This window comes from Chanos chanos, chromosome 10 (genome assembly GCF_902362185.1).
Source record: "Chanos chanos chromosome 10, fChaCha1.1, whole genome shotgun sequence".
Lineage (NCBI taxonomy): Eukaryota > Metazoa > Chordata > Actinopteri > Gonorynchiformes > Chanidae > Chanos > Chanos chanos.
In genome coordinates, this window is record NC_044504.1 from 31605501 (window position 1) to 31749679 (window position 144179).

Sequence of the window (144179 nt, forward strand, 5' to 3'; positions counted from 1 at the left end):
AACATTGTGTGCTGTTAACTACACAAAGTTAACGTTTGGTTTATTTCTTGATATAACAAAGCTCATTTGTTAAATGTATTTCAGCAAAGCTTTACCTTATATGGTCATCCTAACCTGCATTCCAAACTCACTACTGTGACTTATGGTCCACATAGCCATAGTCAGCCATCACATCTTTGATATTTCCTTCTATGGTGTCAATACACGTCAGTTAAAAACCAAAACAAAAAGGTTTATTCTTTAGGCAAACGCAATTAAGACATAAAAACAGAAACAGAGTCCCCCACATCACTGACATATTACAGGGAGAAATTCACCAAGACTGGACACTCTCAACTTTAAGACCTGTCAGGACATCTTTCAAACCAACCAAAAATGTCCCAGAATCTATTAACTCTCAACGCACAAATAAATAATCAAGTTACCATTTCCCATTCTCTCCTTTATTTAAACAGAGTAGTTAAGTATAAAATAATGCACATCAGATTTGGGCCTGCATTTATTTAAAAAAAATGTCCCATCAATTATCAGGCAAGGTTTTAGTTCCCAGCTGATTCTTCATATGACCATGTTCAAAGAAGCTGTACCTTAGCCACCTGGGAGACAGATTATGTCAGGGGTGTAAAATTTAAAATCCAAACTAAAAATGTGGATTAGGGTTAATCCACAGTAAAGTTCATATGAGACAGTGCAGTCCTATAGAAAGAAACACCTCTTGCCGAGGCTAAGGAAAGATTCCGGTGTTGTCACGGTAAACACTCTACTTGGTTGGTAAGGCGGGACTGAAGTTGAACCACAATGCTCTTCATCATACCGCTCAGACATTCATGCATCAGTGTCAGCTGGCCGGGTGAACAGCTCCCAAGTTCCTCAGGAGTGAATCGAGCTCCCAGTGCCTCAACATCTGACAGCAGTTCAGTGTTTCTGTGCATCTCTGTCCTCTGCTCTACAGCAGCTGGTGCATCTGAAGATAACTCTGTAAAACAAAATACATTTAAAAAAAAAAACAAAACAAAAAAATTGATAATATTAAAAGAAACTAAATATATTTTTCTTTAATCAATCAATGTTGATCTACCAACCCTAGCTACAGTTAAAATTAATTGTCTCGTCCTAACCTTGAGGCTCTTCTGAGATCTGCTCCTCTTCTTGATTCTGAGGTTCTTCTATTTCCTCAGGCTCAGCAGTCATTTTCTCCGTTTCATCGAAACTCTTAAGGTCATCCGAACGGCCTTTTTGCTTGAGGACCAAAGGAAAAGTGTTATTTATACTTACAAAAAAGACTGAGAGAGCTCAACACAAACAACTAAATGAATCAGAATTCAGTACAAACGTACCTGCTGTTCATGATAAATTTGAAGCGCTTTCTTCACATTAGCAAGTTTAGGTGAGCGAATAGGAAGCGATTTTATTTCGCTGGGCGTAAGGGCACTTAAGTCTCCCACTGTTTTTATATTTTTAGCTCGAACAAGCTGTCCAAAACCACGAGGCCTGAGCACAAAAATTGAAATACAAAAATTACATAAGAACTGAATTCAATAAGAACATCAAGTTGTTCAAGTGATGCTTGCAGCTGCTTTTAGAAACTGATGCTCGAGTTACTTGGCTGAATTTCATTCTTTCATACCAACACGTTGTTGGTGGCCACATGCTTCCTTCTAGTGATTGTATCAGATGGTCTAAACAAAGAACAGTTCTATTCAACAAGATCAATCCATGAATTTAAATCACTGATCCATTCAAGAAATGACTCGAAAATGTTCACGCAAGCGCAAACACGTACAAGCACAGTAAAAACTGTGAAATGGAAAACAATAACAAAAAAAAAAAAAAAACAACAACCAAAAAACAGAACTGACACATAATTGAAGCAGTTTCATTTTTACTTATGAAGGAACGCTGTGTCCCTCTCAGATTTTGAAAACTGGCACACTTTGTCTTGTTCCGCTTTGCCGTTTGTTAACGCTGCATTGACAGGGCACCGCAAGTAAAAACAGAACTCGCAGAACGAGATCAGACTACAGTGTAATGAATTCCTGAAACAAAGTGGTAGTATTCCCAAACATACGAAAGTGAGAAACTAACCAATACAATTCTACGTAGCGGTAACGTTCACTTATACCAAATCAGAACAATAGCCACTTTCAACCCACCAGATGTTTGAGGATATCTGTGGCAGGACAGCTTCAACTGGAGTGGAGCAGCATACCAGGGCTGGATACACACAGTCCTTAGGGATAGGCCGGGGCTCTTGGCTCATCTCTGAAATCTGTGGAAAGATTAAGCAGAAATATCTCTGAGTGAATAAAGTTCTCTTTTTAAACTCTGTATCACACTGGTACAATTTTCTAAATATTGGTGGAAAAATAAAACTTTTTTGTGTGTTTTGTGTATGTGTGTCATTTGCATGTGTCATTTGTTCCAGGCTTTCGAATATGCAACTAGTTATGTAACTGACACAAATATGCAAATCTGTCATCTTGCAGGTGTTGAGTAGTTCCTGAGAAATCCATGGTGGCTAACAATGCACATAAATTGTTAATAATCCACTGGCTAACAGGGTTAAGGAACACGTACCAAACATTTCTTTGAACTTTTGTATCCTGGGCTACGAAGGTTACGCGGACTGAAATTCAACAGGCCTTTGGTAGGCGTTGACACATACTGCAATAGAAAAGCATAGATATTTATCTTGAATGTGTCCTCTAAGGAAACTAGGATTTAAGTCTTTACATGAGAGATAAAATCATTATTACTCTACCATTACTCATATAATTAATGATACCTTAGGCTGGGCATTGATATTTTTGGATCTAGGAGAGCTGCTCCGAATTATGGGACTTCGACGATCAATATCATCTGCAATCTCCTGATGATAGATTGGGTTTGCAAAGGACACTCGTCTTGACTGCACAAGAAGAAAAAAAAAAAAAAAAAAGTGTATACAAAATGTTCATCATACAATTACAATTCATATAAACAACATGCCTTACATCTAACATACATATAACAATGAGCTGCTCTGACAAAATGTCATTAGTAAAGATTGCATTAAAATAATATTTTCTGTCAGATAATGCCCAACCCCACTGAAGGGCTAATACTGGCTACTAAAAGCAAATATCTTTGGTAGCTCTGGATGTCAAGACCAGACTGGTTGTGAATTGTATCATATTTGGCCAAGATTATTTTTTAGCCAGAAAAAAAAACAAAAAACAAACAAACAAAAAAAAACCAATAAGGAGATTGATCACAGCCAGTGTAAACATGCTGGTGGAATAAAACAGATGGAAGGCCTTTGACAGTGCCTTCAGTCAAATTAAGAGCAGGAATACAATCTTACTTGAGTCTTATGACTTTTGTAAACTCTTAATCCATTGTTTAACTGGAGAGAAGCTACAGTCTCTCCAATCTTTTGTTTTTCTTGACGCTACCTTGAGCAAAGGGGAAGGGGACTCCTCTTCAAATGAACGCTTCTGGCCTTTCTTTAGAATGCTGGTAGATGGCGAGGCCGACGGAGACCATACACCACGAGTTCTGCCGCTACTAGGACTCTGGACAACTTCTGGCTCTCCGCACACTCCATCTAAAGACTTCTTCTTAGGTGGAGAATCTAAACATGCGTCTTCTGAAGTAGCCTGTATAGGCACTGAGACCTCATCAGAAGGACCGGTAGCTGTGGCTGCGGCACCTACAGGAAGCTCATTGTCTATCTGAGTATCCTCACCTTCATCCCCATTTATGTTTACGGGCGCACTGTCTGTTTGAATACCCTCGAGAGATGGAGCATCTTCATTTGTACTGGGTACAACATCTTTCACCTCTGAAACCGCTGGTTCCTCGGTGTCCTTTGCTGACAAGTCCTCAACTTCCCTTGCCTGGTCAACAAGAGGAGATTGCAACTGCTCTTCACAAGTGAGGATATGCTGTTCTGATTTATGCTGGCCTGATGCCGTAACCTCTGCTGGGTCATTATCTTCGACGAATGAATGTTGAGGTGCCTCCTGTCTTGGAGAAATGTCCTGTTCCATTTCTTGGTGCTCTTCAAACGAATTCTCACTCTCTTGTTGGTTCTCTTTCTGTTCCATGTGTTCCACAATGTTTTGATTTAACACATCAGCTGATTCTACTTTGTCATGAGTTGGTTCCACTGGTGTTTCCTTCTCCAAATGCTGAGATGTCTTTACGATGCATTTCTCGTGTTCCTTTTCAGTAGACAAAGTCTCCAATGACTCGTTCTCGGGCAAGGGCGAAGAAGACAATGGAGTGCACAGTGCATTAGTAACTGGGGCAGGACTATCATCTGCAACTGAAAGCTCTTTTTCTTGTGACGAAGGATCAGATGTACAGTTGTCCAGTTCAGTCTCAGATGGCAGTTTCTTCTGTTCAAGTGAAATCCTGTCATCTTCTACATCCTGAGTGGTCTCTGAACCACTATAGTCCTTTTCCTGTGAGGAAACACTATTATGCTGACAGCCACACGGCTTAGAGCGCCTACGTCCACGACCCTTGTAAGCGTGTGGACATTTCTGCAACGTCTGATTCTTCAGTTTCACTTCATCAGATTCTGTGTGGACATCCTGAGGAACTGGCTTTGTGCTTTCAGCTTCACTCTTTTCTAAGACTGAAGCATTAGAAACTGCACTATCTGTTTTCTCATCCTTCTCTGATTCAGTTTCTCCCATAGACTGTGCTACATCCGATTCCTCAATTGCAGAGATTACTTTTTTGTCCCCAGCTTCCGGAGAGGAGACCTTAGCTTCAGCTTCATTAATAGCACAATCCCCCACAGAGACTTCTGGCTCTACCTTTTGAGAGGACTCTGTTACCTCCATAAGAACTTCAGAGGAAGCATCTTTGTTCGCCTTCCCACTTTCAGACACTTGTACATCTGACAGTGGAGCAGCTATAACTGCTAAAAGGGTTTTGGGTTTTCTGCCTCTCTTTGAAGGCTTCTGTCCATCTTTTCCAGAGTCAGAGGCATCCAACTGTGAGTTCCCAACGGTGGTCAGGAGGCCCTGAGAGGATCTCCGCGTTTGAGGGTACCTTCTCTGCTGTTGGGAGGAGTCTGTTTTATCCACATCGTCTGTCTGTGAGCAGTCAGAGTCAACGGAAATTGAACTTGAATTCTGACTTGACTTTATCCCTTCCTCAATCTTTCTCTTTTTACCAAGTCTATCTCTAGAGGAAGGTGTTGATTCTAATGGCTGAGATTCCGTTTGACTCAAAGGATCTTTTTTGTCTCCTTCACTGAGCTTATCTCTATCAGGGGTTTCTGTTGCCTCAGACCTCCTGGTCCTCCTTGGTCTGCCCTGTGACTGGCTGTTAGTTTCGGTATCTAGGTCAGATGTGGGTAAATGTCCATCCTTCTGTGTGCTTGCGGGAGATTTTGAAATCTGTGAATTACTTTGGGGAGCCACAGTCGTCTGGTTTTTATCTTTAGTAGAATCCTCCTGACTGTCACTCACTATTTTGCTCCTCCTTCCAGGTCGACCATGTGACTGGCTATCTGTTTGAGAGGATGCTGACTCTGTTTGAGAATTAGACTGGCTATGTTTGCTCTCTCTTGAAGGGTACCTCTTCTGCGGCTGATCATTTTCATTTTTATCAGCCCCCACAGACAGTTTATTTCTCCGAGTAGACCGTCCTTGTAGCATGGTATCTGTTTGGGCAGGAGTTGTTTTCTGTGATTCGGCTAAGCTTACATCAGGAGACTTCAGGCCTACTCCTAGCGATTTAAACTTGGCCTCCTGTTGTTCAGGGTCTTCTCCTGGATACAGGGGTCTACTTCTGCGGCGCCCAGACCTCCTCAATTCACCCTGGCTTGAGGCCTCAGAATTGACGAGTGCCTCTGAATTCTCCTCCACAGGAGATGCCCCTGATTCAGTCACCTGAACCTCATCATCTTCTGTAGGGGAGATCACAGAATTCGAAGCTCCACCCAGGACCTGGGTCTGGGTATCTGGAATGATGTCATCCTCATCTTCAAGGCCTTCCCCTGAAGGTTTATTTGCCTTCAGTTCAGTCACACACTCAGCCTCTTCCCTTTGGCTCTTATCAGATGACTCCTGAGTAATGTCATTTTTGGCAGTATCTTGGGGAAGTCCACTCACAACCTCAGTCTGTGAGCCAGTGGGGTCATGTGGGGAGGGTGATGAGGAATTTGGAGGCTCTTGGCTACCTGAACTCTTTGTGAGTGGGCCAGTAAATTTGGTAACACTGGCAGGACTGGCTGGCTTCCCCTCGGTGTACTTCTCCAGTGTGATAAAGGACTGTCGTCGGCTGTTGGGCTTCTGAGGTGTCCCAGAGATAACGTCAGATGAGCCAGAGACATTCGGACTATTTTCATCTCTGGGCTGTAGGTCAGAATCGTCCTGTTCAGTGATATTCTCTACTGAGACATCAGCTGGCAAAGGCAATTGCTCAGTGCGTTCATTTTCTCTCTCTGTTGCCTCTATTATCATTCTGTCCACAGGGATACTGCAATCCTGAACTTGTATGACATCAACGGACTTCTTTGTGTCCGGGATTGTCTTCGTATCCTAGGGGGAGGCGGGAGTGTTAAAATTATTTTTGAAAACTCAACTTTCAAGAATTCAAACTGTCACGTTACTACATGGCAGGGAAAAAAAAAACATACTGGAGTAGTTTTCTATCTTACTGTAAGATAAAATGCTAAAACGACTGAAGAGAACAGAAAAAGGAAAAAATGTTCTTACCCTTGTATCAATACCATTTTCACTGCCCTTAGCTTGGTCAGCTGCTGGCAATTCCCTAAACAGAAACAAGACACATTATGTAAATACTGGATTACAAAGGTTCAAACAGATGTGTGTGTAATGGAACAAATGGCAGTGGACCAATACATACATAGATTCCTCCTGGCTCTGGGTGTACTGAGTGAAGACTGTGGTATCCAGAGAGGCATCGAGGTTGTTGTACATAGCAGGAATATCAACTCTAGAGGAAAAACAGAAAAGAGAGACACACAAAGTAATCAGTACAGCATAAAAGTGGGAGGAAATGATGCATTAGTTTGGTTTTACTATAATCTTACCTTTTGGTCCTCTTGACCTCTTTCTGATGCTCAGTTAAGACTCTCTCCTTTGTTTCGGGTGGAATGAACACAAAATCTGTACATGATTCTTCCTCAAGTACCTCCTTTCGAGGGGGCTTGGGAGATCCAAAATCCAATTTTACCTGAGGTAAATAACAAATGTTACCAAAACTGATCAGACACTGTAGAGATCTAGAGCTGGGGGGGGGCATTGTAACTGCAGTACTTACAGACACAGGCTTCGAGGGTGTTCCAGAGTTCTTGTCCTTAAGCTCAACAGCCCTGGCTAGCAGGGAATCTCTCTTCCCTACTGAGGCCACCGTGACCCCACTGACGTTTGTCTCAAGCTGTGAGCTATCATTCTAACAGAGCAAAAGAACAGACACCAACAACATATCTCAAAAACAATGAAGGCCAATGCAAACAAGAGCCATATACCTGCTAAGACTTCATTTGAATACAGTAAATCAAATGTGAAGCAAAGCCTCATACTGACAGATCACAAAAAGTTTTTGAAATAATGTTAGAGAACACATACTGAGTATGGTCCACTGTGGTCATCCGGTGCTTGAATGGCCTGAAAGCCTGGTAAAATGATCGGGGTCTTTTGTTTGACCTGACTTAAAATAGGTCTGCAGATAAGAATAAGATTTTATGGATTTAGTCCTGGGCAAACATTAAGAGCTTCAGATCATCTGCAAACAAGAAACAGTCTTAAACATACTTGAGCTTTTCCGGGTAAGTAAGGACAAGCGTGTTTCCAAAGGTGGCATTCCAGAACTGAGTGACAAGCGTTCGGACTTGTTTGCTTCCATGGGGGAAAAGCACACACAGCAAGGGTGACAGCAGAGCCAGAAGCTCATCATCGTATTGTAGCGCAGCGCGCGTCTGAAGGCAGCTGAACAACTCCCCAAGGAATTTCTCCAACTATACAGTGTCAAGGGCAGGAAAAAAAAATACAAAAAACAATTTGATACCTAAGCAAAACCAGAACCCACATCTGCAACAATCCATACTAAATTCTTTAAAAATGTGAACAGGGACCAGTAAAATGAAAGATATTAATATCATTAGAAGACAATGTTTCAATTCAGAACTGAGATTTAAATACAAAAAAGCGTCTTACCTTGGGCCCCAGTGCAGACAGTGACTTTGACTGTTCATTTTCCAGGCTAAATAATTGAACATGAAAAATGCAAAAATAAGCATTGTCACTCAATTCACTGCTGTTTAATGCTAGAATTAAAAAGCAAACAACTCATGGTGTGGTTGATATTACATCTAAAACATTAAACGCCCATGACCATCACGTTCTTCTAATTCTTGTAACTTAAGTAAAAGCACAGTTTTACCCATAATGTGTGTACATTCTGATGTACACTCAATTCTTTGTGTTGTTAATCGACAAATAACTTACATGACACCAAATGTAGTGTTCTTATTCCAAGACAAATGAAAGTTTCATAGTTCATGTAGCAGTGCAAAACTCAAAAAGCATCCTCAAAAAAAAAAAAAAAAAACAAAAAAAAAAAACTGTTTAAACTGGTAAAACTGCAGTGGATGTGTGGACTAGTAGTAATGCCTGTGGGTATCGTCTGGCCTGAACACTAACCTCTGCAGTTCTGCTGTCTAAAGCACACATAATTAAATGAGCCTCACCTCCCAACTTGTCCATAGAGAAGTGCGAGGGGTTGAATGAGGGAGGACAGGGCCTCTTGAATGACAGTGGGCAGTGCAAGGTTAATGAAAAGAGTCGACAAGATAGAGATAAATCCTCCAATAACAGCACCAGCCACTGCTGCAGGCGTCTGCTGAAGCTCCAAGCCAAGAAAGGCTTCAAGTGATTGCACGAGGAGTGCGTTAAAAGTTGTGAGGTTCCCCAGGGCTTTATTCCTTTTGCGGGTCCACCCCAGTGGCGTACGTGGCGCTGAGGAGTAAAGGATGCATCAGTGTGAATTAAATCACTAAGTTTGTGTAGAAACTGCTTTTCAACCTGTCCTATGACAATCTCACTGTATATGTAAAAGGAAATTACAAAAATACTTTAAAGCCTTACATTTCATCTTCTGCTGAAACTGAGAGGTGTAAGGAGAGAAGTCCACACTCTCAATGATAATCTGAAGGACACTTATAACAGCCTCAAGGGTCGACAAATTCTGTAGTGGAAAAAAAAGAGGCACAGAAGAGACAGAAGTTAAATCAACAAGGACATAACAAAGGCGAATAGACCATGAGCAATGATCTTTGACGGCTCCTCCGTTCAATAATTCTCTCAACTCACCTTCAGGGCTTTGCTGTCCAGAATGGCAGACATCTTACCACACAGCTCCTCACAACAGATATTCTCTTCGGCCGTGGCCACCAGAGCAGAGCAGCGAGCAAACGTCTTATAGAGCTTAGACCACGTACTGAGCATGGACTTCTGGGTCATCTTTGAAGGAAACAAAGTTGACACTGCTGAATGCAAGCTACTCATTAGGCCGTATAAAAAAAAAAAAAAAAAAAAAAGTGCAGTTGATAGAAGTCACGAAAGATCATGCAACTAATGAGGGTGACTTTGCTCTACTCTTTTCTGTTGGACTGAAAAGTATCTAAACATTTACCTGGGGGAGACCTGTGCCATGAAGAAGGTGTGTGATGGGAAACATCAAGGCACTGTGGATGGCGCTGAAGTTGTGCTCCAAGGCATCTCCTTGGTTAACCTCATTTGTCTGCGGCAAAGTCATCATGGTATCATTTGTCCGTCCAGTAATTTTTTTTTTTTTTGTCTGATCTTTAACGGATATTGTCCATATCTATTTAAAACCTACAGTACCTGAGTAATTATGTCAGTAAGAGGGTTCACCACCACACTCCACATCCTCCATAAATGTTCTTTGTTCTCCACAGACCCCACACTGTGCCCAATGGCTCCCAAAACTGCTTCCCCAAAGGCCAAGGGAGAAGTGGGCCCAGACAGACCAGAGCTTACCAAAGTCTCCAAGCACAGGAAGAACCTACCAGTGGGTAATGGACAACAAACACTTGTAATGGACGATAAACCATACGACTGAGCATGTGGTTCTTACAGCAGAATGGCACAAAGAACAGCGTTACCACAGAAAACCACAACGCTTGGCTCACAGAACCTACCTCTCATCCACCACAAATGACGAGAGCATGCTGCTATTGTAAAAGAGCAGAATTAAGAAGAGTGCTGGTGTTCCCTACAGTAAGAGAGAAAGAAACAAATAAGTAAACACCATCCAAAGAACATGACTTTCCATTAATAGAAATAATAAGCACGGTTGTTAAGTGAGGTGATTATTAATCCATCAGGGTGATTTTTTTTTTTTTTTGTGATCACTGTGCTTGTTTATCCGTTGATACAAAACTCATGCAAGCAAATATCATTTCTAGCTTTAAGAAGGTATACTAACATTCAGTACGTCCATGTTGGCCACTTGATAAGCTGCAGATCCAAGCACTTTCTGAGGGATTCCCTTTACGGTGATTTCCAGTAGAGCCTGCAGCAAAAGCAGTTTATGAATGGAAAACAGTCTTGGTGTGCAATGTCACAGCTTACCACAAAGAATTTGAGATAATTCTGTCAAACTTAAACATAAATACCCGATAACATGGTCACGTTGATCAGAAAAATATCCCAAAATAATTTTGCTACGTTAGTGATCATGAATTTAAGTTGACCCCCTAGCCTATCAATGCCTTTCCAGATGGGGAACTTACAAGCATCCCAGCTGTACTGTCTATATGGATGCATGAACAACACAGTTATTCCTAAGGCCAAACTGATGAAACTATTATCTTACCAGGGCTTGTGGAGCAGGCATTGCCTCTGAACATACGATAGACTGTAGAGCTTGCAGCAGAAGGGTGAGCACCTCAGAACCCTGCCTCTCCTTCTTATTGCCTGTTAGTGGAGGACAATTAGACAGACAGTCAGGGATCAGTCTATCACTGCAGCACAATACTGTTATATTTGGTTTGTGGGACTCACCAGCCTCTATTGATGTGCTGACGAAACCAACCAAGCTCTTCCAAATGAGGAAAAGTAGGGCATCTACATAATGAGCAGAACAGAAAGGGTTTGAGCCATAAAAAAGGTCAGCCAAATTTTGTCAGCTCTCTACAGTCAATTTCCTACACATCACTCACACCTCCACAGTCAACTGGAGTTAAGACCTTCAACTGACTTTTACTGGGGTTACCAGAACCGAGTAAAGCAACTGCCTAAAGCAGTGTGTTATGAGGAGTGTACTCAAAAACTGTAGGGAAAAAAAAAAAAAAACAAGACCATAGCTGGTGGTAAATTCAAGCCATATGGAGGCAGCCAAGTTCACAGAGAATACCTTATTCTGACTCTCTAAACAACTTGGAAGAGCTCTGCAACTGTTTTCTGGCATCCACTGGATGCTGTGCAAAAGCTCTATTGTGAACCAAGTACCTCACACAAAGCGATTTCAAAGTGATGTGTTGCACAAAATCTCACAGGGATTGGAGACAACAATGAGTATATTCAACTTCACAAAACAAAGGGAAGTTCAAATACTAGATCCAAACGATAGTTTACAATAGCATTAGTAATAGACCACAGAATAACAGAGACTTAACAGATTACTCTGACATTAAAACTGAAAGCTAATGAGGCTCTCCGAGTTTAGCGGATACCTGGGGCGTCTTTCCCAATGGCGATGAAGCCATCCCTGACAGCAGAGATGAGGACTGAGGAGTACTTGCCGAAGGCAGACGGAGTGCTCAGGAGGGGGTGCACTAGAGGTTCTGAGGGTACATGGGAGACAAGTTCAAAAGCATGCCCAAAGTACATACTTCTTCTGTAACTGAACTCCCTGGTCACTAAACACAGATCGTTCTTAAAAAAAAAATAGCTTCTTCCTCAGTAGATTAAAAGGAAACTGATTAAAGTAAAATCATACTGAAGGTCCAGTTTAAAAAAGAAACATATACACTTGTATTTTTTCAAAAGGTTACGTGACACAAATACATACAAAATACAACAAGAACAACACAAAGAGCTATGTGAAAACATAAAATGACAGTACGATTGTTGCAGCTCTCACCTAGGCTTAGTTGTAACTTGTTCTTGGCAACAGCTGAGGTAACCTCTGGCCCCAGAAAGTAGTGAAGCAGCATCTCCAGGCCAAGGATCTGGATAGAAGGGTAGGCCTGTGAACCAGCATGTACGCTGCTGTTTAGATTTATGCGCGGCGTGCAGGCTGAAGTGTTGCCAGGAGAGACACCTTTAAAAATAAACAAAAACAGCTGAGTTGTGCATCTGTTTTCTCTTTCCGAAGACTGATTTTGCTCTTAACAGGGGGTGTACCATTTGGCCAAAAATCCTATCACAACTTGTTTAACACATTTTGATTACTGCAAAATGATGAACAGTAAAAGCACATACAGCCATGAAATCATAATGAAAAAGTACATTTTTAAATATTTATGCCAACTCAATAACACTGTAAATAGCTTGATTACTAAATAACAAAAAAGCTCAAACTGTTTATGACCAAAAAAGGAATTGTGGGAAAATGCTGCAAAACAGTGAACACAGCGGAGGCAAAGACCTCCACAACACAAAATGATTTTCCTTCACCAAGTCCATTATTTTCCCATACTGGTACACCTTGGAGGCCACTTTCCAAAGATTAAAAATGGAGGGTTTGTATATATTTCTGCATTCGTAACAAAGTATTAAGATGGTGGGGCCTAGCAGAATTTTCTCTGTGGTATTAACATCAGCAGAGACACATGTTTACTCACAAGCACTTGCTCACAGACTAACATGCACATACAACACGTACGCATCCCCATATGCTCATATCCATATATCTACACATCCTCCCATCCACAGAACCAAACAGTAACTCACACAAATGGACATAAACTGGCGGGTTAAGCAGAGTACACTTGCTCCAGTTTCGAGTGTGCGTCTGAGGTGCTCGTTATCTGTGGCAGACAAGGTCAAAGGCCTTGTGGAGCATGGGTGTATCTTTGGTCAGTAACATCAAGACTCAGTCGCACTAACATCTTCTGTGCAAGGAGCGGCTTTTTTCCTCTCCTCCATTTGTACCATCAGTGAGCCCCAATAAAGCAGACTGCTACCAGAAACCATCTGTGTGCCTTTTTATTATTTTAACCAACAAACGCAAATGCCCAACAAGATACAAATCAACCAAAACCAAAACAACAAAGAAAACACTGCCACTACAATCTTTGTGAGAAGAATTTTACGCCTCGATACGGGGAAATGAGGTTTCATTTCTTGACAGTCTTTAAGCTTGTTGCAGCATTTCCTTTCCTGTGAATGCCAGACATGGCCAGTATGTTTTCAGTAGGGTACCTTTACTGAAAATCAAAAGTTCCAAGCTAAGATTTCCCAAAGTAAACTGAAACTGATTGGTAGGATGGAAATCCATGTAAACATTCTTGTTTGTTTGTTTTTGTAAATTTTGCCTGCATTACAAAATGCAGAGGATTTTGGAGTTTCTTGGAAAAGAAAAACGAAACACTTTCAAACGAAAAGGCTTCAAAAAACACCAACGGAAAGCAGTGCACAGTACCCGATTTAGGTGTAGCTGCTCCAGTTACACTGTTCTGGGCTGTGGCTCTGGCAGGGGTAGACGGGGACGGCACCGCAGAGTCAGAGGAAATTGTGCTGTGAAGCAGGGGTACACCAACCTTCACTCAGTCCAAAAAAAACCAAAAACAAAACAACAAAAATCAAAAGAGTGAGTGCAAACATTACAAATATTTCCTTCTTTCTTTTTAGTAGTTTCTAAACAAAAACTCCAAATCTCCAATTGTTTTCATGAAGTGAAAAAGATAAGCATGAACGCTGATAAACCGTGTGGGGGGGGGAAAGCCCTTCAGAATCGAGAGAACTTCAAACCTTGTTTTGAACATACAGAGTGGGGCTAACCTGCTCAAAGTTGGCTGCCAGGTTGGGACCGAGCTTGACGACCAGGTACCACCACACCTCCAGCTTGGTAAGCATCAGAGCCTCCGTCCTCACATGAATGGAGCTGAGAGGCTGCATGAGCAGTTTCAGACGCTTCGTGCTACAGAGGATGTCTGATGGAGAGGAAAACATCAGATTAAAAAAAAAAAAAAAAAAAAAAAAAAAAACCAAAAATCAATCAGCCATAATATTTCAGTTTCTACAAAGAGGGATCCAACCCTGAGAAAAAGACAGACTGTAGATTCAACTCTTACACAACCTTTAGTATGTACCACATAAATCAGCAGTGTCATAGCAGGAGTGGTTCAAAGAGAAAACACTGTGTATTTGAGATGTAGTCTTTAAGCACTTGCACTGGGCTGTATTTCCAGCACTAGCTGCATTCATTTCAGGTCAACACTATGGGTTGTTCAGTCTCAGATCACACACAATGACATCCACAAGCTCAGACAGTTCTCAATTCATTTGTGTCACCTATGAATTTGCGTGTAATAACATATAATGACAAAGTGTCATTGTTAAGCCACATCATACTGTAAAAGGCAAACACAGCGCAGTAAGGGTGGGTCTAAAACTTACAGATAGCTCAGTCACCAAAAAATGGAACATCAACGTATTCACACTGCTTACCTGGATTGAGGGCGAAATTGTCGATGAGGCTCTTCCAGGCAATGAAGGCAATCTTCTTTACACTAGGAGAGGAGCTCCTGAAGCCCAACTCCTCTAGATAGAGCAGTGAGTTTATGAAGGAACCTCCTCTGTGGAGGAGCTGCACAGAAACAAAGTTGGCACATATTTACAACTCATTCGTTGAGACGCCACCTTATTACCTCTTTATCTTTAATATCACAATGCAAACCACTTCAGAGAGCAGACAGAAACAGAGCGTACAACACATGTAACCATTTTCAGGCTTACCTTCCCTAGGAGTTTGACAAACAAGGGCCAGAGCTTTAGAACATTGGTCTCATTCTTGGAGGAGAACAGCTTCTGAAGTTCAGGAATGATTTTCTACAACAAAATCAGACGTGTCAAAGACAGACAGTCCAAAAGGAAACGTTCAAAGCAGTGTCTGGCCATATGTGTCTTCATTAATATCAACGATGGTCAAATGAGAATGTGCTAACAATACTGTAATCGTGATGACCTATTTTCATTTGCTTTAGCCAGACATGTTCGTTCACCAAGACTTGTTACAAGCCAGACTAAGTACTCACAGTTGACATAATGGGCTCGATGATGGCAGCAATTTCCTGCTGCTTCTCCAAAAGGAGAGGCATGCCTATCTCCAGAGCAGCTGCTGCACGTAGGCGAACCTTTGAGGCTGAGTGGACCACGAGAGGAATGACTAGCTTAGCCCAGGAAACCGCTCCCTCACCCATCTGAGCAGGTGCCTGTTCCAGCAACCTGCAAAATTTACATCCAAAACCGATCAAACTATGTAACAATGTGCCAAAAATGATTTCTGCTGAATTATTCCCATTAAACAGCTATTGAAAACACTGAAAACTAGCAAATTGTGAGATTTCTCGGTTATGTCTTTTCTATAACAGAAATTGCCTTGTCATTATGGCAAACTAGTTTGTTAATCCACAAGAAGGCTATTTTTAAATGGAGAAATCAAACTAGCCTGATAACAGCATTCAAAGCCTCATGCTCCATAACTATAGACTGGACGTCTCTGGTCCGGACAGCTTCAAGAGTCTTGAGGATCTCGGGTGTCTACAGGGTGAAAATACAAGTTTATCCCACGGGCAACACAATTTCTAAAATTCTCAAAAAAAATCAACTTGCTTTTCAGCTCTATACAGACATTACTACAAGGTAAAATACAATTAGAATGAACAGCTTTGAAGGTGACATAAAAACTCAGATTACTTACTTTTTTGGCCACCACTTCTGAAGGGAAGTTCTGTTTTGAGATGACCCATAGTGCTCGTGTACATATATTCTTGTCTGAGGATTTCACCACCAAAGAAGCGAGGGCTGACAAAATTTCCTCTGAAAATTTTTCTGAAAAGAAAAGATACAGTGAGAACCCTGAATCTCTGCCTTTGAATGATCAAACTGAAATGACACTTCCACCTATGAGCCCAAATGTATACCTGGGATCCCTGCGACAATGTGCGTGTTGAACATGCAAAACCCAAGGGCCTGTAGAGCAGCCAGGCTCAGCTCCACATTCTCACTGGAGATGTGGGTCTACCAGTGAAACATAATAGATTTACACCTGGATTAGTAATAATCCACATTAGGTAAGAAAAAAAAGGCACACTAACTTAAAAACAGTTTAAATACTAATTCCACAGATATTAAGAGATGAAAAAGTTAGGAGATGGACATACTGTCAGTTATCATGAGCGAAGCAATCAATGCGTAAAAAGTGCACTGATAATAAGCATTATGCCATTCCTCTTACCTGGAGAGTTTCACCCAGACGTGAAAAGTGCTTTACTATTACAGGAAGAAACTGTCGCCCATCTTCTCCGCTGAGTCGACTTAAAAACAAACAAACAAAAAAAAAAAACAAAAAGCAAAAACAAACAAAGATTAGAGAAAAAGTAGACTGAATGTGAACACAGCACTTACTTGCTTGCACCAAGATGTAAAGAGAGAGCTGCATTCAGTTATTTAGCTATACAGATGACAAAATACAGACCATGGCAGAAAGGGAATTTGAAATATCGTGTAGACACAACTTCATGTATCAGACGTTCCATTTTCTGTCGTGTTACTCACCCTTCCCACTCCTTCTCTATCATTAACTTGTCCTTTCAATGTAATAATTTTAATTACTGATCATATAAAAATGCCACGGTGCATTGCCCTGACTTAACACGTGCACTGCTGACGACCACATACTTGGCTATGGTGAGGTAGGCATCTGTCTGTTCTGACTGTCCAGCTTTCTCATCCTCCAGGCATTCCAGGAGAGGAAGGAGGCTTGAGGTGGAGAGAGGCACTGTCGCCATCATCCTCACGACCTGCTGTGCATTCGGCAAACACACGGAGAGGTCACTGCATGGAGGTCTGTCTGTTCAAAAAAAAAAGAAAAGAAAAAAAAAAGTCAACATCGCAGATAAGAGCAAATGTGAACTCTGCCATCTCCGTTTTACTGTAGGTGAGGAACTGTACATGTTTGTTGCTTATTACATTTAAGCACACTACACCTGACAGAGTCAAGAGCATCACTGTTTAGACTGCATTCATATGATGCAGATCCTGACTTGAATTCAACCTGGTATATTTAAGATCACTGCACAAGATAAAAGCACTGTGAGAATGACTAAATTAGTGACAGATGAGCCTGAGAAAAACAACAAGTGTACGTATCAAGACTGCTGGTCAGGATTTGTGGTCATTACTCTGTTGTTTAGATTGCTAACCATTTGATGAACAGAGACTGCATAATGTGAACGCGTAATGAACCATGAGAGTGCATCAAACGACGCTGTTAGCTACAATGCAGAAATTGAGCGTTCTCAATCATGGTCCTACGTAAGCCACTACATGAAATGCCGAAGGAAATGCGAGGGCAGACTACTTCAGAATAAGGCTTTGGGACTGATAAACATACGGATTCTGCCACAGAAACTATGGCAGTCGTCTTATTACCTCAAGTCTTGTACCCAGACAGGACCTTTTGCCAGCCTTCACAAATCTGGCTCTAGTTAGCAAGTTCGATAGCTAACTAGCTGTACTGAGAACTGACTTACCAGGTTGTGCTTGCATTCACAGTTCATTAGTTTCCCCATAAATAAATCGGGTATGTATTTCCAATCCAATGGATGTTTTGCTGCGCCAACATCCCTAAACGCGTGTAAACAATGCAGCTACTTTGGCGAAATACCTCTTTTCACTTTGCTGCATGCTTACACAGCAAACATTAAGTTAAAAATAACACGTCATCGAGCTACATCGCCAATTTTTCAAACGTTGCAACATAAGCTCCAAAATATGCAGAAGGAACTGTAAATAACAGGGTTTTCAAACAGTTAGCTACCAAGCCAGCTATCATCTGGGTGCTCCTAAGCATGATGGTTAGCTAGCCTCCTCCCATGAGTGCCTAAGTTAACATGCGCAGCAAAAATTTAATGCTTCCTCACCTCAGTGTTGTTGTCGAAATACAGTGATACGTAAAGAGACCATGAATTTCGAACTTCACAGGACTCTTCAAATTGATCGTGGCATACAGTTTATTTATAGGACGCATCAACTTTTTTTAGATTCCCTCTGCGTATCTCTGCCCCGCGAAAACGCTGGCGCCAAACAACGTACGCCGTTGACGTCACTTTTAATGCTACGTAACCACCACCCACTTATGCATAATAAAATTTGTAGTTCATCAAGAATAGGATACGGAAAGTGATTAAAACGTTTTAAGATAAATATAGTATAAAATTCGAACTTGCCCTTGTTTATTAAATTTATTAATTTAACATTTTTACCTTTAAACAAACTTAAATCGTCAGGGTTACACGAAACAATGTCTCTAAATACATAGCTAAAAATGACAAAATACATTGAAATGAAATGGGGTCAGAGTCCAAACAGAGGAATACGGGACATTAAACTGGTAAACAATAACATTTTAAATGTCTTGTTTCACTTTTTAAAGCAAATTAGCTTTCAGTCATTGAATTTCAACTGACAGCAAAGAGCACAAACACAGGGTAAATGACTAAGAACATTTTTTATGAAATGCAGACTGTATTCATACAAGTACTAAACAGAGACTGTATAAATACAAAATATTAATGGATGATCTATCAAGACACTGGTCAAGTGTAGGAGTCAGTATAATTTTCTGAGATGGTGGAGGAATCCACAGCGATGTACTCCAGCTGAAAACCACCAGCTGTCACTGAAGCATCCGAGATGAACTTCAGAGTCATGACGTTACCTTGGTGATAAAAACATGACCAGTGATGAGATGGTGCATGAAACATTTCAGGATATGTAATAGCTTGGAATCAATGATTTAATGATTTATCTTTGTGTAAGAAGTGTATCTTATTCACTTGTTATCATAAAGAGATATTATCATAAAACGTTGTCGTAAGGTGGTGAGTGTGCACTACAGCAAAACAAACAGAAATCTGCACTTTAACTGTCAGAAAATGTCAGACATTTTCAAGGTAAACATGCATGAATAAGCATATGCAAAATTAAGATGAGTAATTTGTAAAATTATACCTGTACTGATAAAGTCCTCTGGTAACTCATCTCCACAGAACCTAGGCATGAAAAAACAAAACATGATCATGTATGAAACCAGGTCGGTCATCATAAAAAGTCAGTTTAAACATGAGAGCACATGGTTCCCGAATATCACGCTTGGGATTCGAAGGTGCATGACACAAACATAGGCATGATACCAACATTATGTACCATACCACACTTATGATTTTCTAATCAGCTCTGAAAATTCATAACCACATTAATGTTTTGGCAAGATCACCATCATAAAAAAAAAAAAAACTGTGCCAGATGAATGACGGGAACGTGCAGTTGTTCATGCACATATTCAAATAGCTGACAATGAGTCACCTTCCAGCAAAGCCAGCAACATCATCGTAACTATCATAAATCTCAAGGTAGTCACTGAGGCAGGCTGTGTCATCCTCAATATCAAAGTCCAGGAAGTGCAGTCTGATCCTCTGACCATAGCGCACACGAATATGCCAGTAGCAGATCTGTTCGTCCTGATATCCCTCTGGATATCCAGGGGAGTGGAAAACCTTCTGCTGATCTGTGTGCACTCCACCACACTCTTTCGCTGTCAACAGGAACGGAGAGACGGCATGTTTGAGACAGAGGAAAACATTCACAGAAATATGAGTTGAAAAATGTATATATTTGCTTTGTATTTGAAAATGAAGTGAAATTCTCCACATACTTATGAAACACATGGGTAAAACAGCGAGCATCTTTTTTGAATTGTACTTTTAATTGTTTGAAGAGCTCTGTGGCTATGAACATGATCAATATATATGAGGATTATTACACAGACCATGAAACAGCCGTATCAAGGGTTATTGCTTATTGATCCTACTCAATGTACCATTTACTTATAAAATACTGTACATGTGCATGTAAATTTAAAATATGTATACTTTGATTAATAATTGACCATTAATTTGCTAATAATTATATAATAATTAAACATCCCCCCCCACCCCAGTAAAATAATGAATTCATTGTGTGTAGACTAGAATGTGAAGCTGTCTCATAGGAGCAAGAGACAAAATGCAGGAATTCAGAGTAATTTGGAGCAATTTTCCCCTGTAAGATTAAACCATGTACTCTGTAAATCGAAGGCAGCTGAGGGAGACCTTTCGTGGGATTCATGCCCATGACTGTGATGAAAGCCTCTCTGAATATGAATAATGTGGTGACATGCTCTCCATGTGGTCATGCAACATTCAAATACAACGGCGCTAAATGACCAAAACAAAACAAAAAAAAAATTTAAGCGTGATCAGATCTTGAGAGGGGTGCTCTCACACATGAAGGATGAGTTTCTTGTTCTTAATAACTTTTTTTAAATGATTACACCATGCTTACTAAAATCAGAGATTGTTTTTTTAAGAAATACAGAGTATGCGATTTCCATTTAGAATAAGGAACTGGTCTTGTTGGTGGATGGTTTCATGGACAGGGATTAAGCCCAGTTCAGCAGTGAACTGTTATCAATGGAGAACAGGTATTCAGAGTGCATCTTGGTCAAATATTACCATTAATCAGTGCCTAAAAATGAATCTGTTATGTATTAATACTGCACTAACAGGACAATGGGTAAAAATGGGCATTTACAACCAGATTCCATGGGAAAATGTTGGCTGAAATCGTTTCCTTGTGAGGAAGTTCTTTATAACAAACCGTTAACACCATAAATTTGAAGTAGGCATACTGTAGCCAACTTCAAGCTGCTTTGGCTTTGCAGTAGCACAGTGGCCAAATCTCAGATTTGGAGCCAATACTTAATGTTCTCCAAGCCTTGTAAAAAAAAAAAAAAAAATTACAAGAATTTTGTCAGGGTGTACACAAGAACAAAATATTGTTCTTGGGGGCTCTCCAGACTGGTGTTGAGTGTGACTTCTATGTACACATGTGTGTCTGTCAGTGATATATAGCTGTTGGTGAAGTTTCACTCTGATGCAAAGCACAAATGTCTCAGTCTCATAATTCTCTATGTTCAGCTGACATCCTGTCCAGTATTGCCTAACTGCCATTTGTCACACTCTTACTCACCATGAGGGTTGTAGCAGTAGACATCCCATCTCTCACTTTTGTTGACTCTATAACCATAATCAATTATTCCAGTTTTCCCAAAACCACAATTAGAACCAGCTTTGACAATAGGATATCCAACACGTCCTTTGTCAAACCATCCAGCTGCACACACATGAAAACCTATGTCAAAGAGAGCAGATACACGAAACATCAATGGAACAAATGCTTTACAATGCTGCTTAGGAAGAGAAACAAACAATTCTCATAATTTTTTTTTCTTTTGTGCATATTTTTCATTGACTTAAAGCCTTAAAAGACATACTCAACAAGATGACGAAAAATTCCTTGAGTAGAACTGATCATTTGATATCATTAATTCTTATTATAACTCAATTGAAAGTGGTTAGTACCCAACACATATCTTCTGGTAGCCCCATCACAGGCAATGATCTTCTTTATACAGACAATAATCACATCTCATTATTGTTTCTGATTATTGTTTCTGATTTGATCCAATCGATGAAACCAATCTTCATGTACAGATAACTATCTTATTTGAAATAGGCAATCAGCTCTGCAAACAATATGTCTCAAAGGTAGAACAAGGTTGATCAAAGCTTCGTAATTGTGGGAAACCTTCACAAGGGATAAAGCAAAAAGGCCTCCTGTTTGGTCAAAGTCTCTGGCACACTTGAGAACCAGAGCTGGACAGTGTAAGACCAGACCTCCTGGGAAGTCTGCCATAAGGCAGTACGTATCCCAGACACTGTAGTGGTTAGGGATTGTATCCAAGTCCTGGTTCCAACCTATTTCTTCAGCCATGGGAAATCCCTTATCCAACCAGACAAATGTTACCATTCAAACAGCATTCAAGATGACCATACAGCACAAACGAAAAATTATCTTAAGAGATCTGTCATCCTGGATGTGTGTGATCTGATACACTGAATACATAATTAGTGAATGATTCCAAGAGAACACATATAGGTGATTGAGAGGGAAAACAGATGTAAACTATTTCTTTTACAGGTTTTGAGGAAAAACTGCAACCTATACCCTCTGACTTCATGTCAAGAGATTCAGACGTAGTTTAAGTTTAAAACTCCATTTCACTTCTGTTTATAACAGACAGTACTGATAGGATCCAAGTGTTGACACCCCACATTTCTCAACAGCTAAACCTTGGGCCACAACCTCCACTTTAGTTCTCACTAGTACTGGAATAGAGCAAGATATGGAGGGGTGATACAGACCTATTTGGCGGGCGGCCTCTAGCTGATCATAAGTGGCTAAAGTTCCCCCCTCGTATTTACACACTGCCTTGGCTTCTTTGTAGGTCAGCTGATATCTCCCTTTGCGAGATTCCCGGTGGTAAACTCCAGCTGCTTGTTCTGAGGAGAGAGGAAACTTCTCAATTAGCGCAATTCCAGCTGTCAAAGTATCCTAGTACACATCACCGAAACCAGTAGGGTCTGCTCAGTATCCCAGTGCGTCATATGACGAGTCGTCTAAGAGGAAACCTGAGATGTATAAGGAACTAATGCAACAGGAATCACGGTGAAGGTCTCTATAGCCTGCTCTATATGTACAAAAACACTGAAAAAATATACTCAGTGGCATGAATGTGTTGGGAACTGAAAGGAGTGAGGATTTGCATCTTTCCACTGGCAGTTGTTGTGCTCCTGGATTTTCATAGCCACATGCTGCTTTGAACTTGTTTTGACATCATGCATGCATGACCCTGTGGAACTTGAACACTACACCAAATTAGTCATAAGCCGGTCTTTTCACTTTGCTAGCTCTGTTGACTATCATGGGGCCAAACAACCCCCTGTGTCCCACTGTTCAAGGAAATCACGATTGCAAGAAAGCCAGTGACGCACAATGGTAAATACGTCTTTTTATATCTTCCAGATGTGCGCTAGTGGGCAAGCCTAAGCCATTAAGTTCATCAGACATAGAGCTCTTTCTATTAAAAGAGTTTACTGCCAAAACACTTTACATCTTTACAATACATATAAAATACATACTCTTACGTGAATGCCTACACCCACAGTGTAAGCGAGACAAACAAGAACACCATTAAATTCAGCCTGACAGCCTGAGAACAGAGAGCATTTTGTTCACCAAACATTATTGTTCTCACAGATATGGCCTCTTGGGAAGGGTAACATTGATGACATGTTTTAAATGTTGAGGGTCATTAATGGCTCGCTCTTGTGTATTAACATTACAGTACCCTTTCACAGAGTGAAGTCATTTCCTCATGTTTACAAGAGCCCCTCAGAGCCAACTGTCAGTATCTCAGCACTGGAAAGGCTGTCAGTATATCTGTCCCTCTGTGGGTCTATTCCAACACACACACGCACACACACACACACACACACAGAGTGAATAATGGAGACACTCTTGTGTTTCTTACTTATTTCTTGTCAGTGTAAACTGAACTCCAAGCGTCATATTATATATGTTCTCATATGCAATGGAAAAATAAATACACAAACAATAAAACACATTCGTTGTTTACTTAATTTTATTACCTTTACATTTTATTATCTTTAAATAGTATTCGATTTCGAGCTCAACCAACACCTTCAGTCATTTCAAATTCTGAAAGGTATTTTCTGACAATATTTTTCGAAAGATGTTACCGAACTATGTTATCCAAACAAATAGACGAAAACTTTGGGAAGAAATTGTGGTTTAAGAAAATACTACATACATCATCTAGATACAGTTTAACCGAATACACCAAAAATAAGAAGAAGAATTTACCCAGCCAAATTGAGTTATGAAGTACTCCATTCTTGAAACCCCAAGCTTGAGCCTCCTTCGAGACGAAAACTAAAACCAGGATGACAATGAAAATGCGCATTGCTAATGTCTCCCTGGCGCGCACAGTGACGGCAGCTGCTACCGCTTTCGATGGGCTGACCATAACATCTGCACACCAAGTTTAAATAGCTTTGTCCAATAGCTTGGGGCACCCCCAGGGGACCCCGGGGGGTCTGACGTTCGTCAATCCAGAAAATACATGCCGTATTTTCTGTTAAGTTTCAGTGCCAATGACTTAACGGGAAACTTTTTTCGCAACTGTACCAAATACCAAATGTGTAACAGAGGAGACCAAAAGCACTTTTCTATATTACAAACAGGACCTGGCTGACTGTTATACGGTCATGTCGACTACCCAGAGCTAAACTCACACTACATTCGATCGCTTAAAGCCGAAGAATTCTGATTTAAAACTTGATACGCATAAATTGTGACTTGGTTAAAAAAAAAAAAAAAATGAAGACAGCCTGCCAACTGTCATCGTGCTGACTGAATACTGGACAATATCATTCTAGAGAAAAAGGGAGAAAAATCTGCATCTTAGGAGACCACAATACCAGGTTATGCAACTTATTCCATATTTAACAAGTTATTCTGTAGCTGAAAGTACTGAAGCCGACTTTGCACCTGAAAATAGAGTACAGTTAACTAGACATGCTCCTTAAGCGTTGGTTTTAAAAGAAGTACTGTCCCAACCCAGTCTTGCTTAGGGGAAACCTGATATTTTCTTTTAAGTGATGTGAAGCAAATGTTAGAACTAAGGCATTTCTTAATTTGGGGCATCTACTTGACTTCAGAAGCTGTACTTGCCTAAATACCCAAAAGCCTCACTAATTAGTGTATGTGTTTTCTAATTACTAGGCATTTGAGTTGAGCAGTCTGCGTTGTGTATTTCCAAAACTGACCATAGAGACTTAAAGGTTTGACTGAAATTAAGTATGCTCCGGCCATCCGCATCTTTCTATACTTTCAGATGCATGTTCTGAAATGACTATTAGGTTTCTTGTCCAAAAATATTTTGAGATGACGCCATAATTGGTGTATGAGATGTTTTTGGTGGGCAGTAAAGGATAATTGGTTGCAGCTTTCTCTGTCTTAGCCTCTCCTCTGCTCTCAGCCTGAGGTGCTGAATCATTCACCGTTTATTCTCTGGAACCTTATTGTATATTTCATTAGGTTTAATTTCCGTTTGAACATTGATTATTTCCATGAGAATGTGAATGGGTGTGTGGATGACATAGAGCCACAACTTCAGTAGACTCCATCTTAATGCAGTTTTTATGGGATGATTCACATCCTAGCTGTAATGTGTGTGTGTGTGTGTGTGTGTGTGTGTGTGTGTGTGTGTGAGTGTGTGTAATTAACATTGTCAGGTTCTGTTAGACAGCCTTGTGGCCCCATGCTCCAACCATTAATTTCCATGGTCAGTGGAGTGCAGATCTTTTGTAAAGTATCCAAGATGATTCTCAGTTAATGGGAAATGCTGAATCAGTGTTGAATCAATGTTATTTTACCCCACACTGCTATTCTCTATTCTAGATAAGCCATCTGGTTGATGTAACATGGAGTGTGTATTGGATGTGGTCTAAATTATGACTGAGTTCCAAAAATTAAATCAGATTTCGCCTGGATATCACTGAGATATCAGAATATCTTCATTCGAATTCACTAAGAAAAAAATAAACAAAAAAAGATTAAATGAAATCAGTCATCAGTAAACAACTATGTGGGCTTTTTATTTATTTTTTTTGTCAAACTTTGTTTTATTGTTTTCGTGTAAATAAGAAGAAAAAAGAAAACAATAGCTGGCAAAGATTTAACACAGAACAATCCCCTCTCCCCTCCAGACAGCAACAACTGACATAGATACTACCCCAACAGAAAAAGTACACACACCTAAAGCAAAACAAAACTTCCAAATAAATAAATGTATAGATAAATACATTGATTTAAAAAAAGGGGGGAGGGGGGCGCTGATATCTCTGGACGTTTGTATGAGGTTGCTTTAAGATCATGGAGGTAGTCGAGAGTGAGTTAGACTTGAGGAGTTAGGAGTGAACTCGTCGGCGCTGAGAGAGGAGAAGAGAGAGATAAATGGAACCTAAATGAGATGAAATTTCTCTGCCTTGCCTTGTCACGTATATCTAATCTTTTCAGGATGCAGGTAACTCATTAAATCTCTCGTCCAGTGTATATAAGAAGGTGGCTGAGTAGACTTCCAGTTCATGAGAATCAACCGTTTGGCAATTAGGGTGGCAAAGACCAAATAATCTTTCTGAGAGTTAGAGAGAGGAATGTTTTTGGGTGAGAGGCCAAGGAGAGCGATGAATGGGGAAGGGTCAATGACTGTTTTTAATGCTTTAGAAATAGAGTCAATAACTGGCTTCCAGAGGGTAAACAATGTGGGGCAGAGGCAGAACATGTACATGTTGCTGGTGCCTAGCTGCATCTATCGCATACGGGGTTAATGTCAGGTTTAATTTTGGACAGCCTGACCTGGGTCCAGTATATTCGGTGAACGAGCTTAAGCTGGATAAGCCTGCGGCGGGCGCAGATGGAGGAGGAATGGATTCTGTCCAAAACTTCGTCCCCCTCATCATCCTGAAACTCATGGTCTAGATCAGTCTCCCACTGCTGTCTTACTAATAGATCTTGAGATGGTGCGGAGTTCATGATAAGGTCATATAGATGGGAAACAACCCACGCTGGTCTTTAAAGAGCCTTGAATCTTACCGTCTGTTAATCAGCGCATGTAAACGAAACTGTAGTTACAGCCTCCGGGACGCCAGTCATGCTCTTGAGTACCGTGGCCTCTGTTGTCCAGATCTGGGGACAGCAAGCTATTGTGTAGTTAACCCTTTAGACATTGGACTACAAAGAAGAGATGAGGGCTTCTTTGTTCACTGCTGTTTTTGCAGTGGTGTTCAGAGCCTGCTACTTCATGATTTAATGTTCCTCTAACTAATGAGTGTGCCAGACTGAAGGTGGTGTTTTCTGTGGGTCAGTAGACCATGACAGCATGGCAATACACACATTACACTACACACACACACACACACACAAAAACACACTGAGAAAAAACCCACACACAAATAGGGTGGAACAGCAATGGTTAGTGTGACTCATGGACAGTAAAGTGCATTTCACTTTTCTCTCTTGTGATCTATGAAAGTGATGGCTGAGAATGAAATGAGACATTCACCCACTCACTGATGGTTCAGCCAAGGCAAATATCCACACCCATCATCTGTCTGAATTAACCTATATTATGCACAGTAAATGTGATGTAATTATTATAAACATTAGGCATGATATACACCCTACTGCAATAAATATTTATAAACTGTAAAAATCTGAATGAATTCGGTCTTCTAATTGCACTTACGATTTTAGACAGCTTGTTCAGTACTCCACCAGCAGATGGCATTAGAGAACTAAAATTGTATTAATGTAAAATTTATTTACATATCTTACTCTAAAATTCTCCCAGAGGTTGGATCATCACATTCTTTTGATTTATGTGTAATAAAGGATTGCTGTTTAACTAAAATAAGCTATGCTGTCATGATTTTATTACTTATAATTACTTATAATATAGATAGCTTTGACGCCAACTTTATTGGGAGTGATAAAGCATTAGATTTAATTATGACCAGAAGATGGCGCCATTTATTCATGCTAAACTGAACTGAAGCGGAATAGTATGTTCTCTGATTCTGTACATCTTCTGGAGTACAAACCCTAATTCTCATGAGAAAGTTTCTTCTAAAAAAGACTGAACAGAATTAAGTCAGTTGCACTGTGACATGCATGAAAAACACTCAGGCTTACAAAAACACATCCAAAGTTCTTAATTTGCGAGCAGACGAATAACAAAATAGAGCATTAATTTGTTTATTTTGGATTGTTGGCTTGAGAGACTTCCAAATATCACAGGACAAACCTGGCACATGTTTTAGTGCGGCGAATAAAAAAAGTGAGATGCACAGAACAGCAGGCGTGGAGTCAAGCTCGGACTCTGGGATTGAACATAGCACAGCAGATGGCAATGTCGTTGCTTAGGGATGCCAAAATAAATGTCACCTCTCCTGCAAAAGTCACCATTTCCCATATTGTCCCTGGTACCAACCATGGAAACTAGGCCACAGCCTTAAAACAAAGTGTTTGCGTCAAAAAGTGACACTAAAAGGGTTTGTGTGTGTTTTATTGGGATAATTTAGAGTTAGACTCAAAACCTAATAATACACAGAAACTGAAAACAATGATTAGTGTTGAATGTGTTTGCAGGTTGTCATGATACATGCCAGGCAGATGTGCAATACAAAATAAATAACTGGTTGTAGAATTTAACAGAGTCAAAGTTTAGCTGATGCCTTAAAATGAATGTTTTAATGTATGAGTCTCTAAGGCACCAAGAGACTTTTAACAAATTTTGACTGACAAAGAAATGTCTCTTGGATCTGTATAAATGCAAGTACATCAGTCAAAGAAATGGAAAAAATACCTAGCATGTGTCAAAAATGATGATGTCAAACAAGGGGGAAACACACACACACACATCAAGAAAGAGAAAAAGTGGTCACCTGTTGCAGTTCACTGTCAGAGACTGACACACCGAATGGAAAAGTGGTTTCAAATCATTGAACAACAGTGAGATTATGACAAAATTTATCATAGAGATGATCAAAGAGCTAAATCTACACTACCATGGAGATTCCCTCAACAACAACCTAAAGAACTCTGTGTCAAGACCTTGGAGAAAATAATTTGGCACAGTAGCACAAAACCTGGATTTCTGAACGGTGGGAAAAAAAAGTTACATGGTCTTATGTGTTTTCCTGTATATGAACAGGTTTGTGTTAAAACTGAGGGAGGCTTTAAACCACATAACCGTAAACATGGCAGTGAATTTCACGAGAGTTACTGAGCTCTTTTATTACCCTGCATGGTGGAATTATGGCCAAAGTAAGCAAAAACCATTTCAGGTGACTTGGTGCACCCTACGGTTTCCATCGAGATGCTGCCCTATTCTAACAATGATCACGTACAGATGGCTAAACGCATTCATCAGTGGTTTCATTAACACCAAGATTAAGTCAAACATCTTCCATGGCCTCCAAAACCACTACATCTAAACAGGAACAAACCCTTATGGGAAGTCGTAGATTCTGCCTCCATCCCCTGGTGATCTGGAGACATTCATTTCTGAAAAAAAATACTCACTGGAAAAAAAGAATTTCAAGAGAGACTGAAGCTGTTTCGAAGAGAAAGGGCTTACTAGCTGAGACATTTTTACATTCAGTTTGGTATTTTTCCACAATGATCTATTTGTACATACACATATCAGTTAAAACCTAGCCAAGGACAGCTTGCTGAATCACAGAACCATAACGGTTGAAATCATTGTTAATATTTGTATCTAAAGCATAACATACATGTCATTCAGATGGTATTGTCTCACGCAAAAGGTATGGAAATGGTATTAGGTCCTCTATACTGGTAAAGTCACTAACCGTTGATGTCCCCACAGGAAACTACATCAGTGTGTCTTTTGACCTCAGTACAGATGTAAAGTTGCAGGGTCTAAGTAATGATGAGGAGGGTTGTGGAAATTCCTGCTATGGCAGAGTAAGACAGACAGTGTCGCTGGTAAACCTCTCAGACATGCTTTGTGCTGCCTATTTGGGGACTAGACTAGTGGCTATCAGTTTCCCCTTTAAAGACAAGAGGCACATCCAGACTGCTCTGGCGAAACAAGACCTCTGAATAATCACTCAAATCTTTTAATGAACAGGCTATGGTGCGTTTACGTGAAAGAAAGTTTTTAGGGGGAAGAAAATGCTCGATCTCCAGGAAAAACAGAAGTTGGAAGAGAGAAATGAAAGAGAAAAGAAGGAAGAGAAAAGAGGAAGAATGTCTGAAAACAGACAAAGACAGAGGAAAATCTATATAGGGCAACATGAATGAAAGAGGCATAAAAGACATTAACACTGATCCAGTACTAAGGGGACTTTGTCATATGAGAGTGAAGTCTTGCAGGATGATGTGATTGAGAGAATAAACAGTTCCTCACTAATCTGTCATTCATCTCTGTGTGACACACACGCAAACACAGACACGTGGACATACACATAGCATACACATGGATCAGTGGAGAATGTGGTTTTTCTGTGTTTACTCCACATTCCTGCAGACCGTTCTTCCCAGATCAAGAGGAATGTGTCTACGCCTCTGAAGTGCACAGTCGAAATTAAGGCTCCGTATGCTGTGATCTCACTCCCTCTCTCCAGGCTGTCCCGTCCACATCTCATTTCCCATGAATTTAAGGAGACCTAAGAAACCATCTGTGTGACCGAGGAGATATCCACAGTGTTTCTCTCATGACATGGTGACCCTATTTACGAGTTTGCACCAACCATCAAATTCAGAAGGAAACGTACAGACTAACTGTTCAGTTAAAGCAACGTCTGTGTTGATTTGTTAACTATTATGGTGCTGTCTTTTTGTGCTCAGACAAGCTTTGAACAGAGCGGTAACATTAAACTTGATACAATTACAAAAGAGGAAAATGTATTCGGACCCTCATTCTAAACTTTGTCAAATAAAGGGGTCTTGCTTACAAATATCGACTGTACATTAATTAACTTTATTCACTGTTTGTGAGCTTGATTTAATAGCTGATTTGAATAGTGATGACCATGGCAGTTTGTCTCTGTGATCTGTAAATCATTTCACTCTGCGAGATATGCATTTCTTTGATTAGACAAACAGCCATAAACAAGAGAGAGGGAGCGATGGAATTATGAACAGAAATACAAAACAAAACAAAACAACCAACCAAAAAAAAAACAAAACAAGATTTTCATACCACATGTCTTCATCACAAACAGTAACAATGTGCTGCTGTTTATATATGTTAGACATGGAGTAAAGTTGGATTATCACTTTAAGTGGATGAAGATGGGGGGGAAAAAAATCTGAGCTTGAGGGTCTCTCCTCCTCGGCCAGTAACTAACACGTTAACCTACTTTCATTTCCCTTGTCTGGGACACTGGCCTCTCCCTGAGTTGATGACTTCACATGTGTCTGAGCGCTCTGGCCTCTAACCAGTGATGTAGAGGAGGCCTCCACCAAACACTCCAAAGAGGGATTTACGAGAGAACAGCAGAGAGTTGGAACAGAGGCAGAGGAGCTCAGAGGGTATGTTTCTACATCCAGCTACGGGTCCCGCCTAACTGTCAACACCAAACTGTCACCCAAAGCCATGTGGTCTGCCAGAACATGGAAGTCTTGCCATTAGGTCACAATTATCATCGTATGAGTCTGGGAGAGATAAGTTAGCCTTAACATGCATTCTATGGCTTGAGATATCGATAGAAAAAAAAAATAGATTTCAAAAATCAGTGAATAGTGGCATGCAGTGGAGGACATCACAATTGTTTTAAATGACTGTGTAGGAGAGCCTCTTTGAACTTGAGACTTAAATATTCACGTTAATACTCACCACAAGTGAGACTGCGTATTACGTGGTTTCATTTCTCAAGTTTTACTGTTTAAGTGGATTTTTTTTCTCTTTAAGCAACAAGAGATATTAAATCGTTTGGAAACTTTGCTTATTTGTCCACCCCCCCACCACCACACACTTATTTTTAGCTGTTACATTTCAATGTGGTAGGCTAAATATAATATGCGTCAGTTTCCATGATTATTAATGACTAAGGCAGCCACATTGAAGGCAAAAAACCTTTGTGGATCCATGGGTGGGAAGAGACATAATGTTAATCAGAGAATAAAGAGGCCACGTGGGCACCCGGTGTTTTTGAGCACAGAGAGGATCGCTGCTCTGGAGTTCAGAAAAAAAAAAAAAAAAAGGATGTGCTTCTCACTCACAGCTGTCTTGGTACATAAACTCCGGCTGGTGAAAAGTATCTCTTAAGAATCACTTCATTTCATCTGGAATGTGTGTATACATCAGTATGGAAAAATACAATAAAAGATCACATTTTCATTTAAGTGATGCATTTATTGTACATATTCATATCTGGTCTCTTTATTCCATAAAAACAGAGTTCTTGTATAAATCCTTTCTATGTGAAAACAAACGTACAAACCATTCTGGGAGAAAGCTGGAAGACAGAGCATATGGTTAATGCTTTATACATGAAAGCTGGTGTTATTGCTGATCATCCAACAAAAAAACACAAATGAGCTTGAAGAGTCACCGAGCCCTTTGTACAGGCTTCTCATTGCCTCTGACATAGCAGACAGATTCTGTAATGCACATTCAGAATCTCATTGCCACACAAACACACATATGCACGTGTGTGTGCGCACACACACACACACACGCATACATACACACTTTGCAAGCTTACCTTTTCACCCTTTCATTCACTCACAAGCAAAACTTTGAAGCGCATATACGCTTCTCTCTCTCTCTCTCTCTAACTCACACACAAACACACACATACACATCACAGGGTATTAACACACAGCATTAATGCCACTTTGCAACCTCATCCTACATTTCTGTACAATCTTGCCTCATTTCCCATCACTCATTTAAGACTGAGACAAATGAAAGAGACGAAATGCACAAAAGTCCACCCTGTGTCCAGTTTCTGAGTTATTCTTCCTGTGCCTACGTCAATGTGTCACACCCATACCGAGATCCAGGTCAGCAGAACTGCTTTGGTCAATAAGCATAATTACTATGGAGTAAAGTAGAATGTATAGACAGAATGTACTCAGAACTTGATTTCCACTCCATTTTCCACCCTACTGTTTTTGATTCCTCTGACACACACACACACACACACACACAACACAACACCCCCCCCCCCCCCCCCAAAAAAAAACAACAAAAAAAAAAACCCCACAGAGACCAGCAAGCAGAATAATGTGCAAATGTGAGTGTCAAATAAGCACACACAACAATACCAGGATGAATGTTATTCTTCTTTTTCACTTTATGAATCTGAATCTAAGATCAGGTGTGCAAAACAAGAGCTAAGAAAATTGTTGCTCTGGTTATATTAGTACCAAGGTTTGAAAATCATTATCACAAAATACATCACATATGCATTTTTGTAAATCTATACATTTTCAGGGATCAGTTGTAAAATAATTTCCATTTGCTGAAGGGAAAAAAAGGTGGTACAGTGGAAGGCACTCAGAGTAAAAAAAAAAAAAAAATACATACAAAAAGTCAATGCCTCACTATTTTGCATAATACAATGTATAGTGCATTCCTCCTGCTAGAGGAGTCATGCCTTATGTAGAATTGGCAAATGCACTCAAGCTGTCCAGGGCAGTGGACGTGGAGTTTCCTCATACGACATGTTCTCTTCACTTAATTATATCACACCAACATATTTAAAAAAAAAAATTCAAGCTCATAACATCAGGTTCTTTGCCCAGTCACAACAATGAGTCCATGAGTTATCATGCCATCCATGTACTGCTGTAAACCATTAGGCCTGAGGTTAGTCATATGACCAAACAAAGGTTTGGTTGGTCACACTCCCGAAAAAAAAAGAAGACAACAGGTCCTTGTGGCAACAAAAATACTCTTTTGCTCATTTTACTGTGTCTTGGTCATAAGTCTTTCAATATGACGTTCTTTTTTTTTTTGTTTTTTTTTTTGAACTCCCTAAATTGAATGCAGGTTGGACCGGTCCTGCCGTGTCCTCCAACCCCTTCCTCCAGATAAGGGATCAGTGGACTACTCCATTGTAGGACTTGCTAGGCATGTCAAAGATTGTCTCCACAAAGTGAGTGGAGATTGGCTGTTTGTAGAGAGGGTTGGATGCCTATGATTACGAGCGAGAGAGAGAGAGAGAGAGAGAGAGAGAGAGAAAGTAGGTCAGATGGGTTCATTGAAATGCACATAGCTGTGGAACAGACCAACTGGGTGGTTTTAACTGAAACCTTGGCATGATGGCCATGACTGATTTGTTCTTCCAGCTTACTACTCTGTTCCAAGGGGTCTTCTGATTTTAATCAGCTTAAAATGTTTTTTCCCCTGTCAATAATATTAAGTTGGTGAGACGTCTATCTTTTTGTTCTTCTGAGGCAATGAGGATAACTGCTTTGATGATATTCACTCATAAGTATGTAATTCAGCGGTGCATTTCAAGGCTTTTTACGGAACACTGACCCTGAAAAACACTACTTTATAGTAAGGTTTCTTCACTAATGAAAACAAGAGTAAAATTTTAATGAATTTTAAAACGTTATGAGCCTAATGGTCTTTGTTAACAGAGAATTTTAAATTTAGTGTTTAAATTCTACGCCTAGTTTAGTGATTTCAGCATTTCTAGTATTTTATCTAGTTTACCTCATAATTGTCCACTAGCATGTGCATATTTGTGTCCTTACCATCTCATATCGCGCTCGCGAGCGGGCACTTTGGAAGCGGGCAAACTCGCGACGGTCGTGAATGGTGATGACCAGTTTCCAGGCGGCCAGCAATATGATGCCCACCAGCAGGATACTGCCAACCACTGCAAGGAGCACAGTCAGGGCGTCGGGGGCAGAGGCGCACTCTACGGTGGACAGGACACAGATTCTTTGATAAAGAAATCTCTTTTAGGTGCCTGTTTTAATTTACACAGTGTCAAGAAGACGAATGTGACAGTCTCAAACACACAAATGAAGTTTGACTAAACATTCAGTCTGTTAAACACATGAGTTATTGAGTACCAGTAAACTCAGAGAAGATTGTGGGAGAGGACAATATATTTTTTCATCAGATATGTCAGCTGCTCCGCTGAGTACCTAATTGCATGTTTTCTTGCAGAGTGTCATTGCTGGGCTCATATTTTTCCTGTTATGTGCTCGAAAACAAGTGATGGAGTGTAAGCAGCCTGAGCCCCAGAGCTGTGTTTGTGCATAATGATAGGAGACATTCCTGAGTGTTGACCACTGACCTGGTTCCTGTAGAGCAGTGAGGATGGACTGGCCGTTGGCGTGTTCTGTGTATGTGAACTTCATAACGCAATCGTTCTCCGTCTTGTAGAGGCATAGCACAGAGTCAGGATCATCCAATTCTGAAGGGAGACAGAGAGAGAGACAAAGAGAGAGGGAGAGAGAGAGAGAGAGAGAGCGAGCGAGAGAAAGAGAGAGAGAGAGAAAGAGAGAGAGAGAGAGAGAGAGAGAGAGAGAGAGAGAGAGAGAGAAGGATGCATTTCCTTTCAGTAAAACAGCTGGTTAAACTATGGCGGGAGCACAAAGGGAGATGGACTGAGATGGACAAAAAAAAAAAAAAGAAAGCTCAGATCCAACAACACAGTATTGAAAGTCATCACTTGTAGTGAAATAATTTCTGGATGAATATTTGCATTCCACGTTGAGGACACTGGCTTATCATAGATGACAGAATGTTTAAATCTTTTTGAATGCCCCAAAGACACAGAGGAGTCCCCCCCCCTTTAACTTCGAGCTTTGCAAGAAGTTTCCGGAATGTACATGTGGAGTCCATTAGGGAAGAAGTCAGATGTCTGAAATAGCACAGTAATGTTGTGAAACAGTGACTTCTCAATGTTTTCCTTTCAGGCAGTAGACCTAGGCGACATGGAGGGGCCTTAAAATAGTTTCACTAGGTCCTTGAATCATTAACTACAATGGCTGGGACACATGCCTCTATTAAGCATCTTCAACCATAACTTATTAATACATTCCTAGACATATATAAAATGCCTCCTGTCATGAAAACGCAATCTGGAAAAACTAAAACCGAAACTTAAACTTTCTGTGCCTAGCCAAAAAAAGATTTTAGCTAGCTTACAGATGTCTCGTAAGGCGTGGCCAATTAAAATGAAGCATAGTTGAACAAGCTTCAACCTGCCTACATTTTTTCTTTGAAAGTGTGGAAGCACATACCCCCCTCACCCACCCACCCCCAATAAGAGCAAATTAACAAACAACAACAATGACAACAAAACCTTCGCATAAATACTTAGCAGGTATGAATGTCATTAATGGGAAAGACAAAGTTACAGAGACACGCTACGTATTTAGAGGCAGAGAGAGATATAACATTAAAGGTGACAGTAGGTAAACAGGTTGAGCTGAGCAGGGAGAATGATGGCTTTTGCAGACTCTATGTGTTATTAAAGACTGTCAGAGGAGAGTCCATGCTGTTGTGAGAGGCTCAGGCTAGCACTTGCCAGATAATAACATAAACAGAGCTGTCTGCTACAGATGGCGGGTTCCACTTTGCTCATAATTACAGACACGTGACCTGGAAGCAAAATCGCTGCTTAAGATATGATTTGAAGATCTGACTTTCTGGATTAAGTCAATATTAGCTATCTTCATCTTTTCACTCTCCTGTGAAATTTACGCTTGTTTTTTCCCCCCACTGATTACCCATTATGCAAGTGCTGTTGTAAGCACTGAAACTCCAATAAAGAGTGCATATGCTCTGTTTTGCCTTCTCACTCATCAGAGAACATCTGAATTGGATAAAAACCTGCTGAGAGAAGGCATACGATAATCAATGACTACAGTTAAGCAGTTAGTTGCTGTCGTAGTCGAAATGTAAGTGCATTTCACAACTAGCCACTAGCACTGCTACAATGCTGTTGTTTAGTCACAAGTCCCATTTGGGTTTTGTTGAATGAATGTGAAGCAAATTATGTCTAAAAGGACATATTGATCAAAAATGTGTAGCCTGCATGTTAGTTAGGCACACAATTTACTTTCATATCTAAGTTTGCTGGAGGCCCTGGTTGAGAAGGAGTTCAAGGCTATGCAGCTGTGTTATCAGGGATCTTGGGTTCGAGTTCTGCAGCTAATTCTCAAGCAGTGTGCAAGCCAGGTTTGCTTTGGCCCAGGGTGTTCAGCAGGTCCAAGTCTTTCAGGACACTGGGTCAGATCATGTCTCTGTCAGCCTTAACAAATTTGCCAGAACAATCACTGATCCATCCTCAGAGAGGAATAGCTTCGCATGAACAACACTAAGACTGAAGCCAAGGCTACACCAAAACATTGCATTTTTAAGGGGTCATTTGGATTGTTTGGGGGACGAAATTCCTTCAGGGAGATTTTTGGGGAAAGTGAAGGGTTTTGCACTCAGGCCAACATAGGACTCCAATACATGAAGACAGCATTTCTGTCCTTCACAGAAACTTGATATTTGCGCATTGATTTGTATACTTACTGAGGGTATCCACGGTGATGATCTCATCTTTGCACATGCGTTGACAGGTCTGATTGTCAGCAAGTCTGCCAGAGTTAAAGAGTCTGCATTCGATGCACTCCCTGCCATAAGAAATTAAAGTCAGAGCATTGATTGATGTAAACAGCTGACAGGGTCTTGCGGTTAAATCTGGTCAGTGCAAGAGGTCAATCCTCAGATTTGGAACCAGCCATTTAACTCTGAGTAGGTATCATAATAAAAGCCATGTGTGACCACTAGAAGGAACCACAATCTTGAATCACATGACATCTTGGACTGACCAGAGAATCTACATCATGATCAAAGAGTGATGAAGATGACCTTTTTAAGGCCCTTGAGGACTCCCAGACTAAGGGAAAAGAATGAGAGCAATGTCAAAAGTTAAAGACACCACCTGTTGATAGATATGACCTGACAATTTCCTCATTGCAACCCTCTGTAGTGCAATAGAACTGTACACACATATGAAACATATATAATCTTATATTCATGAGATTATCACAGTAACAGATCCACAACACAGCTTATCAAGGTCTGATAAGCGTGACAATTTAAATCAGTTGATTAGTGTTGGCTTATTGAACAAAAATAGGAACAGGACTGGAGTTGTATGCACTTTCAAATGAACATCCATTTCTGTTTGCCTTGTACCTTTTGGTGCCACAGGCATCAGGGCAAGTTGGACACTTCTCACATGTGTCTCCAAATGCACCCGGCTCAGTGCACTGGCAGCGCCCGCATACACAGCTTCCACGCCCACTGCAGATCTGCCCGTCATCAGACACACATGTGGATGTCTCAGTGGAGCAGTTACAGTTGTCCCCAATGTAGCCAGCATGGCACTTACACTCACCACAGTTACACTCTCCATGACCTGAGAGAGAGAGAGAGAGAGAGAGAGAATATATGTTAGCTCATTTGGGAGACAACTAACCTTACAAAAATGACATTCAGAACTTTTCTGACACACACATGCATCACAATACGTTGAAGTAGAATGATCTCAAGCAAACAACCTCCACTTCCCAAAAAAAGAAAGAAAGAAAAAAAAACAACATTGTGTGAAAATGCGCTTGTGTGCAATCAATCAACCAAGGATACAAATGTACACAAAGACATATTTTAATCCTGTACACACACAATACACTGTACACTTATCCCATTATCCCTACACAGCCTGCATATGACTGTAATTTACTAACAACGAATCCCTACATTCACTGAAACAAAGGCACAAACAGTTCTGGACTACAGTTATCAAGAAGGGCACTGTCTGTTTGACCCACATTCTTTGTTATTAGACAATCTGTGTGTGATGGGAAATCACTGTACACATACCACGCAAGCAGAGAACAACTGGAGAGATTTCATACAGATAAGCTCTAACAGAAAAGCTGGCTTGTGACAGTACTGCTAAGCTCTAGCATGACTGTGCTGATGAAACCAGTACAGAGAGAAGCTTGTTGACAAGTGTGACTGCAAAGGGAAGCCTGAGGTTGTTGGGGGTGTAAATGGAGGGGGGGGGGGGGGGTGATATCACAGCAGTGATAATTACTGTTCAAACACAGATTGGGCCCAGGGGTCTAAACAGCCGATCTCACAGGGCAGATGAGATGTGAAACAAGAAAGCCCTTCATGGTCCAAGGGACAGCTGTGATTAAATTAGTGGTTGTGTGCCACGACATTTTACCGCCATTTCTGTAGTCCTGCACAATGTGAAAATTCATCTAGAATAGTCACAAAAACAGAGGTATGACAGCAGCTGCAAATTGAGACTTACATAATGGTAGATACCCACCAATTGTAGTGGGGAGTCGGGGGGGGGGGGGGGGGGGGGGGGGGGGAGCGGTTGGTGATTGGCATTCAGTGATATGGGAAAAGCCGTTCAGTGATCTGAGGAAAGCAGTCATACCTTAATAATGTTAACCTTTTGGTTTACCTGTAATGCATCACATGTAAGTTGACTAGTACTTGTCTATACGAATGTCAAAAACTGTTGATTAAACTGAAAAAATATTTATACTTCCAGGTTATGACCTCAGGGGAAGGAAAATGGCATGTCCTGCAGATTGGCTGTGCTGCCTGCTTTGGCACAATTGGACAGGTTAAGAAAAAAAAAAAAAATCTAGGGTGGCAAAGCAACAGCCGTGGCCTCTCTCTTCAGAAGAGTCAAAGATAAAGATAAAGATGAGTGATGTACAGTCTGATGTAATCTAATGTAGTGAAATCCGGCTATATGTAGGTATTATGTAACTGATTCTTCCATGGTAATCTACATGAAATTCACTGCAAAGAGCTCCCCTTCACTTTTGTGACAAGGGGGAATGTGGATTTGTTCCTTTTACTCAGTAAACATGTACACACGTACACATGTGCACGCACACACGCACAGGCCAAGGAATTACAAACAGGACCGAGGTAGCTGCACATTTACTGGTTCTTTGAAAGCAGACTAGCGTGAGAACTCAGAGGCATGTTGGTCAGATTCCTTTCAGAAAAAAAAAAAAAGAAAAAAAAATTGGGGCAGACAAACTTTTGAATCAGAGTTGTTCTAATGCAATCCAGGTGTGAGCAACTGCAGGAGAAGAAGTCTTCATTTGTTTGATGAATTCACAGGGTGGAAAACAAGCACCTACCCGGTAACAGAACTGCTTTCAAGAGGCTAGTTTAGGACAAAATGTAGAATTATTCACATCTCAATGTCACAGCAAAGATTTTCTGGAAACTATGAAAAAATTTACAAAGCTTCTCAGATGCAGATTAAAGACTCGATGAACTGAATTACAATTGTCTACAGGAAAACAAAAGATGAGGTCAGTGTTACATGCTCCTGTTAGATGCCCCAGGTTATTATATTCCTAAAAATGTTTACAGAGCAAACAAAGCAAGTGCTGTGTGTTTTGATTTTAGCAAATGTGATGATACAAAGAAGATTTTTTTTTTTTTGCTGATTCATTAACTCATTATTAACACATCTTGATGGTTATATAATTCCCTAAAATTACACGGAAAACAGTCAAAGAGTTTGTTTTCAAGAGCGGAAATCTCTCCTCCAGCTACGTGTCAGCAACATAATGTTAAATTGGCTGTGCTAAAAAAAACAGGAAAGACTGAAAGAGTTCAGACTGAGTTCTAGGGGGTTCCAGTCAAGTACCACGCCTTGGAACAGTTGTTGGTGTGTGCCAGTGGCGAAAAACACCATGGGTGTGTTCAGCCTGAGTCATGGAGAAGTATCTCTGAGCAACTGTCCATCATTTGGGGCATGCCAGACCAAAAACCGAGGGCATCCTGCAGTCATGAGTTACTCTCATACTCCACAGACAATATTCTCTGGAGACATGTCTTTTATGAAGATAGCAGGACTTGTTTCACGGTTTGTTTCAAAGGACACTTGACAAGTCCTGGCATGGTCTTACCACACCTGGGTCTTAAATCCCTTTTCTGAGGACGTTTGTGTGCGTGTGCACGTGTGCAGCAGTGTGTGTGTGTGTGTGTTTATGAAGAAGTAAGGAGAGAGAAGAGCGCAGAGGGTTGTGTAGTAATATAGATTCAGCAAGTCTCAACATGATGGTTGCTGTAGTGTTAAAAATCACCATCACCACCAGTGATTTAGAAGCTCTGTTACTTAAAACTACAATCTATAATGCTGCAGAATATCACAGACACGTCTATGGCTAGTTTAGAGAAACCTGTTCATCTGGAAGAACAACAGAAATGGCGCATGATTGTTCCACATCAGAGTCACTGCAGACAAATCTATGGCTAATGCAAAGTAAAAGACCAGAACCAATCTTTCCTGTTTACTGATAAGTAATCTGAGCACTCTCTAGTTTTGTGATGCTCCATTCACCACACGATCAACCAAAGCCTCTGGAGTGCCATGTTCTCTTTCCCACAGGAGCTCAACATGGAGACAATGCTAACCAACGAATAACACTGTGATGATGAAAATGTGCGATGGGTAGAGAAAGTTACACCCTGCCCCTAAAAAAACACTTTAATGTAGCAAATGGACATTACATCATCACTTAGCGCTGATCTGTAACGCCTAACGCCTAGAAACAGATGAAGTTTTGGTATGTATGGAATTTAGAATTATTTTAAATTGTCTAAAACTGTTGACTATTACAATTGTCTTTTTAATGCAGCATGTGCTAATCTGGGCGAGCTAATTGCTTTTGCCTCTTTCACTGTGACATGAAGCTAAAGGAAAACAAGAGTGACATGCTGTTAGGATTCTGCCCATATTCCAGGCCAGTCCTTTCTACCAGCTCTACTTGCTCCTGCTTCAATTTAGGTCACTGAGTAAATGTGTATCCTGTACTGTTGCCATGCAAGCGAAAGAGGGGGCCGGGAGGGGGGGGGGGTGGGGGGGCATGTGGACAGAGCTGGGCTGCAAAGCCTCTGGGACAGAGCAGAAGCCCAGTTACACCGGATACGCAGCTAAAACTACCAAATGGACATATGAATCAGTCCAACATCAAATAAACACTGAAAATTAAAGGAGACCTTAGATATGAAAGTTGATATAACAGGGTGAGTTTTCACAATCCAAGGTCTAGAAACTTTACTCAGTCACTGTAAAAATGAACAATGCCCGGCTTTTTTGCAAAGCAAGATGGCTAACATCAAAATCTAGCTCTGGATCCTACAGAGCTACACTGCACAATTGCAGCCTGCTTCTTTGAGACATTTTTTTTTTTTTAAATCAAACCAAAACTTTCCTTGGCAAGCTATTTCTGAAGTCTGGACAGACTGTAGTGTTTCCAAATATTTCTCTTCTGCAGCTTGTGCATGCGCGCGCAGTCCTGGTTTATGCACAAATCACAGGCCCTCTCATGGCAGTTTTCTCTTTCACTCTGTCAAACACACTACAACAAATCACTAACAGTCTACTCTACTTTCAGATTAAGCTTTTAATTACAAGTTATTTTTTCTAATATAGAGCTGAGCCAGTCTTAAGTTCTGTTCTTCTATTGGGCAACATTTCTTTAATTACAGAACAGTAAAGAAATGTCTGGAATATGTTTGTACCTTTTGAAGCATTTTCTACATAATACTTGGTATGATATAATAAAAAGTGATATAATTTTTCTGCCTCTCTCGCTCCAAGTTTTTCTTCGGCTCTGTGTTGGAACAATAAAAAGGACTCACACAGACTTACTAGCACGAACACATAAATACAGACGGAGACAGAGGTACAGGCAATTACACAATCATAAAAAAAGAGCTAATAAAAACATTATTATGAAATAGAAGAGTGGATATCTTGGGCACCATAACGTGTAGAATAACAGACAATAATCCTCTCCCTGAGGAACCAATACCAGCTCAGACAGCAACATTTGTAGCAATACTAATATGTATGGCACGGTCTTGCCAAGGCTGATCATTGTGACCTGAACTCCCAAAGATGTGTGACTCTACTCATGCCCCATCCTTTCCGTTTCAGTGACCCGTCTGCCTGGCCCCGTTTAGCAATCCCCACAGGAAGCGGCTGTGTTTCGCTTTTCACGCAGCGTGCGGCACTGGGTGGGGACACAGAGGAAATTCCTCTTCGGACAACCGTCCGAACAAAGTCTAGCTGAGACTGCGCTGATCCACTTTACTCATCCTTATTATCATGGCTCTCAAACACTGGCACGCCCGTCAACATGAATCACTTCTGTAGCAGAACTCTTTGTGCCTCCCAAGGCTACACACTAGACTTATCAAGCCAAAGTTGAGAGTCACAATTACTCTGAGGGGATAATTAGAGGTGATTGGCCAGCTTACAGTAGAGTGCTGCCCTCAGTATTTGTGAAGTCCGTAATTGCTGCAGATTGAAGAGTGATGCAGTTAACTCTGAACTTTTCACTGTCAACTCTGACCGCATATGATATATGATATTCTCCAAATATAGCCGATAGATAAAACAACATTGTTACAAACCGTTGAAAACACCACACTTGATTAATGTAGGACAAGTGACACCTCTCATTGTCAAACTCAATCTTCCTGTACCTCTTCAAAATGTCTTTTTCAGAATTAAATGACTTTTCCTCTTTCCCTCTTCCAGCCTTCACTACTTCATTCCCTCCCTACACTGTTGACTGAGGGCCTCCAGCTGTCTCCTGTCTCCTCTCACAGAGCTGTGAAAGAAAGGGGGAAACGTCAGGAAAGGAGTGAAGGCCTTTTGTGCTAAAGAGGCCAACAGACAAACCAACACTCAGAAGCAGTGGAGGGACAGCAGTCTATAAAACCTTGTTTAAAAAACACACAAAACTTTAAGCTCCTTTATGATCTGTTTACCAGATACCAGTGAGCACACCATGTTCCTCTAGTAAACCCAGAGAGCGCTATGGACGTATCATTTCACCTACAAAACGGAAGGCCTATTCTCCTGCCACTGGACATCTGAATTCAAAGTGCAGTCGAAGTATGGGTGGAGAGATTGTCATGCTTTTTTATAAACCCAGACAAAGCGAAGTTTGGAAACAAGTATCTTAAAATTCCAAAAAGGGATGGCTAATCGTATAATTGTACAGAGCTATTCTCTGTGTATGGGAAGTCTGTGAAATATTATATTTCATGACAGCTTTGACAGCTAAAACAAAAACCACAAAACCAAATATATCTTATGTTTTGTCTGTATGAGGTTAGAGTATTGGGAAAAAAAAAAAATTGGGGGCAGAGGCTAGTTGCCAAGCAGAATCATAAAGCAATAGTCTGAGTCTTTTAAGTGCATAACGCAGACCGAAGTAAAGATTACAGGCCCCCTCCCCTGCATTATATGATGAATTCAGGTTATGCGCTTGGGAGGGTCTGTGGCTTTTCTGCTTTTCTTCTGGTGGTAACTTGAAATAGATTCTGTTGTGGATACGCAAACAATTTGCTTATGTGCAGACCCTGTTATTTAGGACTCATAAGTCTCTTTGTTTACCGCAGGCTATGGGATCGTTGTTAGGTTCCATGCTTTGTTGTAGGGGGTATCCTGAACCCTCTAAAAAATCTTTCTGCTGACTAAAATCAAGCCACAACAAGGAACACCATGCAAAGGCATGCTCAGATCATTTCTTGTAAGAAGAGCAAAAAAAAAAAAAAAAAAAAGAAGAAAAAAACCAGAAGCCAAATACAAGATTTCTGTCTCAAAAAAAAAAGAAAATTGTCTGCCACATACTTGGAGACAATTCCTTCTTCCCTTCAAAAAGAGAAGCACAAAACTGCTGATATCTGGCAGTTCAACCACAACTTGACATGAGCTTTGCAAGAAATGAGAATAAAAAAAATCAAAAAACACATTCCTCTTGGGGTATTGGCTCCTGCTTCAACTGCTCATGAATCACACAAAGAACGAGATGCTCAAACACTGACTAGTATGTGCACATACATATTAATTCATCCACAATCACCCCCCTCCAAACACACACACACACACACACACTCAAAAAAAAAAAAAAAAAAAAAAAAATTCCTACACTACATAGCTCAGGATTTGTCAGACTGTAATATATATGCATGACAAAGCCTGCAACACATTCTTAACCCTTCAGCAGTGCACAGATCCATACGGCAGGGCACAGTGGCAGCTCCCTCTTCCGTGATATGGAATGCAGAATAGGGATTACAGAGTGAGAGACACAACACTGGGGCCCATTGTGCTGTCTTCCAACGCCCCAAGGTCAAACACAGACATATTTGATGTTTCTACATTGGGAAAAGAGCCAGAAACGGGGAAGAGAGCAGCAATAAAACTCACTCGCTCAATTTGAGAATTAGGAATACAAGATTAATAGTATTGCTCTGAGGTCTGTCCACGTCCTCATCTTACAGAGTAAGAGGGCAAATATAAATATCAGAGTATGAGACTGAGACTGTCTGTACTTGGAAGTTGACTGTATCTATCCAAATGTGCACACATCATCATAATAAAGACATGCAATAAGCAATAAAGGAATTACCCAGGGATTTTCTTATGACAACACATGATACTGAAAAAAAAAAAAAAGGTCGCAGAATTTTATTTAACTAATCATTAGTGATCATTAATTACCAGTGAGTGTCAATGTAATTTTCTGTTAATGTATGCATATCATGTTTTATTCATATAAATGAAAATGGTCAAGAAAGAGAGAGAGAGAGCGAGAGAGAGAGAGAAAGAAAAACTGGACAGGGCTTAGAGAGAAAAGCTCCAGCATAGTTGTCGGTGAGACTCGAACAGAGTGATGCATTCCCTACAAAAACAACAGAACAGAAGTGTTTGTGTGTGGATGTGAGTCTCAGCCAGGCCTTGTCAGCAGTTGCAAGAGGACAGCAACATATCTGCCCACACCAGTGAAGAACGAGACTGCGTCTCTCCCAGCTCTCTGGAAAGAACACAGCAGCTGATCATTACCACAGCACATCAGAATGCTGTGTACCTTTCATGCGGGGGAGAGTATAAGCAGCGAATAAAAAGTAGATAATACAAAAATAGCACTTAGCACACCATAGTGTTGTTGTTGCCAGTTGAGAAGCACAGACATGTCAACATACACCATGTAAGGGCCTATGAAAATTTTCAAAACCTGATTAGTGTCACGTGCAGTTGGGTTTCATGACAATTAAGAAGGTGACTAATATGAAGAAAGACTCGCTTGACTATGACTGGGCTCAGTTTTGTTGTGGTGGAAAAGGAACTGTGATACTCTATATATGGCACCATGAAACAAATTTTATATCAACAGTTCCCAAAATACATGCCATTCCAATATGATGTGTTTAAGATATGTGCTGAGTTTACATGCTCACAAGGATTTATGCTCTCTGATTCCTGACAACAATATTCCAACTTCCCTCTCGAAAAGGGAGTACTCACTCCTCACCAAATAAAAATGGGATGCAAGAATGTAGGCTGGGACAAGCTGCTTCTTGTAGGTTTGCAAGGAAAAAAATCTAGGTTACAGACAAAATACAGGGTTTCTAAGTACTTTAGGTTCAGAAGTTTAGGGGCGCTCTATCGGTGAGGGGGCATAGAACTGAGGATGACTTCAGAACATATCTGTCAGTTGCCAAACTTATAAAGTCAAAACGATCCTCAAATGATTTTCACATGTTTCTCCACTGAAGAAGCACATACCTTCTAAAAGCAAACATTTCAATTCCACACTGACAATTGCACTGTCAAAAGACTGGCCAACGCAGAGAAATTATATTTTACATTGTAAATAAACCAACAATCTTTTTCCCCCTCATGTGACTGCTTCTGGGGCATGTGACTGTCAGGCAATGTAAATTACGGAGCAGAAAAGATAAATACAGCTCTACAGTACACTCGTCTGAGGCATCACCAAAACCCTTCCTGAGAAACAGTGATTTAATCTAAAAACCATAACAAATGCCCTTATTTTCAGTACCAATCACTGTATTCCTAACAGGCACACTGGTAATGAGATACAACCACATGGGACACACTATTGCCATCAAAACAATCACCTATGACTACTCCTCCAACTAAACCCTACTTACTGACCACAGAGTGAACAAAGATTTAGTCTGTGTGAGCTACAGCACTGTTAAAGAGGCCCATTACATGTTTTTCAGTGTAGTCAAACATGTTGTTTTTGTACACTTAAAGGACAAAACAATGACACAGGACAACCCATCAGATTTACAGAAAACAGAATCTCCAACTTTATCCACAATAAACAAAAAAGTACAAACACACTGACACACTCACACACACACACAGTAAATCCAAATTTGTAACATTTACTAAATACCAACAGCCTGTCCATCGTGCTTATGTAAACGTTTAGAAATCCCCCATAATATGACCACAAAGTCTCCCATGACAACTGTTTGCAAACATACAGCTCCCACCATGCAGTGAACTGAACGATGACTTCAACTGTGGCTTCAAAACACAGCTGCTTAATGACACAGAGGTCACAGCAGTTGATGACAGACCTTTGTTTTTTTCTGCCTGATGGTTAGACAGAGTTCAGACTGCTGAGCTGGCATGTTTGTGAATACATGCGAGGGAAACTTGTATATTCTTTTACAAATAACGGGAGAGACCAAGGTACATCATAAACTTTACCAACCACCACATGACCTGAGCTCAAAAGAGTATCATGTTTTGTAAAGCTGCTCACTCCAGACTTTAATTTTACACGGATGAATGAAAAATGTGTTATGATGTACCGTGCCAAAAATCATTTAGTTAAAAAGTCAAGTTGTTACAAACGACAGCTTGCATGGACGATACATTTTAATGGGGTATGTTTAATGTATCTTGAATAGCAGATTCACAAAAACCTTTTTCCTCCATGAGAATAACAGTACTGTAATGGCAAGATCATTAATCGCACTGCATCTGTGCAGAGGACAATACCCTAAAATGATGATCTAAATATACAAATTGAAATGGTATGAGCCGATGATCTGCCTTAAAGAGATTCTAGAATTAATCATGAAATGTGAAATGTGACCTTTCGCTTGTGCTATCGCTCAGAACAAAAGACGTTTTCAATGAGTGTTGATTTTGTGCTTTGGCATCAAGACACACAGACACATGCATGTGCCACCATAGCCTAATAAAAAATAAATAAATCAAAGGGAGTGTGATCAGTCAATCATGGCACTTGATCATGCAATAATCACAGAAAAATAAAACACAGCTGACTAATGCAGTCATTATGCACCAACCAATTCATCCATCGAGGGTGAAGTGCTTTGTACGTGAATAGTTGTGAAAGATGATCTTTATCAAGTCTAGACACAGTCTTAATCCTACTTTCCAGTAGCACAAAAGACTTTGATCAAACATGCTCAACACACCCTGGTACGCTCATAAAGCTTTGTGTTTGGCAGGTCTGTCTAGCTGATCAAGTCAATGGCATCTAGAACCTTCTCTGTTATCCACTCTACCGAGTGAGGCAAAGCTGGAACAGTAGATACATATGAAAAGGTGAACTACTGCCTTTATTGGACACTATCCTACCTCTGAATGCTGCATGAGGAACAAATGAGAGTCAAACATCTGTAAAATAAAAACTACCATTCACCAAATCCATACAGGATCAACATCCTTAGCAAACTATGAACTAAAGACTTCTGCAAATATATGATTCTATGGAATTATCATATGTCCATGCACAAACGCATCAATTATTTCAAACATCTTTGTGCACGATAATTTCTTGCAAAGGATACTAATAAACTCAATTTAATCCATTTAGACCACAAGGCCACAAATTAAGCATAAACAGATTAAATTTTGGATCTGACATCTACCCTCCAGAATTTAATTTCTCTGGGGAGTCCAAACAGTGAAGCTGGTAAAATCCCTTTGCTTTTGTTCTGTTCTTGTATGATCATTTTTCCCCTCTAGAAAACCATAGGGGAAGCAGAAATGATACATCATACAGCTGCAAAGACTGGCAGGTAGGATCCTCTGCCCACTGACCTAATACGTACACCCAAGTTTTGGGCCATAACTAATGAATCCTGGAGCTTACAGAACCCCCCCCCCCCCTTAAATTCATATTGAATACTGAAAGCAAGGTGACAATGACTGTGTTGTGGACTTCCCCACATTATCAATTTTTGGGTGAAACCTACTTTCACAAACTAGTCCCAGACCATTTGCCTGATCTTCCCCAAAGATTTTGGTTTGGGTCTCAAGAGTCTCAAACTACAGAACTGTCAAAACATGTTAAACCTATAGCTGCCAGACATCAGTCAGATGTGATGGGAACAGTCTTTTTCAAACAAACAGCTCTAACTCCTGAATGCCTTGGCTGATCCCTGCACAATTTGGTACACGTCTTGTTCAGAACGCAGAGGCTGCACGTAAAATTCTGCAGATTTTGTCAAGAAAATGCCTGGAACGCCACGACAGTTCAAGTGAGAATAAAAAAAAAAAATCCGTCCTATGTGTTTGTGTATAGTTACTATAAGACTTGCATTGAGACTACAATATTTCAAGAAAACATGACCCCCAGAAGCCAGTAGACTTTCAGCAGATGTTTGACAGGTTTTCCAATGGTCACTTCACACGAAACTCAGAAAGTATGCAGAACTCTCAACTTGATAACACAACGTAAAATTCTAGTGTCAGTTGGGCATTGGAGCTTTAATAGCATTGTACCACAATTTGAACAAGTGTATCTGTGGCTATGTTTAATGTATCTTGTACCAGTGAATGCAACCCGTGTTTGTGGTAAACTCTTTGATTTTACTGCATTTAGAATTATTTATGAAACCTACCTTGATTAAATAGTCATAGACAGTTTGCCCAACTGTCTTCAAAATAGGCTTAAAAGAATGACTGGAGTCTGAGCATCATTAATCAAACACCGATGAATTTTCTGTACTGCATCATACACCAATCAAAAGATGTGGGTGTGGCCTTTTGGATCAACACCACTATGTGTCATGAATGCATTTTGCCATTGTCAAATACACATGATACACATATTCTGTCCCTGCCTAAAAACCAGCATGCAAAATTTGTTGTCTCTTAGTAACTAGGTCAGCGCTATAATAAAGAAAGTGGATAAATCTTAATCGGATTTCCCAGTGTGTTTGACATTTTGCATTACTAAATCACCATGTTCTCCAACAGACCAAATATTTTATCACAAAAAAAAAAAAAAATATCAGACCTCTCTAGATGTGTTCTTCATTAAGAATTAAAGCCACTAAGTGTATTCTTCTTGACCAGTTTAGAATCTCCCTGATAAGTTACATCCAGATATTTTAACTTAATTCAGTACATCTTGCCAAGTTACCACGACACGTCCCCTTCAGATAATTCTAACTTTTCAAAGTGTATTTCAGTATCATAGTTTTCCCCTTATTGATGGGAGGCATTTTTGCGGTGCATGAGAATACATGCCATTTATAAGTCAAAAAACCAAAACATCAAAGACATTTATTCCTGTAATCTCAGTAAACTGACAGGGAATTTCCCCTAACAGTGGAAATACACTTTACCGCTCCAAAAGGGATGGGTCCCACAAAACTACATCCGCCAGCAAGTGTGCTGATGGTCTGACCATCAGACAAAGAGCTTAAAAGAAAGCTTTGACCTCTTTTCTGTGACACACTCTGGTGAACATTTCAGACGGCTTTCTTGTAGGCACGCCCAACACACGACGCGGCCCATAAAAATCATCCAGATGGCTAACACCAGCCTGCAGCACTTACACCTGCCGAGTTATGGGGAGCCGAAGGATTCTCAGTGTCCAAAAAAATAACAGTAGTGGAGGTCTACAAGAAGATTAGGTTGGGGCATCACATCATATTTGGAATGAACATGCCACCTGGACTCCCCCTGAACCGGCTGTATTCTGAAAGTTGAAATGATTCAAAGTATATTGAACATGGTGTCTCATCCATTTTAATTACATTGCTTTAAATATTTTAGGACTTGAATCTAAGAGCCAGACCTGCATGTAAGGAAAAGACATTAGTACTTTTCCTGGGGCAGGTTCAAAAGACACCCTGTGGTTTCCTGAAAGCTATTGGTAGCTAGGTGTGAAAGTCAGAATTAAACTGAGATGGGGGAGGATGTTGAAGAGAATAAAAATAGACTGGTGTCAAAGCTGGGAACAGAGTCATAGCAGAATTACAGACATGACTTACTGCACGCTACTCCCTCTGCCATGCTCTAACCCAAACCAGATTTTGGCCTAATTACAGCATATATCTGGCATTCGATGATCAACACTCACATTTGCATGACAGCATCGATACAACGCGATCCTGTTATCCAAATAAAAGTCTCAAATCCATGTAAAATGGTACTTTCATTGACATACGGACCAACTGTATGTCCTGTCTTTGTGTAATTACACTGTCCCGCTGGCGGATTGAAAAGCTGTGAGAGATCAGTAGACTGAAGTAGAAGGCTATAATGACGCCATGTCTGCAAAAAAGGCGAACTTTGCCTTTAATTGGTACACTAGACTAAAATAATAATCCTTTCTCCATATCACTTCCAACAGGCACTATTTTCTAATTATTTTAAGAAGCTCTGTACTGCATGACTACAGCGTTTAGAAATGCAGGCTTTGAAAACTAGAAATCATGAACCATCCTCGTACAGATGTCTACTCCAGCATGATTCTCCACTATTTTAGCAAAGCAACCTACTGCAAACACTGCTGCAGTGAGGTATTCACTTTCACAAGTAAAGTACCTCTGAGGCCTGACGAAAAAAAAAAAAAAGATCATTCTTCATGTGAGCAAAAAATCCCCGTTTATTACATTTATCCTCTATCCACTGCAACAATGACAGAGGATTTACGGGAAAAGAGTTCCGAAAAATTGACATGTCTGAAAAACAAAGTTGCTCTATTTCTGGCTCTCAGTGCTATTGAGCAGTTGGGGTGCTAGGCACACCAAATCAGCCACAGATGTGTTACAAAGTACAACAAAGTTGAGGTTTACAGGGGCCCCCATCAAAAGGCAGTCTATAGTTTTAACACACTCGCATAATCTCACACATCTTGACATACTGAATCAGTGGACAAAGACACACCAAAGGGCACCTGCACACACACTAGTATGCCCATTTGCAACAATTATATGTGAACTACACTTTGAAGAGGTGAATTTAAAGAGTACTGGAGAATTCCCTGTCACACAGACTTCAGACTTTGTCGGGAGAAAAAAAGCTTCAGCACTTTGAACATAACTGCAGCCATAACATCAGTTATAATTACACACACGTACACACGCGCGCACACACACACACACACACACACACACACACACACAGAAACTGCAAAAGAAAACAGTGTGAAGGGGTTTAAATCTCTCCTCTGTCTTAACCTGCATATCCACCGTTCATATTCACAACTGACTCTACATATCAGCACATACACAAATAAGCATACTGAGTAATTAGAGACAGTCTCGTTCAAACGGTCAGCTGATCCGCGGCATAAACAGCACACTCCGCCCTCCGCCCTGCCAGTCTGCTAACTTTAGAAACTGATTGATGTTCTCTGAGGGGTCAGAAAGTCTAGCATCTAAGCTGTTATCTATGTCTGTGGTACAGGGTTAGCCCGCCCCATAAGGAACCATCCTAGATTCTCCCCAGGAAATATATATCATGACCACTCAAGTTTGTTACAACCCGGCCAAAAGACCTGACAGAGACGTCTGAATGATAGGGCGCAGGTTTAAACACTAAGGAGCTGCCCGCGATAACATATCAAAGCAGATATACTGACCATTCTAAATCCAGCATGGGCCGGGGAAGAAACTGGAGTAAATGTCCTCTCCTGATCAAGAACGTAGTATTCAAAGAAAGGATACTTCCTAAAACTTCAACAGACCTTAAACAGTTTAACTAATGCCTTAATCTGACCTTAAACAGAGAAACTGACGCATGGAAACACTATGTGACTATTCTATTATCTTTGTGTTGAATTGGTTTATGCACAAACAATGGGAATTCAGTGATGGGTCCAGAGGTTAACTATGCAGCACACAGTGGCTTGGCTGACATATCCCAGTGTCTGCACACAATCACACAGTGGATGAGAAATAGCAGGGCGTGGTCTACAGCACACCCTAACACTGATAAGTGCCTGTGTCTACATGTGCATGTGTGCTCTTGTGTGTGTGTGTGTGTGTGTAAAAATATAACTAAAAAAAATGTGATTAAAGGCAAAGGAACTAAGCCTTTTGAAGTTAAAAACAAACAAGTATCAGACAAACTGAAGCCTGTGTTTCCTTTCAAAAAACAAACAAGAATTATTTGGCTTTTAGACAAAAACACATAGATTTAACAGTTCATATGACTGCAAGCATATGTCTGTTTGGCAGCAAAACTATTTCGTCGAGAGTTTTTGAAGTGACACAATAGCATTGTGAAAACAAGCCCCAAGCCCCCCACCCCCTCCCCAAACAACTATCTTCCATTGACTATTCGAGAGTCAATCACCTTGCAGGAAATCTGGGAGAAATACGGCAGGCACACTCAGTAATCAGATTAGCCAGGAGGAAGTGGAGGATCCTGTTTGTGTTTTTGACTCATGTTGAACAATCCAAAAAGTGAAAGGAATGTTCAGAATAAACTGGCAACTACATCTAAAATTGATAAAAGAAGAAAATTGAAATCAATCCAAAATCTCGACTCAACAGCGACCGAACAAGCTGTTCTCATCAGAGTATGACCAAATACTATGGGCACTGTTTATAAGGCATTTAATAGGAGCACTCAACCAAGGCAAATTCTCTCCATTAACGGCTGTGGGTTTTTAGAAACTGGTATCTGGGAGTGTTTACTGTACTTGTCACAATTAACACACCATGGAAGAGAGGTGGGAAAGAGTACAATCAGTCAGAGTCATTAAGAACTGATTACAGCCACAATGGGGAAAGCAGAGTGGGACATGATGAACTCTGTAAACGTTTAATTAATTTTCCTTCAGTCAGCAGCTCTGTAGAACCCTGCCAGCAGCCCTCTCCCTAACAAAATGTTGATTATATGATGCCCTGGACATTCTTGCTGACAAAACAAAAACACGGACCTTTATTAGTGAAAGAGAAGCAAATTAAAAAAAAAAGCAAAAAAAAAAAAAGAAAGAAAGAAAAAAAAGCAAAAAAAAAAAAAAAAGCTACAAAGCTCTCAGTGTGACTGAAAGGAGGCGGATGTTGTAAGTGGAGAGGGATCGGTTTGCCTGACCCAACATTCAGTAGGTCTGAACTTGAAGATCTGGCAGTGCTACAGACCAGCCTGTTTGGTATGTAGTGTACTGGCAGCTAACAGAGCCATTCCTGAGCCCCGAGCGCTGGAAACTAGGGCATGGTCCTTGCTGGATACTCAAGATGGATGAAGTGGCATTTTAGCATTGACAGAGAGCATGCATGTTTAATCCATACGGTATCTTAATGGACGATGATGAACTGGGAGCTGAAGTGACAAATGGATGCAAAGACGCACTGCTGGCAAATGGGTTCTCTGAGAATGCAGTTTCTGCCTCCAGAATTCAAATCAAACGCGTCGAAGGCGATATACAAATAACATCTGTTGGGAGGCAGACATTTGCTCCAAGTCATGTCTTTGGGACACAAGCCAAGTTGGAGCAGGTGAGCAATCTAGCTACAATAAAAAGGATCCCTGCAAGTGCAGTCTAGCCCTGAGAATGTCCACATCCCCTTACAGACTGAAAAACTGTACATATCCCAAACATCTTGACATAACACTCCCCCAGGGTCGTACACTGTATCCTCATAAAAAACAGCAAATCAAAGAGTAATACACGCTCAATTAAACATAATCGTATAACTACGATGCAAATTGGTAAATGCACCAGTGGAAATAAAATGATTTTGCACCTGCTAAACAGTATCGCTAACATCGGCGCTTTTACCATCGGTCTAAAGAATATGTTTAATGTCTTCTCACCTGAACAAAGGATGCCCTTGTGCCGAGCACAGGAGAAGTCATCACATTCACAGAAGCTGCCGTAGATCTTGCCAAACTCAGACTCGTAGCAGAGACACTGGTTGCAGCTGCACTCTCCACGGCCACTGCACACCTGTTTGCCCTCGGCCTCACGGCACGCGCTCATATACGAGCTTGCCGTGTCGCCCTCCTGGCATTCGCACCGGGCACCTAGATACCCAGGCTCACAATGGCATGTGCCACAGGAGTACGTTCCAACTGAGCTGCAGCGACTGCTGTTGGCCCGTGTGTGCGTTGTGCATTTACAAGAGCAGCTGTAGTCCACAGAAACTTCCAGAAGGTCTTTGAAGCCCACCGGCTTGATGGTGAAACTCCTCTGTGTGCCTGGAGCAGGACAGCTTCGTGCCTCGACGGTCACATTAAAGGAAACCTGGAATAAAGGAAATCATAATCCTCTTTAAAAAAAAAAAAAAAAAAAAGAAAAAAGACGAGATATTTCATGGATTTATGCAAATGCTTTCCGGAACATCACAAAAGGATGGGTTTAAGAAATAAACTGGGAGTTAAAAATAACTCAGAGCCTAAACACAAGCAGTCTTTAGTAAAGAAAGAATTAGGTTGACACCATTCACGCAAGGACATATCCGTGCTTCAAAAATGTTTAAATATTACGCGTGGCAGTAAATTAAGGGTTTGCTGGTGGGTATTATCGTTACCGTCTGAACTCTGTGTGACTCAGACTTTACATGTTTGACCTTATCCATTTATGCTATGAAGGATAAGAGGATCAGCTCCAACTGATGTTGTTCTCATTCAAGATTAATCACACACATTTGAAACAGCTCACATATTTGAGGCGTAGGGCCACCACCCATTTAATCGCTCTGAGGAAGGAAGTCCTGACATGAGATGAGTGACCCAGCCATTGCTTGTCTCAACTTGATTTGCAGTTAAGATGTTCACAGGCCATTTCTACTGCAACAGTTCTTTGTTCAATGGGATGTTTTGATATCTTGCAGTATATATCAGTGTCACAGTTTACGCCATTTTAAGTCTGCAGCACAACAAAACATCTCCTTTGGATTCCACCAATACTTAGAGGTCCAGTTTAGCGGTATGTATAAGAGGGTGGCCTGGAAAAGCCTTCAGCACTGTGATGTACGTGACCTTCGCTGAGTACAGCCAGGGCTGTGACTGCAGAAAATCAACGATAAAATGATAAAAGATAAAAGTATGAAAGAACATTGGAACACTCAAGGTAAACAAAGTAAAGCAGGGGTCACGTGTGGATACCATCATAAAATCCATTTCAGTTATGCTGTTGGGGGGGGGGGGGACCCCCACACGTATGACCATGAAGTCTGGCTGCCTTCAGATTCACTTAACCCGACAGTGAAGACAAATTCCACGTGGTGAATGTCTGAAACTTTGATGTGGTGTTTCACCACAGCCCAGACCCAAAGACCCAAAGGCCCACAGCCTTCATTTTGAACCTCAAGTGAAGCACTGCACACAGTGGTCATATTGATATTGGCAGGCTACACACGGGGCTCTGGTGTACATTTAAGGGGTACTGAGAGCAGGCACTATGTCACTTTAAATGTTAGCTTTTCTTCCTGTTGTCCATGAAGCTTTTATGAACAAGAGCTCTAACCCAGATAAGAATGTCTATGTTTGTTCTGGGGGAGGGGAAAATCCTGTTGAGAAAAAGGCTGGTAAAAACCTTACACTGATAAGTTCTTCTCTGAGCAAAAAGAGGATTGTCAAACAAAATATCTAACTTACATCTGACCTGCGGTAAAAATGATTTATTTATTATTTTAAAAGATGATTTTCACATGTTCGGTGGTGTGGTCAACCAAAACAGTGTGAAAATATTGAAGAAGCAGCTTTTAGCTGCAGCTTCAATAGGAAAATTCTCTCACCTGCAGAGTAACCTAATAAAAAGCCTAAGTTACATCTAGTTCCTCATTCGGACTGCTAAGCTGTATCCATTCAAACTCATTTGCCTACCTACAAACACTCACTAATGCTGTCTAGTGTCACACTGGCCAGATACCACGCCCCTACCATCAATACACATGCACAAGGGTCAACTCCTGATCGGATCATTATGCTTAACTTTGCCGCTCTGTGTCTGTGCCGTGATGTAAAGGACTACACAGACATAAATTGGGAAACTCCTGATGTAACACAAGACTGACAGGAGAGGAAAGGAAGCGAGGGACACAGAATGCCACTCCAACGGCATGCTCTTAACGAGGTAATGAGGGGCTGAATTGGATTACAAGGACATGTGAATCACGAGGGCTCCAATGTGGGTTAATGAAGTGACCAGAAGAGGTCAGAGTGAATGAGAGGGAGAGGACCAACATGGCTAGAAGAACAGAGAGTAGCTGGATACAGGAAGAGAAACCGCTGCATGTTGAGCATGTGAGTGTGAGAAAAGCCTGAAGTGCAAACTACTGAAACTGAAATTGTTGGACTGCGTGCATAAGACACACGAACTACAGGTTCATCCACTCTGTTGAGCTTACTGTTGACGTCTAGTGTACAATTACATTATTGTTAATATCATTATATTAATATTTTAATATTTTTTTTATATATATATTTTTTATTAATAGTTGTTTTTATGGTGTCAAACAACCGTAGGTCACACTTAGGGGACTCCTTTCACCAGCAGAGCAGTGGCAGTTAAACACGGTGTTTATGCGTTCCTACGTTTTAAGCAAATGTAAATGTAAACATGTAAAGTGTAAGTCATAAGTTGTTCAAGTGGGCTCTCGTAGCTACTTTTATACACTGATAGTCAGGTTAGCTAGATGAATTTAACAGGATGCGGAGGTGGTTTTCTCCAAGTTACTATATAAAAATGACATTGCTGGTGTCGGCACACCTCGTTTAACGCTCTTGTCAGACTTTCCCTTCTGGGGAAAAGTATCATTCTATGATCAATAAAGTTGATTAATTAAATTAATGAGAAATTATATGAAAATGCCCATCTCTGAGAAATGAATAGAAATGGACAAAAATAGTTATTATCTCTTTAAAAAAAAAAAAAAAAGGAATTGATGTAATTTATTTCATGTGTTCTGGTTTCCCTCAAAGATTACAGAACAGAATACACTGTTGAGGGAATGGGACTGAGAGGAAGCAGGTTCTGAGATCCGAGGGGCATCTCCTCAGCCAAAAAGGAGAGATGAATGAATGGAGACTTGTCCAGAGGACAGCAGCTGTTCTAAGACTGTGTGATAATCCAGAGAGAAAGTTTTAATATGAGTAATAAAATAAAACTGGTACCCAGTAACCAGTAGCCAAACCAAAATCTCAAATATTACACACCGTCATAGGCACCGCCTGTGTTGCTGTGTTTTCAATGGCTATTCATACTGAAATGACTGGCTTAATTCTACAGCGTTCAGGGAAACTGAAGATTTTTGACACTGCTTAGATGTAAGCAAAGTTGTCATCCAGAAATAAATAGCTAAACACATTGAAACATACGCACCTAAAATGTGATTACTGCAACTTTGGTAAATGTTTTATTGAAATGGTAACACACAAAGTATTTAAGATGACCGAAGACTATATGATATATCATCACTGCACAACAAACGTACCCACCACGAAAAAGCAAAGCATCCTGGAAGGAGACGGACCAAAACAACACTGGATTAGACCAAGGTATTATGTATGGATCTATTTAGCACTAGGGAACTATTTAGTAGTCACAGGAGCACCGAAGCTTAGTGCTATGAGACGGAACGAGGCTTAACTTTAGAATCTGGACCAGCTCCTGTGTTACCAAAGCTCTTGTTCTTTTCACAACCCTCTGATTGCAGAGAGTAGTCTCTGCTTTTGTCCAAGCCCATTGAAATGCACAGGCAGCCCGCTCACAGACACAGCTGAGGGCCACTGAGTGACACACCGGGGCTTCTGCCCTAGTCGTGTCTTGTTTTACGGAGTGTAGATTGGCACTTGGGCACTGTGTGATAAATTCCCTCGAGGAAAACACACTCAAAAAAAAAAGAAAAAAGAATAAGAGCTAAACCTTTTACACTGTTGGGGCAAGAACGGGCTTCTGCATTCATTCCAGCAATTCAGGCCACCATCCCTCCCCCCCTGCCCCCCGCCCCCCCCCCCCGCCCCCCCCCGCCCCCTGCATGCTGAACCATCACTACATTCAATTGGGCAAAAAAAAAGAGAAAAGAATGGGAGAGGGGACACTGTGGAGATTTGGGGATGAATCACATAGGGTCAGATCACTGCATGGTGGCGTGTACAAAGTAGCCTCCTGGTGACATTTCAATAGCTCCTGCACAAATCCTTAATGCAGCATACTCAGGGGAATCTTTAGATATGAGAAGGATGAGAAACGTGTTACATGTTAATGTGTTGTTACCTGATTTAATTAGGAGGATAACATTCAACACATTAAAAGGAGCATGCATCACCAGGAATGCAGTAACCACGGGCACTCATTGAATAGTGAATAATGTATTTTCATGACATCCGACTAGACTTGCTGCAAGTGGTAACAACAGTAACTTTAAACTGAATTAACAACATTCTGAGACTACCCAACTACCCAGGGACTTAACCAGACTCTTATACTTAATATAGCAACCTCTAGAAGGCCAGTGACTCAGAGCCCATTGCTTTCATTCCAATCTAATGAAACTCCCAAAAGGAAAATGAGATCGTGCTTTTCCAGGACATCTTAAAGAGCAAGGCTACAGTGCCAGGTACCATATACGCTGTGATATGTACCATTATTCTGTGTGCAAAAAAGGTCAAAAGTAGCCATACATGCTATTAAAAACCAAATGGTGCGAATACCTTTCAGCCAAAAGGACACAGTGTTACACTGAGCACACTGGAAAACCACAGCATTGTTGGCTTTTGTTTGTCCGTTCTTGGTTTGTGTGCAAAAACGACTAGCTTGGATTTCATCTGGTTTCACAGTCCAGACGTGTGTCCAATAGCTTTGTCTCAAAGGCTCTGAATGTGGACATAACTGATTTTTTTGTTACTTGTAACAGACTTTAGCGTTTTTTTAATGTTCAATCAAATTTCTCTAAAATGGATTAAATTTGACTGTTTCTGGTTTCAGATAAAGATAAAAAAAACTGAACTAATTTACATGATCAACAGAGTTTGTAAGATGAAAGTGGCAAAAACACATGTTAGCTTAAAGGTCATAAAAAAAAAAAAAGCTCTTATACAAACACATTCTTCGTGTCCTTAAGTGAACCTTCCTTTGAGTTCTCCATTGAGCTGCCATCTGGAACACCCTATAGCTTAATCCAAGTCCTCATTGCATCGTACACAATTACAGAAGCATTTTTCAAAGAACCGGAATTTAATTTAATCAAATAGGGCCACCACATTTAAGAAGTTGAAAAGGTCATAACTTTTTGCAGTCCCTCAGTGAGAATGTGATATCTCTCGTTCCCTGCGCTAAAGCAAGGACATTCAGCTATCTGCCTCACCGCAGATTCTAATAAACTCTTGGAGACGATCATGTTACAGCTTTCAGGTGGAAGAATGCAACAACACCTACTTCACTCACTCTTTTGTCCAACAGCATTGCTTCTTTTGCCAAGAATCGTGAAAACATGCACATAAGAAGTGGAGATACAGCACATATGAGGCACCTGCATCTACAACCTTAAACAATACAAAGCACACAACAAAACAGACCCTCAATGAGCAAATTTTACTCACAGTGTCCCCTATCTTGAGATCTGCACATTTGCGAAGGCCAGGGAGGGGCTGGCCATCTTGGCAGGTAGCAGTGAATGCCAGGTTAAGATCCTCAGGATGGTCCCACACCGTCAGTTCCACTTTAGACCTGATGTTCTACAAATACAGAGAATACAGAGATGAACTGAGGTCATCACTCTTGTTAAGCATCTCTTTCCACGGTTCAGCCAGACCATATTAAAAATGCTAAAGTTTCAATTGGATATTAGTAGAAAATGATATTGAAATTTTCTAAACTGTGCCCATAATCGGATGACCAAGAGCAGCTCATTTTTTAATATTTCATTTGCAGCCGAGTGGTCTATGGTTTGAATTGAGAGTAGAGAGTTTTTATTAGAGGGGTTTGAAATGAGGGATTTTAATTTCTCTCATGCTACTCATTCAGAATTTTACAATGGCATCTACCACAAACAACAAAATTAGATTTTATGACGCCTGTTTATGAACCCAGTAGAGAGAGAAAGAAGGAGTATGCAAAAGAAAAGTAGCAGATTTGTCCAGTTTGTTTCATCCAATCCCCTAATCCTACAAATTCTATAGGACAAAGTGTGGATGTGTCGTGTGTGAATGTCTGTACATGAGTGGATGCAGGAGTATATGAGGGAGAAAGAAAAGTCATGTCATTTACCATTGATTTGACATTTCATTTATACATTACTTGTTTTCTAGAGTTCTTTAGTATGCTCCGTTTTCTAGTAGCAAAGTAAAAACACTCCAAAATGACTTGAAAACCACAACTGTTCTTCCCAGTAGGAAAAATCAAAATATCAACTGAATAACATTTAGGTACTGTTTGCCAAACCCTGGAAACTTCATGTTCCAAATCTAAAAAAAAAAAAAGAGGTCGGAATTTTTTCCTAGCTCGGAAATTAATTCAAAAGGGGGTTATTCAAAAGGCGGCATAATATCTAAACTAGCTATTTTTATATGACTTTGTCTCCAAGTTCAGGTTCAGGTAAAACCTCACTCTGCCAAAGCAGAGCCCTTGCTTTTTTGCTACCACCTGGAGTAAACATATGCACTTGAATGAGCTGCTGTGATCCACACCCCAGCAAGTTATATTACAGTTCCTGATGCACACTCTCACCCTGAAAGGGCCCACAGTATGAAAGAACAGTCTTGGACTAGTAGTTTGTTTTTGCTTGCACACCAGCAGGAAAGGCAGGCCTAAAATCAACACATCACATACTCTCAGCCTTGTTATGAGTAGAAAAGAAGTCTCAGTATGAACAACAGAGTTTAAATGTAGTTAACTTACATTGTAGGCATTGACAATAAGTTGTATTATATTTTTGGAGTCCTGGTCCAATATTTCCACTGTAGTTCCAGGAATCAACGCTGTAAAGTTCTAAAAAATAATAATAATAATAATAATAATAATCATCAAGAAAAAGACCATCGACACAAGAAATAGCAAAAATGTCTCTCAAAACACATGTAATACCAACCAAAATGACAGGGAGATAACTATAAATAGGTCATTCCAGAAATACCTTATAAATAACATAGTGCCTTTTGGCCACTGCAAAGATGAGGAAAATGTTGTTTTCAGCCAGCTTTTCTCCAAGGAGGGCCAGAGAAGGATAGTCCTGCAGACAAGAATACATGCATCCATATGTAAGTGTGCTTACTACTGCCACTCCTCTGGGAGCAGCCCACTCTGTCTCTGCGGATGTTTGTGAAGGAAGTCATTGCTCTCCAGATTCCCATGTACTGTTTATATGACTGTTCTCAGCCATTTCCTCTTAATCCGGTCAAAAGCGTTGAGTCTATCCCCGAGGCCAACGTGGGCTTCGAAGGAGGGGGTTGTAATAGGTACAAACCCAACTGTAGTAAAGTTCTTAAATTTGGGATACATCTACATCACCTCAACAAGCAAATAACCTAGGAATGTTAGTCATATTACTGTATCTCTACAACAATATAAAAATCAGTATTAATATTAATTCAGTAATGTTAAGTGTCAAACTTACTTAAGAAAATCTAAATCTGAAAAATAATGCTTTATAAGTGCATTCACGTTCTAAAACAATCACCTGTCTCATACTCAAAAAAAAAAAAAAGGTTAGGCCCGAGTGTTTAACCTTTCTAAAGCTGTTTGACTAAGTCTAAACTGGAATTTTCCAAGAGCATATGGATTCTCTTAAAACAGTTCATTTTGATTTAAGTCTAGATCAGCGATGCACTGAACGGTCCTTATTAAGCGTTCCAACTGCATGTGATTGATCTACTGTGAATCTCCATTTTGTTTCAAAACAGACTGTGAGCAGGATTAGTTTTGTTTGTTGCATTTCCAGTTCAACAGTCAACTTCACAATGGGGTGCCTTTCAGAGAATCCTGTGCTCGCCAAATCCAGAACACAAAAGATCTGCATTTCATGTCAGTGTCTATGGTCAACAGGCATACATCATTCCTTTTGAGGGATTTTCTCCAGAATAGAACATATCATAATACAATCACAGGATGTGTCATGGGAAGTTGCAGAGAGTAGTCCATGAGTTTAACAGTTAAGGGTGAAAGAATCTAAATTAATTTTGCAGTTACAAAACACATGTCACTAAGTTTTATTGCATTTGCATCTTTCTGTTGCGCTATGCTGAAATCAATAAGATGCACTCTTCATCATGTTTGCACAATGAAAAATACTCATCAACACGTTTTTAGTTCCTCCGCATAAATGAGTCATCTGTGAGCTGGCAATAACATTTCTTTGTGTCTTACACCAAACAAGTTCTATGTCAAGGCAGAGAGTTAGTTATGGTTCTTAAATGAACTTTCAAAACAAAAAAAAAGACCACCAGCATTTGTGGCTGTGAGTAGATGAGGAGGACAGGCATTAAGTAAACTTCTATTAAAGCCACACTGAGCCTATGCAATGGAATGGAATAAGATGCAAAGTATGACAAATGGCCATTCTCACCATCTTGGTAGAGGCACTGTACTCATTATTGTCATTCAGGTGGCACATTCCATCGTGGGGATGAACAAGTCCTCCCAGCTTTCCATCCAAGGCCAAGTGGGGAACATCATCTGTGGCAAACACCAGCAAGTGATAGGCCTCCTTTCTCCAACCAATCCTTTTCTGCAGACACAGAGATCAAGAGTATAGTATTATTTTCCCCCCCCCGTTTCTCTTTTTATCTTTTCTGCCGCCCAACAAACCACATTTTCCACTTTAAATGCTCAGCAATTTGCATATTTAAAGTTTGCAATTTGTACGGGACTTCACTGCAAAAGAAACAACTAACGGACATACAGAATGTCTAAAAAAGGAAAAAAAAAAACCTCCCTGAATTATTTGTCAGTAGAGAAGTCATGATGAGAATGCGAAAATACAAATGTTAGTAAAACCTTTTTTGAGCACTGTACTGTACTTTTTTTGTATTTTATTTTTTGTGCATTTTTTCTTGTTAATGTTGTAACAAACAGTTAATTTTGGCATGTAAAATATTTTGTAAATGCCTTCATGTGATTTATTCTGCTTTTTATTAATGGTTAAATATTTGGAGCTTGCTGTATACATACAAACAAGCATAAACTCTAGGATATGATGTCTCACGGATATAATGCAGCTGTGATTCTAAAAGAAATAATTTTACGTTTCTCATGCATCCCTATATTTCTTTGGGGGAAATGGCTGAATAAAGGAATGATCCCAGAGTTGCAATTGACACCAAGAGTAAAACAACAGCTAATTTAGTCAGACGACCGTTATCGAATGGAAACAGAGGAGGAAAAAAAAAACCTCACAGGACGGACATTACTCACACCGTCTTGACTAATAGAAAAGCGCTAAACAAATGTGACCTTTCACCGAGCAGAGGCCTGAAGAAAGCCTTTTATACAGCAACTCGCACTTCAACAAACAATGAACAGAGGGGCTAATTCTTTCCATGCCACAGAACATCATCAGGTCACTCTGAACTTTTACACGTTATGTAGCTACATATGGTCAATTTCTGTCCAACTCGTATTAGTTTTAAATTTTTAACATTCAGAAGCTGTGATTTAACACTCATGAATTCTTCCAACACTTTATCAAAACAAAATCTAGAAATAGAGGAAGAGAAAGGTTGCTTTGCTGATACAGACATCTGCAGAAACAAAGACACAGAATTAGTCATTACTTCTTTGTGCTGTATGTATAGTGCTACACCAGTATCTACAGTGCTGTGGCTAGAGCTCCAGTGCCAACCTTGGTGCAAGTACAATCCTATTCCTGTGAAAGCGGATTTATGACTAGAGTGAAACAAAAATACTTTCTTAAACAAGTCAAAATCTTAGTCTGGCATATTAACAGATCTTCCTAATTCATGCTTTGAGCTTTGTTAATCTCACTTACTGACCAACTCTGTGGCATTCGGTATTCACTGATAACCAAAGGACCAACAAAACAAAGCAAATATCAAATTAGACCATTTGACAACTTACATTGCAAACGGCAGCCTGAAGGATGGCATCAAACCCGCCCTCTGGTGCATCCCTGTTGCGGGAGACCATCTGTTTTTGCACTTCTTCATTAAAACGGTCAACCTTGTCAGTCAGAGAGAGGAGGTGGCGAAAACCAAAACTGGGAACACATTTTGGAAACAGCTTGTACCTGCATGAAACAGTGAAAAGAAACAAACAAAAAAGAACAGTTAATTTATTTCAGCCTTATAAAATCTACACCATATGTTCTCAAAGTGTTTTTTGAACATGTCATAGACACCAAATAGGGAGCTTTCTGCTGTAATAACTTTGATGTTTATTCACATGTATGTGTTTAAGAGGTGAAATATGATATTCATTTATCTCCATTCCAGTGTTGCAATTCTGTTCGAAACAATCACCCTATAAGTGAGGAATTTCTGTTTATTTGTATTGGGTATTGGAAAGAAGAGGACTGAGAGACTCTGCCTTGTCCCTTTAATGTGTTCCAGCATTAGGGCAATCACTAACACGCAGGAGTTGGGGCATAACCTACTTGGGCATTGATGCGTGATGGCAGTAGGTTGGAGCAATATAATCACTACTCTGAAAGCAAATGAGTGGCACTGCAGCTTTTCAGCCTAACTCTGGCTTACTGTTCTTTCAAACCCCCATTATATTCCTGCTCCAGGATGGCCAAATTTGAGAGGACAGAGTCCAGTCACGTTGCAGACACACAGTGCTCTGCTTTGCCAATCATATGTGATTCCGTTATTCTCTCTTGTGATTACAAATACACACACAAACACACACATATATTCACACACACACACACACACACATATATAAATTAATATATATATATATATTAATCTCTATTAATAAGTCTGATGCTGTCCAATGTGATGTAATTTCCAAGGCAGAAACACCACAATGGTACACAAGTTGAAACTACATGATGCAAAAGCTAACTTCAGATACCTAAAAGGAACAGTTACATTCTCTATGCAACGATTCAGGACATACTTCCCCATTCTCTGACCTTACCGTGACTATCAAAAAAAGTTTTGATTTAACAGAAGTAAAAAAAAGCCCTCGTGTGTAGTTAAACCCCATATAATATTTTCAGAGCTTAAAAAGTGAAAGACACGATAACCAACGAACTGAAAATGAAAATGCCCATTGTCTCTGTCCCTCACCCATTGCAAGGGTTTTCATGGTACTTCGGGGCAGTGTAGGAGAAGGGTGACATGTTCTTGTCCACAAAGGAGCCAAAGCCAAGGCGGAAGTTGCTGGTGAGTTTCTTCATTTCTTCAGCCAGCTTGGTGCCGAGGTTGCGGATGGTATCCAAATCATCCTTCATGGACAAAGAGAGGTCCATCAAGTAGTAGAGATCAACAGGGTAATCCTCCACTGGCCTCACCTGCACCTCAAATGAGGTCTGGTCACCTTGAGTTACAGTAAAGAATTCATTAGTTTTATTTCATTAGTTTGCTCATGTTCACACTTCATGAGGGTGGACTTACTGGACTTGATTTTGTGCTGGATCAAAACAAAATCAGAATTATGCAGAATTTATGCTATACAGATCCTTAGACCAAGCATGTCAGGGCATAAAAGATTAATACCAAAATAAAGGTTTACCAGGCCGGAGGCTGAGTGAGATCTTCTGTGGTTGAATCTGAATGACACTATACTGAGTAGGCCCAGAGTCTTTGGAGCTCAGAGGTTCACTCTTTAAGACTGATGTGCCGCTTCTTGGGTTCTCAATGAATTGAGGGTCACATCCTCTCTTCAGCAAATTTTGACTCAAGTCACATCTTGAAGTGAGTGTCCTAGACCTTCCAAAGTCCTAAATAGAGAAGCATTGTTTACTGTCATTACTACAAATGGTGCAGAGGAAGTAGAGCACTGCTGAGTCAAGATTGTGGGAGGTTGTAGAGACCATGGCCAGAGTGTTTACATTCTCATGTTACATGTTGAGGGCTGACCATTCTTTTCCAGCATGAGAGAAGCAGCTCTGGGTGGACTGCAGTGTCAGAGGGACACCAAAATCAGCATAGCATTAAGAAGAAGGTACCAACATTGCTGTGGCACAGTTTAAAAAAAGCCTTGTGGCATGTAGCACGTGCCTACCTCTTGCGCGCACCAGGCGCAGCTTGGGTGAATGAGCAGACATTCTTCGCAAGACGTGGAACTACCACTCATACAAACATTGAGACCTAGAAACGAAAACAACGTCTACAAATATAAAACTTTACAAAACAAGACTTGACTTGTATATTGCGCCCAGGTTGTTACTTCAGAAAAGTAAAAACTCTACTATACTCTTTGTCATTTGATTCAGCCAATGAAACAATCCCACCTTTACTTTAGAAACCACCGGCGAGTAATTGGATTTCTGAGAGGGACGTAAATAGTCAACAGACATTTTCTCACCTTCGATACTGTGAATAACTATCTCCAGGACTATGAACGTTAGAGCAGAGCGATGCGACAAACACCAAAAATTCCACATTATTCCTTAAAAAGAAACACACTCGTCACTCGTTTTCTGAAGAAGTCGAGGAAGAATCATGAATGCCTCACACGGTCCTCTTGGTCCTCGTAAAGTAATGAGACCATCCCTTTGTCCATATTAACTCCAACAACGGATTACATACTCAAAATAATTTCACGCACTCAAATCAAATATCAGATATCTGTCATCAAACGTGTATTCCGTGAAGCAAGAGCTTTAAGTCATTTGTACTCTCCCGAAGTAATCCACACTGCTTCGAAATTACTACAGAGCTATCATACTGTTGTCCAATGGAAATCCATAGACAGAGCACAGCCTGCGATGTTCTATTGTTAGTTTAGTGAAATGTTCTTGATTCACAGTACTGGCGTCCCTGACTTCATATGCACAAATCAAAGTTGCTGCTCCACATATTTTGCTTTCATACGGCTTTTGTTTATAGCCCTGAAGTTTTGCGCTTCGCTCCCTACGGCTCCATAATCTCCGCCCATTGGCAAATAGGGGGGCCGCGTGTACAAAGTTTAACCATTTCATGACCAATGACATGGAAGCGTTTAGCGAGGATGACAGCAATTGTATTAAGCATGAATGAAAACTCCGATCAAGGTTGGAAGTGATGAAAATATCCCCATGGCTTTCTGTCAGAATGCAGAAGGTGACAGCTACTGCCATCTAACAAATTTCATTTAATATGTCACATACCGGCTTTATCTAACTTGTCAGTATCATTCTCTGAAAACGAGATGATTTACATAGGTTACGTATAAATCGAGAAGTCGATGCAGAGGCCTTGTAACATTGCATCTCCTTAACGCTAAAGTCATAGACTTTAATATTAATTAAAAAAAAACACTTAGAGCAAGATAAGCAGTCATGTGACCATAGTTAATTATGCCACCATCTGTTCCCATAAGACGTAGGACTTCACAGAGGTGACTCTAATAGGTCATCTGAGGTGAGTGATAGGTCTTATCGCACATAATGGCAAAAGTTAGGGAAATACATAAACATTTACCCGGAATCTGCTGTTAGGAGCAAAGGACGGGGGCCTAATCTGTAACGTTTTTGGACAGTTTTGTATGTTTGCCAGTGGCACTCGTCGGCCTTGGTAGCTGATTGAAGACTTGGATGTTTAAAAGTATTTTACAGCGTTTGTATGCATTAGTTTTGTGCTACAAAGCAGTCATTATTTAAAGGGGGTCGCTCGCTCTTCAAACACAGAAAAGATCTAACAATGTCAGCGCTGCTGAGTAAGTCTACGAGTAACTGCGGAGTGTATCGTCTTCATACAGCACCATGTATGATCCACAGACCAGTGTTGTTTTCATTAATGCATTTGATTTTTTCTTCTTTAATATTTGTTCATTTATTCAGCATATCAGTCCTTCTTGTGTGCTCTTTTTTCAGTCACTTCTTAAGTGCCAGGCCTTGTTTATCTCAGAACTGTGCTTATTGGCGTTGGATGGGGTTGTGTATTCAAATGCAGAGTGGGTTTCTTCTGGTGCTTCTGCATTGCTTTTTTGTGTTTGAGACACTCAGTGTGTGCTAATTGTCCTCATTACCACTCTTCATGCCCTGTTCTCCATTTTGAGGCGACTGGTCCCAGTAGGCCTATGGGTACCCATGTCCTATCCTCAGACCCTGTTCCTCTGATGCCTCAGTGTACAGTGGCACCCCCTTCAAGTTATTTTTTTATCCTGCGTCTTGACAGTGCTAATCTCATAATTTCTTTCTGATGCTTTTATTTTTGCTCCTTTGTGTTTGATGACATTTACTGTTTACTTTGTTTTAACTTACTTGATATTAGTTTGGATTAGCCAAAACAACCTGTTCATGTGATCCCCATTTTTTGTACTTGCATTTGTGTAACTGGCACACAGACTCCAGCTGCTTTTCTATAAATTTTATAACTTCTCCTTAAAGAATCTATTTATGATCAAATATCTTCTTGTACTTCAGCCTCTGTAACTTTAATTCAGGGTGTTCAAGTGAATTAGTGACCAGAATCTATACAACTTTCAGAATCTCCTACTCCTCCACTGGAGGGGAATGACCATTCATGTTCTCTATAGTAAATCTAATGATTGTGTCCTATTTTCCATTTGCTAGTCACACTTGGTAAATAATAATGCAGCAGAGCAAACCAAACCATCAAATATTTATCAGATGTGAAATACAGAAAATGGCTCACAAAAATGGTTATTATAACTGTGTAATCACATCTGAGTAAAACATTTGCAACTTTTTTTTATATATATTAAAACACAGCCTTGGGGTGTTGAACACAGGACTTAAGAAGTTTTCTGAATAACCAAGAGCAGTGCTCAAAATGTTCACTAATCCATTACTCCACACTGATCTCAAAGCATCAGAAAATTCCTGCAACATATTCATTATATTCCAGGGAAATGTGGAGAGGAGACTGGCCAACTTCTTGCTCTCACAAGAGAGGAAGTCACTCCAAATGGACCGGTAAACAACACTGACAACAACCACAACAAAAACAATATAAAATAGAACTTAAACTTCTGACGACAGTCAGCACAAACATTTATGCCACAAATTATGAGACCAAAAGCATTTAAGAAATGCGCTGCTTTTAAAAGCAACAGTTGTTTTTACAGAAATTTACTCAGGGCTTTTGCCCTGACACTGTGTTGTGGAAGATTGCGTAAGGAGATCGGAGATCATGTCGACGATGGAACGGAGTGGCATGCCACAGAGAGAGCCCCCGTGCTTGGCTCGGAGCTCCAGCAGGGCATTCACAATCCCCTGGCGCCCCACCTCAGGGTGGCGTTCCGTCAGCTGGGCCATCAGCGTGTCAAAGCTGCTCATGGTGGCATAGTGCTGGGCTATGCAGGTTCCAGAGGCCGTGGGCGTGTTCTGCACATGGGTCAGCTTTTCCAGACTGCTGCGTAATGGCTGAAAGACAAAGAAGCAGTGAGGAGATTTGCGTAACTGTCAAAAGTTTTCTCGGTATTTTCAAAAGGATGAACGTCAAAGCAAATGAGACACAATTTAAGGAATAAAAAAGAACAAGCAGGAAACAAGTCCTGACAAAATATGGTTCACAGACAAATAAATGACAACAAATGAAACTTATGCCACTGTTAAGTAGAGCAGTGTGGTTAAATTCTGTACATGTGAGGTTGAAGACTGTCCTTTTAATAGTACAGTTTTCAACATTATTACTTAACTGGTCACTTGGAGATTTTTTTTTGGGGGGGGGGGGGATGTTACTCACTCTAAATGATGAGCTTTGGATGACATTACTCTCTGATCTGCTGGCATACTGGCCATCTCCTGCAGGCCCAGCTCTGGAGCCAGTAGAGATGAATGTAGCACATGACTCCTTACTGGACCTCTGGTCTCCTAGTTTAGCCCTGTGAATGTGGTCCATATGAATAACATGGGTGTTAATTAAATCTTAATGCAACATTCAAAGGCTGTCTCTGCAGCCACACACAGAGAAAGACAACGTTACGATACACTTAAATTTCTCAGGCGGACACTTTGTCATGAAAAAAGTTGATGTTGTCTACGGTCACCTCTCATACTAACTGATAGCAAAGACATTCTTAAAAAAATATCACTTTACTAAATAAAACATTGGAAATCGTTACAAGCCACCAAAAATATTTCCCTACAGTTATGAGCAAGTTTAACAACATCCACTGTACTAGAGGGTCATGGCTTGAACGCATAAAACTGACCAGACAACAAAGGGAAACAGATTCAAAACAGCAAAAATTCCTTGTAGAAACTCTACCTGGCATGGTCACTCAAAGTAGAGATGCACACCCCACTTTTTGGATTCTTTTTGGGCTGAAGTTTCATGTCCCCCTAAAAGGGAATTAAGAGCACATTTATTAGCCAACACTGCCCCCTAGAGGCCATGCTGTTCAATCTGGCTAAACACCCCTTTCCCCAGTCCCAGTCACACCAAAACACGAACTGGAGATGAAGCAACTAATTACAACTCCATGTGAACTGATAATGGCAACAGGAGAAGAACTTGAAGTCTAGGTGTAGTTGTAAATGCAAGTGTCACTAGTCACAGTCATTACCTCAGTCGCGTGGCTTGGCACATCCGTCACAAGCAGGACAGAGCTTCGACTGCTCTTCTCCCCTATGTTAAGAGAGTAAGGGAGAGCATATTGAGACAAGCATCAAATACCTCTTTGCTGTACTTGAGGAAGCATCATTCTTTATTTTAATTTTTGTTGGTGATTATTAATGGATAGATCAGTGAAGTTACAATATGGTCGCTACAGCTATCAGAGTCATAATCTGATTCGTGTAATGTTCAGGGAAGCAGAACATAAACCAAATCAACACTGTTATTCAAAGAGAATCTGGAAGCTTCTATGTAATTCAGAAGAAACTGGATCTAGGCATAATAACTTTGCCAAAATGGAGCCTGTCATGGTAATACTGTGTGCCAAAACCCACAATCAAAAATAAAGTTGTCACCCCCCCCCCCCACCTTCCCTCTCTGGTTTACCGTCAGCTCCTCCTCTCTTTCCTTCTTCCTGATTCTCCTTCCAGCTCTGACTGGCAGAGTCGAGGTCCTCCTCCGCGTCATACCACGCCTCATTGCCGTTGATCTCTGTGTGTGCAACTGAAATGTACACAATAAATAATAAGCATTCTCTCCATCCATCTCCTCTCCGTAGCCAATTCATACCCAGGCTTCATCCCACCGATATTGGCAGCTTCCTGACTGTGGACCACAACTGCTCCGTCTCTTTTACGGATGTCACTATTTGCGCGAGGGATCCCTGGACTCTTACGCGGCTCATCCTGTCCAGCAGGAAAGAACAAAACAGAGCAAATCAACTGAACACAGAGAAATACATTTTTGTCTGTAGAACGCTCAGGCACAGTTACATAACTGCGCTGATAGAGTTAGAGCATGTCAGAATGGGAACAAACTGAAAAAGTGCCATATGTTTAGAATGACCAAAAAGACAAGACTTTTGTAATTACACTGTCCTTGCTGGCATGACTTTCTTTTCTCTCCTCTGCATCTGTTCCTCTGCCTTTATTAGAGTGCCCTTCATCTTTGTGAGTCTGCAAACTCCTCACAGCAGAACAAGAGCTTTCAGTTTAAACATAGTGCATGTCTCAAAGCCAAAGCTGACATTTTTCCTGTACAGCAATTGGTCAGACTTAGAAAGAGAAAATTCAGTGGCACAAAGGATATCTTCATTTCAAATCTGTCATCATTGTACATTAATACAACACCTACTCAACAGATGTCTTCGATGGAACATCCTCTGCACAGTCTACACACATCTGAAAGTGAAAGAGACATGTATCTCACACGGCTATGTATGACAATGCTTAAAAGCTCATGTGTCAAGGTAGGTTTATGTAAAACTGCATACGGTTGCAGGGCAATAGCACGTTTCTGTGGTGATCTTCTCAAAGTCTACACACAGGGGCTGGAGTTTAGTAAGGGGAACCCCTGCCAGGATTTGCTCTCTTATTTTTTGGTAGTCGACCTCCAGTGTCCTCAGCGTCTCCATGACAGTATCAGGGGGTGGCTCAGACCTGTAAAAAGGTACTAAAGTTGAAAGTAGTGATACATTCGTTTACAGTTACACTGATTTCCAGTAAAACTAGTTATTTCTCTTTGTTTGCATCCTGTGGGCCTGCAGTACTTTCCATTTGATCCCCCGCAACCCTCCAGCTAATCTTTCTTTATCACTACATACCCATCATTTCTAATGTGTCTCTGGTCATCTGTTATCAAGAGGGCGAACTTCAGCAAAACAGGAGTGAAAAGGGGATGACAACCATTTCTCTGGTGTGATACTATGACATGCCTCTGGACTCTGGATACACTTACCTAAACAGAGCGCTTTCTCCGCTTGAAGAGGTGTAATAGCATCTCCAGCAATGCTGCTGGCACATCCTAAACTGCAGAGCCAGCAGCTGCAGCTCCACCCTCTTTGCTCTTTGGGCACAGTCACATTCACAGTCCTCCCTGTGGCCCTCACTGCCTGTTCCCCTCGCAGAGCTGAGACTGAGCCCAGGTCAAAGATAAAAGCACTTTTATATAAGTACGATATTAACTTTATGACTACATTTAAGACCTTGATTATTCAAGGACAATGCACAGAAGAATAAAAATAATGATAAAAAAAAAAATCTTCAGGACAACATATTCTCGTAAAAATGTTGTATAAAATAACTGACTTTCAAAAATGTCAGAAAAAGTTGAAGCCTCTGTAAAACAAAAGCTCCACTCGCTGCTTTACTGTGAAACAAATTCCATGTGCCTGTGTCTCCCCAGGAATCAGATCCGTTTTTAAAAAAGTCTGGAGAGGGAATCTGCTTTTTTTTTTATGTAACAAAAAAAACAACAACCACCAAACAACAAAATCATAGAATTTGTGATTTACCTGATCTAAAAAAATAATGATCAAAAACTGCCAGGAGAACAATAAATATCAGACGTGATCTGTAGTGTCAGGGAGGTAGAAAAAACAAATCTTACCATGCCGCTCTCTGCTTCAGCTGCATCAGCTCCTTCTCTGCCACTTTCAGTCTCATGAACTCCTGGAATTAAAAGACAAACTTTGTCACAGAATCACCACACGCTACAGTGGAACAAAAAAAATAAATAAATCTATAATCACAACTTCCTGATGGTTCCTATACCTCAGTGAGCAGCTCTAGATCAGAGATGCAGATCTCAGTAGCAGCGTATTTCTCAGCTGTAGAGATGGCAATGGTCTGAACGTGACGGTCAACGGCCTCATCTCCGCATGCTACTGCAGGGAGCGTGTCAGAAGCGTGCCTGGTGTCCGTTGCCCGCGTACACGTGAAACAGGCTCTGAAATCTCCGCTAGCGTCCACCATTTGAGTCACAGTAAAGGTAACATTAGAAACTCCATGTGGCGCTGGGTCATTTGGGCCGACAGTGAAAAGGGACTCCTCACATTCAACCTTTTTTTGCTTTTTAGATAAACTGCACTGATCAATGGCAATGTATGGTTTGACAGCCTCAGGTAAACGATGAGTCCCCTCTGTAGAGACTGGAGATCCATCAGCCATGACACTGTGATATTCTTCCATCTTCAGCTCAGACATCGAGTCATTGAAATCGTCCTGGCCGACGCTGAAGTCTTCTGTGTTGTCCGTCCTCTCAGGGGACATAGAAAGGAGGGAGACAGACCCAGTAAAATCAGGATTCTCAACACAGAATGAGGCCTTGCTGCCCTCTGGAGGCTCATCAATGACTGAAAATTCAGGGCTTCCCTTTGACGCTATTAGGGAGTCACTGCACCCATAATCCGCTGACAGGCTTCCATCATTCGACTCAGCGTATGTGCGGTCCAGCCCAGTGCTATTGAAACTGTAGTATTCTGGAAGTGTCTCCTGCTGCAGATCAGGGAGATCTGAATCATCCAACTGACCGTGTTGCTGGTGTTGGGTATGGGGGAAAGCCTCACTCCTGAGGCTCTTACTCTGCGTATCCAGATCCACGTCAAGGGAAAAACTGGCCTGAGCTGTCTGGTCTTTAAAGACTGAATTGCAGGCACCATCTCCCCTTAATTCTTCCTCCCACATCTTAGGCAAAAGCTGGGCGTTGACGCTCCGTGCGTCCTTCTGGACTGAGGGATCCAAGGTGATTTGTCTGCCTTCAGTGGCTGACTGAAAGTGATCTTGAGGAGTGGTCTGGGGTGAAATGGAGTTACTCAGAGTGTTTTGGATGTAACTTTGATGTTTAAGGCCTCCTGCTGAGCTCTCGTTACTGTCAGCGTTCCATAAAGTCAGCTCCTCGTTAACGTTGCATGGACGAAGCTCAGATTCCTTCTCGAACTTGACAACTGTGTTACAACGTCTGCATTTTTTAGCATCAGATGCACAGCTGCTCCCGCAGTGAGGACACTGAGACACACCATAAAACGAGGGCCTTCTAGACCTAACAAACCAAATATGACACACAGGATTTTGTGTCATCATGGCATTGGATAAAACTTTTTTGGTAGTAAGGAAGGTGTTTAAGCTGACAAAACAGTATTTTTTTAGCTTTTAAAAATAGGAAGAAGGAAAAAAACATACCTGTTAAGATTTGATGACATATCAGTTGTTCCAACTAGTGGGTAGTTTTTCTGCTCCTGATCTAAATTGAGGTAATAAACTGAGATTTAAAAGGAATCTGACTCATCTCTAACAGCACCACAATGCACTCCATTATCTTTTTTTTCTCTCCAATTCAAAGAGAATGAGACTGCGACTTACTTTTCAAATGAACAATCTCCCGGTCTACTTCTAGATCAGGATGTCTTCGAAGAAACTGAAAAAAACCTCCTTCTTCTGGGAGAGATATATGCTATATGATTGATTCATGTAAGGCAATGTACGAGTAAGGAAACATTCTCACAGAGAACTAATACAGCCTCTAAATTTTCAAATACTAAATTACAATTACAAAATTATACAAATTGCAATCTAATACCCACTAACATATTTGACTCTAACCTTGAATTAGTTTCCTGTCTTCAGGTGACAGGGTGAGGTACCAGCCAAGCAACCTGCGGTCTGTCAGTTCCAACCACTGATTGGCCTTAATCAGATGAAACACTGACCTATGACAAGCACACAAGTCAAATAGAACAGAAGTTCGTGTTCAACACTGTGCTGTTAGCCTAATTTATGGGTTCTGTAATTTAACATAAAATATATGTAGGGATTTGAGACACTCCTTGTGTTGGTTCTGCTGATTAACTTTCACAAGTTGTAGGGTTACATGTCTAAATCCTCAGCCATGGGGAAAAAGTAGGGAATTGCCTCCTCTCACAAACAGAGACCTCAGAAACGAAAGACAACTAGACCATGCAATACCTGCAGAGAAGACATCTCCTTTCTGCTTCAGTGGTAAACCATGGGCCTGGTCCGGCTAAAAGAAGACATTAACCGGAAATGAAACAGCTGCTTGCAAAATCTCCAAAGTTCTTTCACAATAACAAACCATCAACAGCATAATGGCAAGTCAACCATGGTTCAAATTTTGGGAGGGATTGGGGGGGTCTGACCCCCTTAATTAAGACTTGGACCCCCCTCCAAAAGAGGTAAAAAAAAAAAAACCGACAGCTGGGGGGGTGGGGGGAGTTAAACATTTATATATCCTATGCCTAGGAGAAAAAGTTGACCCCCCCCCCCCCAAAAAAAAATCAATTAATTGCTGAGTGTCAGTAGCGTTCTGCGTTTTTCTCTTAAGTCAAAACGATGTCTCGTTCTAAAAGGATGCACTTCAACGTAGTGTGGATTCATGTTGTTCTAGTACCCACCAGGAACACTTTTTTTTTAAGAACTTAAACGTACTGAGGGGAAAACGCCTTAAACAAAGAACTCTGAATCGAACAATGGTACTTTTTATGATTCATTTTTATGGCTGAAGTAATCCTCATTTTAAACATCGAAGTGCTGTTTATTCCAAATACATTTCTTCTGTCGCTACATGATAACAATGAGACACCTCTCAGACAGCATATGGCTGCTGATCGTTGATCTTACAGGGAGTGATAGTTGAACCGGTTAAATTAAGTCCTCCACACCCTTTCCAATTGCTAAGTCAATTCAATAAGCTAAATACAGCAGAACGCTTGACAACGTCGAATTTGTTAGGCTGTATCATTTTGGAATGGACACGGGCGTTAAAGAATCAACTCAGTCAATTTAAATGTTTTCGGTTATTAGTACTCCAACTACCGGCTTCATAACTGGGTACGTCAGGTTTTCTACAAGACTTGAGTCAATGTGCCAAGTTACCCAAGAGCTTTTGAAACAGCATGCAAGCAGCTAGCAGTTTAACCAACCTTGTCAGCGAATTTAGCAAAATCAGTGCACATGCAAAATTAGCTGACGTTCAGTATCTTCGACTTTAGCATCCGTTGACCAGTTAGCCTATATTTGTGATATGATTTTAGTTTTATGACTGGACATTTTTCGCCGTCGACCTAACTAAAATGGGTTACTTTAGAGTCGACTGGAGTATAAGGAAAGAACATTTAAATCAGATCTGATCTGTGAATAGAAATTCTATTGTCAGCGCTGAACGAAGTTTTTAATGATTGTTACCAGCGCAGTAGTTGGTCGCTCCCTCCAAATCTTCATGCACGACTTTTTTCCTTCAGTGGCCTGCCTGTCCTATGTGGATGTAACAAGTTCATGAACACTGGAGGGAAATCGTGGAAAGTGTTTGTGAACGACTGGCCAGAGCATACATATTTAAGACCAGAAGGTGGAAGAGAGGCATATTTTAAAATTTCGCTGAGATCTCGAGCGATAAAAGAGGAAACAATTTGTCTCATTACGCATTCCCAGATTTATTCATCTTTTATCGAAACGAGAAATTTTGCGCATAACATGCATTTGGGCGTGTGATTGTGATTCAAGTAAGCACGATTCTGTCACGTCTCATCCAACACACTATACGGTTTCAGACCCCACAGGCCCGTAACCAAAACATCCACAACCCAGCAAATATGGTAGATGATAGCCTTTCTTTCAAGAAGCCTTTCTGGATAATCTTGGAAACCCGGCTTGAATTATCGGCGGAGTTTATCTTGGTTAGGTGTCTGTGTGTCCACCTGTCCTGTGCACATTCATGCTGTAGTTTACACTTACTATAGTGTATTGTGGTAGGCTACTGTATATGATTTGACTCATGCCTCCCCCCTGTTTCCTTTCCACTCTGTGAGGAAAAATTTCACTGGGCAAAGGACAATGTGATGCCTGTAGCACTGTTACACCAGTTGGTGAGATCCTGGTTTTCACTCATTACACCGTGAAAACTGGACACTTATTACATTATTAAAATAATTGTTTATTTCATAAATGATTTCAATATTATTTTTTTTTAAATCTCCAATTCAGAAAGAATGAGGCCATGACTTACACTTTAAATGAACAATCTCCTGGTCTACTTCTAGAGCAGGATGTCTTTGAAGAAACCAAACAAACCCTCCTTCCTCTGCAAGAGATATATGATTGACCTAATATCAAGCAATGTATGAACAAGGAAACATTCTCAGAGTGGACTAGTAAAGCCTCTTAAAGAGCAAAATCTTGCAAAAACTACATACACCTGAAAAAGGAATTCTGATGCCCTTTTACATTTCGGACTCTTACCTTCAATCAGTCTCCTGTCTTCAGTTGATAAGGTGAGGTACCAGCTAAGCAACCTGTAGTCCGTCAGTTTCAGCCATTGACTGGCTTTAACCAGATCGTACACTGACCTATGAGTCAAAGTCAAAGGACTAAAGTTCATGTTTGTAGTGTGCATGTGTTAATTTACGTTAAAAATCATACATTACAGTACTCCTGGTTTTTCAGAGACTGGTATTATACATCATGCCATATTACCAATAAACTGCAGTTACTTCTAACTGTTTCACAGTCTACATATTAGACTATATGGACAAAGATACTGTGCATTGTATGGAGGAACGATTAAGTTTAGAATTAAATTAAGATACATTTAAATGATCTGTAACATACAGTACCAGTCAAAAAATTTGGACACACTTGTGAAAACTGTTGACTGGTACTGTAACAGATAAATATATGCTGGAGGTATACTTGTGTTGGTTCTGATGATCATCTTTTGGGCCTCAGAGGTATACATGTCTAAATGCTAAAAAAGTAGGGAAGTAGTTTCTGGTTTTGTCACAAATTAAGACACCATAAATGACATACAATTAGGAAGGATACTACCTGCTGAGAAAACATTTCCTTTCTGCTTCACTGGAAAACCGAGGGCCTGGATTTCCTAAAAGAAGACAGAAATGGAACAGCTGCTTACATCATCTTCGAGCTCTTTCAACCCGTTGGTCACATTAACCACTTGAAGGCCAGTCGAGTCACGGCAGCATGTCATCTCAATAAGTGTTTTTCTCTTTTGTAAAAACAATTATTCTTTCTAAATCATGCCCTTCAGCTTGGTCGCGATTTATGTTCTTGTCTTACTTACCAAGAGTTTCGTTCACTGTATGACACATGCGTTGGTCTAATGCTATATTGTGCCACATCATAGGCCTTACGCCTCGGGTACTATCTGTCGATCTGTGATTTGGGTCGAAATAAATGAAATGCGGAGAGTACCACATGTTTTGAAAAAAAAAAAAAAAACACGTGACGTTTAAAGACACAAACGGCAAACAGCTAGCTAGTGCAAGAAAAAAATTGTGAATGTAACATAAAGGTATTAATGTCAGCTGCAGTCCTTTGCACACCGCAGCGTATTCGTTTCCAAATACGTTTTCTCTACAAGACTTGGACACAGACTGGGTCGGAGGGTCCGCTTCTCTTGAACTACAGGGGACGTTCTAAATGATTAAAGACTTCAATATCCAATCAAATTGCCCCGTGAATTGACTCAGCTGAAAACAAATGGACGTTTAACAACGCCAAGTTCAGGTCCAGCTCTATCATTTTTGATCGAACAGTCTTAGCATGAATCAGTTCATTTTCCAAAATCGATCATTTTAATGTTGTTTCGAGTTGGTTTCAAGGAAATGAAAAAGCCGAACAGAAATACTGATCTGTAGTTCACCACAGATCAGTATTTCTGTTCGGCTTTTTCATTGCACCAACTCTACAGGCACATTTCCCGTGGATTGTCACGTGCTGATGTTACACAGGATCATGAACAAGGAAAGAAAGTTATAGGAAGTTTTTGTTGAATGATTGGCTGGAGCCTACAGGGTTTTAGGTGGCTGCAGAGAAAAATATTGTAAGGTTTTTCAGAATAAAGATACAATTCATGTCACATGTGTCCTACTTATTCCTACATTTTAAAGCTGTAAGCTAAACGATTAATTATGCTTATAAATCTGCAACTGGAAGTGTGAGGTTAAAGTAAACGGTTTTATCATATCCCATCTAATTCCACTTCGCAGTTTTTAATCCTTGGACTGACTAATCACAGACCAACAACAAACGCTGACGAAACTATGGGATGTCACGACTATACGTATTGTATTTATGCGAAAAACAGCAAGTGAGATGAAGATCGATGGTTCATTTTATTTTTTACCATGTATTTCACACCTGGAAACAAAGAACTCACAAACCAGTGCGTTTTCCCTCTGACAGCCTTTCTTGGGACTCCTGCAGTTCAGTCTTGAATTATTAGAAGAGTTTATCATGGATGATCAGCTTCAGTGGCCGTGTGTCCACACAGCCCAGCTGTCATATGCCCATTCATGTATTAGTCTTTACTCCATGGCAGTGCATTGTGGCTCAGTATATGATTTGCGTCATGCTTATTATTTCTTGCTGTGGAGGAAAAGTCTCTTGTGTAGAGGCATGGTGGAATACATACTTATAACATTTTTACACCAGGTTTGGAGATCCTGGCTTCTGCTAATCAGACCATGGAAATGAGACACCACCTTGTCCTGGCTCATCCTTGCGTGCTTTGTAAGCTTATTGCAGACTGATCCAAACTCTATCACATTGTAGCATTTATAGTGTCAGGTTCTGTGGAAATGGGTCATGCAAAGATCAAGCAACACAAATAATGATGAGTTCTCACTTTACTCTTCAGCTCCACCTTCCTCGAATATTTAGACATGATACGAGAGACCATGCATTATCTGTCCCATCAGCTACTAAGAAAAATCAGAACTTTTGATTTGATGCTGGTTTTGCCCGACCAACCTAAACATTTATGAAGGAGGAGCTGCCCAGTCATTTTATGAATTATAATATTGGTTACTTTGTTTTGCCCATTGCATCATTAGGCAATGTAGCACAGCATGAGAGATTTAGATTAACTGTGAATTAAGGGCTTTGCCTTGACCAGAGCAGCTTTTTTTTTTTTTTTGTAAGGGAGTGGGTTGGCTGAATGGCTTTCCAGAATTGTAGCAGTGTAGGCAGAATCCAAAGTATACTTCCACCGCAGTTTAATGTTTGACTAGCCTTACTTTGATTTCAACTGGTTTCAGCGAAGTGGATCAAACCCGTTAAATGAGTATTAGTGTTAAGTAACTGATGAGCAAGGCAAACTTAGGAAGAGTTAGAAGAGAAAGGAGACTTTAGGGCTTTCTCACTTTTCTTAGGTATACTACAAGAATGAAACCAAATTAGAATTTTTAGAGACAGGTGTGCAACTGGTCATTTTGCAATGAAGTTAGTTGTTAGATTTTGGTGTTCTTCAGGCAAAAATGCGGATTAACGAGAGTAAAGTTATTGTTTGATTGGCCATTTTAAAGATGCCTCTCTCACAGAGGCCACCATTAGCTTTTGCTGTTGTCACCATGTCTGTTTTCAGTAAGATTTCCACTGATTGTTTATTCCAGTCTGCTGCACCTGAGGGGAGTTCCAGAAAGAGAGTTAAGTGAAAACTCAGAGTTAGTTGTAAATTTCCTAATAGAAGAGCCCTGTGGCTTCATTCTCCTAGCAAAACAAAGCCATAGGGCTCTTCTGTTAGGAGGTATACTACTTACTCTGAGTAAACTAACTCTCAGTTTTCACTAAACCTGCTTCCTGGGATACCCCCCTGCTATGCTCCTCCTCCCTTGATGACTAAAAGATACAGACAGAACAATAATTCTTCTAATCTGTCTTGAAGATCATCAAGAAATATTATCAAGTGCAATGGATAGAGATAGCCAGTTTTTAAACAGTGATATGATTATTTTAGTTCATTGCTTTTCTCCTTGGTTCACACCACTCTTATGGGAGTAAAACCTTGTTTTCATGCAAATATACGCATATTTTAAATTTATTGTTTGCTTTAAAAATTACATTACAGTAGCTGATGTTTCTGGTCCTTAAATCAGTGTTGTCTCACAAGTGTCCAAAGGAGGGTGCTGTTGTAGTTTTGTTCAAGGCAATAGGTTCTTAAACCACTCAAAAAAAAAAAAAGAGGATAGTTGCATAGAACTCAAAGAGACTCAATAATTGATGAAGGAATCCAGTCTCCTACCCTGCCTTGGCTTGTGGATTCTCATTTGTTCCAACATGCAGAAAGGTTTTTGTTTGCTTGATTGTTTCTGTTTTTAACTGACAATGTTGGTTTGTTGTTGTTGTTGTTGTTGTTGTTTGTTTGTTTTTCCCCAAGTGACATTATGTAGAGTAGCACATTCAGAATCAATAGACCTTTGCAGCATTTTGAAACTACACTGGCCAGGTGACAAAACTACAAATATAATGGCAAGAACGCTAATGTGTCAACACTGGGTTACTGAATGCAACTCGCATTTAAGAATTTGAATGTACATTCTTTTTTTTATTTGAATGTTGCTTTTGTTCCTGTTTCTGAGGGTGCAGGGAAAACATGGTAAACTCCACCAAAATTACACCTTCAACACATTTCAGGGAACCCATATGAGTGATTGGCCAGTTTGTATGGTCTATTTTTTGCTCTGAAGAAATCACATACTGTGCTTCATAATGCAAGTCATCCTTCAGTGCAGAAAAAGTTGCTGTACCATGGCAACTAACTGTGATTGTGTTACTGTTGGTCCTGAAAGCAGTGTTAAAGTTCAGGGCTCTGCAATAAAGATCTCTTATTCATCGATTAGAAGTGTGGGCCATTTTGTATGGAAATTGAAAAGGAAAGGTCTATTTTTCCTGTCATATGATTCACCCTTATGTGCTTCATTTGCCTTTGATAATCAAGCCTACAAATTATGCAGATCCAGTGTTTACAGAACATGACTAATAGGACATTAGTACTACAAATGGCTTATATGACTAATCAGATGCTGTCAGCATCTTACATCTGTATAAGGTACAGTTTTAAATGTCCTTGCAGAAGCATGTAAAACAAACGGGAGGCATTAAATAAACATAAATGATTGTCAGCCCATCAGTGCAGAAGCACATTAGGTCCACAGCCAACCCTTTGTAAAAAGGCTCCCCACCCCCCCATGGGATGGCTAAAGGCCTTTAGCAACAGAAAGAAGCACTCATCTCTTCTCTGCCAATCAATACTGAGTGCTGCCAGCCGTGCAGCGCTGAAAGCAAACTCTGACCTGATCTGGGCCATTAAAGGCACCCTGAGCTTGAATGAATGATAACTATGGAGTGTTTACCATATGGACAAAGCAAGTTTTTTTTTTTTTTTTTGGAGAAGTTTGGAAGGAAATTAGAGAGATTTAGATGATTGTGCGTGACTGTTCGTCACTGAATGAATTTCAAATGTATCTAAGGAGCATGCTTGTTATACCACTCTCCAGTGTTTTCTTATGTTTTTGCCTGTTTTTTATGTGTTCACCCAGCAATGAAAATGTTGAGATCACCAGTCAATTGTTTAATTCTTATTATCATCACATGATTTTCAGGGGGATGCTATCCCCCTTGTTAGCAAAATGACCAAAATGTATCCCCCAAGTTAACCAGCCATCCCCCTATATACTCTATAGGGTAGCGTCAGTGACCACTGGGCCATCCCCCCTTGTTAAGAAATAACAAATCACCTACTGCTTATTATTGTGTGAATCATAGCTGCAAATTTGACAATGAGACTTCATTTAAAGGCAGTATAGCTTAGCCAAAACCTTAACTGTTTGTCATAGCTTCCACTGACTGTGAACACTACTTAACTCGCTGTCAGTCAGCATCAGAATTAACCTTGTTAAGCACTTAAGCTTGTCTCTCATTGAGTTTGTCAGCTCAGCTCTCTCCTGACTTACGCTGAGAACAATCTGAGTCAATACAGTGTGTGAAAGGGAGAAGCTTGTGCCACTCCATAGAGCCTACAACGACGACTTTCAAAGGAAGCAAGCGCTCACAGGCTAAAGCTTAACAGACGATACAATAAAAGAAAAGAAAAGATTAAAGAAGCCATCATCCCGTCAATACTACCATCATGTGCTGCATCAGCACATAACATGTGCACCCTTCATAGTCGCTCCTGAGATTCACATGTTGGCCACATGTTATCTGTGTACTCAGGGTGACTGATGTGTATGCATAATAGACAAAGGATAAGAGAGAAAGATGTGGAGATTAAATGTATGTGTGTGAATGAGCATGTATTACAGGTAAGATTTACTAACACTCACCGTCTGTAAGTGAGCAGCATTGTGCGGGATAAAAACACAGGTTAAACCGAATGATAGGACTGTAGCGTCTCTATTTTGCTATCAAAATTCTTTCAGAATAACATTTTTTCTTCATCAGTAGAGAGTGTCGACTCATCTACTTATCAAGTTTTTTTTTTTTTTTTTCCTAGATCCTAACCTTTCTCTCCTCTCCCACAGATCATCACAAACACGAACATGCAAGGCTACTTTGACAGCATGAAAATAATGGGTTATGTTTTCTGGATGCATTCCACAGCTGGTTTATCTTTTGTGGTGATCAGTTAAACACATGATACACACATGTCTTTGTAATTTGCAGCGGTACCGTTTTATCATTTGTTTGTCTGAAGACAGTAGTATTTGACAGTGTTGGTCCTTTTGTGCACTTGCAAAGTGCTCCACATACATACTGTACATGACAGAGCTGCAAAAAGATGAGAAGAGTATAATAATCATATTCTCACGCAATCCAAAAATTGGAATTATACTTACTATGCTTCACTTAGATTGAATTATTTGGGTAAAAGTAACTAACAAGCCACTTTAGTCATTAATATAAAGTTTGGTAAAGTCTACATATCAGCTGATGGAAAGGTTTAGGGGGAAAAAAGATGAGATGCACTTGAGGAAATGAAGCATAAAGGACAGTTTATTGTACCCAGTACAGATTATAAATTCAGCAGTGTAAGGTACACATTGTGAAGAGGGTGAAGCCTATACAAGTGCAGACAACCCTTTTTTGTGGTTGAGGTCAAGATGACAAAGCCCCTCATTCAGCAAGAAAACATTTATATATATATATATATATATATATATATATATATATATAAGCTGCACCTCTCAGTACAAGGCACTGCTTTCTGTCCCAGCAAGAAAGGGTGTCCTGTAACCACTGCTCTGCAATGAATGCATCACAGGCATCCAGATTTAAAAGATACATGTTATAGGCATGACTATACAGCTTATAGAATAAAATCAAAACAGATGCAGACTTTGCAAAAATATATAAGTTCATCTTTCCCAAAAAAGAAAAAAAAAGAAACCAAACAGACATTAAACAAAATGCAGAGAACTTTTATGATTTCTTTTTTGTCCAGCGGAAAGCGATATGTAAGTGGACAGTTACCTGTTGAGCGTACCATGCAAAAAAGAAGCAGTGGTCTTCTGTAAGCTTAGTAAGAAGGAGTCCAGGAGGTGGTGTTAAATATCACCATATTGCATGCAGTGTCCCTGATGCTCCAGCCATCTCGGTGCATTTTAAAACCAGTACAGGGGCCAATGAAATGTCAGAACCCCCCCCCCCCCCTTCCTTCCCTCCCCCACCAAAAAAAAAAAAAAAAGACTATAAATCTCCAATCAGCATTTTAATGCATTCACAAATTCAGTGTCTCATAAGCCCCTGATGGAGTGATGAAAATGTTCACTGAGCATATGAAAATATGCGCTGAAGAATGGGATAACAATGGGGTAACAGTCCCATTAAACCGATTAAGAATTCATTTGAATACCCCTGGATTCATTTGGTTCTGAACCAAACAACTCTTGGCTTCCAGCAGAGAGAAACAAAAAAAAAAAAAGGAAAAAAAAAAAAAAAACACTACACATGAAAACTTTAATGCAAAGCAAAAGTAACCAACAAAAATGTTTTAAAAGGACCCTTTAACATGAAGCTTTTCTGTACTTAGCTGAAGGATAAGTAGTACTACTTTAAAATCCTTGAACAAAAATGATGTACAAAATCCAGCTTTTAAAGGAGTCTCTTAACTCATGTAAAGAAACAAACGGGTCTGTTTTTCTTTGCAAAATAAAGCCCTTTTTTCATTTCTTTAATATAATTTCTGGTTTGGAGGTAACGCAATTATCGGGGAACCAAAAAGGCAACTATAGAATAGTGCTGCATTTTGATTTTTTTGTTTGTTTGTTTGTTTTTTTTTTTTTTTTTTTTTAGTTAGGATAACTTTTTATATATATATATATAATTCCGTACTCTTTTTTTTTTAAAAAAGCAGATTGTCAAAAACAGAATTGCTACAATTCTTGCAGTCTGCACAGAGAGATCTGTCAGTCCTTCGGCACCGTCGGGCTCCTGCCATGGCTTCCTTGTCAACTAAGTGAGAGGGAGGATGCCTCGTTTTACCCCAAAGCGAGGTGAGCCACTGAAGTTCAGCCTTTCCTCGCGTCCCTAGCCCCTGCTCACAGGTTGATGCTAGAGAAAGCACGGTTTGCAGATTTCTCCTCGTTCTCCTTTTTTTTTTTTTTTTTTTCTTTCCATTGGGAGGGTTAATCTGTAAGTCAGGAGGGTCGAGGCAGTGGGGGACAGATGTGTTTAGTTCTGCTCAGCAGTTCAGGTTCTGAGGTGGGGAGAAGCGTCAGTACACGTAGCCGTCGGGGAAAGACATCCCGGCCACGCATTGCTCCCCTCCGTCAACCAAGTAGGGGGCTGCTTCATCGTAGTGAGTCAGAGGCAGGGTGTCATCATCCACTCCAGGCAGGCCGTCTGGATCTGCCTTAAGGTTAGGCCTCTGATTGTCTGGGAAGGCCATGGAGAAGAGGGCCTCAGGGTCGCATACAAACTTGTACACGTACCTCTCACCAGCAACCTAGGGAGAATGGACAAAATAAGATTTTTTTTCAGTGCTTTAAATTGTGTCAGAAAACGCTTTGCTGTATCTGAGATATGTCAAACAGACAACACAGCAGTAAATGTAACTGGTCCTTTACCTTCTGCATGATTCCCTTCTCGTAATAATAACGCAGCGAACGACTCAGCTTGTCGTAGTTCATGGCTGGCCTGTTCTTTTGGATGCCCCAGCGACGTGCCACCTGAAACACAGAGGATGAGGGGCTTTCGTGTTAAAAGGATCCTACACAAATCCTAATTCAGTTGTGCTATCTTGGATTTTGATCATTTGGACACAAAACGAGTGAAACCAACCTCTTCTGGCTCAATGAGCTTGAACTCCATACCACGTCCTGTCCAAGCAATGAAGTGACCATTAGCAGGGTCATCGAGGAGCGTGACCAGAAATTGCCATAGCTGGAGGGAGCCGCGACGCTGGTAAGGTGGACCGTCCCGATAGACAGAGGGCTCCTGCTTCACTTTACCTTTTAACAGATGGACACGAGTGTCAGAGCTTGTCAGAGGGCTTTACAGCCAACAGTGGGGTGTGACATTCCAACACAGAACTCAGTGATGTGGACAGAGCTCATTTTACACTGTCCTGCAATTTTTGGCTTAGAACACTTACTACTCTGGTGATGCAACAACAATGTTCCAGCTTTTCACACAAGAACTTCCAACTTGTGACCATTTATGGTATTGAGAAATTTGGTAACTACTGCAAGGAGGAAATGTGTGAATCGTAATTTCCTCATCATGACGTGTTGTGCGGTCTCACCTTCAAGCCTCTCAGGGACTACGCAGGTATCATCAAAGTATAAGTGTGGTTCTCGATCAAAGGCAAAGCCTGGAAATGAAGAGAAGAAGGAAGAATCAGGTTAATGACTCAGTAGAGATAAACTGCATAAATGGATTCAAACAAGATCTGTACGTTATGTTTTAACCCAAGTCATATAAAGGCAAATCTGAACAGTGTGGTTATCACAAGGTCCATCAACAGCAGAACATCCAAGGCAATATCATTTGTGCTGCCTCATCTATCACAGTCTCATTTTTATCACTCAGTAAATCCCGCTCTGTATAAACAATCCAACATTCATTTCACACAACTCTCACTTCTCAAGTTTCATGTTGTGAGAGATACTTACTCTCAGGGTTTTGGTAAAAGCTTGCCCTTCCAAATGAAGACTGACAGTTAGGCACTTCTGTAAACAGAAAGAGTATAAGAAGCATTTAAACTGATTGTTAAGAAAACAGGTTTGGAAAACATGAAACATGTTCGGCATTAAAGCTTAGAATTTTTTGCTCATCAAACCGAATGTACGTTTTGTTTAATGGTAATAATAATAAAGGAATTTACACAACTTTAATTATATTCACTAGGTCTACTTCATAAATAATAAATGGGAAATGCACTCTGAGAGGAGTTAACCTATCAGATTTGGCATAGGAACACAGGCTTTTAGGGAACTAAAGATCAGTATGAATCAATCACTGCTGCTTACACAACTGGCACTGATGCAACAGCTGGGCCGCAAATGTCCAGCCTACGCATCTGGTGGTACTAGCTAAGCCTAGATAAACGCACGCGCATAACATAGCAGTCACGTGTCCTCGGAGACACCAAATGGAATTACTCATGCCCAGATATTGAATTGTGACAATCAGGTTATATTTGTCTTTTAGGTTGCGTATTGACAGTCCAGCCATTTAAGTACACATTGAGACCACTCCCATTTCCTGTTCAATGTTGAGTTATGATCTCTATCAAATACAGGCTCTTTGATGGTTTTATCACATAGGGGAGCATCATCTGTAAGGCTGCAGAAGACTAAAAGAAAACATGCTTAACAACCATGCATCCAACTACCACAAGCTAAGGTCCTGTTTGCTGACGTGCATAATAATAAGCAGTGAACTAAGAGGATTTTGCCTTACGTCACTGCCCTTGCAATCATAAGGCTAAGAGGAGGCTGGAATATTGCTTACGTTAAACAGACTAAAGATGTGAAAACTGCTTTGAAGAATGTCTGTGTGTGTGTGTGTGTGTGTCTGTTGAAATTTAAAGTACAGAGAATTTTAGATTAACCTTCTGTTCCATACACAGAGGATACGAGCAGACAAAAATACAGAGGCTGAGTCACGGAGCTCGTTTTTATTTCAAAGCGGTTCCCTCTGTTCATTTGATTCCAGCTGCACGGTGCAAATTGGGTTCCTGACTTGATCGATACTGAGAACAGAGCAGCTTCATGGGGTGAGATATGATGTCAAACCGTCGTCTGTTCTTCGCAGGTGCGAGTTTGCAGCGTGCAGAGTTTCTCTGTGCGCACCTTGTCGAGCACTGCTAAAACTCACAGGCCAACGCCAGCACACAGGGAACATTCCGCAGGCTCAACCTAGTTTACTTGCACAAAGGCTGGGCATATACAGCTCACCAGCGTCTGGACACTCAGACTTGCTTAGATACACTTCAGAAGTTGAAGTTAGCACTCACCAGAGTCAAAGCAAAAATCTCGAGGCTCTTGCTTGATTGGTGTGTGGTGGAAGGTAGCCTGAGGTTGGCCCATATTCGGGACTCCTTGCTCAGCATATCGGGGGTCCAGTAGCTCCTGCTTAAATCCCTGAGGCGGTACAGGGACAAGGGGCTCGGACATTTGGCGATGGTAAGGTGGCCTTCCATCACGGGGCGAAGTGCTGGGGGCATGGGCCATGAAGGTTGGTCTACCTTGGGCTTCATTTGGAGGGAAAGGTAGACATGGCTCTGAGAGTTGCCGCTGAAACCTTTTAAAAAGAGAAAAAAAAAATTCCAGAGTAAACGCTCTGCTTAGTAAACAGATTAATGTTTACAATGGATTCAGATTAAGTCAGTTCTGCGAAAGACCTTCTGAAGATTACAAGGAATCATTTAGACCTGAAATATTCCAATATAAATTCCATCTTCCCACACAATGTTTTGAGAATCCAATGCCTACATTAGCTGTAAAATGAGATGGTGCAGCCAGGTGACACCAGTGGATATATTAAGGGACAGCACAGTCATTTTAGAGGTGTCTTCAGCTCAGCCTAGATTTGCTGGCTCCACCAACCTGCCTGCCAACAGCATGCCACAAATTCTCCGGCATCGTCCCAGAAATCTGACTGCAGGTGGCAGGGCAGGATGCCAGATGGTCTGTTCCCACGAGGGTAAAGTTAATGTTGCCCTATGGCTAAAGGGTACAGGACCACCAGTGCACAAAATATATTATTATCTGTGTGACCCATGTCATTGGCCAAATGGAGGACCAATAATAACTGAGAGGTCACGTGCTTTATAAGCACACATCAAGTTCATGATCCTGCATGGAAATGGAACGGTCCATCCCGGACCGAGACATGGGCCACCACATTAAATTACATATAAATTGTATATACAAAGGTAATACATGGAATGAATCCACCAGGTCAAAAGGGAAAACAGCTGTACCCCTGTGAGTTTAAAAGATACTTGTAAGATATCTTTGTTATGAAAGCTCTAAGAATGTACTTGAAATGTACTAAGTTTTAAAGTACCATCTGTGATCTGTGAAACATTAGGCTGGGTATCAAGTTTACACCTAGAATACCTTGCCATAAGAGCGGACACTCACCTGTGTTCATTGTTGAAAGGGGCATTGTGGTTAAGTGGTGGACAGGGCACTGCAAAAGGCGGGCTTTGACTGTGGAGTGGAAGATTTCCCTGGTTGTTGGTGGAGTTCGTCATATTTGGCTGCCTGTGTAGTTGGCGCTGCCCTAGCGTAGGGTTTGGGACTGGTGGGGGAGTCTGTTCATGCAGTGGATGTGTTCCAGGAGCATTGGTGGAGCCACATGGTGATACAGGTGTTGAAGGAGGAGTCAATGGCTTGAACCCAGCGGTGGGCTTCCTTTCATAGGCACTGTATTGAGTAGAGGATGGGGTACAAATTAAGGATTCGAAACAAAGGCACTCAGTTGCGTAATAGCAATGCAGTAATTTCATTGGACCGAGGATATACCTGTAGCTGTAAAGGCACTTCTCTCCATATGGCATGGGACTCTTGTCTTGGCTACAGGGCGAAAGATCTTTGGAAGGACTCAGTTCTCGTTTAATCTTGGCAGGTGGAGGGCCATGAAACATCACTGTGGGATACAAAGAGAGAGAAAACACATTATGAAGCAATATCTAATCGAACTCATCAACAAAAGTGCAGTGCTTGTCCTGATATGGAGTATCTTTCTCTCTTTGCCATTAAATAGCCATACTTCATAGACTAATGAAGGGTGACTGTGAGTTATAAAAGCTCCATCGTTCATCCATCAATAACAGTGCAGAAGACCACATGCAATCAAAGCACTCCCTTCTGATTTCCATCACAAGCCAGTCAATACTCATGAATCAGTGTGGCTGTAATTCAATGATTCGGAATGATTTTCCTCTCTCTACTGTAACCATTAGCCGTTGGATCTCTGCATCAGCTCCCATATCCGGCGCCAGATAATGGCCAGAGAAACTGGATCCTCAGGCACATTGCAACAAGAGCCTGATAAATCATCCCTACCATGCTGGGCTAGAGAGATCAGACAATAGGCACGTGAACATGCCACACGCACAGCCAGCGATAGCAAAGCTGAACTATAACACCAAAGACTATTAAATTAATCTCCAAAGTGAGTGATTAAAGAGGGCATTTTCCCTGACTGTGGAAAGGAGAGTTAGAACAGGGGGAGTGGCCTCAAACACCAAACTGGCCAAGTGTAGGAGTATATGCTGTTACATGTGATGGGCTGGAGAACCTGCCCAATGCTGGCGAATAGAAAGATTCCACTGACGACCTCATCACGAGAAACACACACAGAAATCATTCAAATCTAAACTACTGCAGAGGAGGGCAAATACTGTACACAAGCTAAACGAAGCCCTACAACAAACGGTATGTGACAGCGCCTCACTCAATAACATACTGCTGTACTTTAGAGGTCGGTCACACCACACTGACATGCAAAGCTTGGCCAAAACACAAGGCCAGACAAACAGAGACGCCACACCCTGTCTCTCAGCTCCAACATCAGACAAAAACATCAGCATACTTGAGAGAGAAAATAAACAAGACAGAAACTGAAAATTGGGCATGCAAGATCACTCAGGTATTTCCCTTCTTTTGAATAGCGGAACACTGAAAAATGGACGGAGATCCCCAAACTCTCAGCAAAGAGAAGCCTCATTGATTTAGCCCCCCCCCCCCCCCCCCCCCCCACCCTCCAAAAAACTGTTTGCTACGTAGCAAAGCAGGGAAACCTTGCCTTTGGGGCCTCATCCACTAGAATCCAGCCCATTCCAGTGGCTGAACTAAGTGCATGAAAGTGTGAAATCAGATTATGAGCTTGGCTCATGTGATGCCCAATACCAATCGGCTGATTAAACAAAAAAAGAAAAAAAGTGGCAGGGGGTCCTCTTTTGAGAGGATTTGGCCAAGAATGAAAACTGGGAGAGAAAAAAGAAACATTACAGACCCTTTGAATAGATGAAAACATTTTGCCAGGCTTCAGGTGCAGACGGTGAAAGTTTAAAAGGATGGGCTTTAAGCGATAATATGGATAATATATTAATTCAGAGGATGAGTATATTGGTCGAAGGGCGAGTTAATATTGTTGCTTTAATCCTTAGGTGGCATGAGTTACACTCAGCAACTCAAGAAATGGCAAACAGAAACATGCATCAATAACATTACTAAACTAAATCAGTTTCACAACCAAATCAACAAGACTGTGTAGGCATTTGATGGCATTCTTGGCCAGCACTGTCCCTTTGGCCCCTCAAAGAATTGGCTGGAGATTGGAGTAATCCATGAATAATGAATATTCTCAGGAGTTCAGGCATTGCTGTTTCCCTCACTCTCTCTGGACTCTATCCAAAGTACATCTCCGAGAAGAATAAATAATAAATCTCAGGTACTTACAACTATCCGACTGGAAATCTGGGACAAACTGTTCATCATCGGGCACCTGGGCTGTGAAAGGAGTTTGGAGAAATTGAAAGAGAAGGATAAATAGTTGCTGATACTCAATACATTGTGCCAAAACAGATTTTTATAATGATAGCAAAGCGGATGAAGCAAAACGTTTAACAGGCCGTGAATGTGACGACTATCAATAGCAAAACATTTGCATTAAGTCTGTAATTATTGTTAACGTCCAACCTGAAAGTACAATCTGACTACTATCATTTACAACTTTACTTAAAATCCAGTCATATATTTTGGTAGTTCAAATTTTGCAAACATGGTACAAAGACGAAGGGGTGTTTTATTGTTTATTTATTTGTGGTTGGTGATAGAGGGAAGGGTTAATGAGATTATAAATGCTGAATAAAGTGCTTCTGTTGTTTTTAATTTTTTTCCCTTATGGAAAAGTCTGTTCATGTTTGAGGGAAATCATTAAAAAACAAACAACAACAACAACAACTACTGCAGTATGACACAGTATATGAAACCAAATATTGCAGAGTCAAAAGTATTTACAATAACTGAACTTCTAAAAACCAAAACGAAAATGCCCAAAGTCCAATATTCTTTATGTGAGGCTGTCTTATTAAATGATTCCACTTTTCCTAAGTTTACAGGCTTTCAGTGCCTTCATATAGAGGAATCTTACCTTCTGCGATCCAGATCTCCTGCAGCTGACTAAGGTCCTGGAAGAGCTCTGTAGGACAGAAAAAAATGCACACCCTATTAAGCCTGGAGAAAGAGAACTCAAAAGTGAACAGGACAACAAAAAGCAATGAACATCTAAGCGCAACAGAGTGCAGACTGATATAAAATTACCCTCTGTGTCCTGTGCAAGTTCGGAGTCCACAAACTTTCTTTTTCTTTCTCTGGTTTGTCTGCTGTACGTTTCCTCCACTTGAGATGATTTCTGCTGTGGAGCAACAGCCTAGTTAGTTAGATATGATCCCATCCATGTGACAAACAACATGTGGCACCAAAAATTACATTATGTAGGATTCAGAGTCATAAAGTAACATTACTCGTAATTATAGGATCAATCATTTCATTATTCATAACACCAAAAAAAATGTACTTACACTGGGTGGCACCAAAAATGGAACTTGCTGGTCATAAAAGCCGTCCATGTTACCTGGGTCTCAAAGAGGTTCCCAGCAAGGGTCTTCGCTTAAAAGCGATGGCTTTAGGACTGCTTTAAGGTTGTCTTTTCTATTAAGGATACATAAAAAAACACACACACACACAGCTGTGTGTAAGACAACTGCTTGGCTCACATACTTGATGCATCCCACATCAAAATAGCTGCTCTGACTTAACCCTCATATCTATCAGTTACTCCCCCTCACACTCACTGTCTGAGTATGCTGCATAATGTAAAGACACACTGTCGTTAGAACGCAAACCAGGCAATCTGTACCTGTGATTAAGCATTAAGCATACAGTTACAAACTCACAAAGCAAAGTTAATGAACTGAAAAAGGATGTTACCAACTTAATAATCACCAAGACGCTCAGTTTTGTAGAGAGGTTTTGCGACGTGAGTATGCTATGCAATTGTGTTAACTATCAAAAACCGTGTAAGGCTTGTGTCAGACCAAAAGTTTAACTGCTTAGTAAATAAGAGCGAGTACTTATATCTGCTGAACGTAAAAGCAAAAAAGAAAGAACAACATTACACACTGTTCTTTAAAGGGCAGTCTATTCCAGGTTATGGTGTTATCTACAATGTAGAAAAAACTTTTACAATCTGCCATAAATAAGTGATAAAGCACAGGCCGTCTATATAGACAGTCATCACACAATCCTTCTAGGCTCTGAAATGAGTCATCTCATTTCGTCTGTCAAAGGGTGACAAATAAAAGAGACCATGCCAAATCTTGAGGTGACACAATAAAGCATGGAAAATTTCTCTCACGATCAACTTTCCTGCTCTCTCTGTGTAAGTGGGCATGACGCATATTTTAAAACGAAGAGAGAAGAGGGATCCAATTTAATCGACCATAAGCATTCCACTGAATCATGTGATCGCATCATTTCTATGACCGCTACAATAATAGTCAGTCTCTGATTGGAGTTAAGCTAATACACACAGATGCACAATCACATGCACTACAGAAATGTTTGACCGAAGTTTCCGTATTCAACCGTAACATCATTTTGTATGCAGCATTTCTTTTTGTATTTCCACGCAAAATTACAGCTTAGTCACACGACGCTAAATACAGCTATTAAAGAATGACTGTTCCACGGCCACAAAAAATGAACGCGAAAAACAATAACTAGATATCTGAATCAGAAGGGCGAGAGTGTAGCACTGAGGAGACAGGAGTACAGACATTTGGAACTAAGATGTGAACGGAGCATAATGTCGACCTAGGTCTCTTAAAAATTCACAAGTATCACGGACAAAGTTATTCTTCAAATCAGTTACAGCTGATGAGGGGGGTCTAACACGGTAGCCCCTCTCCCTGCATCCAACCCCCCTTTTCACGGCCCCTTGTTTTTCTCAATGAAGTGAAACTCGATCCGTGTGGAACAGCGAGGGAGAAAAAATCCTGACCCCCATTCATAAAACCGCAAACACAGCCAAGCTTCAACAGATCCCACTGATAACACAAGGGCAGTGCACGCACACTGATATTATACAACCTAATACCAATATTTCAGTGCAAGAGAATACTGAAAAACTAAATATAAGGCCATAGAAAATGGTTGCCAAAGTAAACCCTCTTGGAGAAAATGGCGTTCGCTTTCGCTTAAAGCTGGATTTGCAGTTGGAAGTCGATAACTTAACAAACACTTAGCCTCCTCCTAATTCCTTTGCCAAATATTTTAGTAAATTTTATGCATATTTCGGAAAATAGATATCAGTAAGAGAGCACAGAACTCACCCCACAGAAGTCGTACACTCCGGGTATGTACTGATAAAAAGACTCCGATTTAAATCCCACAAAAGCCCCGAGTCTGTTCTCACTGATCGATAGATGCGCTGTGTTCGACTCACAAAACTTCAATGGGGTTTAGGAAATAGACTGGATGGTTTTGCTAGGGGATCGAGAGGATCACTGCTGTGTTAGCTCATTGGCTTATTCTGGTTGTCATTCAAATCAACAGCCAATAGGTATCCGGAGTCTAACGGCATATTAATTAAGTGCCCACTAACCAATCGCAGCGTGCGTGTCCTATTTTTATGAATGACTGGGTTTCATTCAGTTTCACATTGAGGATTTTTTTCCAATCGTCGCCCGAGGCTCTTAAAGTGCCACACAAATATTTAAAGTGGAGGTCATCGTTCTCAGTGCAAATCAACTTAGTGCAATCTTATTTGATGGAAATTTTGATAACGCACAATCGACCTATTTCAAGTCAAATGAACATATACAAGCCAAGGTGTATGGACAAGACAACACAAACAGTTTTGTATTGTAACTTAGTAATCAAAACCAGTCCTTCTAATGCCATGTCGAAATCACACAGTGTTACTCAGTATTGCAACAATGTATGGTGGTGAGAACACTGCATTATATCAATGGGGAGGGAACCAATTGCTCATGTGTCTATTGGAAGTTAAACTCCAACGGTGGACACATTACGGGCATGTAAGACCTACTTCGTAAACCTAAAGAAACATGTAATCTCTAATAGTGCTGTATGGCCCTTAGAGAGGTTTTAAGAAATTTGTGTGAAGAATAGCGAAGTTAGATTATTCAGTGCTACTTTATTATCAACAACCACATGGACTGAACTTCATTATTTTGTCCAGCACCCATAATGTTATTTACACTCTTTCCTTTCTTCTTCTTCTTCTTCTTCTTCTTCTTCTTCTTCTTCTTCGTCTTCTTCTTCTTCTTCCTCCTCTCTTAAGTTGTTGTTGTCGTCATTGTTGTTGTTGTTGTTGTTGTTGTTGTTTTTCTTCTTCTTCTTCTTCTTCTTAAATTAATAATAATTGATGATAATGTACAAACTATGATTTTTGGTAATCAAACTCCATAAAAATCTTTTTTCAGAGAGAGATATATGAAATGTCATGTACCCTTGCGACATGAAGGTGATTTGTACTGCAGGACCAGGGGGTCAAAGCAAGCAAAATCCATATCATTATCACAGATGTTCTGACTTAGACCTATATATAACACTGTTCCTATTCTGAGCATGGATGAAAGGGATCCATCACGCGGAGATATTAACATAATCTGCAAAAAGCCTGCATGCTTTTGTGTGGAGCTTATATTGTCTATAGAGGGACAAAGACTATATGAAACTGATAAGTATTTAGTTACTACTGTAATTGTTGCCTTCTCTGGATGTTTCTGATGAAGGGCTCGTCGACTATACTGCACTGTCGAGGTCTCCTTTTTATAGCACCCTTCAGTGCGTTGGTGCGGATGTGGTGGGAGGCGGGCAGGGGGCGGAGGAGGGCATATTGTGTTTCCATTCCAATTCTTTCCTTAAATAAATCCACATGCTACAGTAGCACAGCAACTCATCTCTTTCTTGAAGAATTGCTGCATCTTTTAGGAGCCTGTCGGAGGGGGGTTAAGGAGAGAGCCACAGAGATTTAGAGGAAAACAGGGCCACAAGAGGGAGTGTCCCTCATCATCGGCAAGCTTGTTTGTGCCAGGGACTGGGTCAGTGTGACAACTCTGGCAGCATGCCACCTGTTCAAAATGTGGGCTAATCCGACTCATCTGTGTGAAGAGAAATTCCATCTTCACCACATCTGAGAGAGAGAAGTTAACGACCCAGAGACAGTATTCAGATATAGTTCTGTCGTGAAAACAGGAAAAAAAGCTACACCTTTAAAGACTAAAAGAGGTCGTACTTTCACACGCCCGGATTAAATTTTCCTTTATTTTCTATCACTTAAACAAAATGAGCAAAGAAGAACTGAATAATCTGTCTACATATGCCAATGCAAAATTTGTTGATGAACATACTTAATAAAACAGCAGTGAAGAAAATTGCTACCCGGGGCCATTGGTGCACTCCCGAAAGAGACAAGATGTGACTTGTGAACTATTAATAGCACGCGAAGAGATAATTCCTGCCTCATTATCTCTGCTTGCCAAAGACACCCATCCTCTCCTCCCTCCACACACACACACACACACACACACACACACACACACACGGCTCCATGCTGTATTGTAGGTGCTTCCCTGCTTAAACAGCTGCCTCCTCAGGCACCTTGGCTAAGCCAAAAAGATGACCATAATAAAACACTGTAACAGTGTTGTAATAACATTTTGAAGTAGTATTTTGATGACTCTGTGGGTTTCTAAAAGAATAAATCATTATGACCGATACTGTATTGGTAAATCTCCACACAGGAGGAAAGTAATTCAAGTGTCTGCTTCATCTTTGTCTCTTAAACTGATCAATAGTCATCAGACTTTTCTCATTTAGAGTCTTAAACTATTTTTAACTCCTGTCTTATCAGTTCAGTCAAAGTAATATATGTGTGTGTGTGTCTGTGGGACAAAGCACAATCATGTAGTTTTTGAAATCCATGAAACTTCTCTGACCGAGTCTATAAAGTAATGACTTAATGGCTTTGATTTAAGATAAGAGATCAGCGCATATGGAAAATGTAAGGAAATCTAATTAGCAATCTACAGATATCATTTAAGGAAACTATCTATTATGGAACCATTTCTCCAGGCCACAGATAAACAAAACATTTGTATCATGGTGGACTCAGACAACAGAACCTGGGTGTGAATGAAGACTTTTTTGGGACGAGGGAAATAGGGTGAGTATGAGTTAGGTTAGGAGAGGAGTTTGAGGAACTTTAACATGGTCACAAATTCATGACCAAGGTGTTTTGGAAATTTGGTGATTGGAGTACCCAAGAAAGATTTGCACTGAATAGATTTTTATTATTAAATATCCCTGAAGGTCCACATTCGGTATTCTTTCAGTTGCAGTTGTGATATGACCTTTTTGTCATGACCAAACCTATTTGTCCACTGACTGTCTCATTAAACACCCGCTAATCTATTTTTAAAGTTCCAGAAACCTTTAAAAGTGTTCTAACTCTTCTTTTATCAAAATCACATGACTGACATGATCAGAACTTCTTCATGATTCTTAACTTTAATAACCAAAGCCTAAGAACAAATAACTGTAACACATACTTGGATATATAACACATAAATGATTAAATAATGAACTCGTACTGTATTTATAAATAACCAATGCCAAAGTATGTCAATATTGTTTATAGACATTGTTTGACCTCTCTCACAAAACTGCTATTTGTATTTGCATCACTATAACTTGCATAATGTATCTGAAACAACACCATAGTTCCAAGGAGATGTCTCACTGCTTTCCCTTACTGGTTAGATAATTAGTAGTAGGTACATCATGACTCTGAGAGGTTTATTGGCTTGAATAAATATTATGTATGAAAATGTTCCAGTGTTATAGCAGGAAAATTGTATAAATGTTATATTCTAAAGAATATTAAAGAATATTCTTTAGAGAATAGATTGTATTATAAATGTTAATATAAGGACACTCTTATTGTGTTAGACATTGAACATGTGCTAAATGTGAACATATTACAGCATTACATTTTCAATATGTACCAAATGTTAACATATTATACATTTTCAATATGTAGTAAATGTGAACCTGTGTCTTTGGCATAAAGGTACTTGTATGAATAGGGGTTCTCTGTGTTCAATGATCCTCTTGGTGTTCAAGTCATGTATGACACTAGAAGTGTGACACTAGACGCTGACAGTCTCTTGTAATGGGTTCTTATCATTCACATAAAAGCGCATCATACTTTGATTGAATTGAAAGCCAATCATGTTAAGTGGTAGATGGTGTCAGTCATGGATCTATGTCATTGCTGCAGGGGAGAGAACATCCTAACAGACCTTTCCAAATCAACAGCACCAGAGCCAGTTTCTCAACTTTTTAATTTTATTCAATAAATCCTTTGCCCATTAAAATGGATGCCAACAGCTAGTAGGCAGTAAAGAGGACAGAACCAGAGTGGGAAGGCTGAAGGGGTTATCAATTCATCCCCTTGAGTCAATTCTTAGTCCACAGGGCAAGCAAATTTGTCCTTGACCTTCAATGCTACACACAAGGGCAGCTAAATACCACATCAACCCTAAGGGGGCAAAGGACAGGGGTCTATACACACATGTAGGACACAACACTTGGGGATGATTTGGGCTCTACTGCATCTGTGCCACTGATGTCACTCAATACGGTTTATCTGCCCAAGCTAAGAATAGGGTCACATAGCTACGCTACAAAAAACCCATGCTGCCTCCATAAGTAAAGAGGAGTGAAGAGTAATACAGACTTTCGACGGAAACATTTTGGTATTTTAGATTAGATTTAGATTTCCCATGAGAGTGTCGTTCCCACTGATAAAATATTTCAACTGGCTCTTTTTTATTTTTATTTATTTATTTATTTTTTTTGCTTGGACATTGACAGTACCTGTCAGCCCTATGACATCTTACTACTCTAGGGACAGCATGATTTTCACAGGACACATGGTATCATGATCATCATGAAGAGAAAGTCCTACGTGGCCGAGCTCAGTGCAGTGAGAGACTCATCTCACAGATGTACGGTTATTAGATGATAATAGTAGACCAGTCAAATTCTAAATTCATTTGTGTTTGTTATGGTTACCATGCCCATCACAGGGGCTAACGATCTAGACTGACCGCTTCTGTATCGTACATGACTGGCTACTCCTCTCTGGCTGCATAGAGGCTACAGGAAATTATGATGTGGTTAATTATGGTAATGGGTTATTGCAACACAATCAACACTGCAAAAAAACTGATTTACCATTTCTGCTCTTGGTCATTTCGTTTTGCTTAGGCTTTTTTAGCGAGTTTTTTTTTTGTATTGCATGTGTCCTGCTTCCCTGTTGTAACTAAAAATTTCTTTTCTTTTTTTTTTTTTTTTTCCTGTTTTGGTATTTTAAGGCTATCCGTTGTTTTATGTTATCAGAAACGACATGAGAGGTGACACTGCTGTTAACATTAGAATAATGTGATGACATTCCCTGCGGTTGAAATGTCACTGACATTCTTCGGTCTCCTATACACAGTACATTGTTTAAATGGCCACTCGGTGCCAAACTTTCTTTACATTGTCTGCAGCATACACAAGCCACAGAGGTGCCTTTAATATGACCATGCTTTTAGCTTCTTTTCGAGGAAATACAAACGAAGAAATACACAAAGTGATGGTGGTTTAGAGAAACAGGATCAGGTTTAAGACTATGACATGGATGCCATAGAAGGGGAAGGGCCGTAGGGGGGTTAGCAACAATCAGTGTGGCCTCTCCTCAAGAAGACGAGTTTTGTGTCTTCTGTTTCAGCAGGCATGCAGTGGTGTAACTTTAGATAAAATATAAAGAAAATATCTATATATACAGAACAGTTTTACATCATTCTAAATCATAAAATGAAAAATAAAATTGTAAACATGCACTCTTTGCACTGAACTGCCTTTCTGTTAGCATCAGAGGACCAACAGAGACAAGCCAGCTGTCGAAAGACCATAGGTTATTTAATAACCCTCAGCACCACCTAATATGGAGGTGAACGGTTTTGATAAGACAAGGCAGATTCAGTGGTCTTTCGAACAGCTTCTCAGTTTCTTGGATCTTGATGCAACACCGTCAGATCAGTGTGAATTAAAGGGAACCCAGGGCGTGGCTTAATGGCCTGCCCCAAATATGAGCTAAGTGTTTTTTGTTTTTTTTTATGCCCCAGGGAGAGTCTTCTTCTGTAGGTTACATGATAAGTGCTGACCTCAAATCAGCTTCGGAATGCCAAAACCCACTTCAATCACTACAAGCTGGAAGATGATTCTAGATCTGCACTTGGAGCAGCTTTTATAACATCCCCCAGTTCTGTACGAGAGCTGGTTGCATGCTCGCTCCTGTTTAGTGCTGTGACAGGTGATTATCAGAGGGTTATAATCTGTGTCAGGCACATTTCCCATACTGCTACAGTCAATCATGTAATCTAGTAGGTAACATGTCTCTTACGTCATTGATGCTATGTTACATTTCTCAAACACATTCATATGTATGCACACTATACTCTCAGAATATACAAACACTGTATTTGCACATACATTTGTGGGTATATTGATATTTTCATAGGCTTGTACCAAACCCCATTTTGCTTCATGGCTTGTCTGGTGTCCTGTCAATGAAACCAGTTTGATCTTTTCTAAGATTACAGCCGCTGTGGCAACAACAGCGACGCGATTTCTGCCGTCCGCACTCAGGGGAAACCAGCCCCTTGCTTAACGCTTCTTTACTGCAGCAGTTGAAATTGCAAGCTGATGTTTTCATGCTGTAATTAGGAGTTGCATTTCACAAGACAGATGCTCCCTGAAATAGGAAGTTAAATTTAGGGCCCGTCCGTTCACCGGTAAATCAAACCTCCCGATGCCGCTGTGTTCAGAAAGAGCTGGATCGCAGGGCTCATGGTAACATCAGCAGTCAATCCATTTTAATCACCCCGACACAGCAGTGAGACCATCGTGGAGACACGTGGTGCGTGGACTGTGCTTGTTTATACAACCTGCACATGTCCATATCGAGTCAAAGAGAATAGCCAATCAATTTTCGAAAGAAAAAAAAAAAAAACGAAAGCATGATAATAATTTGTCGACACGGTTGTCTCATATTAGATAGGTTGTCTGTTTATGCTGAATAGTCATTTTCATTTCATCCCATTTCATTTCATTTCATTTATTATTTCAATCTTATTATTTTGATTTGTCTTATGGAACAGACTTCAGACTAAAAAGAATCTTATGGTACAGCTTCTTAAAATTTTCTCAGAATTGAAGAGGGGGCCTCTTCAATAATTATTGATACTGTATGGTGTGTAAGCCAAATCAATATGTAATAATAATAATAATAATAATAATAATAGAAAACTGCTGTTGGCAACCCATGAACACCACTAACCAGTTCCAGACAAACCAAGAGCAAACAGGGTATGTTACCTCAGTCCCATCCACCCCTACCGGCACACTGCCATAAACAATCCGCTGTATAATAGATGAGCTTGCTGTTTCATCTCTTTAGTGGTGGCATGCTGTGGGGCCTTGGACAGGCACTACAGTGAGTACTTGCATGCACCCGTTCATTATTTATCAGGCTCCTTCAAGAAGAAAGCTTGTTCTCAGGCCCTGTTTGGCCGACCTTGGGCGCTGTGACGTTTCAGAGTGCGACCCACCCACGCCCACTCTCAGGTGATTCGGTTCTTCACTTCGCTTTTCAATGGTTTCAAAAGTCCTCAGTGATTTCCCTGCATGTAATCTCTCTCTCTCTCTCTCTCTCTCTCTCTCTCTCTCTCTCCATTTTAGACATTCTTATATCAGTTCATACATGCTCCCTTTTTTTTTCTTACTCTCTCTCTCTCTTTCACACTTCCTCTCCCACAAAACTTTGGCAGTATCCTCTGATGAACCTGTTGTTGAGAAAGAGGAGGGCACAGTGTGATGGCCAGGCAGGGGCCCATTGGTGAGAGGTTTTAGTTGGAATGGGTTAGAGATGACAAGTCAGAATGACTGTCATACATAAAGGAAGATAAGGAGTTCAGATACTTAAGAGAGTCAACCAGGCAGTTCTGATGCCACAAATTGGGCTGTTGTATGAGTTGGAGTTTGTTATCATCACTAGGTTGATTAAGAATCTTTACATCTGTAATTCCAAAAAATTTGTAGCTCTGGACCAAGCCCCTTCCAGGTGTATCATCTCCACCAGTCAGAGCAAGTGGTCGAGCTGAGGATGGTGGAGATGTGTGTTTGAACTTTAGATGGGGTGGGGTGGGGGTCTTCTTTCTCCTAATCACGACTCCTGTTGCGCTTCTTGAAGAAGAAAAAGGGTGTCTTCTGTGGAGGACCCAGCAGCATGGGTACTTGATTCTTGTGTGTAATCCGTATCTGCAGTCATGAGAAAGGAGGGATTTGGTAGGATTACTGTCTAAACTGTTTCCAACAAACACCACATGTAACCAACCTAATTATCTCCAACCGAAAACATTTTCAATGAAATTAATAAACTGAATCTCACAGGTTTTGTGATCAAAACCAAGCTGATCAAAACCAAAAACCGCCACTACTTGCGTTTTTAGGATGTTTGTTTGCCGAACAATGTGTTACCTTCTCTTCACTAATCACAGTTAATTAAAGTTAATATTGTTAGTGGAGTTCTCCTTTTAATCTCAACGAATCAGTCCTCGTTCCTATTGACTGACTAAATCCATGTGATGAAAACATCATTCTCCATCTCATTCACTAAAGAGTGGAGATACCCATCACCACACATCCTCACATCAAAACATGTCCAGATTAACACACAAACACATTTGAGAATGTGTGAAGTGACCTTGAAACAAGAATAACAAATATTGAACTAAGGTCTGCCCTTGCAACGTTTAGGTAAACTAGAGGAGACTAAGATTAGTGCAATGCTTTTTATAGTCCTCTGTATATGCTACATGGATATATATAAATATATATATATATATAAATAGCAGAGGACATTGTGCTGTTGTTATGTGCGGATGGAATCCAGTATGCATTTCCTCCTCCTTAATGACATAATCAGTCAGTGGTCTGGTGAAACATGACAGTGTTTTAATTAACAGAGCGCTCACTGCGAAGGCTACAGCAAGGGAAAAAAAGATGGGAAGAAACAGGCATATGAGACAGGAGGGGAGAGTAAAGGAGTGATTATTCTGAATATTGACTCATAGCACCAGTATTTTGCAATGAGCAAATAATGATATTGCTTATCCCTCATTTAAAATGAGTTATAACAATATCTGAGCATTGTCCCTTAGCTTGTCCCTCCCTGGATATAGGGCAAACACAACACCACTAACCATCATTTGAGGAGTTTAGCATATCCTAAGTGAGGTCTATAGATTAAAATTTGATAGCTAACAGTGATTCATTCATTATGGAAGTTGTTTACTGGCTTTTAAATACAAATATTACAAGGGAAAACAAAAACATGATGCTATTCATCTCTTGAGGAACCTCACCGTGCATGGAGGCTGCATCCATGGTTCTCCATCAATCTGCATGGGCAGTAGTCGAGATGTCCTGCAGTGAAAGGAACCATGAGAGAGAGAGAGAGAGAGAGAGAGAGGGAGAGAAATATAGTGTTGAGAAAGGGGGTAGGGGGAGTTAAGGGTCAAATCACACGCAGCTCAGGGGCACGAGGCTTCACTATAACACCATTCTCGGATGGTTCAAAACACTGCTGCCTTTGTTCCCATGAGCCCTGTTCCCAGACAGGGCCCCTCACTCTCTAAACTCACAGTCCTACTGAGCACACACACACACACACACACACACACACACAGAGGCACATACACACACTGACCTCTCTATATACACTGACACAAAGTTAGTTTAAGCCTTTCAGGCGTGCTACCCCAAGCTAAAGCAACACATTATGGGTGAGTGGGGACGATTAATGCTCTTTTAATTTGGCTTTTGGAAAGTATTAGGTAGTGGTCAGACTGCGCCACACAGGTAAGGGGAAAGAGCCAATGAGAAGTTGGGAATGACTCCCACCTCTCAGTGCAATGGTTACCGTTAAGGTCATTATGAATGCTCAATGGAGCGAGGCTGAGGAGAGTAACAAAAACATGTGAACTAATGCCTCAGACTCCACCGGTTCAGTCCGCGCCGCTAAAAAAAATCACCGCTCAAATTAGAATGAAGCGGTGGCAGTGAGGGTGTGCTCAGACATGTAACAAACATCATTATTCATCTGAGTTAGGATGGCTGGTTCTCTCTGCCGTTGCTAATGAGAGACTGGAGAGGTGGCAGGTCAAAGTTCTGTTTTACTGGCGGCTGAGTTCAGCAAAGACAGGCTGAGTGTGAAAAGAGCAAAGGACCGTTCTGTCTGGGTGACTGAAAACACGGACAGTGGAATGAAGAGTGTGTGTATATGCGTGCGTCTGTGAGTTTGAGACTGACTGCTTTGTTTGTTTGTGGTGTGTGTGTGTGTGTGTGTGTGTGTGCGTATTGGGCACTGACCTAATGGTGACACTGGCACACTGAGCTAGGCGACGACCTGCGCTTTTTAGGCCTGTGTAGATCTGCCCCATTTCTATGGCTCCTTCCAAACCAACCACTTCCAGGAGCTGGTCACTCAGGTCTGAAAGAGACAAAGATAGAAAAGTTACGAGGTCATTAGTTAAGCTCAAGGCAGGTAATAGGCTCTTGCGTACACTTGTGGAACACCTTTATGTAATCTCTTTACATACGCTCTCTTTCTCACTCTCTCACTCTCTTGCTCTCTCGCTCTCTCTCTCTCTCACTCTCTCACTCTCTCGCTCTCTCGCTCTCTCTCTCTCTCTCTCTCTCTCTCTCTCTCTCTCTCTCTCTCTCTCTCACTCTCTCTCTCTCAACACACATCTCATAAAGGAGGAGGACTTGGAATGCTGAGTAAATGTGTTATAAAAAACCCTTCAGTTCTGAGAAAGTCACCTTCCTACTGTAGCCTACTCAGCAGTCGAGAGATTAAAATAGGCACATGGAAACAAAGCAGTACAGCATTACTACATAAGCAACCATTGGAGAATGATGAGTTAATTGGTATGTAGGGCTGAAAGCCATCATTATGCTATAAACTGAATCTAGATCGTGTAGTTTTCACCTTAAGGTCTTTACCTTTATTAACCAATTACTGAACATATAACATCAATTACTTTGTATGACATCTATGCAAGATGCAAATAAAACAATAACGGAACATCTGAAGAATTTGAGGTCTTCTTTTCTAAAAAAAAAAAAAAAAAAAAAAATTAAACCCCAAAACAACACAGAGCACTTTATCCTGAACAAGCAAAGTAATAAAACATTTTTGCCCAGTGTGTTCTTTTTGTCATCCCTGCTCAAGTACTGAACCATATTCTGTACTTCAAATTGTGTTCTTGTGCTATGTAACACCACAATCCAATAAAAGAACCCTCCACACTCTACACATCATGACAATTCCAGCCCTACCTATCTCAAGTAACCAATCAGAGTTTCTGGTTTTTTTGACACAACAATCAGACCTCACAAAGTTTCCCGTTCTCAATTTGGAAGGGCTTTGAAATTGACTTAAGTGCTTATGTTAAATTAGTCTCCTCTTTTTCAATTGGAATCTAATGCATAATGAAACCAAAACATAGAGGCGAGCCCTAATTACACTGAAGAAGAACATCTACTAACACCTTTTGTCCATTTCACTGACAGACAAGTCCAAACAGACAAGGCTGACCTGCTGTGCAGAGGGCATAGTGCTGCCCAATGCAGTGTAAACACGGTTAATAATTTCACAATGTCACTTGACACTAGCCAGACAAGCACAAACAGGAAGCTAGGGCTTGACATATTCTGTTCCCATGTGGTAGTGGCAACTTGCACGACAGTGCTTCAAGTACGGGCCATTGATAAAGTACATCCAATGGAACCCAAAGATGACCTTTCATAAACACAGCTGGGCAAGAAATCTTCAGCTCTGAGTGCACATGTTACAACCTTGCAGTTAAGTTGAGTACAAGTGCTTAAAGACAAGTCGATTACATTTGTCTCCCAAAATCACGCGTTACAATCCGTATAGTCATAAACCTGTCAGTAATCCACACCAATCTCAAAATCCAAGTCATTTCTGATGAAAATTTCGGAGGGTTTCTTAAGCAAACATGGTACTGAAACCCACAACTCAAACTGGACACTGAGAGATCCAATACCTCCCATCCTATATGATATCCCATATGTCTTAAGCAGCCTCTTGAATTCCGAAGGTTGACATGTTCTGTACATAAATTATGTCCCAAAGATAGAAGAGACTGGATGTGGGCTGAAGAGGAATCGTGGCAGTGCTCCAAATTTACATGATTCATATTTCTGACAACCAAATGCTTTTAACATGGAGGTCACGTCCTTTGCCAGAGCATGGTGCTGTTGCATACATGGTGTACTCTACACATTGAATAAAAAAACAAAATGAAAAAAAAACACACACACACACACACACACACACCACACGCACACACACACACACACACACACACACAAAAACAATTTGTCGTTCAGAGGTTAGGGTTACATTGTGCTCCTTGAACACAGTCACATCTTGAATATTACATGTATATGGAAAGTAAGTTAGTGAGTCATTGTTGGTTTTTAATATTTCAGACGGCTGATTTCACGGTGCACATCACATAGTCAGACTTCTGGGAGTCATTCAAACACACGTCAAAGTTCCGCGCTTGACTCTATGGGCAGTCTACAAAGACAGTTACAATGGTGTCAATATATATTTGGGCAAACAAATGCATATATGCACTTTTTCTTCTTTGAATTGTATAATAGCTTTTTAAAAATGGTAAGAGTTGTTACAGAATCATATGATATATGATTAAGTTGTCTGAAAACGGATCCCTTCAAGCTGTTTGTTTGAATCTCGTCTGTCTTTTTATGGTTTCTTGGCCTTCAAAAACTCTTCAAAGGTAGCTTGATAAAGCAAGTATTGAGTGATATAAACTGGTTTGAGCTGGCATGACAACACCACCAGGGCCTATGAAAACACACTCTCATGGCTCTCTCCCATAGACTGAGACTTTAGTATAAGTTTGTCAGATAATATGTGTAGATTTCTCCCAGAAAGGGTAACCAGACAGAGTGCTCTTAGAAGTAAAGGAGGCAGTTAAAGACGCCAAATTAGTGCCACAGCCGTGATGCAATGAATCCATTGTTGATGACAGACAGGGCTCTTCTGGGACAGACAATTACTTTATAATGGAACTGGAAAGACCGTACAGATGCTTAATACTGCAATGAGAAACGGTAATCATCACTATGATGCCATATATAAGAAATTTATTTGTATATACTAGTACTGACGTTTAAGTCTTTGTATAACAAAATATATTAGATAAATCCATGAAAGTAATTCCAAATTTTTTAATATTTTCACCTATATATATTTATTCGTCAGACATTTGTCATTACTGTCAAACTACTTATATACTGTTCCTCTTTTAAAACATTCAGGTGCTTCTATTTTGTTTAGACAAAACAATTGGTAATAATTAGATTTTATCTGATTGCCTCAATACAGACGATTTTTGTAGGGCACTTTTACGAATAATAAAGGCACAGAGAAAATTTCACAGAGGAATGTCTTTTGTTTTTCATCTTTCATTCTTTCCTGCTCTCCCTACCACACAGCAAAAAAATAAAAGGAATCTTCACTCAGATGGACTGGATTTTAAACGCTTCTCTCTTAGTTTCTTTACAAAGTTTCCCGCTTTGTCAGATATGAGCTTTTTCCTCACTGCCAGGCAGCACTAAGAATAGCTCTCAAACAAACTCTTACATAACCCTGCCACAATGCATTGTGGAGTAGATGGCTGAGTGGCACTGGTTCTCCTGCTGTGGTCCGGGCAGGCACACAGGGCACTGCCCTGGTATACAGGTAGAAGAGAGAGATAGAGACAGCATGCTTGCTAATCTTTATATGGCACCACCGCTATGTTCTAATACTATTGATAACTGGGAGCTTTTTTTTTTTTTTTTTTACGATTCCGAGTTTCCACAAACCATCTGCTGCTGCTCAGCATGGCCCTTTTGCACGAATAGCAGAATGACTAACATTTGGTCGGTGAATATTATTTTGTGCAAACTTTCCATTTTGTCAACAGCCAAATGTTTCAAAATCCATTGCAATCCACAATAACACTCATAACTGAGATTATTACAAAGCTCGCAACATCAGTTCTATTGCAGACCATGCGCTTTCCCGATGTTTTCTGTGGTTATACCGATTCTACGAGAGCCCCTGTGAGACGGTGAGGAGCCGTGATAATATTTGGTGCAGGTATTTATAATTCATCGGGCATTGCATTTCCAACCCCCTTGCCAGGCGGACACTGCTGTCATTGTCAGGGTGACCAGGGCAATGGCAGATGGTCAGGAGAAACTGGACAACATGGAGGGCTAACAGTGGAGTCTGTGGGGGCGGTAACTTGTTTGGCATGAGCCAAGAGTATGAGTGTGGCTTCACGAGCACAGACTCCCACAAATGAGAGGCTCATTCAGCAGAACGATGGAGAGAGAAAGGGGGGTCAAGCTTTGGGATGAATTAGATAGTAAGCAGATCACATATATGAAAGAGCACAAACACAACTTAGAAATTATTTTTTTGCTGTGTGTGTGTGTGTGTGTGTGTGTGTGTGTATGTGTGTGTGCATGCGTGTGTGCGTGTATGTGTTTTATTATTTGTTGTGAGAATAATGGCAGCTGATTTGTGTTTCTGCCGTCACTCCATTTCCAAATTCAAATGTCTTTTAGGTCAATGAACGATCTTTATTAAGTGCGATCCCCTTCACATGCTCTCTGCTTCTGCACTTTGGGCTAGAGCACTCTGTTCACATGCTCTTTGCTTACGCACCCTATCATTAACAGTCTACTCACATGGTCTCTAGTTACCCAAGAGCATCCAGTTTTCCAGTCTCTTCTCCCATGCCAGTCACAGACAAAGCACTTCTCACAACCCACAATTCACAAAGATACAAGAACTCCAAATACAGCTCTTATGACACTGATCATGGGAAAGGTCTCATCAAGCCAGAACCATCTTTAGTGAATGTCATCTTTACATGCATGAGAGGCACTCTTAAAGTGTCCACTACTCTCCCTGAGCCCAAACGCTCATTCCCCATTGGCCTGTTTGACGGATGAAACTGGACACTGGGTGGCTATGAATGTTCCTCTTTTCAAAATCAGTCACTATGTTCCCACAACACTCTCTGGGTGGGGAGTTTCAATTCTATTTCTGACATGTTTGACATAGAGAGGGAGGTTAAACACAGGCTGTTTTCTCTGTGTTTACTGGCATCAGTATGAAACAGTATGTGGCAGACCCATGCTAGGATGGGTGGGTATTTCCTGTAGAAGGCCAGAGAAAGAAGAGTTCAGGGGCGTCTTGACCAGGCCAGGTGAAAAGATAAAGTAGCCCTTCATCAAACTGAAGGATGTGAAAAGTAGATGAAAGCATGGGTGGAGCTTTTTGTGTGGTGGGACTGAGAATAGCTCTGAGGATGTCCTACCTGGGTCTTAATGAATTGTGCTACCCCTAAGCACATCATCTCTGAAACTGACCAAGTCGCGAATGGGAAAACATCAAAGCAAGCAGAGCCTGGCATTGCCGAGGTACTTTAGATAAAGTATAAGCGTGAGGTGGTGTTAGACGACACAAATAGAGTGCAATATTTGTTGCTAACAACAAAGTTGTGCCTGGATTACATTATGTACACCACCTGCCATTTACTATCACCTTACAAGCATATAAGCCTACAAGCTTAGTTGCAACCAAAGAGGGACAGGCCATGCAACAGGTTTCATACAAACACCAATGAGCATACAGATAGACTGACACACATATCTTCATGCACTGACATTCCATATACAATTTCACTATGAAGTGGTTACATACCTCACTAAGTTTTTATCAGTTTGTCAGGTTTTATAATTTAAAATATATAATCTCAACAGAAATGTCAATATTTGCTATTCTAACCATGGTCACTTATAACTTTTTTCCACATGGTATTTGAATTTGCAGTAATGATAATGATAATGATAAGACTGGACACTGAATGTGACTTGAATTGACAGCAAACTGCTCTAAGTGTAAGGGTACACCTACAAGAAGAGACATCTCACAAAACCAGTTGCTAAAACCAAAGTTGCTTGAGGATCCCCTCACGTAACATCATGTTTTGCCAGTTTACGTTAGCAGTAAAATAGAGAATACAAAAATCACGATGTCCATTATGCACATACTATTAGTTTACGTACACCCCCGTTTCTCCTTCTCTCTCCCCGTCCCTCCCTGAAACTAGAGATGCCCTTCTCCACATTTTCCTTCCAAATGGGATTAGTAGGAGGAGCTAACTTAATAAAGGTTAAACCCTCTGAGACAACTCTAGAACAGAAAATTCCCTCAGACACATGGGTGAATGGGCAGGAGAGTACACTCACACACACACACACTCACACACACACACACACACTCACACACACACATACACACCCACACACACACACACACAGATACACACGCAGGCATGGAAAGTTACATAGTAATGTATACTCCATCTCAAGCTTTTAAATGGGAAAACACACACACACACATGTGCACATACACACACACACACACACACACACACACACACACACACACACGCACATACGCGCGCGCACACACACACACACACACTCAGAGTAAATGCAGAAAAGAGCTTTGCAGCTGCACTAAAAGTAAGTTGTGGCCTGACAGCTTAAGAGCACTGTTCATCAATTAGTCAAAGGCAAAGAAACACTGTGTGGCATTTATTGAAATGGTTTCTGAATCAAGCCAACAGTGACATGTCTCAGGAGAAGCTTAAAGATAGTCTGGATAGAGAGAGAGAGAGAGAAAGAGAGAGGGGGAGAGAGAGAGAGACGGAAAGGGAGAGAAAGAGAGGGGGGGCATATTCACTAACAAAGCAAATCTACACTTTATTACTGTTTTGTGCCATAAAATGTTACAGAAACATCATAATTTAGCCAGCCATCTCATAGCAAAGTCAAACAGAGAACTGTGTATAACAGTCAATATCAAATTCAGGACCCGCTCTGGGGCAAGCTGTGGAAAATCAGTCCAATTTGTCCAGTTTGTTCACATACATCAATGGTGATATTGACCAGAAATGAACTCATAGCTATGCATGTGTAGAGACATGTATGAGAGTGTGTGTGTGTGTGTGTGTGTGTCTCTAAGATGTTTAGACTTCAGAATACAAATGATGAGATGAGGCAATGTGTTCACTGATGGTTACCCACAGCAGTTTTGACAGAATTCCCTCTGTCTGAACAGGTAAAGTGAAATAGTATGATAGGTATGAACACTGGACACTCGATAAAATGATGGATGACAGTAAGTGTGCGCAGGAGGGGTTCTGTGTTGTGCTGTATTCTGTGCTGAGCTGAGAGCACTACTGTCTGGAGGGCAGTTAAAGATTACTGATATGAGTCACATTGCTGGCAGCAGCCCCCTTTCCACCCTCCCCTGTCTCTCTCTTTCTCTCTCTCTCTCTCTCTCTCTCACTCCTTCTCTCTCTGTCTCTCTCTGTCTCTCTCCTCCCTCCATCTCTGCACTGTTCTTTAGTTCAGTAGGGCCTGATGGTCTCCATGGTAACAGGATTCATTTGAGTTCAGTCAGCAGAGTACAGAGGAAAGGGGAGGGGAAAGGGAAAGATAAAGTGGTATAAACAGGAAACAAATGCATGAAAGAAAGAGGGAGAATGGGAGAAAAGGGAGAGGGTGGCAAACTACAGAGACAGGGATGTTTACTTTTTGAATACATCAAAGATGCACATATTTTTTTTTTCTAAAACGAGAGAGAGAGAGAGAGAGAGAGAGAGAGAGAGAGAGAGAGAGAGAGAGTGAGTTTATCAGTTTCTTTTCGAACAAAAAAAAAGGAGAAGGAGACACATCTTTGGAGCATGGAGAGGTTAAATCACAAATGTCTAACAGCTTTTTTTTTTTTTTTTCTGACCTTTGACATGCCCGCATGAACATTTTGTGATCCCGGTGACTTATGTGATAGTGGATAGTCATAACTGCCGCAGATCCTCACGTCATAAGGGGATTTACTCAAATTCACTCTGAATGATATCAAGTAGGCTGGTGACAACAGCCTCCAAAATGACAACAGGAAATCATCTTGTTAAATTCAACACCAAAAGAGCTCCTGGCCCACACACCTTTGAATGATAAGCGCTTACAGTAATTCAACACTTCCTCAATAAATGTCTTGAACTAATAAAGGAAAATCCCAAAACACTGTGAGAGGTAGTGCTGAGCAGTGAGCGGATGGAGTGTCTTATTCATCAAGTGATCAGCAGTCTTAATCGACATGTGAGTGAGTCATGGCCATTAACATGGCCAGAGCACATTAACCAGCTCTGCATGGCAATGCAGTTCATGGAGAGCGCCAATAAACCTACAGTGAGGCTGAATGAATACAAAAAGAATGACTGTTTTCAGCCATCAAAACCCAATAAAAACAGAAGACAGAGCTGCACGATGGGGTTTTTGAAAACCAGTGAGACATTTAAACACTGACTTGAACAGAAGTTTTGGAGTTTTTTTTTTTTTTTTTGTACAAAGTAATATCAAGGTCTTACATAAAAAACACAATTACATAGTCACAGATGACTCACCCTGCACGCAGAACTTGAGCTCTTTGGCATCCGTGACCGTGCTGACTGACATCCTCTCTGGTACTTTCTTGCTCATGCGGTTGTAGTTTCGCCTTTTCTTGGTCTCACCCCATAAATTGGAACCTCCGTGCATGCTCGGAATGTTGAGGACAGCGATTCCCTCAAGAGAAGTATTGCTGAGATCAAGGATGATCCCATCACACTGAAAGAGAGAGAGAGAAAAAAATTACATGTGTGAGTATGAGGTAAGGTTGACTATGCGTTATGGCTTATACATTTCAAGATCCTAGGATATGTAGTTAATTACTGTTCTAGTGCATTGTTTTACCCTTTGTTTATGCTGTCTCTGCATACAGAAGAAAGTATGTTGGAGTGGGTAAAGATTTATGCAATGGAGGTGGTGAGACATTTTGATAGCCACAGAATGTTTTAATCATATATGTTCAAAGGAAGCTGACACTCACATGTACAGAGATCTATATATGTTGCAGGTCTACACACATTCAGACACACACAAACATGTGCCCATACACACAGACACACTCACACACACACACACACACACACACACACACACACACACACACACACACACACACACACTCACAACTATTTTCAATTAACAGCAAACAATACACAGAAGCACAGAACACTCTGTGAACTGGAGAGATAAAACCAGACCAAGGGAGTTGAGGAGTAATCCAAGGTCTGGTCACATATGCTCAAAAGAGTTGCTGTTTTAGTCTAAGTTTCACTGACCTTGCTTTTACACCCACACCTGGCTTTTTTTGCCTCCTCTTTCCTTCATATACTCTAACTATTCAATTGAAACATGTTTCTTTTCTTACTTAGTGCAGGTAAAAGGTACCTGTTTGCCGAATCTTGGCTAAACTCTTTGATATATTAGACACAATGCTATACCGGACCTTAGTCATCTGAACGGAACTTACGGGAGGGAACCTAACAAAAAGGACTCTCTCTGAACCCTTAACAGGCATTTCTTACTCATAACCTATAATGTCTGTCACAGGAAAGCATATCTTTGGCTATTTTAAAGTTTGAAACAGAGCATGAATTATACAATGACAATCAGGGGTTGTCAACTTTTTCTCAAGAGCTATATAGCATAGGATACATAAATATTTCTATCCCCCCCCCCCCCCCACAGCTGTTGTTTTTACCTCTTTTGGGGGGAGAGGGGGGTTTCAAGTCTTAATTAGGGGGTCAGGTCAGAAGAGATTTAAATTTGATCAATTTTATGATTTTTTTGCACTAGACACCACAGTGAATGGAATGTCTAGCAAAACTCTACCATTGAGCTATCCAAAACAGCCTCTCTAAATACAAATTGTATGATGTCAGAAACCATCCTGAAATAAACTCGGTGTTTTGGATCTGTGGCTAAAAAAGTGACACATTTACAATGTAATGACATGTTTCAGTGTGCTTAAAAACCCACACAGTGTAGCGGTTTAGGAACTCAGGATCCCTGTGGAAACTTTCATTTTCAGAAACTCATTTCTATTGGGGTTAACAAAGCGACTTTCAATTATATATAATATATTGCACAAGCCAATGCATAATATGTATGGAGTTATGATATTTCAAATCTAAATGACTGAAAATTAACACTAAGCAATATGCTAGTGTGGGGAATATTTCAGACAACCCTGCAATAAAGAAACACATTCATTTTGAGGAACCACTGCTGAATCTTTAGTACACAATTACAGTTCGGGGAATGGTAATTCAAATATAACACCCCAACAACTGGATGATAATCTTGGTAATATTTATTCAGTTTTATCCTGTGTTTATTTGTGTTTTACTATTTTTCTGAATCTATTGTATTTCAGGCCATACTGACTCTCTTTTTCATTTCTTTCAAAGTTATCTTTTTTTGTAAAGCACTTTGAATTGCTTTTCTGCCTGAGTCATGCTGCAAGTTATTATTATTATTATTATTATTATTATTATTATTATTATTATTGTTGTTGTTGTTGTTGTTGTTGTTATCAAAAGTGGTAGTAGTAACAGTAGTTGTAGTAATGATATTAGTGGTTGTCATTTTAGTAATAGCAGTAATGGTTGTGGTAGTAGTTATAGTAGTAGTACTAGTAGTAGCATCTGTATAATTATAACATACTAGCTCCAAAGAGTACATTCAAGCTCTACCTGAGTAGTCATTGTGTCTGCACGAGCACAAGTTCAAACATAAGGTGAGATATATTAATATGGTAATCTGGCCTCTCCTGTATGACAGACTAATGGGAGAGGGTGGAGGCTGGTGTTTTGACAATAAAATACAGTGAATCATCAAAGTTTCCACGTCTAGGTGTTTGACTCAAACACAAGACAGTCCTGCATGTTAAGGTTCAGAAGTTGAGGGTCATTCTGTCTTTACACACAAATACACATTCCCTCTCACACAGCTCCAAAGAGTACATGTTAGCACATATGTTACTTAACAAGGCCACTTTTGGAGTAAAGTTTTACAGGATGTTTGAACAGTTCATTCTCAGGAACTGCTACGACTGAAAAAGAAAAAAATGTTCATTTCTTCTGAGGCCTTCTTCAGCTAAAGAAGAAAGGTTGACAAGGCACTCTGATCAAATCAGCATTTTTTTTTTTTCTTTGCAACATATTTACAATCGTAGTACTCAGGGACCGTCCCCCACCCCCCAAGATCACATATAGAGTTGTTAGATAAGGAAGCACCATAATTGTGTCGCAATCAGACAAGTCTCATCACATTTAACATATGCTTATCGCTGTTTCAACTGATTGGATGCTGAGCCACCCACATGCACGAAGAGCTGTCATGACCAAGACAACCACGCATCATTTCAAACCAGCTGAAATATGTGTTCAAAAGGGACTTCCTCTGCTGGAATAAACTTTTCCGATCATATTCTAAATGTTTGTGACTAGAACCAAGAGCTTTGCATTTCAAGATTAAAATATTATGGTTATATCTAAACACCTACCCACCATGCTTTCCGCAATTATGTAAGCCCGTGTGACAAACCTTCACTTATTAAATCACAATTCATAGTTATTTAAATGCCAGGGTAAAGTATTTATCCCATGTGTTGAAGAATGATTAGACTTTCCCTCTGTAACTTTACAGAGCTCCCATTGAGCAGGAACTGGGATGTCCCTCATTGATAATAATATCCTGAGTCATTCATCATCTACGCCTAAAAACAAGTGCAAACAGGGAAGCCCAGTATGTGCAAAGTATCCTGTCTAGACAAACAAGAGGTTTCCAGCAGCTGTGTGTTTTTGGGCCATCTCTCTGACAAGTTGTTTCAACACCGTGACACTACCTGAGAGGGCAAAATTCATTCTGAGGTCTGAGAATAGCTCACTGCAATTATGAATCACAGTTTATTTTCTGTCTTTAGAGACACTTTTGTGTTGGCACTCAGCCTACCTGATACCATTTTGCAAAAGTGTGGCTTATTCGTGTTTACCATTCATAAGCTTTGAAGGGATCCCTCGTACGAATATGCTCCTTGTCAGCCTCCAGCTAAGAGATGCAAACAGATTTGGTCGACTGCTGTGTATTTGTCGGCTGCAGACAGAGATCATTTGAAGACACTTCTCTGTTCTGGACTCACCTCCACTTCAATGCTCTCATTAAGTTTCTTGCAGGTAGCTGAGATGGTCTCAGTGGTGCCAAATTCAAAGTACCATAGCTTGTTTTTCATCCTGAGGGAAAGAGAGAAGGAGAGAAAGAGAGAGGGAGAGAGACAGAGAGAGAGAGAGAGAGACAGAAAGAGCGTGAGAGAGAGAGAGAGAGAGAGAGACAGACAGAAAGAGACAGAGAGTCATTAAGGGAGTTTGTCCTCGGAAGGATCTACAGGATCTGGTGCTCAGGACCCTTTGAAACAAAAAATAATCACACAATAGGAAAAATAAACCCATTAAGGTTTACAAATTGCATCTCAGCAGTGGTATTCAACTGCAAGTCCTTGACTCAAAGGACTAAATGCTGTCCTCCTTCAGTCACATTAAACAAAAGAAAAAAATTGGTGACTCGGTATGCAGCTGTCCTGTCACTGGAACAACAAACATGTTTGCGTTTACACACCCGTATGCTAATGCTGGTGTGAAAACAAATACTATGGGAGGATCACTGCCTTGGGCTGTCAACATCTCAAAAAGGTTACCCACACTGGTCTAAAACACACAACAGACATTTGGTAAGTGCAGAGGTTCATTTTCACTTCCATACATGCATTCGCTGGTGAATGTCCTGGGGATATTTCATTACAGCTGAACTGCTGAGTTTGACAGGTAACTTCAAATGAACATTGTCTAATAATAATGCTTTGAATATTAACATTGAACTTTCTTGGTTTTCACTGTGGCTCATAATGCATCTGTAATCTTAAAACTTAGTTTGAAACAAGCTTAATAACTGCTACGTGACGATTCATTGAGTAATTTGAAATTGCCCTTTTGTATATCATAGTTGTTTGAATGTGTAGTGACCACATACTGACATTCAGGTAAATTCCCTGTTAGGAACAGTGCACCTTCACAGTAGCCTATATATTACAATTTACAGTAGGGTCCTGTGTACATAAAAATCATTTGAAATGTCAATTAAAAGACCATGCATTTGTGATATGAGTAGACAAATACCAAGATAACATTCTGGAGAAGGATTCATTATTGTGATTGAATGTTATATAGAACTGCTTAGGACTGAAATACACTGAAAAGAGGCGGTGTAAAAATTTGCAAGTTTAATTTAAAAAAAAAAAAAAAAATCAAAGACAGATTTCCTTATATCCTTGGATTCTATTGCACTGCACCGACTTTAACTGAATTATACAGAGATTGTCCTCTTTTCTGAATCTCTCCGCTCACTCCCTGTCTCGGCTCTCACATTACAGTCTCTCCTCGTCCTTAGGGACTTTGCTGCTTCTGCCATGGGAGCTTTGGGACAGCTTATCCCCCACCCTTTGCCCTTCCTCTGGCCTGCTGAAATATTGATGGGCTACACGGAAACCTCAGTCAGACAGGTGTGGTAGAACATGACTGGCACTGAACATTGCTTCAGCTCCCAGGGGGAAACCAGAGCCAAGATCAGCAACTTGAGCAAGATATCTGACATTTGGGGTGAGAAGGAAGGAGTGAAGGGTGTGTATGCGTGAGAGAGAGAGAGAGTGAGAGAGAGAGAGAGAGAGAGAGAGAGAAGGAGCGAGAGAGTAATAAATGACTATAGATGGAAAGGAGGTAGATGAAAAAGAGTGGAAAACACCTAGAAATCTTGCTTTTATCCACAATTACAGGATTTTCATCTGCATTGCACTCTGAGAATTTTATTCAAAGGCCTGCAGCAAAGGGTCACATTACTGATACTGACAACATGTTTATTTACCCAACAGTCTTTGAGCTATGAGGGTTTGACATGTGACAGGTTGGGGGTCACTCTGGCTCTATCCATCAGACTGTTGAAAGAACATAACTCTCTGCTTGACATTATAAGACCACGTACCATTTACTATGGTGGTTTGTGAGACAGAAGTTATAAAAATGCACCGAGGCCATTCCACTTCAACCATTTTTTTTGACAAACAAGAGAAATATTAGCTTCAATTTTTCCTGTAAGGCTTATAAATCAATACAAATATTACTGGACACGTGTATTGCTTAATTTACCGGACTGCATTTTTATTCTTGCCAGTCTGAATTTCATATGTAATATAATACACTATTCCTTTAAGACCTGATTCTGTCTTCCTCATTCTTACCTCAAACTCTAGCACCTACCTTTGCACTGTCAAATTAAGGATTTATGAGCATATTTGAGATCACAATTAGACACGCTTTCAGTTCTCAGTGGGGCAAGCTGCCTAAACTCATTAACTGGCTTCCACTTGAGAAGCCTTGTGAAAAGAATAAAAATAGGAAGGAAAAAAAAAACAACTAGCCTCAAGTTTTCTCTTTTTTTTTCTCCCTGTGGTTAAAATACGGTGGAGAAAAAATACATTTCTGTTAGCACAATGTGACCATCGTCCTGAGCCTTGCCAAAAGTCAAGAGACATTTTGAAAGAGCGACAGGAAATTAAGTGTTGCAGTGGTTTTGTGGCATAAGCAGGAGTTGTGTTTGTGTGATGATAAGGCCGACATGACAAAATGCTCACAGGCATTCAGGCCCAGCTTATGTAGTCGCCGTGACTGCAAAAGCACATACTCAAGCATAAGGTGAGATACAATAAATATTAATCTGGCCTCTTTCGTTTGACAGACAAATGGATGACGGAGGAAACTGGTGCTTTGAGAATAAAATACAGTGAATCTTCAAAAACAGCCATGTCTAGGTGTTTGACTCAAACACAAGACAACTCTGCATTCAAAGGTTCAAAAGTTAAGGGTCATTCAGTCTTTGGTCCTCAATGAGTACATTGTTCAAACCCTTATACACACACACGAATACACATTCCCTCACGCACACACCCCCAGGGATACCCATCTCTTGCAGTGAGATAGCCATCCTCCATAATCTGCTCAGAGAGCGATGACCCTCTGACCTGAGTCCCTCTGTATCACCATGGCGATCAGTCACCATGCAACTCAGCTCTCATCCTGCTGATCCTAGGTAAGATAGGACTGTTGATTGACAGCAGGAGGGACAGGGTAGGAGTACTTGAGGGGGTCGAACAGGATTTGTTGCTTAAGATAAGATAAGGGGTGGAGACTGAGTGAAAAGCCCAACAATAACCCAGTAACCCTGATCCTACACCTCGACTAATCCAATCATTGGACTAGTTTTCCTTAACAAGACAACCATGAAGTTGATAATGTCACTAATTTAAAATGTTTAAAAATAACTGCCAGCGTAGACTCCTTGCACAGTGGGCAGTAATGGATCAGCCTGCGGAAATTGTATTCATCCTTTTAAATTTCCTCCCACATCCCAATTTGGGCGTTGCCGAAATATGGCAGTCCTATTCTGAAACAGAAGCTTTGTTGAACGGTTCTTTTTCTTTGGTTTGTTGCTCTCAGACTAACTCAGAATATGAGATTTTTGGGCATACAATGCTGCAAGACAATTAGTGCCATGAGGTTTTTGGTATTTGACAAGACCCACAAAATCTGAATTTTGCTGAACTTTTGAAAATTGGAAGAAAGCGTTTGAAGACTTAGGATTTGCTTCAGGTAAAATCATTCACCTTAAATATAAATGAAATATGTGAATGAGTCAAGACTAGTCGCAGGAGCCATGCGGTTTAAAACAGATCTTGGAGGGCTGTGTATGGCCCGCTCCACTGCGTGACAGAGGAGGGAGGAAGGCTCTCTCAGGCTGTCCTTTTGGCAGCAGTCAGAGACAGTGAGGAAGGGAGAGGTATATTTATCCCGGCACACCGCAAGCACAAAACAGTAGGGAACGACAGGTTCCAGAATGTAGTCACGCTGGGTTTCTGCTGGGCCTAGGCATACACACATATGTGCACACACAGAGGGATGCACGCACTTACACGCCCACACACACACACACACACACACACACACACACAGACACATACACACCCACACGCACGCATGCACGCACGCATGCACGCACACGCATGCACGTGTACACACACACACACACACACACACACGCACACATGCACACACACACACACGCACACACGCACACACACGCGCGCACACACACACACACACACTACCCAGACACGATAATATTGGTCATGAAACGAACACACACACACTGAGGAGAATGCAGAAGGCTAAGGTTAGGACCATATTTGGCCTTTTCCTCTGTTCCTCTGTCTGTCACATGAGTACTTAAAAGCAAAACTCTATCACAACAGCCCTCTCCTATACTTATATTGGGACATTTTTTTTTGTTTGTTTATTGTGTGTTGTTGCTGGTACAATAATGGGGGCAGATTTCTGAAAAAAAAAAGAAAAAAAGAAAAAGCTGAGGTCATGTCAGTTGTTGATCATTGACTGTTCTGTGCTCAAGTGTCAGATGAAAATATCGGGTAGGTTAGCGCCTGGTTAATGCTTCACTGTTTTATAGCATTAATAAAGAGGACATACCTAAAATAATGTCCTCGTAGAAAACTGAATTAAGTTGCTGAGTAGAGTTTCACACTCTCATCTGTTGAAAATAAAATGTTCTTATTAACTACCAAATATACTCAGGCTTTCAATGAAGTATCTGTTTATTACGGGCACAGTGAGAGGTGTGTCAGACTAAAGACCCTTTCTCCCCTTTTCCATTTAGCCATGAGTGAGAAACCAATGAAACTGACAGATCAGTGTGAGAGCAAAATAATTGAAATTCATGTTGGTCAGAGAATAATAAGTTAATGATCAATGCTTCCCTAAGGCAGCTGCAAGGTCAGCATGCAATATTTTTTACTTGTACACTTTTGACACGTTTGATGTATGTAAAACTGCAGGTAGGCAATAGCTGTCTTTGTCATAATAGTGTGTCCAGTTCACGAGTTAGTGCAAAAACCAATTACAAATCATAGTATAACATGAGCCTGACAGACATCTACACATATTAAGCATTCCATCTATGAATTTGCCTAACAATTTTTGTTTTTTTTAATTTAAATCTCCATTCCAGATATTCAGAAGCTCAGGCCATTAACATGTGTTGGCTCACGGTTTGGAATGGTAACAGAGTACTGTTTGAAAGTTGCAGTGGGCACTTTGGTTCTACGCAAGTAAATTAAGAGCGGTCATGTATGAGAACATGGTCTAACATAATTCTATGCAAAGGCAGCTGAATGTTCCAGCAGGACACACACTTGTCTAGATGGAGCCTGGATTGTCTGTCTGCCTGCTGTTTCCAACATTGTTTAGCTGAGAAACTGATTGTAAACAGGGCCGTCATTGTTATTGTAATCAAAAGAACAAAAACGTCTGAGAGACCTTTTTTTTTTCTCTCCGGGGCAATCTGACACCTCTTAATCCAAAACTTCCTCTGCCTCCCCCCTCAAGGGAATTTGACAGACACCTCTCATCCATTGTGCTGTTTTGTAATTAGTGTCTAGGCTAAAGGGTTCCTGTGGATACAGTTAGCTGCTGGAGCCATCAGATATTCACATGAGTGCATACTGATAGAGGGAGTGGAAGACACACATTGTCTGCCTATCACAGCGGAGGAAAGGGGGGAATGTGAGATGTGAGAACAAATACATACATACACTGAACAATGAGGTGATTAGTCATAGAGAGAAAAGGAGAGGGAGAGAGAGAGAGAGAGAGAGAGAGAGAGAGAGGTGTATGTTTGTGCTTATGTATATGCCACGTTATATTGTGAATCCCAAAGTCTCCAGGTTTCATTATTGTCTTTTATGCATTCTCTTGCTTCACATTGCAGACTGACTCTTCTAAATGAGCTCTTACACAGTTTTATGAACCACTTTCAACAACCACTCATAATACTCTTGTGGCACTTTTCCTGACACGTCCAAAGTTAAGTCTGGAACGGTTGATATAGTGTTTGAAAAGCATCAGGGGTAATCGGCTCCGAAAGCTCATTCACTGTTCATTTTGTTTGACATACCGAAACAATAATACACTACAGTGAGTAGTAGAGACCTTATTTACCTTTCAGAGATGGGTTGATTTTCAAAACACTTTACATGCTAAAGCTAAATCCCTAAATATTAAATACTAAACACATTAAATACTACATTAAACATCACTCTCATCCTAATGTAATGAAGAGACAGATGCAGTGTGTCGTGTAGCTTTGCTACACCAGGGGAACTAAGCAGATGAAAAAAAAAAAGAAAGAAAAAACTTTTTGGCAGCGTTTTCTGTTGTGTGGTTGGATGACTCACTCAGGGATTAGACACTAAATGGTAGAATATGCTCTGAGCACGATTCCTCCTCTCATCTCTGTCCTTCAGCCCTTTAAATGGGATGTTTAGAAAATGTCCCACGCTCGGCTAAAACCAACTGCAGCTGTAAAGCAAACGTGTCCTCACAATTCTGAGTCCAAAAACAATTAATTATTAAAAACAAGACCACCAAACAGGTGAAGTTATTCAGTTGTGGACGATGTGGGGCTCATTTAGTACTCATTTAGAACATCATCATGGCACACATTCCATGACTGACTTAGGGCACATCACAGACAGACGCTGTTTTAAAATACCACATCTCTCTCTGACACTTTTCAGAATTTGGCTGAAAGGCAATCTTCAGGAAACCCCACTCTACACAGAACTCATTTATGTTTGAATAGCGTTCATTGCATTATTGCACACGTGTGCAAACACATGAACACAAACGCACGCGCACACACACACACACACACACACACACACACACACACACGCACGCATCACGCATCACGCACGCACGCACGCACGCACGCACACGCACATACACACACACACACAAAGTGTATGAAATGTATGAAATATAAGAAAAAGGGCCTTGAAGATAGATTGACTTTCAGCATGTTGCCAAGCACCCAGACAGCAGTGGAAATTGTATAGGTAGAGCACCAGCCTTCACCTCAGCTCTCAGCTGTTCCTACAGACCCTTCCAAATACACTTATGTCTGGGGGAGGGTGCAATCAAACAGGAATGAATGCTGACATAACACGCTCCAAATCTCTGAAGAAATCCACTGAAAACTCTCCTGCTGAAGGGTATTTGGGCTTCTTTTTTTCTACACTGCATTTCAATATAGACATCAAGCCAGAGAGATGTGAACAATGCACCGGAATGAGAATGGAAAGGAGCTTAAGGAAAAAAAAAAAAAAAAAAAAAACAGCTGCTGTGTACAGACCCCTGGGCACTGAGAGATTTCTCTTTAGTGTTGAAAGCTCTGTAATTTATAGTGCTTATGTTGATATGGGGTCAATTTTAGCCATCAGATCATAAACATTTTAAAATGATTGGAACAGAGGAGCGAAACCCGACTTACGCGATCAGAGATTACACATTTTGAAGTGATAGAAATTTCAGAACAGCTCCTCCACATGCTCATCTGAATGATCTGGTTGCTGACGTCATTTCAGCTCATTGCGCTTAGTCATTGGATTAATGTATTCTGTCCCTTTCTCACACATTAAATGCCACAACCGAGGCAAAACAATGGAACTGCAGCTGAAACTGCACATCCCCCCCCCACCCCCCCCACGTGCACTTCGAACGTCCTTTTTTGACGTTAAGGACAGATGACCTGCTCACCTTCCATTTGTCTGCTAGCGCAGCACTTAGTGTCGTGACAGAGTTGAGATGTGTTGTGTAACATCTAAGTAAGGGATAAAATACAGTCAAGCCCCTCCCTCATTTTGACCGGCCAGCCGGTCACTATGGCGATAGGTCAGACATTAACACGGGTTAGTCTCGGAGACAAATGAGTAGCAGGAGTCTTGATTTATCCTGCTTTGAATTAGAGAGCAGCTTCGTTCTGAAAGTTGGGAGACAAAATTCAGGATGAAGGCCATTTTTGGAGTGATTATCTGGATACACTTCTGGGTCCAAGAGCTGGGCTTGATGTTTACGTAATTTTCACCACTCTTAAACATTTTTCCCCTCAAGCATCAGAGACATGAAAAAAATACACATGAGAGACACTGTCAAAACCAGGGATGACAAGGATGACAGACAGGTTCATTCTACCGAGTGTCGGGCTGATAAGCGCTAAAAGGATTGGACTTTGCTTGCATAAATCTGCTTTGCGTCACAAATCGGTCGCAATTACTGACTGTAGCCAAGCGACACTAATCAATTGATTCGGCCAGGCAGGTGGTGTTTGTGTACTTTTTCTTAGCTCAGAACAAATATAACATAAATATACGAGCTTCTAAATCTAGATCCTAAAGGAGGCTAGTTTCTGACTGTGTGAGGACTAAGTAGCTCACGTACGCCTTTAACGACAAAGGATTTACTAAAATGTAGAATTAGACAAATAAATAAACAAGCGCATAAATAAATGATGCCATTGATTCTGGACAGTTGTACAAGGCTAAGTAGCTTATACCAAGCAGAGGGATAATACAATTGGTCTATTAATGGGGAGCTGACTGAATATGGAACCCTCCCTTTAAATGTATTGATTATCTTATGGAGTATCTTGAGAGCCTGTTACAGACCTTCTCAGTGAGTAGGGCACTGACGAATAAGACTGTTTCACAGTTTAAACAGTGTATCAAGGGATGATAATAAAAACCACAGATTTTTCTGGTGAAGAATCGCACAGAAGTCACAAGGCCAATCATTACATTATTACTGAGCATCGTGGTGTTCTGATCTTTCTTCCATCTCGCTTCAATACTTCTTCATTATTTTTGTCTCGTTTTTGCTCTGGTCTTGTCACTGCTCCAGATTTTTTGACCCACTAACTGAGTCTTTATAGAAATCCTACTATCAAAAATCCTACTGCCTAAACTGATGTGGTTTTACATTCTTATCTTATTACAACACTGATTAAACAAAAGACCGGCAGCAGTGGTGTACATTTTTTTTTCAAAATTTCCAGATTTCCTCTTTCTCTAACAGCCATAACCAATCCCTCTCTCCCCCTAACCACAATGCCAGTTCCTTTGCGTTTCTACCTCACTCAGACCCATACACATTTGTCTTACCTGCTGTTGAACTTCTCTGGGTGTTTCTCTCTCATTAGGTGGAACCGGTGTGCTATGGAAGCATCCTGAAGGGGGCGAAACAGAGCACAAATCATACATCAGCTTTCTTTCCTCTTTCTCTTCAGAGTACACATATCACAGGTGTGCTGAGGCCTCAGCAAATGGTCCAAAGGGAGCCTCTTAATTTGCTAATAACGTTTATGACTGGTTAAACAGAGCGTTGTAGACAGAAAACATTACCCTGAGGCCATACAGAATGATCATAAAGCAGAAGGAGAATAAAGCATTTGAGGAATGATCCAGATGTCCACATCACCCAGTTCCAGGTGATCAATCACACTTGTGTTGACAGAAGCTGCTCAACGGATCTAATCACAGAAGTTTTAGTCTCTGTTTTACATATATTATATTATAGTGTTATATCTGTATGGCCGTAGTTTTTTTTTTTTTTTTTTTTAAGTGCTGAAGAGGTTTTCTGTGCCCTCAGCATTGAAAACATCCATTCCAGGGGGAACAATACAGACACAGGTAAAACACAGGCCTAAGTTTCTCAGCCTCAAGAGCCGGTGGACCTGGCAGGGGCTGGGCCAGAGTCACTCAGATGTGAGGGGAAGAGTCCTCTCTAGACTGGTCTGCTGCACTAGAGAAAGTACACAATCCTGAAAATGGACTGTGTACTTTGAGAGGAAGTGCAGAATGGACAAGCGATGCCATTAGCTGGGGAGAGGCTTTCCAGGAACTATTGAGGAGCTGAGTTTAAAGAGATCACTGCACAATGACGCAATGAAAATCATGCCCAAGACTAACAAAAATGAGCCACTGAAGCCATCAGCGAGCAAACCAGAGACTTACGCAAGAATAATAAAGTGCATGAATTTCCATGATTATGTATTGCCCCATAGTTTCAAATTACCCTGGAAAATTCATTCGTTAACCATCACAGTGGAAGCAGATGAGGTTTTAAGGTCGTGAACTTTTGCGCCTGAATGCTGCTATTCACTTTATGAAACAGACATACCCCTATTGCTATAATTAAATAAATGAATAAATACATGAAATCATAATCTTGGACAATATGCAAATATTTAGTTCTGCAACACGTGATATCAGTACGAATACTGTTTGAAATACATTTTCACACGTGTGTGTGAAACAGCGAATCTGAAGGAAAATGGAATAAAAGCAAGTGTCAATTCCCTTGCCGTGCACTGTATACACAGTATGATAATATCATTATCAAACCATTTAGATGATAAATTCACTGAAGAGATGTGAAGAAAATCGGACATTGCAACGCAGTCAACACAACTGTAACTTAAGCGGAGTTGGCATCATTGGAGCTTAGAGGAAATTTGGAGGGACAGAGATTATCGGTGCTTAGTCACTGATGTGCGTAAAAGAAAATGACAATTAAATACTAGGAATAATAAAATTGTTCCTTCCAGTTTCACTTGAGGACCGGACCTTGCCTGAGCGGGTGAGAGAGGGTCGGCATTATGGCAGTACTGGGACATGTGAGTAAAAAACAAAAAAAACAAAAACACTGATCCCAGATCAGAAAACACAGCCACGTGCCTCCCTCCAGGACATATCATCCCCCGGGGGGGACAGGAATGGCCACAGCAAAGTGACCTTCAGACAATTATCAAAAGCCTCGTCCTCTGTCCTGTCAACATTATCAATATAGCATCTGTCTGTGTGAAGTCCACATGCAGTATACCAGCACAGCTAATGTATCACAGTAATGTGAAGATCGATTTTCATACGGATGTAAAACACAGCGCCACAAAAACATAATATTTATTTATTTATTTATTTATTTGTACACACTTCTGTTCTGATGACCTAATATAGGACAGAAACCGAAATCTTATTTTTTTATGTGTAAATTTAAGATGTCCAAAGTGTGATCCATGGCTTTTGAGAGCACTGTAATCTGAAAGAGGGTAAGAAAGCCTCAGCGATTAGTTACTGTCTCCCTGACTACAATGACGATCTGTTGTCACAGCAACACAGGTGACACTAAAAGTGCATTCCGCTTTCAACCAGGCAAGACTTGATTAAAATCAAAGCCAACAGTAAGAGATGGGAGAAACCAATTGATGAATCATAAATCTAACTGTAACTGATCCAACCCCCTATATTTAATCGCACACGTGCAAAAGGCAGAGAAGCTCTAAGCCACCACATCTTTCAGAGGTTCCAGGTTCTGCATTGTGCCCGCAACACACCCACCCACATACACACACACACACACACACACACACACACACACACACACACACACGTGCACATGTCATCCTTGTCTCGGTGTGTCGCGTAGTGTTGTTCGGCATTTCGCACGTCTCACCGTATCACACTCTCAGACAAGGAGGAAGCGTGTGTGTGCATCGCAGATCTATGGAGGTTTGATAACTGATGGTGTACTGATGAAGCCCCTCGTGTCCCATACTGCAGGATCACCTGTGCTGGCTTCCTGCCTACGTGTGCAGGTGCTGCAGCGGTGGCACGAGAGAGGAGACAGGAAACACGAACGCTGGGTTAGGGGTGACTCGTATATCACCTCTTCTGCCATACCCACACCCATCCTAACCTTTAAATAGAACCACAACAGTGCTGATGCATCTGCCTGTGTTGCGCCTGTCTGACTGGTGTGGGATAGCAATCGATCTCCACTCTCTCCAGGTGTCAGAGAATGCTGCATATTTTGCACCATCTAGATTATCACCGCCAAAGGATATATCACTGACAAATCACTGAGAGCTTTGCATTCTCTTAGTGCATAAGTCTTCTTGTTCTATGTACATTCAACTATAATAAGCATTATTATATTCGTTTATGTAGTTTCAGGTATTGCTCAACACACATTGCAGCATAGACAAAGATGTAGACGGAGATGCAGATATAGCCTCTAATAAAGAGTCTTCAGATTTTATGGGTGTAGCTGACACCACAGTGTATAACTAACAACCTTTCCAGAATACCGAGGAGACTTGTGTTGGTGTCAAGGTTTCAGTGGACTAATAGCATGTGGTCCACAAGGCACGTGTAAGTTGGAAAGGGGCTTGGTTTGGATGGGCTTGTGGCTTTTGTTACATAGGAGAACAGCATGTCCTGCATGTGGGCCATGGCTAAAGAGAGATGCAATAGGTGATGACAAAAGGCCTAGATTCAGCGCAGTGTCACACTACAAAGGGCACTCTGGGTACTATGATCTTGTCATTACTGTACTAATGCTTTGAAACTTTCTTTCAATCATTTGTTAGTGACAAATAACAAACAAACAAGTTGTATACCAGAAAGTGTCATGTTCTTGCCATTAATGATACCCGTTACTGAGAAAGAGAGAGAGAGAGAGAGAGAGAGAGAGAGAGAGAGAGAGAGAGAGAGAGAGAGCAGAAAGAACAGAACTCCTTCAGTACTTTTGCATGGTGTGTATTCGCAGGCATGGGACGGCTAGTCTGATTCGAAAATGTTCAGAGGCAACATCATAGACACCCTCTTAAGCTGACAGTGATGTCTTAGGGCACACAGCCCATCTCCCTTTACTCCCCTGATCTGGGGCACACCGAAATTGGGCTGGAACGCCCCGTCCCATACTCCATCAGGTGCTATCCCAATGCAGTCATCTACTGGCTGTCTAGTCATCACTGAATACTGCTCTTCCCATATCCAATACAGTGCATTAACAAGAACCTCAGACATCACGTTCCATTAAATATTATTGTTCAGATCGGCGTGCTTTTAGCATTTATTAACGCATTCTCTAAAGAACTTGAATTTTATTCAAAAACTACATTCCATTTCAATCTTTGAACACGTAACACAGCTCAAATACAACACAGTATCAGAGGCGAATAGTTAAAAAAGATAATGTTGAGTGAAACACAGGAAGCTGTGACATGTGTGTCCACACACAGTGTTCCTGTAGGGCTCCATTACACTGTCCAGCTCCGCCTCTGTCAAAGCTGGTACATAACAGACATGTTATGGGACTGTGTGTGTATATGTGTGTGTGCATATGTGTGTGTGTATGTGCATGTGCGTGGTGCAAATGGGGTGGGATGCTGTTTTTCTTCTATCTTTAAGAGTGGCCAGGTGTCACTCAGCACGGTCATTCATTACGATGGTAACCTGGTCCGAACCTGGCAGCCAAAGACTTCCTGTCACTGATACTTCCCCTGACCTTCAGTTTGTGCCAGTACTACCCTCCCCCTCCTCTCTGTCACACACACACACACACACACACACTCACAGACACACACACACAGACACAGCACATACTGCAGAGAAAAGGGTGCGTTGGCTATTCCCACAGCCAGCACAATTACTTCACCAAACCACAGCACAGGTTTAGCTTTGCCCAAGATTTAAATTGTGACAAAAGAGGGACAATGTACCGTGAGGAGCATTCATTCACTGTGCTTTGACTGATTTTGAATCAGTTTCACAGAAAAGGGGTTCTGACAACAACATCGAAGGCAAGCATGTGGATCAGTAATGCTGCTATTCAACTGATCTGCAAACAGACAGATGAGTAGAATAACCGATAGTTTCACTGGAGATAAAATTACATCATACCTCACAGTGAGAACATACTAGGGAGGGGCAACCCTGCCAGTTTCGCTCAAGGGCAGGCAGGTGGCACAAGACACAGATACCTTGTTGATGGTAGGAAAGGTGGTTAGATTTCATCTCTCCTTAAGTGGTGCAGAGATGGGTTGCTTTAATGGCTGCTAACACGGTGTGGTCGTTCGCTCTAATTCCCTGAGGGAGATTCTTTCCAGGCTGAAGAGGGAACTGGATCAGGCACTGAACACTTTACAAGATGATCAAGTCAGCATGAGGATTCAGAGAGGCCATTCATCAGCATGCAAAGCCCGACCCACATTCACCCAGCGTTGGCCCGCGTTTGCGCCACCGAGCGGCATCCAGGTTTTGAAGTAACCGAGACCAAGACCTTTAGCTGTTGAGCTGTCATTAAAATGAACAGTGTAACGTTTGTGATTTTTAAAAATAAATGCACAGTTCTACCTTCATCTCCTAGTTTGAGCTGCCATCGGATGATGTCAGGACTCCAGTAACATTTGGACTAGTTTTACGCCATAAAAAACTTTCTAGTTTGGCCCAGAAAATGAAGATTCCATAGCAACTCAAATTACCAGTGGAAATGTGCCTGCTTGTGTTGTGTTGTTAGGCCTGATTCCGCGTTGTTAATGATTACATCAGCGGCATGAGTCACCGCGCTCTCATTTGCTCAGGTGTCAGCGGCTCCTTATGCGGAGCCATCTGTTGCTGCCTCCTGGACTCACAGTGCTGCCCTTCTGCTCCAAACCATGCTACATTAGTCCAAGCCATGAGAAGGACCACCAGTGCTACCTGCAATGGGCCTTCTCTCCTAACTCTTCAGTAGCATTTCTCTGTCCATTCCTGAGGGATCCACCTTCTCAACATTTCTGTTTGAGGTCTGCATGGGCACCACTGAATACAATGCTCAAGGGACTGATAGTCATTTGTGAGTTGCGTCAGGTGTCTGAGGATTGGGCTAAAGCAATGGGCTAATGAGTATGGGGCCCCTGTTTTATTCTAGGTCTTGTGATTTCTTGTACAGATTTGATTTAAAAATATCAGAATGCCTATTCTGAAATCTGAGAGTGGGAAAAGAGTCGTCATCAGAGATTAAAAATCCGTTGAGGTACTTTTAACAGGCACAGGGTAATTATCAGTTTCTGCCAAAATGACACATATTTCTTTACAGGGTCATTTCCTATTAAAAAACATCCCTTTTTCAGCATGGCTAGTTTTGGTGGGTTTTTTTTTTTTTGTTGTTGGCTTTCAAAAAAAAAAAAAAAACCCAGCTTTTGGCTCTGACTTCAAGCAGCTGCACCATGCCATGTTTGGATCCTCCTGGTACAACCACTCTATTCCCATCACAAGACTGGGTGTCTACAGACTGGCCTTTGTCCGTTCACAGTCAGCAGTCCCTACTGCTGACCCCTCCCTCTCACCCTTTACTCCTCATCACCTTCAGATGGCCTGACACAAGCGTGACACCATGAATATACACGCTGCACTATCTGCCACAGTCAGCGATTCAGTGCTGCCTTTACTTTATTAAAGAAACCAGAGTTGCAGTGCTTCAACTTGTGATTCATGAGCTCTTGAAACCATCTGTGCAATTACCCATACGGGAAAAGCATGGCAAGGATTGTCTATCTATACCGTGCTGTGTTTTACTTGTTTTGTTGGAGTACAATATTTATATTTATTGACATCATTTGAATATGTGAAATGTGATAGATATATTTGTTGGTTCATTTCAAATACATATACATTTCTTTACTTGTAAGCAGCAGGTGCAAAAATGAATGTGTATACGAATGTATATAATCTCACAAACAGACATATACTGTGGTATCACATTTGACATTTACAAATGAGGTAACTCTATGTCATTTAACTTACTCTAACCGTTATAGTTACATTTTAAATGCTCGTTCTCTGTATGAGGACACTGGAGCGTCTTTCCGGCATTTTCTCTTAATTCATCGCTCAATCACGATAACTCTGAAACTGCTTCAATGCTGCAGTAATGTTTTGAACAGCACATGCTGAAGATGAAGGAACCAGTGCCAACACTGGTCAGAGTCAGTGGGAGGCTGTGCAGAGTTACATAATGGCGCTGTAGTGTGTCGAATTCCACCTCTTTTTCTTTCCCTTACGCCACCTTTCCTAATCCTCCCTGCATCTGTCCAGGCCTCTCTATGCACTCATTTTGCCTGTGTCGTATGGTCTATTTCAGACCACAATGTTATTTGTGGCCCTTCTAAATAGGGCTTGGGGTACCTGCCACATATCACAGAGATGGAACAGCGCCTACACTCCATACACCTGTAAAGAGCTAGATTAGAATAGAACTTTGGACATGAACCATTTTTCACCCAATCAGGTGTACTATTTATATACCAGTGTTCCAAAAAGAGGACCAAAATTTAATTATTATCTAAATGGGGGGTTGCATGGAGAACAAGACTTGATATTGCGAAACTCCAGGATTTCAGACTTTGACTATGGAGCTGTACTGGTTTTAACCCGTACAAAATATCGTATTTTCATTTGGCTCTTTTTTCATTTCCAACTTTATAAGCGAGAAGCAAATATTATGATGGTCCAAAACAATGAAATCTGATTGAGATGTGCTTTAAGAGACTGAGGGTTACAATGAAATCTGAATTAGTCATTTAAATTAGAAAAGTTACAGTATCAAGGCTTTCATCAGTACTATGAGTTATTTGTTAAACCAGCCATAACTTGTGACTGGGAAGTCAACCCCGGATGGGTTGTGGAATTACAAAACACGTTGTTGCTATCCCAGTACTTTTACAATACACAACAAAGATAAGAATATGTTGGCATCAGTTTGACATTTCAAACAAAAGTTGTGCATGTACCAAAGGCATTTGTAGTATTCAGATGAGATTCATAGGGTTGCTAAGCAACTGAATAAAGCCTTGCTTTTTTCCCCCCTAATCAAATACAGTCACCAAATGACATGATCTGTGTTTAAGTGTTCCGCTTTACTTTAACCAAGGCTGGTCATCCTTAAACATGATGGAATGGTAGCTGACTGACCATTCTCCATCACAAATCTATCTTGAGAAGCGTTAATCAACCCCCAGACTAACTTGAATACGCAGATCACAGATTATAGATGTACATAGAGATAAAGATGTACATTTGATTTACACAGAAAGAGGTAAGATACGGAGATACTGACTAACATGTAGTCAAACATGTATCCGTGGTATGGAAAGAAAGGCAAAAGCAGGATCTAAATCCTTCTCTGGTCATAGAACAGGGGTGGGCAAATCCGGTCCTGGAGGGCCATGGTCCTGCTGTTTTTCTTGTTGACCAACTAAATACAATCTGTGATTGGCTGAAGAGTGTGCACACCTGTTTTCAAGGTGAGAATCAACAGGTAGCAAAGAGGTGAAGACAAAAACCGGCAGGACACCGGCCCTCCAGGACTGGATTTGCCCAACCTTGCCATAGAATGAAAAACAATAAAGGTGTGTAGGATAAGGATATGCACAGATAAACATGTCAGTTAACTTAACACACTTTCTATGAGTGTGGAGGGTGATGTAAATGCATTGTGCAGCTGTGCCAGCTATGGGTATGTATCCTATCACTCAAATGAGGAAGAATTCTGTCTGCATTGTACTAACCTGGATAGGAAGACAGGGTACTACATTCAGTTACTCTCTTAATGCCAAACGTGACAAACCACTTTGATGTGTATCAGAACTAAGACTACACAGGTTTAATTAATGCTTGTAGTGAAGTTCTCACCACTCCAATGGAGAAATAGTTGTTGACTATACTGTATGGAACAGGGTCCCCCTTTTCTTCTTTGTCGTCAGGGACGATGTCGATGTTCCAGCGGTCCAGTACCACCTCAGTACTGTTCTCAATATCCTTGAGAAATTTCAGCAAGCTGCCTCCTTCATAGCCTGTTGGGCAGAGGGGAAAAGTGTGTTATTGACCAGTAATACACATAGACATGTACGTGAACTTACACGGCTTTTAAGAACGCACATGAAAATGCAAACAAGTCCAATGTTCATCAGCTACAAACGCGAGGACTACAAAGTGTTCTCAGCTGAACAGGGAGAGCTTTGCTAGACATGAAACAAACAGACTCATCCCAGCTCATTAAAACATTATTAAAAGATGTTTATGAAATATTGCTGCCTGTAAGTGTGACTGAACTAGAAACTAAAAGGCAGATGGGTAAACCTCCCAAAGCAACAGGACATCATAAAAGTACCATAAACACTTCTTTGAAACAGAAAACGCTGTTTCCAAAACACCAGAGCCTTGCTGCTGGGACTAACAGAGACGTCCCAGAGCGAACAAACACAACTGAGCTATTACCCTGCCTGTGAGTTCAGTTACCAGTCCTGGGGGATTTTGTTGGTGCCTGGCAACCCTGAAGTATGTTTCCTAGGCTCCCAGTGCTACAAGAGAGGATGTCTAGGTAGGGTAGATGAACTGTAATTACTTTATTAGTCCTCTGTAGTAGGGCATAGAGACTGTGTGCCACATCACTGTCACAGAGGTGTTATCTCTTAATAAGGGCCATCACACTGAGAGCAATAAGGCGATAGTGACACTCAGGTGGCAACCGAGAGAGAAAACATAGACAAAGGCTCACACTGTCCTTCACAACACTAATTTACAGGGTCAAAATAAATAAACGCGTATTAGTTGAATGTTCGCCAGACTCTTCTTTTCTACTAAATAATGTGCCTCTACAAGAGCATAAACACGAATAAACCCTGAGCATAAAGTAAGACTTTATTCAAGCAAACGGGCAAATTCACACCTGCTATTCACTAACCACGCACAGGAAACACTCGCACAGAAAAGAGTTCTGATGTGAGAAGCCCATTAAAATTGCAACCTCAGTATGAGCCTTGCTGAGATACACACTCACTAATGCATAAGAATACATGATAACATACAGATTTATATACATACAGATAATATGCATTGCAGCTTATGTTATATTGCCTTTAAACTGTAGTGCAAATCAATTTGATATTGCTTTTAGTCAAGTCGGTTATTTTCAGACTAGCAAATGAGTAACTTCACTGAATTTGTATTGTCACACATAACTATGTTATGACCTCTCATATCTGTGATCTTTTGTAATCAAGTGCATTTTATGATGTTTACACGCATTAATATCATATTTAACAAATCTAAGTATCTCCCTGGTTTGACAGTGACAGTCCACATCTAATATACATGAGTATCCAGTAAAGGCAGTAAAGGGAACATAGTACCTTAACTGTGAGTTCATGATCATTCATCAGTGTGAGTGCTCTTTGGCTTTGGCAGATATGAAGATCACAATTTTTTTTAATCCCTTTTTCCACAAAAGATTTTCAGCTGAATGCATTTTATGCGTGGCTTATGTGTATCTTGTGGCTCATGTGGTTTTCGCTAATGTCCTTTTAAAGCAATCATGGCACGACCAAAGCATTTTGATGATTTTTTTTAAACATTGTTTTCAAATGGTTTCTCTGATCATCTCTTAATCTTGGGGCATGACCTTTAAATGTAATGGCATGACACCATCAGAGACTCTTGTGTTGGTGGTTTAAGGCAGATTAATGATGTGATTTTAGGTAGTTAGTCTGACAATCCCTCGCTCTCAAGCTGAAACATATTCTTAATAGTTTTTTTTAACTTCATGTCATAAGCCTATGAACCAGTGCCCTACCAAAACCTGGTAACACCCCCCACAAAAACTCTTACCTCCACCCCAGCGCAGGCAGCGTGCCAGGTCATTCCCTGTGCCCAGGGGCAGGATAGCAACAGGAGGATGCCTGGTGAAACTGGCCTTGTCTACAAAGGAACAGAAGAAGATAGAAAGGCAGGATTAGTTCATGGGATCTTCATCCTCATTTCCATCACATAACTACTTTTTACATATACATTACAAATAAGAAAGCTTAAATGTATGGTAAAAAACGGATCAACTAATATCAAATGATTTGGGGAAAAAAAAAGCATACATTCAGGTCTTCTATTTGGTAGTGTAATAACACAGGTCATCTGCTGAAAGTCTGGATGATTAACAACACTATCTTTACACCCCCTCTATTGACAGCTCCTGCGTGGTTTGCTGTTGTGTGTGCACAGTGCTCACTGGGGCCTTTTTTCACTGCTAATCCACATGGCCTTTCACTCTCTGATTTATCTCTACCCAGCAGCAGCCATTTTGTAATGTTGGTAAAAATCACAGGCAATGGCCGCTATGTGATGAGATCCAGGATCTTGTTTCAGGTGGCTGTGTGACACAAGAAAACCAACAGGCTCCATGCCTGAATCCTTCCATTAACATCAGCATAATTGTCAGCAGAGAGAGAGAGAGACAGACAACCCATTAACTCTTTATAATTATCCTCTAATGGCCTGTGAGAGAAATAATCATTTCGAATAACCTCTTCTTGGAAAAAATGATTCATGAACAATAGCCTTTCAGAGACCTATCAAATGTAACTATAATTATATGTACATTACTTTACATGGAAACGAAGACTTATGACAAGTCTTGGGTAAGGATGGAGTCCCATTTCTTTCACATTCTGGCAGACATTCAATTTTCAAATTACTGACATTGTTCAAAAAGAAAGAAAGAAAAAAAAAGAGAAAGACAGAACAGAGCACAATGAGCCACTTTTCATTGAACTGCACAGCTGAAGAAAAATAACAGCCAGACAACATTAATGTATCTTTATGCTTTTAACACTGCCTTTGCCCGACGTTATATTTTCAGTGTTCTAACTGATTATTCAGTTTACAACATGATTAAGTACCTTTATGCTTTTAACAGGCAGTCGCTCATGAGCTGTATACACCCACAATCTGTTGTTAAATGAAAAAAAAAAAAAAAATCCTGTAAAGAGTAGAGCTCTGTGAAAAGCTGTCTGCGTCTGGACAGCATAAACTGATCTGACCGGCAGAGTTCTGTGTGTGAATGAATGTAAATCAGATGTAGATTACCGATGCAGTCCAAGATCCATCCAACTGTCCCATCCCCTCCGCACGCCAACACACGGAAACCAGGGACATCTCTGAAGAAATTGAGCCTGAGGAAAAACAGAGATGAAAGAATAAATCAATTTTAGTGCTAAAATAACACAGTGTTGACTCTGTACTATCACTGCATACTAGCTTTTCCATGTTCTATAGTCATATTATGTTATGTATTATGACACCAAAACAAAAATAACTGGCACGAGATATTACACTTAAGAAGAGACCGGGTTTAATCTATAAGTGGGATTTGCCTGATGTCAGGTTTGGATTTGAGTGGTTAAGTCTTGTTTTGGATAGTAACATCCACTATTGGATCACTCTGTATCCGAGCTTCTCTTCCCCCCGTTGAGTCCGTGCCAGTGGTTTCACGAGGATTCAATGACAGGGGCGGGGCAGGAGTCATGGCAGATGTCAGCCTCTGCTGGTCAAAGAAATGCACTGCACCTTCCAAGTGTTGCAAAGTCATGACCTGTATAGAAGCACCATTGGGAGCTTCCATAGAATACTGCGTAAAAACTAAGCAAATCACCCACATGACAGAGTAAAATATTCATGCTCTTTAACCTTATGCTATGAGTTTAACAATGCGCCGTGATGTTTTATGCATGTGGAAGGAGAGAGAGTGTACCAACAATGAAGGTAAACAGGGTTTCACATCAGGGACATCACAAACAAACAATGCTTTTAATCAATTCCAAACAACAAAACTTACATCATCTAGACTCAGCTATTTGTGTGAAAGCCATGGAGGTTGGTTGCTATGGCATCAATGCAGAGCACACTGGAAAATCTGTCTGATGCATTAACCCTTTGTTAACGCTACAGTGCATTCCATATAGACCAAGCCAAATAAAACCCCTGACTGCTGCCTGCCAAAGTGAATCAAGCATTTGCACTCAATGTTGACTTTAAAATGTGAAGCTTCATACATTCAATGGAGTTCTGAAGAGTTACTTATAGCATTTCTGGCTGAACTGCTTATAGTTGGTCAGCTGATAAAGAGTACATGCCTATTCATAAGGGCTGTTATTCGCACCATTATGGTGAATCAATGGGAATGTTACATACCCCATATTCAGGTGCTCTATTCATATTCATACATCATATCTGTCCTTGGGCCAGCATTCTCTCCGTATTCTGCTTCACAAAATAAGTGTCAATTAACAGCCCCTCTATATCGGTTTTCTGCCACCACAAGAGTCCTCAATGAGTCCTTAAGCACTTTCACACAATGCCCGTAGTTGCCAACAAACTTTAAAGTGTTAGCGTATACCGGAACTTCTATCACTAGCAATACTGTCTCAGCTCTTTAACATTCTACAACTCTAATACATCTAATACTGTTATCTAACACAAGACTAGGTCTAAAATGCAGCGCTCAGGCTGATAATAATGGTATTGTTATATCATATCACATCACTTTTTCATTCATGCCCCCAATTCCCTTCAGCTCTGGGTTCAGTGTAAGATATAGAAGTTATGTCATTGAGCCCCTGCACTAATTCTCTTCTTCTATGCATTCCTCTCTCAGCCTCTGTCATTGTCTATGTCTCTGTCTTTCTCTCTCTCTCTCTGTCTCTCTCTCTGTCTCTCTCTCTGAATGAGCTCTTCACAGTGAGTACACCCCTAGTCGTGACTATTGAGGTCTTCAGAGTGGGAGGGAGAGGTCTAGCAGAGAAAAGGTTGGTTGCTCTCCTGTGAACAGGCATCTTTTTTTTTTTCTGTGTTTCTCTTTTTTTTCTGAATGAAATGTTCTAATGCACGGCTCTCACCAAAGTACAGAATGTACTGAAGAGCATTATGTGTTTGTTTCAGTTTGTGCTAATTCGTGTCTGCATGTGATGTGTGTGTGTGTGTGTGTGTGTGTGTGTGTGTGTGTGTGTGTGTGTGTGTGTGTGTTTGTTTGTGTGCATGTGCGTGTGCGTGTGCATGTGGGTGTGTGTGTGTGTGTTCATGTGCATGTGTGTGTCTATACATTTGACCAGTCACCTCATTAGACTCACACAAAACAGAGGACTAAGGGGTTGGTTGCTTTCAAACAGAGAACAAGTACTCTACAGAGCAGACCTGTTCTCTCACCTGTACCCAAGAACGTAGCCAAAAACGAAAGGTTCTCTGCTTGTTTGGTGAATCTACACTAACTTAAGCAGAAATGACTCCAGGTTCAGCAATGGCTTACATTGATTTTCCAGTTTCTATACAAGACTCCTTGACCCAGAGATTCAGAAAATATGCCACAGCATATAATGAAAGTGGTAACAGGAAGGAAGGCTTGTCACTTGTCTGAATGAAGAAGTTGTAAACACAATGGCACTTTCAGAAGAAATAAGCCTTGTCGTGACTTCCCAGCCCACGAGTCCATACAGTTTAACAAGCACATTCTTTCTTTCTATTCAGACAGACATGGAACTGGTTAAGGTGTTTCAGTGATGACAATCTGAGTCACTGTAAAAAGATTTGATAAGACATTTCATCACAGCCACATTTTATGAGCAATTCCTCTCTGGATAGTCGATAATTGACTGAGTATATAATTGTAGGTTTTTTGGAAATCAGCTGGAGACAAGAGAGGGAGGAGAGAAAGAGGCAAAAGAGAATGTCATTACTTTAAAGCAATGCTTCAAACAATAACTGGGAGAGATGCTAATGCAATCCAATCTGTAGCCCTCAATTCCTAATCAGAGTGTTAAGGGGAAACTGGACCTGAGAAGAATTTGAATTTGACTGGCTTCATTAAGGCACTAGATCCGGGCAAAACATTACAGAGATTTGTTTGCTTTCTTGGTGGAATGCTGACAACAATTTTAAAAAAAGTACATTTAGATGTTATGATGACATCTGCTCCATCATTTTTAACCATCTTTGTTCTCAATTTTCAAACAGATTTTTGGAAACAGCACAAGGTTTGACCTTTGATTAAATCTGAGATGAGCTAAAGATGAGTTTTAAAAGTGAATGAGTCTTGGGGATAATGTGGAGAAGCCAAAATCTGGCAGTGATTATAAACAAGTAGAAGTGTCAGCATTCTGTGCTTTGATCGTATGAATTTATAAGGCTCAAAGTGTCCATTGCCTCGATGTTAACAAGACGTGCACTTATGCGAGTAGGACACTGACCACTGGTCTTTCTGCCTGCTTGACAAATAAGACAAGACCAGCATTTGTGAAGCCTGGTTCCCTGCTGAGGTGGAAAGATCTGCCAGCTTTTGTCACAGTGTCCCTCCACAGGGTTTCAGGTATGTAACAGATAGATTGCTGGTATTGCGCTGTTTTGCTCCAACTCTTCACATACCGTCTAAGTAGATAGCTCCCTGATGGAGAGCTCTCTCATGGAAGTGGTTTATGAGTAGAGTAACAACACGGCTCCATCCAGGAATGATAAGAGGGCGTTTCTTCACCGTAAATGGTGGAGCCGATAGCAGACGATGTGGAGTCCATCATCTAGGCCAGGTTTAAACTTCCTAAGAGAGCTGTTTAAGGAATGTCTAATCTTTCCATCAAACAGATGGACATAGCTCCTTACGCTTCTCTTTACACTCTTTTGGACAGAGAAGATCTTATGACATTTCCCTCACTGTGTATGTCTCTAAGTACGAGATAGAAAATGTCCTTAGCCTGTTTAATGATGGCAGGAGAGGGACTGTTGGCGCACATATGAACTCTCATTCTGTACTGGATGTCAGCTTTGGTGGTGTCATTATTACCGCTATTATGGAACCACGTTAATCTGAGGAAGTTGCCGTGATCCTCTCTGCTGACAAGGATTTGAAACATTTGTTCAGTGTTGGTTCTCATCAGCACTTCAAATTTGAGTTTAAGTTGAGTCCCTTCAGCAGCGTATCCTTTAAAGATACGCAGAGATGCTGAGCGTTGGAGTCAAACATAAATTTGATCAGGTCTGGTTTATGTAGATGCTACTCTCCAAATATGGTAATGCACCAAAATTCCTGTTCTGTCAGCAGTGGATTTCAACATGGTCTTGAGATTTTCTCTAAGAGGACAGGAAAGCAGCTATTCCTTTCTCACTGGGTGATCTTTAACCATGACCTCATCAACAGATCATATGAGAGGGACTGAGCAACAGGAAATTACAATAGTTTTACCGCGGTTCTTAAATGGCCATTGGGGGGAGCCAAAATGCACATAAATGTTATTCAGTGTACCAGGTTGTAAAGTTCACTTGCATTAAAAATGAGAGACAACTGAGAGTTGGCATGCTAAACAAAGTGAAGTGTCAAAGTGAAGTACAGACAGGTTTTCATTCATACATGAGCTTTGAAATTTGCATTGTAATTTGTACAAGCTCATTTTTGCTTCTTTTATTCTAATTAAAAATGAAAAAATTGTGTGGATTTTTAGAAAAGAGCTGCAAGAATAAAATTGAAAAAATTGTGAACCTCTCCTTAAATGTTGTGAATGATTATTTATTGTAGCTTCGTTCACAGTTTTATGGTGACTTACCCTACCATGGGTCCTCCGCGATCCAGACTATACACCTGTCTAGGGTTAAGCAGGTACTGGAACTTACGCAGCACCCTGTGAACATGAAAAAGGGTGAGAACAGTAATTATCTAACTTCAGCCATACACAAACTCAATAAGACGTATATTTCTTAGCAGGAGTTTTTGGAAATAAATCAAAGACACGCAACTTTGCATGCATAGACACACACACACACACACACACACACACACACCTTGTGTGCTAGATTCCAATCTTTGACTTCCATTATAAGAAAAGTAAAGAATAAAAACCTAATTCTAATCTGAAAACACATTCACACTGTAGTTTGACCAAAAAACAACACGATCTTTTATGAAAATAACATTTTTTAGTAGTGGGAACAATGATTTTGACCCCAGTTTGACGAGGCATCCCCAGTAGAATAATATGCTTTCAGTAAGATGTCCATCTAAGTTAGAAAAAACAAGCGTATACACACACACACACACACACACACACACACACACACAGACACACACACACACAGACACACACACGCACACACACACGCACACAGCCTTCAGTAACCTTGACAAGTGGTGCTGCATGAAATCACCACTGAAAGCTTCTCAGTGCCCTTCACTTTTAATTGTGTTAGCTTCCGATGCCCTTTATTACATAACAGCACAGTGGAAGACTGGAAATAGTGCAAAGAAAAAGTCAAAGAAAGAGGGAGTGAGGGAGCGAGGGAGAGAGAGAAAGAGAACAAGAGGGATAGATGGATAGATAGATAGATAGTTAGAGAGAGAGAGAGAGAGAGAGAGAGAGAGAGAGAGAAAGACAGTCCTGCCACATACGTCAGAGGGAAAGCTTTTAGACTGAAGCATTGCTCATTATATGGGGAGATAATTTGAGCTCTTGAAACCGCTGAAGTAAAACCACTAAATAAGAAGTCAGTGCTGCTTAGCGAGCTTTCACTGTACTTAACAGTATGATTGCAAAGAAAATACATGTTGATTACGTCTTATTCAACCCTGTCCGTACCATTTTCCTCTTGGCATCAAAGAACCAGCCCAAATGGACTTCTTTTTTTGATCTGGGGCAGTTAACAGATATTTGTGTGAGAACAAGTCTAATAATAGGGAATGATCTGTCCATTAATGGTATTTAAAAGCATGTTGCTATGGA

At 40.7% G+C, this 144179-nt stretch overlaps 6 protein-coding genes across 10 annotated transcripts in view; all 6 read right to left on the reverse strand.

Moving 5' to 3' along the window:
• Nucleotides 1-572: 572 nt before the first annotated feature.
• Nucleotides 573-17027, reverse strand: rif1 (replication timing regulatory factor 1). The gene is made up of 36 exons (XM_030787575.1): nucleotides 16899-17027; nucleotides 16456-16534; nucleotides 16142-16238; nucleotides 15919-16049; nucleotides 15667-15758; nucleotides 15254-15443; nucleotides 14955-15047; nucleotides 14667-14805; nucleotides 13998-14149; nucleotides 13627-13756; nucleotides 12136-12315; nucleotides 11726-11836; nucleotides 11055-11117; nucleotides 10867-10967; nucleotides 10477-10563; nucleotides 10190-10263; nucleotides 9873-10053; nucleotides 9661-9768; nucleotides 9339-9488; nucleotides 9114-9213; nucleotides 8717-8984; nucleotides 8184-8229; nucleotides 7782-7984; nucleotides 7596-7689; nucleotides 7288-7419; nucleotides 7058-7200; nucleotides 6861-6960; nucleotides 6743-6760; nucleotides 3435-6542; nucleotides 2786-2908; nucleotides 2578-2664; nucleotides 2154-2269; nucleotides 1338-1491; nucleotides 1119-1239; nucleotides 765-976; nucleotides 573-596 (listed from the first exon to the last, which is right to left on the reverse strand). The coding sequence occupies exons 1-36, from the start codon at nucleotides 17009-17011 to the stop codon at nucleotides 573-575; spliced, it is 7320 nt and encodes a 2439-aa protein (XP_030643435.1). The 5' UTR covers nucleotides 17012-17027.
• Nucleotides 17028-18817: 1790 nt separating this feature from the next.
• Nucleotides 18818-24147, reverse strand: tnfaip6 (tumor necrosis factor, alpha-induced protein 6). The gene is made up of 6 exons (XM_030787250.1): nucleotides 24048-24147; nucleotides 22526-22663; nucleotides 21291-21452; nucleotides 19587-19815; nucleotides 19233-19273; nucleotides 18818-18939 (listed from the first exon to the last, which is right to left on the reverse strand). The coding sequence occupies exons 1-6, from the start codon at nucleotides 24145-24147 to the stop codon at nucleotides 18818-18820; spliced, it is 792 nt and encodes a 263-aa protein (XP_030643110.1).
• Nucleotides 24148-33346: 9199 nt separating this feature from the next.
• Nucleotides 33347-67364, reverse strand: itgb5 (integrin, beta 5). Its single transcript, XM_030786013.1, has 15 exons — nucleotides 67299-67364; nucleotides 66996-67081; nucleotides 66504-66711; nucleotides 66059-66308; nucleotides 64881-65049; nucleotides 63370-63531; nucleotides 61942-62037; nucleotides 61707-61796; nucleotides 60410-60544; nucleotides 54680-55109; nucleotides 37942-38164; nucleotides 37273-37373; nucleotides 35039-35158; nucleotides 34488-34654; nucleotides 33347-33919 (listed from the first exon to the last, which is right to left on the reverse strand). Exons 2-15 carry the CDS (start codon nucleotides 67065-67067, stop codon nucleotides 33824-33826), a joined length of 2319 nt encoding a protein of 772 aa, XP_030641873.1. The 5' UTR covers nucleotides 67068-67081; nucleotides 67299-67364; the 3' UTR covers nucleotides 33347-33823.
• Nucleotides 67365-69553: 2189 nt separating this feature from the next.
• On the reverse strand, nucleotides 69554-78667 carry rbm44 (RNA binding motif protein 44). Its single transcript, XM_030787576.1, has 17 exons — nucleotides 78529-78667; nucleotides 78296-78370; nucleotides 76240-76294; nucleotides 75877-75983; nucleotides 75637-75711; nucleotides 75457-75517; nucleotides 74050-75316; nucleotides 73886-73947; nucleotides 73235-73411; nucleotides 72771-72936; nucleotides 72632-72678; nucleotides 72344-72460; nucleotides 71885-72072; nucleotides 71448-71509; nucleotides 71150-71223; nucleotides 70625-70763; nucleotides 69554-70302 (listed from the first exon to the last, which is right to left on the reverse strand). The coding sequence occupies exons 1-17, from the start codon at nucleotides 78665-78667 to the stop codon at nucleotides 70009-70011; spliced, it is 3105 nt and encodes a 1034-aa protein (XP_030643436.1). The 3' UTR covers nucleotides 69554-70008.
• An 8047-nt stretch (nucleotides 78668-86714) lies between these two features.
• Nucleotides 86715-94177, reverse strand: etv5a (ETS variant transcription factor 5a). 4 transcript variants are annotated; one of them, XM_030786409.1, is made up of 12 exons: nucleotides 94130-94177; nucleotides 93870-93960; nucleotides 93700-93747; nucleotides 93006-93056; nucleotides 91065-91188; nucleotides 90681-90965; nucleotides 89549-89835; nucleotides 88203-88259; nucleotides 87833-87901; nucleotides 87370-87539; nucleotides 87156-87257; nucleotides 86715-87034 (listed from the first exon to the last, which is right to left on the reverse strand). In XM_030786409.1, the coding sequence occupies exons 1-12, from the start codon at nucleotides 94175-94177 to the stop codon at nucleotides 86804-86806; spliced, it is 1563 nt and encodes a 520-aa protein (XP_030642269.1). In that variant the 3' UTR covers nucleotides 86715-86803. The 4 variants fall into 4 exon arrangements, with proteins under 4 accessions (XP_030642269.1, XP_030642270.1, XP_030642267.1 ...); XM_030786410.1 differs by having other exon boundaries at nucleotides 86715-87036; nucleotides 87152-87257; XM_030786407.1 differs by having other exon boundaries at nucleotides 93870-93963.
• A 9730-nt stretch (nucleotides 94178-103907) lies between these two features.
• Nucleotides 103908-144179, reverse strand: part of dgkg (diacylglycerol kinase, gamma) — a 57114-nt gene continuing 16842 nt past the window's right edge. For both annotated transcript variants that reach the window (XM_030786291.1, XM_030786289.1), the window contains 10 exons: nucleotides 143010-143084; nucleotides 138514-138599; nucleotides 137263-137352; nucleotides 135289-135449; nucleotides 126937-127001; nucleotides 117967-118057; nucleotides 114344-114545; nucleotides 106119-106239; nucleotides 105113-105173; nucleotides 103908-104006 (listed from right to left, as the gene is read on the reverse strand). In XM_030786291.1, the coding sequence (XP_030642151.1) occupies nucleotides 103908-104006; nucleotides 105113-105173; nucleotides 106119-106239; nucleotides 114344-114545; nucleotides 117967-118057; nucleotides 126937-127001; nucleotides 135289-135449; nucleotides 137263-137352; nucleotides 138514-138599; nucleotides 143010-143084 (1051 nt within the window). The remainder of the gene's footprint in view (nucleotides 104007-105112; nucleotides 105174-106118; nucleotides 106240-114343; nucleotides 114546-117966; nucleotides 118058-126936; nucleotides 127002-135288; nucleotides 135450-137262; nucleotides 137353-138513; nucleotides 138600-143009; nucleotides 143085-144179) is intronic.

Bases quoted from the DNA above. Each gene is read 5' to 3' on its own strand.
- rif1 (XM_030787575.1), bottom strand. From the start codon at position 17,011: ATGATGGCGACAGTGCCTCTCTCCACCTCAAGCCTCCTTCCTCTCCTG. The intron at 10,968-11,054 runs GTGAGTCCCACA...CTCCACTAACAG, and splicing joins CAGCACATCAATAGAGGCTG to GCAATAAGAAGGAGAGGCAG. The intron at 2,909-3,434 runs GTAGCGTCAAGA...CTTCTTGTGCAG, and splicing joins CCCCTTCCCCTTTGCTCAAG to TCAAGACGAGTGTCCTTTGC.
- tnfaip6 (XM_030787250.1), bottom strand. From the start codon at position 24,147: ATGCGCATTTTCATTGTCATCCTGGTTTTAGTTTTCGTCTCGAAGGAG. The intron at 19,274-19,586 runs GTGACTCATTGT...TTTCATGCCTAG, and splicing joins GTTGCTGGCTTTGCTGGAAG to GTTCTGTGGAGATGAGTTAC. The intron at 18,940-19,232 runs GTATAATTTTAC...TTTATCACCAAG, and splicing joins AGAGGACTTTATCAGTACAG to GTAACGTCATGACTCTGAAG.
- itgb5 (XM_030786013.1), bottom strand. From the start codon at position 67,067: ATGAGTGGTAGTTCCACGTCTTGCGAAGAATGTCTGCTCATTCACCCA. The intron at 63,532-64,880 runs GTAAGTTGTCAA...CTGTGTCTGCAG, and splicing joins TTCAGGCTGCCGTTTGCAAT to AAAAGGATTGGTTGGAGAAA. The intron at 35,159-37,272 runs GTAAGTATACAA...GTCTCCCTTCAG, and splicing joins CATCACCGTGGATACCCTCA to AATTGGATGATCCTGACTCT.
- rbm44 (XM_030787576.1), bottom strand. From the start codon at position 78,667: ATGAACTTTAGTCCTTTGACTTTGACTCATAGGTCAGTGTACGATCTG. The intron at 76,295-78,295 runs GTAAGTCATGGC...GTCTTCTTTTAG, and splicing joins GGAGATTGTTCATTTAAAGT to CCGGACCAGGCCCATGGTTT. The intron at 75,518-75,636 runs GTAAGTCGCAGT...ACCTCAATTTAG, and splicing joins GGAGATTGTTCATTTGAAAA to ATCAGGAGCAGAAAAACTAC.
- etv5a (XM_030786408.1), bottom strand. From the start codon at position 94,177: ATGGACGGCTTTTATGACCAGCAAGTTCCATTTTTGGTGCCACCCAGT. The intron at 91,189-93,005 runs GTAAGTACCTGA...TGTATCCCACAG, and splicing joins AGATTTCCAGTCGGATAGTT to TGATGTTTCATGGCCCTCCA. The intron at 87,540-87,832 runs GTGAGACCGCAC...ATCTGTTAAAAG, and splicing joins AGTCCCTGAGAGGCTTGAAG to GTAAAGTGAAGCAGGAGCCC.